This window comes from Protomyctophum bolini (assembly GCF_963924005.1).
Source record: "Protomyctophum bolini genome assembly, chromosome: 15".
Classification (NCBI taxonomy): Eukaryota; Metazoa; Chordata; class Actinopteri; order Myctophiformes; family Myctophidae; genus Protomyctophum; species Protomyctophum bolini.
In genome coordinates, this window is record NC_137876.1 from 20,017,364 (window position 1) to 20,161,542 (window position 144,179).

The 144,179-nt window shown below is 43.1% G+C and overlaps 6 protein-coding genes across 6 annotated transcripts in view; 4 read left to right on the forward strand and 2 right to left on the reverse strand.

Annotated features, from left to right (window-relative positions):
* Window positions 1–33,508: 33,508 nt before the first annotated feature.
* Window positions 33,509–36,838, reverse strand: LOC308329763 (trypsin beta-like; the record flags this gene model as incomplete). Its single annotated transcript, XM_080784260.1, has 8 exons — window positions 33,509–33,517; window positions 34,027–34,076; window positions 34,298–34,454; window positions 34,777–34,916; window positions 35,650–35,783; window positions 35,902–36,003; window positions 36,280–36,430; window positions 36,742–36,838. 8 exons carry the CDS (start codon window positions 36,836–36,838, stop codon window positions 33,509–33,511), a joined length of 840 nt encoding a protein of 279 aa, XP_080640386.1.
* Window positions 36,839–43,427: 6,589 nt separating this feature from the next.
* eapp (e2f-associated phosphoprotein) lies at window positions 43,428–49,353 on the forward strand. The gene is made up of 6 exons (XM_080783118.1): window positions 43,428–43,595; window positions 45,882–46,069; window positions 46,848–46,964; window positions 47,144–47,258; window positions 47,802–47,915; window positions 48,632–49,353. Exons 1-6 carry the CDS (start codon window positions 43,516–43,518, stop codon window positions 48,945–48,947), a joined length of 930 nt encoding a protein of 309 aa, XP_080639244.1. The 5' UTR covers window positions 43,428–43,515; the 3' UTR covers window positions 48,948–49,353.
* A 1,998-nt stretch (window positions 49,354–51,351) lies between these two features.
* On the forward strand, window positions 51,352–52,986 carry sptssa (serine palmitoyltransferase, small subunit A). The gene is made up of 2 exons (XM_080783608.1): window positions 51,352–51,571; window positions 52,756–52,986. Exons 1-2 carry the CDS (start codon window positions 51,466–51,468, stop codon window positions 52,857–52,859), a joined length of 210 nt encoding a protein of 69 aa, XP_080639734.1. The 5' UTR covers window positions 51,352–51,465; the 3' UTR covers window positions 52,860–52,986.
* Window positions 52,987–55,953: 2,967 nt separating this feature from the next.
* Window positions 55,954–78,067, forward strand: strn3 (striatin, calmodulin binding protein 3). Its single transcript, XM_080784414.1, has 16 exons — window positions 55,954–56,511; window positions 60,635–60,738; window positions 61,595–61,665; window positions 63,448–63,529; window positions 65,374–65,523; window positions 67,926–68,055; window positions 68,894–69,032; window positions 70,293–70,435; window positions 70,523–70,701; window positions 71,787–71,834; window positions 71,971–72,092; window positions 72,287–72,454; window positions 73,043–73,183; window positions 73,865–73,963; window positions 75,050–75,136; window positions 76,237–78,067. Exons 1-16 carry the CDS (start codon window positions 56,200–56,202, stop codon window positions 76,404–76,406), a joined length of 2,145 nt encoding a protein of 714 aa, XP_080640540.1. The 5' UTR covers window positions 55,954–56,199; the 3' UTR covers window positions 76,407–78,067.
* A 30,018-nt stretch (window positions 78,068–108,085) lies between these two features.
* Window positions 108,086–110,212, reverse strand: LOC308329764 (prominin-1-like; the record flags this gene model as incomplete). Its single annotated transcript, XM_080784261.1, has 1 exon — window positions 108,086–110,212. One exon carries the CDS (start codon window positions 110,210–110,212, stop codon window positions 108,086–108,088), a length of 2,127 nt encoding a protein of 708 aa, XP_080640387.1.
* Window positions 110,213–114,164: 3,952 nt separating this feature from the next.
* Window positions 114,165–144,179, forward strand: part of mipol1 (mirror-image polydactyly 1) — a gene marked incomplete at its 3' end in the record, with an annotated part of 55,995 nt that continues 25,980 nt past the window's right edge. The window contains exons 1-2 of the mRNA XM_080784262.1: window positions 114,165–114,194; window positions 115,827–115,918. Of these exons, the coding sequence (XP_080640388.1) occupies window positions 115,909–115,918 (10 nt within the window). The 5' untranslated portion in view covers window positions 114,165–114,194; window positions 115,827–115,908. The remainder of the gene's footprint in view (window positions 114,195–115,826; window positions 115,919–144,179) is intronic.

Genomic DNA, 144,179 nt, shown 5'->3' on the forward strand with positions numbered 1-144,179 from the left:
CTGGTGAGACGTAGGAGGGGCCCGGTCAGGAGTCAACCCACAGAGCCTATAGTCCTTCCACTCGTCAGATTTTGGGTCTCCCAGTCCCGGCAGAGTGGTTCCCGGAGCAACGGATTGTGTGGCCTTGCTCATTCCCTGATGGACTGATCATGGGTAGCTACTGGGATTTGATCAACCACCGGCTGGGTCGCCTGAGTGAGGGGTATGATGTTGGCAGACCCGAAACCCTGTTGACCTCAGGAAGGAGAATTCCATACTAAAAGGCTTTCTTACCTTTCTTTGTAGTTGTTACGTCCCCACCAAAGAGGTCCAGGTGTTTTTTTGTGCAAAAGCTCCTTATTGGCCGTTTCCCCTACCATAAGCCCTCAATGAATTGCATTGAACTGAATGGGAATTTAATGGGGCTATGGGGTGTTGTGCTAATTCGTTTATTTCCATGGCTCAAAATTATAATCTCTTTGTATATATCCTCTCTTCATAATGTAAATAATATCCCAAGCGGCACAGTTTACTACTTCTTTCGATGGAAATAAGCGAACTAGCATAACACCCCATAGCCCCATTCAATTCCCATTCAATGCAATGCAATTCATTGAGGACTTATGGTAGGGAAAATAGCCAATAAGGAGTTTTTGCACAAAAAAACACCTGGACCTCTTTGGTGGAAGCAAATGGACCCGTTAGGGTCCATTTCTCAGAGTTAAATTAATAAAGCAATAAGCCACGAGAGGTCTCAGGTTACCAGGTATTTTACAATGGCTGAGAGGCGTATACTGAACTGTGTAGAAAAACATGGTGCCATTTTACAATGATCATCAGTAAGGACCAATTATATGAAGATAGGTTGAAAAGTGGTCATTTAAGCATTTAGCAAGAAACTATAGGATCAACAATGTATTATTAGAAACTATAGGATCCATAAACAATGTACTATTGAAATAACCATCTGTAAATTTGAAATTATAGCATACCAGGTAAATAAACAATGAACATCCACTTGTCCACAAACTCAAATCACTCAAATAGTAATGCAGTGTTTACACAGCATTTAGTCTCTCTGCTCTTATCCTGTGGTCCGGTAGGACACCTACTGGTTGATAAGAGGCACTGCCTGGAAGGTCAAATTCAATATCTCCCCTGAGGCTTCCACTCGACAGAGATGATATGCAATCATTAATTTAAATACTTTTTTGGGGCTTTTCTGACTTTATAAGACAGAGAGAGAGGGGGGGAATGATGTGGGGGTGGAATGATGTCAAATACAAGCATTCATTGTGTGTACACTGTGTAGAATACCCTACCTACACGGTTTACAGCAAATTACTTCTGTACATAGAAATACTGGCCTATATAAACAGAGGAACTAACTTTAATTCAATTACATTTTAATAAATTGCTGCTACTTGTCGCACATGTATTTTATACTAAGTGAATGCAAAAACATTGAAATGCTGCCGTCAACTTTCAAAAGTATAAACCTAACGTCTCCTATATGGATCTCTGACAGAAAATGCACAATCTTTTTATAGTTTCACAAGATATTACTCAAGCATTACTCAAAGTTTCAATGTAACACAGCTGTATACACCTTTATTTTATTCCTATCTATATTCAATATTTATTTGTATACATACTTTATCTCGATTGTCTTGTTCCACTTTTGCCACGTATGTTTTCTCATGCCAATAATGCTCCTTTGAATTGAGAGAGAGAGAGAGAGAGAGAGAGAGAGACAGATGAATGACACGCAGCAGAGGTCATCAGGATTCGAACCTGAAAGTGCTGTCAGGTTGCATTAGAGCCTGGACCTGGATTAGATTAAACTCACTTTGCTAGTCGATTTGACATTCACTTGGTATTGAAGTAATAGAGGGTATGCGCAATTGCGCATACCCTCTATTACTTCAATTCATCAACTAGGATTCTTCAGTTCATTCACCGTGAAGGACAGTGAAGGAATGCGACACCGACAAAACGCTCTCTGTATTCAAGTGTTCAGAGGCTGAGTTATTGATAGGGGGATACAGTGGTTCTGAAACGTTTTTAATTTCAACGTCGGTTATACAATTAGGCCACACAGGCTTTGAGAACTCTAGTTTAATGCGGGCCCAATCGATGACTGTCATTGTAATGCAAATGACAGAGAGATGTACTGTAGCTCTACTTAACTACTCTCTGCAATGTTAACCAAAGTTGGTAGATACACTGACAGAGACCTACCTTTGATTTCTTTGTTTAATGGACTTACAAGCCCAACCCATATGGACTTACAGGAATGTTTGAGTCTTGAATATTTAATGGACCACAATAGAAACAAGCCGGGCTTTTTAAAAGACAAGGTGGTGATCCGAGCAATGAGGAGAGGGTGGATGAAAAACAATGTGCTTTATTTATAAAAGTTAAAAAATGATTCCAGTCCCACTTATTGAAGCACCAGCCTACTTTTCACTGTTACTTTTTGCATCTCCATCGAGCACCTGGTTGATTTTCCTTTTGTCGCTTTGCAAGTCTGGCTTTTCGTTTTATCCAGTTGGAATGTTTTAACGTGTACCTTTAAATCGTCAAACTATTCAATCAATGAATCAAAGATAAAACAGTGAAGTAGCCTAAAGCAAATCAAATCGGAGGTCCTTCAAATGAAAATAATTGGAGAATCAACCAAACTACACGGCCAAGCATGTGATCCAAGTGGAACAAAACAATCGAGATAGAGTATGTACAAATAAATATTGAATATAGATAGGAATAAAATAAAGGTGTAAACAGCTGTGTTACATTGACACTTTGAGTAATACTTGAGTAATATCTTGTGAAACTATATAAAGATTGTGCATTTTCTGTCAGAGATAGTTATACAATATACATCCATATAGGAGACGTTAGGTTTATACTTTTGAAAGTTGACAGCAGCATTTCAATGTTTTTGCATTCACTTAGTATAAAATACATTTGCGACAAGTAGCAGCAATTTATTCAAATGTAATTGAATTAAAGTTAGTTCCTCTGTTTATATAGGTATTTATATGTACCGAAGCCATTTGCTGTAAACAGTGTAGGTAGGGTATAAACAGTGTACACACAATGATTTGAATGCATTAAGGTGCTTGTATTCCATTTGGCATGATCCCCCTCCCCCTCTCTCTCTCTCATCAATAAAGTCAGAAAAGCCCCAAAAAGGTCTTTAAAAGAATGATTGCATATCATCTCTGTCAGTGGAAGCCTCAGGGGAGATATTGAATTTGGCCTTCCAGGCAGTACCTCTTATCAACCAGTAGGTGTCCTATCGGAACACAGTATAAGAGCAGAGACACTAAATGCAGTGTAAACACTGCATTACTATTTGAGTGACTGTACGTTTGTGGACAAGTGGATGTTCATTGTTTATTTACCTGGTATGCTATGTATGCAAATGTACAGATGGTTATTTCAATAGTACATTGTTCATGGATCCTATAGTTTCTATTAATACATTGTTGATCCTATAGTTTCTTGCTAAATGCTTAAAGGACCACTTCACAACCTATCTTCATATAATTGGTCCTCACTGATGATCATGATAAAATAGCACCATGTTTTTCTACACAGTTCAGTCTAACTACGCCTATCAGCCATTACCGTCAGACGGGGACAACTTCTAGCTTGCAATTAAAATTAATTTTATTTCCTATATGGTTTAACAATACTAAAAACAGGGGGAAAGGAAGGTGGAACAATGTTGGCGTCAAGTTCAAGTTCAAACAATTCAAATCTGAATTCAGAGTGTCACTTCCTGCCTAGAATCACTCACAGTCACAGCATGGGCCCAAACCCACTGATTAGGGATGACACTGGGTGTGAATGGTCATTGTCCTATTGTCTTCTTTAAAGTGCTATAAACAGTGCAATTCAATTAAGCTATATTACAAAACTATATTCCACAGCCCCATTTACTGAAAAGGCAGACTGTCTGAAAGAATTGTTACACCTGGGAACAATACAGTTACCACTTGTTGAGGCTTGTGTATCTACCGGAGCTCGGAAGACTATCAACCAGTCCAGAGAACAAAGGTAACACATGACCATGTAAACATTTTTAAAAAATGGTAGGAAAAGAAACACAATTTTCAAACGTAAAACTGTGTGTGTGTTTTTTTTTTAATACCACAAAGGTGCCATCTCATCGTTTTTTCATCCATGATTTTTATAGCCTGTTTATATAATGATGTTATTGGTTTTAGGACAGAATGAGAGGATTGTAACCATGTTGTAAGGCTATATGATGTATATGATGTGAGCAAAACCTTATTAATTACTTTCAGTAAGTTTCCATTGTCCTTCACTTAAAGTTTTGAGTAACTGTCGGTGACATTTGTTAATGGTACATATCATGATTCATGACATACATATGGCACATCATTAGTTACAAATGTATCATCGCATAAATCTGTGGCGTTGTCGGCAACAGTTGTTTCCACTTCAAGGTTCTCAACATATCAGCTGACTGCCTGCACCGTTTGGTGGGTTCAAAAAGAAAATTGTATCCATTTCTGTACCTTTCCTGTAAACACCTCTGTCTTTGTGTGAACTAATTATGAAGTTTGTGATTCTGGGGTGTGATGTGTCATATTCTGATAGTTTGGTGATATGGTACTGTAAAGCCACATGGACTTTCCTTACCCAAAAATGATGACCATCATTAACTTATAGCCTAAAATCACCTATGGCAGCATATTAGACAGGAATTTATGTTTTTTTCTTGTAAATGAGAAGAAGAAGGAAGAAGGAGGAAGTAAAGCAGTGGTTCCCAAAGTGGGGTGCTGGGACCCCCAGGGGTCCTTGAGGGAGTTCCATGGGTACCCAGCTAAATGATAGTTTGGAATCAAATGGACCCTTATGGGTCTGTAACTCAGAGAGCGTACAAATGGAACCAAATGGACCCTAACGAGTGTACAAATGGAACCCTGACAGGTCCATTTGGTTCCATTTGTAGAGTTAAATTAACATTGATTTTACTATATAAATTGGGGGTCCCAGTGATAGAAATGCCATTAAATAGGGGTCCGTAGCCTAATGCATGTCAAACTGGGTGTCCTTGAAATTAAAAATCTTCTCTTATGGGGGTCCCTGCAGGCATATCTTTTTAAATGGGGGTCCGTGGACTCATTAGTATCAATTTGGGGGTCCTTGACGTGAAAGAGTTTTGGAACTACTGAAGTAAAGGAGCGCTCTTTCCCTGTCCCCACAAAAGTACAATTTTCACACCAAAATAAAAGTTCACAACAATCAAGAAAACTATATATATGGTGGTTGTGTTTTGTTCTAACTCAGGGAGGGGTAGGCCTACCGGTGTCTCAAAATATGAGGGCCTCTATTGCTAGACTATGTATGTCTAAAGAAATCTGATTTGCAATAAAACTGTACTAGATAACTCCAAACAATCACTGGATATTGTTTAATAGCATCCTAGGCAATGCAGCAAGGGTTGAATTGGGGGTAAGTCCCTGCGACATACTAGCGTCATGTCCAGGGGGTGTACTTGTACATCAAGCTGCCTCACGCTACAGAAACAGGAGATAGGCTCCTGCCCTATATGGGCCTCATGGCTCAGCAAGGCTACTTACTGCTACTTACTAGGCAATGCAGCAACAGCATATCAGACAGGAATATATGTTTTTCTTGAAAATGAGAGAAAGTAAAGGTCCTCACCACAAAGGTACAATTTCTGCCTAAATTAATGTTTTTTCCCCCCAAAATAAAAATCCATTTCATATGGGAGAATCTAAAGATAAGAAAAAACATGGAGGGGTATCTAAAAAACTATGGCCTTTTTGGAGGACTTGCTGGAGGACTAAGGCTTCAGTTACTCAAAACCCTAAGGGACGGACAATGCGGTTTCTCACACCATTCTCATTTTTTCCCTGAAAATATTTATTAAAAAAAAACAGTAAGTACCGGTAACTAAAATGTTGGACAGCCAACTAGTGCTGCACGATTCTTCACAAAATGAGATTGCATAGGTGTTTGAATTTCCAGATTAATTGTGCAGTGCTACAACAGACCATGGATGGTGTAATTGTGGTGGCAGTACATTTGCAGTGCATACTAGCTGAAATACTTCCTCTCCATTTACCCAGCCTAATGACCATTATTATAGAACCTATAATCCTGCACTCCTACCTGAGCAACTCTTCTAAGAGGCTTCATGAAAATACTGTCTGTCCCTCTATACAAAAATATAAAATTAAGGCGAAAGCCACAAAAAGAAACATTAAAAAATGTTCGCTCTGAAAGAATAGATATTCAAAAATTTGCGCCACATTTCCAAGACTTTTCAAAAATAGCAGATCTACAAGCTATCAGATCTATAGCTGTAGCTGTAGATCTGCTATTTTTCAATAGCTAAAGTACTGTATAACATAATGCTTAAAACACCAAAATGGGTTCCCGTCCGGGGCATGTCAGCGGGGGAAGCACCCTATGATCCGACGGACCATTGCTCCGAAGGAGCATTGGTCCGAGGTGCGCTGGGGGTCGGGAGAGGGTGGGTGGTTAGGTTTAGGTGTCTGCCCCGGGGGAGGTTAGGGTTAGGGTGAGGGTTTGACGTAGGTTGTCGATCGGACCAATGGACCGTCGGCATATTGACGCGGAACCGTCAGCGGACCTTTAAATGTTAGAGATGAAAGTCTTACCGTGCCAACATGTATGTCTTTGTTGAAGATGCGTTTGTTGGAACCTTCCTCGTAAAGTGTAGACCGAACCAATGTCTCCACTCCAAACACGAACCGCATCTTTACAGTGAATTGCTATGGCTGTGCTGTGACACACACACACACACACACACACACACACACACACAAAAAAGGGAGCAAAAGGGAGCAAATTAGAACCCGGCAACTACCGCCCTATTTCTATTCTAAGCTCCATCTCGAAAGTGATGGAAAAAATAGTCTATGAACAGGTGGAAAAGTATCTTGCCACTAATAAATTGTTGTACGAGTTCCAATCTGGTTTCAGAACATCCCACTCCACTGACACATGCCTTCTCTATTTGAGCGACCACATCAAACACGAGGTGGATGCTGGAAAATACTGCGGCATGGTCATGCTGGACCTCCAAAAGGCTTTTGACACCGTGAACCACTCCATACTGGTTAACAAGCTTAAAGCTATTGGTTTTGATAGCACATCAGTGAGCTGGATGCAATCCTACCTGGAGGGGAGAGAACAGATGGTGGAAGTGAACGGAACACTGTCCCCCCCCCTCCCAGTGAGCTGTGGCGTCCCACAAGGAAGCATACTAGGGCCTTTACTGTTCCTAATATATGTAAACGACATGACTTCAGCTTGTGACTGCAACTTGTTCCTGTTCGCAGACGACTCAGCACTGCTGGTCTCGGACAGGAACAAACTGCAGGTTGAAAAGACCCTCAGCTCTGAACTCGGTAGAATCTGCACCTGGCTCGCTGATAACAAACTATCCTTACACCTGGGAAAAACTGAATCCATTCTCTTCGGATCAAATAGTAATCTCAAAAAGGCAGATGGCTTCTTGGTTAGAGTTGGTGATGATATTATCACACGGAAGGATCAAATTACCTACCTAGGTTCCATCCTGGAGGCCAATCTTTCCGGTGATAAGATGGCCACCAACGTAATCAAAAAAGTCAATCAAAGAACAAGATTCCTCTACAGGATCTCCTCACTGGTCGACAAAAACACCTTGAAGACCTTAACAGGAGCCCTTGTACAAGGGTTCTTTGACTATGCATCCACCTCCTGGTACCACAGCACCTCAAAGGCCCTTAAAACAAGGCTCCAGACCTCCCAAAACAAACTGGTCAGGCTCCTACTTGGCCTCACCCCCCGAACCCACCTCACCCCTGCCCACTTTGACAGGCTGGGATGGCTTAGGGTCGACGACAGAGTACAGCATCTTGCAATGGGTCTGGTCCACAAGATTAGATACACCACCAAGATACCCATGTACCTGTCTAAATACTTCCTTAATGTAAACGAAGTCCACACCCACAACACCAGAGGGAGTGCAACAAACCATGTACAACCCAGATTCGGCACAAACAAGGGACTAAATTCTTTTCGCTCCTATGCGACCAAAATGTGGAACGCCCTACCAACAGTCATTAAGACATGTGAATCCCTTGGCTCCTTCAAAACTGCTCTCAAAGGGCACCTACGGATGGCTGCAATTCGAAACTGGCCTCTGTAAAAGCTGAATTTGTATCTGGATTGTACTATGTTTTTGTATGGACGTGGTGTTGGGTGCCTGCACATATGCACACATGGCATCAACGCATGGTGTTGTGTGCAGGCGCCCTACACTCTGTCTTTGTACTATGGATTGTACTATGTTTTTGTATGGACGTGGTGTTGGGTGCCTGCACATATGCACACATGGCATCAACGCATGGTGTTGTGTGCAGGCGCCCTACACTCTGTCTTTCGTTTTCTTTTCTTTTATCCCCCTGTTCCCCTCACTGTATATATACTTTTTTTCCCTTTTCGCTTCCTATATGATGAATTCCTGTTCTGTTCTTTAACTACATAGAAGTGTCTATTTGTTTGTCTCTAAATGTTTTGATGAATTGAACAATGTGGACCCTGTTGTAAACAAGTGTAAGGCTTAATTGGGTCGTCCACTCACAGTTAACAGTCTTTGTATTGAGTTTGTGCTTGAAATGTACTGTAATTCTGCAAACTGTTAATAAAGATTTCAATCAATCAAAAACATAGATTAGGATTTCAATTGGTAATTAATTTAAAGAAAATGCATGTGACTTAGAAACTTGGTTGGCGGTTTTTTCCATCCATGTTTCTGCATGTATTTAAATTTGACTATGCCTTATAAATTGTAGTACAGCATTTGGAGTTGCTCCTTCTTTAATTATTAAGAATGATTGGGACGAGGCCCCTAACTATAGCTAACTTTGTAGGCTACTTTTGTCCATTGCCTTGTACAGTGAATGACTACCTTTTGAGAGAGGGGTGGACTGGACTTTAATTGTGTATTTCTAGAGAAGAGAGGCCTTAAGACATGCCTTCTGTTAATCTTTGCAAAACGTGTTTTCTAGTTGTGTTGCATTGCTCAACCTATCTTCTTTTCAAAGAATAAGCTTTGTAGCCACTTTAGCACTTTAATATGGTTTTCTACCATTTGCTATATAGGTCTTCTGACTGAGTACTGACCACCCCCCCCCACCCCCCCCCCTCTCCGCAGTATACAACGCTGACGAAGGCTTCTGCCCGAAAGGCATTCGTTGTGTGCTATTTGTTTGCAGCATACCATACATATAACTATCAAAAATAAATACGTGCCTTAAAGGACAGATCTACGAGTGCTGGTTTTCTTCTCTTGTTTAAACCATTTAGACCTTAGGACAATTCTAAAAAGTGGTGTCAGTGGTGCTCAACCTTTTTCATGTCAAGGACCCCCAGATTTATCTGTATTTGGCCGTGGACCCCCATCTGAAAATATGTTGTTCCAGGGACCAAAAGCAAAGATTTGACTTAAAAACCTCTGAAATAATATATATTCAAAGATTTGCGCCACATTCTTGTGATTAAAAAAAAAAAAGGCAATCTACAAGCTTGTATATCTGCTATTTTTCAATAGCTGAAGTATAACTGCTTAAAGCACCAAAAGGGGTCCCCACCCAAAATGGGTTAAAAATGTTTCCCCCCCCCCCGAGCGTGCGACAGCACACACACACAAACACACACACGCCCGACACTCCTCATTCCTTACATGACAATCTCTTCTTGTTTCATAGTTTCAATACATACTAGTTATACTATGCAGACGTACAGTGTTATTTAAAAAAAATTGGTCGGCATCTCAAAAGGGGGGCCTGTGGAAGGTCACAACCCAGAATATTGTTTTGAAATTATGGCTAAACATGTATTCATTGTCAGTCAACAGTTAGTGCAGGAATAAACCCTAAAAAAGAGGCTTAGTTTTCGAGTTACCTCTCCCCGAGGTAGAACAAAACGGGACATAGTTTTTTCATATCTTTAGGATGTCCCCTTCATGAAATGGATTGTCCCGAGATTTACTTTTACTGCAAAGGTCATGAAATTGGTCCATGAAGTCACAAGGCACAAAAAACACCTCTTAAAAGTGGGAGTTCCAAGTAAATACACTTCTAAATACTTTTCTACCTGTTGGTTGTTTTTACATCATACTTGCACAGATGCTCTACGGGTAGTGTGCCTAGTACATCCCAGAACAATCAGAATGCCAATATTTGGTTTTATTGTGAATCGGTAGCCTTTTATATAAGGCCTTAAATAGGTGGAAATAGCACAAAGTTTACTTTACTGAGCAATATTCACTTGTCCTACTCTTTATCAGGGGTTTCCGAGGCTACACTTCAACTGGCTCGCCCATCATTTTAGACAACATTTTAAAGGTGATAAATCACTAAATGGGCCGATAAATCACTCTCTGCCACCTTTAATCTAACATCCCAGAGCCCTGAGGTCCTCAGAGCCCCCCCCCCCCCCCCCCCCAGGCCCTTGAACAGGAGGTAAATGTGAGATGTTGACCTGCTGGACACTGGGCTGGCAGCCTTCATGGTCACCCCCCCCCACCTCCCCCACCTGGGCTGGAACACTATGCCGTCTCATCTGGAGAGAACATGGAGGCCGACAGGTCGTACTGTAGACAGAACAGACAGACGGGTCATAGACAGAGCCACAGACAGGTCATAGTGCTGTATACTGAGAACCAGTTCTACATTCAGCATGAACCTGTCTGTTCTGTCTAAGTGGGGTCCAGGTAGCCTCAAGCAACGATTAGAGCCTACTACCGAACACAAACCTCGCATCACCATTCACCAGGCCTTCACCCAAACACTTAGAAGAAGAATATAGGAGTCACATCACATGCACGGAATTGATTGGCAGATCATAACAGCTGGATGTTTATGAAACAAAAACTTGGCAGATACAAAGAGGAAGGAGGCATGGTGGCACAGTTGGTAGTGCTGTCGCCTCACAGCTAGACGGTCCTGGGTTCGATTACCGCTGGGGACGCTATGGGTGCTGGCGGCGTGTTCCCTCCGCCTATGCCATCAGTAGGCCTATGCCATCTTATAAATAAGATGTCGAGGGTAAAATGGCCTCAGACATTAGATGTTTTTGGATACCATGTGATACTGCATTGTTGTGTCATATTTTGCTTTGCAGTCGCTACTGTGCATGTGCAACTATCATCAGATTGTAAGGGAAGAGAGGTGGCTCACTCCTCTTTAGTTTAGTAGAACAAATGGAAAAACACATGATTAATTGCTAAATTAATTAAATCCAATTAGTGCCGATTACTAAATTAGTTGACAACTAATAGAATTAACAATTTGATTACGATTCATCGATTTTGTTCTACCAGACAGCAGTGGCAAGTGACCTCTTCTACGCTGCAGTCTGCTGGGGAGGCAGTGTGATGGATAAAGATGCCAAAGCGGCTGAACAAACTGGTGAAGGCGGCTGGCTCAGTACTGGGGGAAAGGCCAGACTCACTCACTGGAGTCTGTTGTGGAGAGAGAGAGAGAGAGAGATGCACACAAAACAAGATGCGGGCCATAATGGACAATGTAAGTCATCCTCTCCACAAAATCTTGGCAGACCAGAAAAGTTGTCACAAGGATCTGTTCCATTCTTTGTCGTGTGAGAACAAACGATTCAAGAACACTTTCGTACCAACAGCAATCAGACTCTACACCTCCACGGCCAGCCGCTAGGCTTATGGACTGGACTATAGGCTTTCTAGCATTTCGTTATGTATGGGTCTATGTGCAATATCTCGTGACACCTTTTTAATTATTTCTACTAGCCCTTACCCGTTGTGAGACGGGCGCAGTACCGCGGGGGGTACTGCGCCCTGGATGCATTTTCGCTTTTTTAATTCACAGATAAATTATCATTATTAATTCATAATTTGTTAAATTGGAAAAAGGGCTTCGTTAAGACCTCCATATTATTATGGTCAATGCCTGTGTGAAAAGTGGGAGCGATTGGTGCAGGCGGTGAGGAGATATGGCGGTGTTTCTGACACACACACACACACACACACACACACACACATAGACAGACACACACAGACAGACATTGACTGAATTATAGTATGATGATGATGATGATGATGATGATGATGATGATTATTCATAATATATTTTTAAATTATTTGTCTTTTTAATACGTGCCCCCCCTTTAACCTTATTGTATGCTTGTATGAGCTATGGGATCATCTGAATTTCCCCTCTGGGATCAATAAATATCTATCTATCGATCTATCTCTCTCTCTCTCTAATCGTTGCAGCCTTACATACATTCCATAACATACTAATTCAGAGCAGTAGGCCTATGCCAAATTAGTATGTTGTGACACTTTTTATGTAAAAATAAAAACCTTGAATATTAGCCTGCATGAAATGCATTCTAAATTATGTAAATATTACATTATGCAGCAGCCAGTGTACACTGAACTCTACACTGAATTCCCCCACAACAAAGTGACAACAGTGGCTGTCTGACAGACAGTCATAACTTTATGTGCATCATGTTTCAAGACCTATTTAATTTGCTTATAGTTTTAGTTATGCTGTATGTTACTGTATTGTATTTTCTTCTTCTATAGAAAATCTACTGTCTGTCTGCTTGCTTTCCACTTCTGAACCACCCAACCACCTCACCTCACCTCACCTAGCCTAGCCTGGACAAAGTTAGTATAAACTTTCCCTCGGACCAGGTTTTTATATATATATTATTATTTTTGTTTAATTCTGACATGTCTGATCGATATATAAATATCTGCCAGTCTTGGTCCAAGGCTAGTATGTACTATTATGCTTAGCCTAGCCTAGCTTAGCCCAAAGGCCCCCATGCATTTCAATGGGACTCTAGCTACCAGGCTACTGAGGCTAGGCTAACCCACTGGTAAACAAACAGTCAATGCCTGCCTGGGTGTATTTTATAGCAAAACCAGTATGTGTCCGCAGTGCAACAAACATCATTTCATCCACTCACCTAAGTGTCCCAATAATGGAACTCATATTTGCAATATTAAAAAGTATTAATATACTCCAGTTCTCCAGCAGCGAGTGGGACTAAAACACCAACGAAGAAGAACAACAACAACATCCGTTCACATGCGTTAGTTCTGTGGTTCTCAATATGGGGTCCGGGGACCCCCTGCGGGTCCTTGACGGGGTTCCAGGGGGTCTGTTTTTATTAGGCATTTTTTGTATGACAACATCAGAATATTATCGACAATGATAATGAGTAGTTCAGTTATATAAAATGGAAAAAAAATGACAGGCAATGTAAATGTTCCACATACAATACATAATAAAAAAGACATGAAAAAACTAAAAACAGTTAAACAATGGACAGACACTCTTGCTCTCAAACTTTTCCAACATGTTGTTGTAAATTAAGTGAATTACAGACATTATTCTTTTTTAAATGAGAAAAAATAAAATGAAGAAAAAACACTCCTTTTTTTCCCTTCTTTTCTTTCCAATAAATTAAACCACTTTTAGAGTCCTTTTGGTCCAAACTGTTCTCGAATACGGTTGCTTGGTCCCCGCTGGCCATGATTCACATTGGCCTTGATTCTTCTGCACCCCGAGTACACTTCATTCAACTGTATCCAATGCTTTCACATTGCAGCGATCCGTATCCGAGTACACTTCATTCAACTGTATCCAATGCTTTCACATTGCAGCGATCCGTATCCGAGTACACTTCATTCAACTGTATCCAATGCTTTCACATTGCAGCGATCGCTGGGAGCGGTTGGGTGGACGGTATACGCAGCATTCACACAACCACCACCACATCTGCCATGTGGTCCCGAGTGCGCACATGCATGGGACCATAGTGTGAATCTGCCCTTAAAGGAGAATTCCATGCTAGAAGGCTTTCTTACCTTTATTTGTAGTTGTTACGTCCCCACCAAAGAGGTCCAGGTGTTATTTTGTGCAAAAGTGCATTATTGGCTATTTCCCCTACCATAAGCCCTCAATGAATTGCATTGAATTGAATGGGGCATTGGGGTGTTGTGCTAATTCGCTTATTTCCATCGCTCAAAAAATATATCCTCTCTTCATAATGTAAATAGTATCCCAAGCGGCACACTTTACTACTTATTTTTTATGGCAATAAGCGAATTAGCACAAAAACCCAACCCCCATTGAGGGCTTATGGTAGAGGAAATGGCCAATAATGCACTTTTGCACAAAAGAAAACCTGGACCTCTTTGGTGGGGACGTAACGACTACAAATAACACCTGGACCTCTTTGGTGGGGACGTAACGACTACAAATAACACCTGGACCTTTTTGGTGGGGACGTAACAACTACAAATAACACCTGGACCTCTTTGGTGGGGACGTACGTAACGACTACAAATAACACCTGGACCTCTTTGGTGGGGACGTAACGACTACAAATAAAGGTAAGAAAGCCTTCTAGCATGGAATTCTCCTTTAAAGTTGGACCCAATCCATAGAAGTTATATTAATGAACCTGTCTAACCACCTGCCATGAGGAACCATGCACCACAGTTACCGCATTCACACTCCTGGAGTTTTCATACACAAGGTCGGACCAGCATCTAAAATGATAAAGTATGATTCTTTCACTCATACTGTACGTATAACAAATTAATATATGTGGACCACGCCAACTGTTCTATACACATTCCATGGAAGGTACTGTGTTATTCTTATTCTTATTTATAATGGATTCAACATGAATGATTGAACATGATTTATAATGCCCGCCTTAATTTGACTGTATCTGACTTTGTAATAAATGTAATGTTGACATCTTGTGTTGACACTGAATGACAACTAAACGACACAATTGGGCTCTGTGTGTGTGTGTGTGTGTGTGTGTGTGTGTGTGAGAGAGAGAGAGAGAGAGAGAGTGAGTGCGTGCTTGCGACACCAGGAGACACTTTGGTTTGTATTTCCCTGGGCTGGCTGTGTGTCTGTATCCTCCTATAAGCTATACAGCTGACAGTCTGCTCAACCTCATTCTACTGTTGTTCACTGCAGTGAAGTGACGGACCATGAGTTACTACAGCGACTCTTCTGAGGAGACCAGCGATGAACTGGAGACTCTGGGGTAAGACAACCATCAACTACCTAGACTAGTAGAACAGTGGTTTTCAACCCTTTCAAGGCCCATTGTTTATGCAGCATTTGAGTCACAAATCCATGCTATATTGATGCCGGTGGTACAGGAGAGAGAGAGCAGGCAAACGTGGATAAAACATAATGCCATTCTTCTACATTCTCTAATTGTATATAGACTTCTAGTAATGCAAATGTTTTAGCCTACATTAATTTAACTCTTGACGGTAAAAAATGAAACCGAATGGTCTATACTCTATTTGGTTTCTTTTTAGAGTTAAATATCTATAAGGGTCCATTTGGTTACCAACTCATTTAAGGTTAACTGGGGATCACCTGGGACCCCCTCAAGGACCACTGGTGGTCCCCGGACCCCTGGTTGAATACAACTGATTTTGAATTATGGATAATTTCATTGCACTTTGTGTGGAGGGTGTTAAAAAAGGCTCATAATTATGTGCGTAGACTAGTGTTTAACTGTGGCTGATGGCAGCTCGCCCTACTGTTTATTGCGACACATTATGCTTTCAAATGACGACATTTACAGCAGTTTGCAAAATCCTGGCATGAGGCTTTATTTCCTCCGTTTTATTTTGTCTATTAAGGTAGGGTAAGATTAAAACAAAATTATTTAAGTTAAAGCTTTATAAATATTTATTGTTTGTTCAGTAACAATGTTGGGGTCCGGCGGGGATTCCCAGGGGTCCTTAAATATTAATAATAATATTAAATATCAATTTTGCGGTCTGTGACGTGAAAGAGGAGAGAGAACCACTCATGTATACGTAGGCTTAACAGGTGCATGAGCTTCACCACATTTTCAGATCCTCTTTACAGCACCTGTGAAAATGAAACCTGTACTCCTCAGTGGACGGTGATTGGTGGCATTTTAACCTGTAATTTCATTAACGGATGTCATATTTGTATAACCTACCATTTCATAGACATATGGTGTCATTTTGTAACCTGTCATTTCATAGATGTATGGTATTTTGAGCTATTTGTTTAGAATGATGTGATTTGAGTCTTCAGGGTAGTATCATTTTTGACCAGTCATTTCATTAATACGATTTTCACGCCCCGAGACGGTATCATTCTAACCTCTCATTAACAGGTGGTGTAATTGTAATCATTATAATGGTATAATTTGAACCATTAACAGGTGGTATCATTGTGAGCTGTCTCGTCATGCGGCTGAGGCTCTCCTCATGTCTAACGGTCGTGATGGCAGCTATCTGCTGAGGAACAGTAATGAAGGACCAGGCTGCTTCGCTCTGTCTGTGAGGTACGAATGCTCTCTCTCTCTCTCTGTCTCTGTGAATACATGGTAGAATATTTTTATACCATTGAGGCAGATGGTTGTATGTGGACCGTCCATCCTGTCCACCTGACCTTGGCCTAGTAACTTAGCACAGTGCAGGGAAAGTTATCTACAGGTTCGCCAGCCTCTGTGCTTTCCCGGTCTGTGGCCATCAATGACTGAACCAAGGAAGATGAACTCTACGTCGCTAAACGCCATTCTCATCATCACTGCGTTGGACTAATGAGAGACCGCCAACCCTGGTCTTGTCATCTGACATTGCGGACGTGAATCATCTCCAGCCAATGAACTTTATATCAACAAATCTGACGTGATCTGCAGTATTTAGCCTGGAACAATACTGTGAAAATGTTCCTTTCCTTTGTGGAGAGACCGTTGCTTCATGGCCAGGTTCATCTTGTTGCCTCTCAGATAACGATTGCTGCAATCAACCCAGCCACAGTTCCTCCAGCGCCGGCTGCTGCTGCTGCAGTGCATGCTGCAGCAGCCACTGCAGCTGCAATCAACCCAGCCACAGTTCCTCCAGCGCCGGCTGCTGCTGCAGTGCATGCTGCAGCAGGCACTGCAGCTGCAATCAACCCAGCCACAGTTTATAAGAAATGGCACGGCGGGTCGGCGGCCATCCTTGCAGGCAGTGACAGTAACAGAATGAGAATCCTGTCGGCTGTAACCTGTTCATTTTGGGGGGGGGGGCATCAACAACAGCCTGTTGTTGATGAGGAATGACACTATGAAACGTAACAATGAATTAACTAGTAGTCACCTAATGACGCCGCCACGGAGGACGCTGGGGCTCCTCACTGGCAGGTGAGCCGGTACAAAACAACAGCAGTGACAGCACAGGACCCCCGCATGGACCCTCCTTTCCATCTACCTGTAAAGAGACTTTGTTTTTAGAGCACGCCACTTCGTTTGCCAGCGAAGTCTATAGACTTTAATGTTTGTTTAGGGCATTAAATGACAACATAAGACGTCTTTTACATACAATAACACACTGCATTCAAGTCTCATGGAGGACGATGAAGATGGACAGTTGGAACCCCTGACTTCACACGAGTGTGATTTTTTTTAAATAAGTGGGCATTTATGTGTCATTGTTTGTAGCACAAACAATGTACAAAAAGTATGCAACAATAATGTGCTACATTATATGTGCTGTATTCTAGTTATATTTGTTGATGGTTTCCGTTTATGTACCCTTATGTTTGTATTTCTGTTACTTCAGATAATAACTAGAAAATAGGTGTGGTCTCGAGCTCGCCAAGTGCATTCTGGAATCATGTGGATGAGATGTAACCCCCCTCCTTCTGTCTTCCTATTGTTTGACGCACATGATGTCACAGCCTGGGGCAGACTATAAAACGGGAATAAAGAGTGTCAATAACAATATTCTCGAGCCTACAATAATAATACAAGTGTTTGGGAGGGCCGGGGGAAAGATTAATTAAGATAGCGAAAGAGATAAAAGCACTAAACCAGTGGTTCTACACTAAAAACAAGAGTTGATACAAAGTCAAGTGGGAAAGGCAATTTCACTGTGAGTGTGTTTTCAGGGCAGTTTTGAAGGTAGGGAGGGAGGGGGCATCTCTGATGCATTTGGGGAGTGGAGAAGACTAGGGCCCTCATTTATCAACCGTGCGTAGACCAAAATATGGGTGCACGCCGAAATTGCCGACATTTTTGACATTTACCATTTCCGCCAACGCTTGAAATTGAACGTGACAACGTGCAAAATCCACGGTTGCTCCTCAGCTGGCGTACGCATTTTTTTTCTGTCTTACACAAGCGGAGCAGCCTTGTCTGAACTGCTGACACTGTCACAGGCATCAAAACATATGTTTTCACTCCTAAAATGTTAATATAAAACGGTATGTGTATGTAAAAAACAAAAGAGAGATTTCCAACTTTACAAGTAATTAAAATCGCGCAATTAAAAACAATATAACATGTTTACAATGTATTAGTTTGTGCTTAATCAAACACTTGTTATGCGAGCGCACTTGTGAGATGATTTTGGAGCGCATGCGGACGCGGTGATGCGGCATATGCGATTATGATATTATTATTTTTTTAAAGGCATGAATGGACTGCACGCCTTTATTTCCAAGTGACAATGACAAGCATACAATACAGCTTGCCTATTTGTAGTAAGTACTAGCAGGCTATAGGCGTAAGGGGCTTAATCATTCACCATTTATAAGTGCTTAGACAGTTTTGACAGTTCAGATAAAAGCGAGATCATTTTCGGGGGTCGGGAGGACGGGACCGCGGCGCGTCGCCAACACATACCAGCGCAAGCGGCAAGCCTTCATCCATATGTTTATGATTCGTTCATCAATGATCAAATCACTACATAAACGTTGATTGTGAGCTGCCTTGACGACATGATAGCCTATCTCTCATGCAGGCATGTCACCCACAGGACTTTAATATCACAGCAGTGCGCAGTATCACGCCTTCGCCGTGCACTGCGCACGAATGGGTAAAATTAATATAGGCCAGCCTACAAACTAATTCCATTCATGGCGATGCGATGTCGATGTGTCATGTATATGCGTGCATGCGTGGACATGACAGCAAAGCAAGCGAGGTGAGAGGAAAACAGACAGGGTAGGCCTACAACTTTATTTAATTCATGCAGGTGTTCGTTCTTTATTTAACAAGACACCAGTGGGCTTGCAAGTTGCGTGTGCTTCTGCGTGTGTGTGTGTGTGTGTGTGTGTGTGTGTGTGTGTGTGTGTGTGTGTGTGTGTGTGTGTGTGTGTGTGTGTGTGTGTGAGAGAGGTGCGTGAGGCGGGCAAGGCACGGGAGAAACCTTTTTTCCATGGTTTCCATGGTTCCCACAGGTCGTAAACATGTGTTCAGTCGCAAAAACGAGGGCGAGGCTTGATTTCATAGGGCGTGCCAGATAGATTTCAGCCGTCACATTTATTAACGTCAGAACGAAATTATGGAAGGATCAGCTGTTTGCGATCACTTTATAAATGCCGTGGCGACGTGGGTGTACTACGAAACCTGCACTCGAATCTGTGGCAGATTTTACACTCGATTGATAAATGAGGGCCTAGAGGTGCAGAGGAGGTGAGGTGAGTCACCTCTGCACCTCACTGCAAGGGCTCAGTCTGAGCCCTTGCAGTGATCCCAACCTCTGGAACAGTTTGTGCCTATATGTCTGCTCGCTCCTAAGCGGCTATCAGGCCTTTCAGCTCTCTCTAGGTCGTCCTCAGACGAGCCCTCCATCGTCGTTTCCGGTCATCCCGATTCCCCATACATCCGGCCAGTTCGTTGGTACTTTGCACTCCTGCATCGTTCTTGAGTACATCCACGTATGTTAGCGCGGGGCGTCCTCGTGATCGATGCCCGTGTGTTGGTTCCCAGAGCACCAGTTTGCTGGCTGGCAGTTCTTGATGCCTTTGGCAGTGTCCTGCTAGTCTCATTCTCCTGGCTGCTATTTTCTGGCTCACCCTTGGTAATCCCTCATACAGAGTCATGTTAGTGACATGTACAGTCTTGCTGATGTTAAGTACTGCACGCAGCATTCTGGTGTAGCACCCGTCAAGGGACTTCTGCTGCAGGGTTGGCTTCAGGGTCCAGCATTCACTGCCGTATAGGAGAACAGACTCCACTGTTGCGTAGAAGAAGCTGAGTTTGATTTGTCGGGGGAGATTGGAGTTCCAAACACTGTTCATGCCATTCAGGGCCCTCCATGCAAGTGCCTTCCTCACTTTCAGATCTTGCTCGGTTGAGTTGACCCATGAGCCCAGGTACTTGAAGTCCTTGACTTCCTTCAGCACCGTGCCTCCTGCTGTTGTGAGAGGTGGATGTTCCGGTGAGATGTTGTAGGTGATAACCTCAGTTTTCTTGGCATTTAGCCTAAGGCCAACTTTGGCACACTCCAGCTCCACACTCTTCAGGAGTTCCTGAGCTTGTTCCACGCTGTCGGAGAGCAGGCCGATGTCATCCGCATAGTCCAGATCTGTCAGGACTACTTTGGGATGTCGTCTTGACCTCCTTGGAGTTAGGGTGAAGCCAAGATCCTGCTCTCGTCCACTGATGGCTTTCCTGAGTGCATAGTCCAGGACTATGATGAAGAGGAAAGGGGCTAGGGTATCCCCCTGCATTACCCCGGCCCGGATATCAAACTCCTCGCTGTTACCATCTGGGGTCACCACCTTGGCCCTTGTTCTTGCATACATGGACTCTATTGCCCGGAGCAAGTTGGGAGGGACACCGTAGGCCTTAAGGATCTTCACCATTGTGCCTCTGTGAATCGAGTCAAACGCCTTTTTGAAGTCGATGAAGCAGAGTACAGCAGTCAAGTTATCCTTCTTCACCTCCTCAATCATTCTCCTCAGTGCCAAGATCTGTGCTACGGTAGTTCTCCTCTCTCTGAAGCCATTTTGGTTCTCTCTCAGGAGAGGGTCGATGGCATGCCGTATCCTGTTTAGTATCATTCTGTTGTAAATCTTTGCAGTGATACAAGTCAGGCTGATGCCTCTGTAGTTGTCTGGCTTTGAGAGGTCCCCAGCTTTAGGCACTGGAATGATGTTGGACAGAGACCATATTTCAGGCTGTTTGTTGTTCATTAGTGACAGGTTGCAAAACTCCAGGGTGAGGTCATCAAGGTCACAGTTCTTTAGGACCTCTGGGGGTATGCCATCTGGCCCAGCACTCTTGCCCTCCCTCACTGTGGATTTCGCCTTGGAGAGCTCACTGGACGTAAAGGGACCATCTTCGATGTCCAGGCCCTGGAGGATTGCCGGCACATCCTCCTCAACTCCATCCTCTGCTGTACCCAGGAGCCCCTGGAAGTGGCCGAACCAGGTAGTCACCCTGTCCTCTGGGCTGTGTCCCTCCACCTGTCCCTCTTTAGCTCTTTTCCGCCCAGTCATCTCATTGATGACTTTCCAGGCCTCCCCATATTGCCGTTCACCATGCGCTGCCTGCACTCTTTGTACACTCTCCATCAGTTCCTCTCCTTTTATGGTTTATGGCCTTTCAGCGCTAGCATTTATTGAAATATTAGGATCTAATTCAAGGCAGCATTTTTTCCAGTCGAGCTCTTATTTCGAAAAGCCACAGTTCTACCGGAAGTAGATTATCCTAGGACGCTCAACGGAGCAGAGACAGGCCTTGTTTACAATATGAATCCAAACCGGGACACTGGAACTCTCCACATCGTCGGCTCTGTGCCGTCAAAGAAAACGCTGTTTTGACAAAAATGCCATCTGGGACAAGGAATAGGAGATACAGGCGATTGAAAGAAACTGATAGAATGGATTATTATGGCGACGACGATCTAAGATGGGCGATCCAGTGCTGTGCTAACAACACAGTTATAGCTAACCGGCTAACGTAAGTAGCATTATGGCTCGATCCATCGAATGCACTATAAAAGCGCAATTGGCACTAATCAACGGCAATGGCGCTTAAAGAGCATTTCGTAAATAAAAATCTTTAAAAATAAAATAATTCCAATGAATAAATAAATAAAAGAAGTATAGTGAAAATAACACTAGCGCCCTCCAGCGGCAGTGATGTCGGACTTAATTCAGTGCTTTAAAGTGGAAATATTTCAAAAGCTGTGAAAACAGCCTGCTATAATTCGTAGTAGTAGTCATGGCTGCCAGTTCCCACCTGATGTTGTGTGGGAGTCCCGACTGCTCCAACCCGTAATCAATAACCGCTAGGCTGCCTAACGTCTTCAGACTGGGACTGAAGTCTAAGATGTACAGGCCATCATGTATTCCACCAAAGAGGAACATGCGATCTCCCACCAGGCAGCAGCTCAGCTCATATCCTGAACACGGAACATTTCCCTTGGTCTCAACCTTCTTCCAGGAGAAGGTTTCCGGACTGAATTTCCACAGATCATTGCAAGAGGTCCCGTTACAGTTCTTCCCACCAAATACATAAAGCTCTTCATTGTAGGCAAAGGTTGAATAACCTATACGTCTTACTGGAAGACGTATAGTAGTCTTGAGCCAGAAGTTGGACTCTGTTTCAAACCCTCTTACGTACTTTATCTGAAAGATACTGCTCGAAAGAAATACAAACATCTCTGTCCCAATGATGGTGGCAGGGTAACCTGCTACTGGTGGAGTGTTTGTTGTGTTAATTAAAGACCAGACCATTGTGGTGGTGTCCAACTTGTACATGTTATCAACGAAAATGACTGACATAAAAAGTCCATATCTGTATCCCCCATATATATACATGGACTTCCCCAAGGCACCTGCTGAGTGGCCCTCTCTCGCCTCTGGAACAGTCCCAGATATTTTGGGTTTGAACCATTGGTGGGTGTCGACATTGAATGCATAAAGCACTTTTCCGTAAGTATCTCCTCCCCAGAGGTAGATGACATCTTCTACCAGCACAGCTTTGTGGCCTTGGCGGTAGGGGGGAGCCTTGTGGGTCACTGGAGAAGACTTGACCCAGCGTAAAGATACTGTGTTGAAGATCTGGACGTCAATCTGAAACCTGAACAAGGACCCTCCAGAGCCAAAGGTGTACAACATCCTTCCGAAGCCAAAGCAGTACACTTTAAGTCCCACTGCAACGGCAGCATGATCCACTCCATGAAGAGGTCTTCTCTTTGGTCCTTTCCGATGAAGTGTCCAGAACAACATTCTAGCAGCCCACTGTGGATCAAGCTGTATCTTATCGGGTCAAGTCTTTCTCTGTAAAACGATGGAGTCTTACTGTGTGCTCGTACTGTAGGTGGAGGAACTCCGAAGCAAACTTCACTGACACGGGTAGTGGAAAGTCCTTACTGGACAATCCCAGGACAGACTAGTCTACAGGAACTTGAAACAGGACTAGCAATAATAATGATTATATTACATAATGGACTTAGAGGCGGGAGACGATCACACGGGACTGAAATGAGAGTTATAAAATCTGCCTGTATGTCAGAGAGTGGCCGCTCATGTATCAACCTGATGATGTCAGTGATGTGACATCGTCACTCTGTGACATCACAAACACTGGAACCTGCAGGGTCGCCCAGCAGTGGCCGGAAAAAAACACTTGGGGGCTGAGAAAATACAGTACCCATTCAAGTCAATGTAAAATAAATTGTGCGTGCGACCGTGCGTTCCACACCACCACAAGGAGTGCGGTCCCCGGTGTTGAGGCCGTCGGACCCACGGTTCAGTCAGGACAACTCAAGAATGGATGGAATATATTATTAAATATAATGAGAAATATATTTATTATGGTTTGGCGATGAATTTGATCTGCTTTTTAGGTACTCGGATCAAGCGCATCAGTCCCAACCACATAGGGACTCCGAATCCCCCGTATCTAAACAGCAGATGTAAAACGACAGGTGGTAGGCAGCTGGGGTGGAGGAGGGTGAGCAGCAAAAGTGTAGGCAGACAGCAGTGCAGCAGTATCAGTGTGTGCAGCGGCAAACAAGCAAGCAAGGTCTGCAGTGCAAACTTTTATAGCCGGTATGAAGATGGAATGAGTGTGTGATTGGATGAAGTGTGAACATGATGCTGAAGCGGCCCAACTGCACTGAGGTTTCCTGACTTGAACTTACTCTGCATATGTCTGTGACTTGCGCGATGCTCATTTGTCCAGAACCAGCACAAAAGCCCCTGCCCTGCAGGCTCTGGACAGGGCCCCTGCCCGGGCTCCATATACAGTATATGGAGCTGACCTGTTCTGACAGTATGCAAATACTGTAGGTAATGCATTCCCGCCTGGTAATGCAGTGCCTGTCTGTGTCCCTTTTGTGCGCCATTACCGTCATATGGAGATGGGTGAGATCTATGGGTGCGTTCGGATATAGCGCACTGAGTGCACAGTGCAATACAAACTAAAACGTGATTGCGCTCCCTCTCTCTCTCTCTCTCTCTCTGTCTCTCTCTCTCTCTCCAAATGTTTCAAAAATAGTTCACATCACTTTTCTTCCGAAGACTGTTTTGATAGCTGTTCAAATAGCTGATGTGTGTGTAGTATTATTGTAGGCTTAAAGTGCTCATGTTTGGGCTTGTTTTCATAGACCTGGTTGCTTAAAGACCTCTGTGCCTGCAGTGGCCATGAGTTCTTCTGAGAACACTGACACCAAAGAAAGATAATGTAATGTACCGGCCATCTGATCCACACATAGTATGGCATTCTATCTATGGACTGATACTGCTTATTCAATCATGAATCAACAATTCACTTGTAAATCACATTCAGTTTTCCAGTTTTCTTATTTTCACATGACACGTAGAAGTTTGTGAGGAAGCAAAGGATCTCACTTCCACGCAGCCTGTGGTGAACTTGTGGTTCAATACCGCCCCCGACTGGTGGAGTCACGTTAGGTCAGGGCACCATCCTGTTCAACATAATTCTGGCTTTTAACAGTGGTTCTCAACGTGAGGTCCACCACGGACCACCAGGGCTGTTAAAAGGCCAATTATGCAAAAAAAACATTTAAAAGTTTCAAATTAAAATCACAGGATTTATGATGTGTTTATGATGCATATTCTAATAAACAGCCTACTGTTGTACACGCACTACGCACAGCAGCATTAAAAGCCACACAACAATAATAATTTAGGTGTGTGTGTGTGTGTGTGTGTGTGTGTGTGTGTGTGTGTGTGTGTGTGTGTGTGTGTGTGTGTGTGGGTGGCCATTGAGGCCTGTAGCTCTTCATGGTATCTCTGTTCAGTCCAGTCAGATCACATTTGTAAACAGCCTCTCTGCTATAAATTCACCCCCATTCATTCCTGAGCGTCACCCTTTTCTTTTCTTGTATCACGACTAGTTTTAGAACGGAAACGGATACCATGCAGGCTTTCCTCCGCGGTGGAAAGCGAGGAAGCATTGTGACTCTTTTATTAGAGCTATGTGACTCTGTTGTGTTGTTCAGAAATTCAGAACCATGGACAGCTCCTCTTCTCGTGTCTCTGATAGAAACGATGCGTGCTCTCTATCCGTCGTGAAATTCACTAGCTGCCATACACGCACACAGCACACACACACACCACACGCACGCACACACACACACACACACACACACACCACGCACACACACACACACACACACACACACACACACACACACACACACACACACACACACACACACACACATTTTTCATATATTTATTCAGCATTTGAGCCACGGACCACCATGTGATGAGATTTAGCCTCTCAGACCCCAAACTAAAGAATATTGTTGTTATCGTTTGATAAGATGTCTGCCCACAATTCAATGCTCTATTGATGTGGTATACCATAGGAGATATTACAGGCAAAATAACAATTATTCTATATCTTTCTTTCATTTTACACTCTCAAGAGTGAATGATCTATAAGGGTCCATTTGGTTACCAACTCTTTCAGCTTGGGACCACCTGAAACCTCCACTCACTTGGTGCTCCACGGACCACTGGTTGAGAACCACTGGTTGAGACTTTTTAGATTACATTTGTACCAAACGTGTTTTTCACATGCCTTCATGCTTAAAGAATGTATTGTTTCTCTCTGTGCGGAGAGACCTTGAACCATGAAAGCATTCTTGTTCAGAAGGGAGTGACTGTCAGTCGGTCTCACTGCCAAATGTTCTTGTTAAACTATTTGATTAACTAAATATCCTTATAACATAATTATTATTCCACACTCATTTCCATCAGTATCTTAAACCACTTCATACCATTTATTCACTTTTATAGAAATATGTGTTACTATTGTATGAGGTGGTTTGTCGACTCGTATCATGTTCCAGGTCCTGTAAGACCGAACGTATACTTCAACACCTTCAGAAGACATTTTTAATAACCAGGAACTGATCTAGAACAAAGCTAGGTCACCGGAATTCAACTTTAAGTATCTTTTGATATCTAATTCCTCCAGCCACCCATAACTGCCTCTGCCTGGGGGACATTCCTGGTCTCTGAGTTCATGTGGATGGAGAATGGCTGATTTAACTCAAAGAGGTGTGCATTGTGCTAATCTACAGTATATATGCACACAGGGGCCCAAAATGTACTGAACACTTGTACGGTACCTGGATCAACATCCGTACTACCCGGGTTGGGTCCACTTGGGAAAGGTGGTCTATGCATGGGTATAGTCTACACTTCATGGGTACTTGGGTACGGTACAGTATCTGGTGTGAAACCCAGATACTGTACCGAAGAGACGACCATTCCAGGTCGTAACGTTGGTTTTCAATAGATTATCCATCCTGCAGCATCGTGTCCATGAGTGTGGCCTTTTCTTCACCTTTAGACTTACGCAACCAATAGGTATTATAGGAAGCAATGCTGCTGTGCATCCTTCTCCTGTTTGTGTGAATGCCAACACAGAAGCACTGTAGCACACTACATCATCTATTTGACCTCTCGCTCCCTCCCTCGCCTCACTCTCAGGTATGGGCAGGGGAAAGCAAAATACCAGGTAGTGTATACTACCTGGTAACTTTTCTTAGTTTTACATGTCATGGTAAAATCTTCACCCCACATCAAGTATATTAACAGTGAAAGACACAAAGTACAAAGGACATAAAGAGAGGGACATTTATTGACATTCAGTTAAGATTCTGGACAGATACTGGTACATGGTTAATGTTAAATTGGCAGTTTTTTTTCCCATAAATGTTTAAAATAAAAAATGTGCTTTGGAAAATGGACGTAAATAATGTCAATGGTACATGATTTACATCAAGCTATCTAGGTTTTGTAGCATTTAAAAAATATATTAGGCCTTAAATGTTATTACAAAATATATTATATTTTGCTGCACATCTGTAAAAAATATTGGGTCTTAAATGTTATTACAAAAATATATTATTATTTTATTATCTGTAATCAAATAGTACAAATAAAATTGTGCCAAGTGTTCTCATGGGCCCAATAGTTCCAGTTACCTTTCCTGTCCCATAGTTTAGTTTAGTTAAGTTCAGTATTTGCACACAATTACACATAGTATACAATCAACACATCTTTCTCAGTATATAGACTACAGTCCATGCCTGTACTGTAGTTCCACCACTGCTCTCCACATGATGTACATTACTGTACATGGAATACATTCTGTGTAAATCATCTTTATACCTGTGTAATTACTACAGCTATTGTTAAACACACACGCACAAAGGTCCCTCAAATAATTACAACTGAAATGGTTCTCTAGAACAGTGATAAAGGTACAGTTGAAAAAAATTATGAGTATTATAAAAGCTCTCTGTAAAGGCACAAAGTAACTCCATCTGATCACTACCATCACACTCAGTGGCGGAAAGTTCTTATAACGGCAGGGGGTTCAAGCAGCCACGCCCCTCCCCCCCCCCCAGCGGTGGAAAAAAAACGAGTTTGGTACTCATTTGTACTCTCTACCTGGCAGCAGAACAGAAGCCACCTTATTAGCATTTGAATGCGGCATGGGCGGCGGCCCAACACCTATCTTGTAACCCCTCGTAAAGGTATGTGACTACGTGCATGACAACATGACCACTCGGGAGGGGAAATTTCAGTGGACAGTCAGTGGGTGCATAATTTACTGCAGTTCAGTACAGGGTTCAGTCGCGCCTTTGCCAAAATGCCAGGGGGTTCAATCGCGCCTCTGAACCCACAGAGTTTCCGCCTCTGATCACACTGCTTCAATGAACCACTTTAATCCTGATCCTATGATCAGAGGTCAGAGTTTAAACCCTGTCTGCAGTGAACACCTCGTTTCATCCAGGAGACATGAAGGAAAAATAGATTTATAAAAGGACACAAAGTAACTCCATCTGATCAATACATCACACTGCTGCTCAAATCAATGAACCACTTTAACCCTGGAGAGACATGTAGAAGTGTAGAGTTTTTAATCAAATGAAAACAGCTGGTTTAACCCATTAAGGGGCCGATTCTACAAATTGCCTAAATCAGTAGTTCTCAAACTGTTTCGTGCCCAAGGACCCCCAAAATGATGATTTTTTTGACCCCACCTGAATATGTTTTGTGCCAGAGACCCCCCCCCAGAAGAGAAGATTTGCATTAAATTAAAAGCAGAGGTTAAATCATCTGCGTGTGTGAGATGTGTCTCAGAGGTTAACATCTGTCCTACAAACTGAATTATTAACCTTCAAATTTCTTGAAGCAGACTTTGCTGGAGGCGTCTGCGAGCATCTCGTTGAGCCAGAGGAGGTGCGGAGGGACGTCGTGGAACAGAGAAGGAGCCGAATTGTGAATCCATCCACCATAGTAGAGGACACCATGCAGGTAATTGATCAGGCTGTCCTTCTCCTCACAGCTAAGCGATCCACCCATGTCCCACTGCAACAACAACAACAAACAAGTTGTGTTTTTTAGAGTGTGTTTTATCTGTAATTATCATGTTTATGTTTCCATCTATACATGTCACTCACATAGGAGGGATAGGTCTTATCGGCTGCAGTACAGATCGTAGCGTTGGTGATCCATTTGTCAGCGGAAGGATTATCAGCATCATCAGCCCAGTCCCGTCTGCACTGATCGGTTGTGATCGTCGTGAGTAAGCCTTCACGGAGAACGTTGGAGAGATTTGGATAAGCTGGAGGAACACACACAGTATTCATAGTCAGGACATTGTATACAGAGGGAAAATATATTCCATTAAAAATATATAAATTATTTACCACTTGTTTACCTACTGTATAATGACATGCCAGAAATATGTATGCATGTATTTGGTTAAAATGGGTAGGGTTTAAAAAAAGGCAAGAGTTTGCTCTGGTGCACTGGCCAAAAAGTGGGTCCTTAAAAACTGCTAAAACTTCTGAAATGTATGCATGTAGATATGTATGTATGTATGTGTGTAGTATTTAAAAGGGGGGCTTTTTTGTAAAAAGCCCAGCCCACCATACCTTAATTTATTTAAAACTACTCCAAAATAGGGTTACCAGTGAAGGGCAATGCCTATTCACTGGGGACTATGCAAGGCAGAGGCGTCCACCCCCCTGAGTCCAAGTTAGGCTAGACCACATACCTAAAGATATTAGTATGTATAGTATGTATGTATGTATTTTAATGTTGTATGTATATATAATATAATAATGTAAATATTATAATGTTCACACATTTTCTAAAAGTGACCAATGATGTGAGTGACCAATCAAATTCCTTGTCAGCCTGTCTGAATGTGTGTTTATGTTCCTCACGTTTCTTGTCATCTCCCCACCCAGCGAACAAACATTCAGAACCAGCAGGTAGTACGTAGCCAGGCTTGGGGAGACAGATGGGTTGAATATGCTCGGTGAAATTGGCAGGGCGGGCCAGTTTGAGCAGCCTCATGCCAAGGTAAGGATAGTTGGGCCGGGTGAAGTTGGGGTGCCTGTAGACCTACCAGAGAAATTACAGACACACGTTCCACGTTTCCAAACATTTTCAAGAAAGCTCAGATTGTAAATCTATCTTCAAAGGATTTTAACAAATTGTGGAATGTTTGACTGAACAGAAGGACACTTTCATTTCAGTAACACTGTAAAGGGATAACTTCGACCCCCCCTTTTTATGTTATTATATTTTCAAGTGTAGAGAGACAGGAAATGACATCAGAGAGGGTGTGAGTCTTAATGTTTTATCTCTAGCAGCTAAAACACTTGTGCATAATAATTGATGAATAAATAATAATACATTCATAATTCTAATAAACATTATAATGCATCAGTAAAAAGCTCTATAATGATCTTTAATGGATCTATAATGTGCATTTAAAGACTTAGTTCAGACTGCAGGCTCAGACTTGATAAAACCATCTGATTACATTTAGACCTGGTTATGTAATATGTTCTGACATATTGATCATACCGCTTCTATCATGATCTTCTGAGTGGGTTCAGAGGTCGAGGAAGGATCATGGACCCCCAGGAACACAAAGTCACCAACACTGGGGACAGAAACAACATTATTACATTTTAATTCCATTATCAATTAGTAGCCTAATAAAAAAGTAGTAAAACTATTTAACATTTGTCTATATACTGTATGTAGCATAGCCATGGGTTGGTTGTAAAACGTATATTTAATCACTTTAGCCCTAAATACTTTGTTTGTGTATTATGAATAGAAAGGATAGCCGATCTACACCTTGCTGTGGCACATTGTGAATTTGTAGATCAGCTATTTTCAGCAAATTAATACCAAAATAGGAGCAGGCTTTAAGAATTGGTTAAATGAAAACAGTGTTTAACACATTAAGACCTAAGGCTGATTCTATAAATGTACTATTAATTAATAAAAAATAAATTACCATGACCTATAATGACTAATGACCAGCATAGTGAGTCCAGATTGAAAGAGTGACAGAGTGATAATAAACTGTGTTTACTTATATCTTCTCATGGTTATGTATGTACGTACAATCCATAGTTAGACAAAACATAGGACGGATGAATCAGGACAGCACCTGAAAAAAAATTGTATCCTTTTTGAGCCTGAAAGATAAAAAGGTAAAGTGTGAATCAAAGACAGACAGAATAAAGGGTTGGGTGAGCTTGTAGATCGTCTCTTTTTGCCGTGTGACGTCGTCGTACAATGGAGCATAAATGAAGCACTTCTCCAACATAATTAGCATGTTCTATTAGCTCAGTGGTTCTCAAAGAGGGTCTGGGGACCCGCAGGGGTCCCTGCGGGATTAATTTGGGTGTCCTTGACACGACATGCGCTGAGAACCACTGTATTATCTGAAGCAAATATAAATATTAATTTAATTTAGCATCAATGTAGGGATTGATGTAGGGGTGTGTGTGTGTGTGTGTGTGTGTGTGTGTGTGTGTGTGTGTGTGTGTGTCACGGTGTGTATCAAAATGGAACCCAAGTGCAGGCAACACAGGCGGAGTAAGTTCAATAGTTTAATAGCGACCAAAACCAAGGGAAAAGGCTTACATCGAAGTAGAACAGGCAGAGGTCAAAACCAAGAAAGCAGTCCAAAACAGGCAAACAAATCCAAGGGGGCAGGCAGAGTCCAAAAAAAGGCAGGAGGTCAAAATCCAAACTAGTAAATAATCTAAGAACACTAGGAAAATACAGAGAACAGGAATGTAACACATGTAACAATGGTTATCTTCTAGCAAGGAATGAGGCAGAATGAGTCCAGTTTTATAGGCGGTGGCTTGATTGCAGAAGTAGGCACAGGTGTGTAATGAGAAGGGAACTGTTGGGCTGATGAGGCAGTGGGAGACAGGTGTATGGGTCTGCAGTGTGGTGGAATAGAAAGTGGGAGTGGCTGAAGTGGAACTACAGACAGGGGAAGACTCAAACCATGACAGTACCCTGGCCTCCCCTCAAGGGGCGGATTCCAGACGACCCATGACCTAAACCAGGAACGAGCAGTGTGGGTGGAGGGGGTCTGGAGGAGGGAGACTGTGTCATGGCACCAGAGCAAAGGGGTCCGGGAACCTGAACCTCAGGTGGACGGCCTGGAGGATGGACCCGGGCTGAGGCGATGGAGGCGCCGTCCGGAGGTCGGCTGGGAGGATGAGACGAGGCAGTCAAAACGTCGTCCGGCGGACGACCCGGAGGCCGAGACAAGGCAGAGGACACATGGGCCGACGGCAGGCATGCCGCAAGCTTTGGAAGAGACACCGGAGGTGCCGCAGGCTGTAGAAGTGACACCGGAGGTGCCGCAGGCTGTAGAAGTGACACCGGAGGTGCCGCAGGCTGTAGAAGTGACACCGGAGGTGCCGCAGGCTGTAGAAGTGACACCGGAGGTGCCGCAGGCTGTAGAAGTGACACCGGAGGTGCCGCAGGCTGTAGAAGTGACACCGGAGGTGCCGCAGGCTGTAGAAGTGACACCGGCGGTGCCGCAGGCTGTAGAAGTGACACCGGAGGTGCCGCAGGCTGTAGAAGTGACACCGGAGGTGCCGCAGGCTCTGGAAGTGACACCGGAGACGACGAGGTGGGTGCTGCACACCGTGGAGACATAGTGGGTGCTGCACACCGTGGAGACATAGTGGGTGCTGCACACCCTGGAGACATAGTGGGTGCTGCACACCCTGGAGACATAGTGGGTGCTGCACACCCTGGAGACATAGTGGGTGCTGCACACCCTGGAGACATAGTGGGTGCTGCACACCCTGGAGACATAGTGGGTGCTGCACACCCTGGAGACATAGTGGGTGCTGCACACCCTGGAGACATAGTGGGTGCTGCACACCCTGGAGACATAGTGGGTGCTGCACACCCTGGAGACATAGTGGGTGCTGCAGCACACCCTGGAGACATAGTGGGTGCTGCACACCCTGGAGACATAGTGGGTGCTGCACACCCTGGAGACATGGTTACAGGAGGTTGGCTGGAAATCGCTGTGGCTCTGGACCGGTTGGGCATGGTGGCTTGGCGACCCAAGGAGAGTTTTGCTCGTTTGGTGGTACTACGAGGGCCTCCCCGGGCCAGCCTGGTGCCCAGATAAGAGTCTACAGCTGGCTCAGTATATACTGGGATTTTTACCCTACTACTGAAATAAGCAAGTAGGCTCATAGGCTGGGTGTTAACCGGGCCAGGTTCAGTGCAGGCAGGCTCATGGTACACAGAAATAGGAATATAGCTGCTTAGGGGGCTCAAGGCAGGCGGGTTGAAGGGCCACAAATCCAAGCCTAATAGACTGCTGAGCTGGCTGGGCAGCAGCCGTAACCGTGCAATTATGTAGAAAGTTCTTGAGCTTAGCACGGACAATATCCAGGTGTGGAACAAAATGACTCACCCCTGCATGGCCTGTCACTGAACCACTGCTGCTGTGATGAAATCTCTTCTTTAAGTTTTCCATAGTGGTCGGGGGTAGAGGACATGAAGCGAGCCACCTCTGACACTTTACTCTGAAAAAGCTGTTGCTCTGCTGGGTTCATACTGGCTAGAAGATACTGTCACGGTGTGTATCAAAATGGAACCCAAGTGCAGGCAACACAGGCAGAGTAAGTTCAATAGTTTAATAGCTACCAAAACCAAGGGAAAAGGCTTACATCGAAGTAGAACAGGCAGAGGTCAAAACCAAGAAAGCAGTCCAAAACAGGCAAACAAATCCAAGGGGGCAGGCAGAATATCAGAGTCCAAAAACAGGCAGGAGGTCAAAATCCAAACTAGTAAATAATCTAAGAACACTAGGAAAATACAGAGAACAGGAATGTAACACATGTAACAATGGTTATCTTCTAGCAAGGAATGAGGCAAAATGAGTCCAGTTTTATAGGCGGTGGCTTGATTGCAGAAGTAGGCACAGTTGTGTAATGAGAAGGGAACTGTTGGGCTGATGAGGCAGTGGGAGACAGGTGTATGGGTCTGCAGTGTGGTGGAATAGAAAGTGGGAGTGGCTGAAGTGGAACTACAGACAGGGGAAGACTCAAACCATGACAGTGTGTGTGTGTGTGTGTGTGTGTGTGTGTGTGTGTGTGTGTGTGTGTGTGTGTGTGTGTGTGTGTGTGTGTGTGTGTGTGTGTGTGTGTGTGTGTGTGTGTGTGTGTGCACTCGAACCGGGAACCTTCTGACTCCAAGATGACCACTTTTCCTCCTGGGCCTCTGGCTGTCCTGTTGTATAAAGTATAATTACCACAATGTATCCCCTCCACGGTGAAGAATGGGGCGCAGAAACCTGTCCATTTTCGACACGTACATCTGGAACAGTGTTCCTGTTCGTGATCCCACACTGTGTCTCGCTCATCTCTACACAGGATGAAAGTAACACACCATCTCTGTCAATAACAGCTAGTAAATACATGCAATTTTTGACTCCGCTCAACTCAGTATAAAGGACTTTAAAGTGTCTAAGATGCACACGCACACACACGTCACACACACACACACGTCACATGCACACACACACACACACACACACACACACACACGTGCCAGCATGCAGGACGTTAAAACATGGACACGCGTACCTTTAATGGCGCCTTTGGTGAACGTGTCTTCGTGGGTCAAGTAAACACCTGGCCTGTTCTGAGCAGCACAATCATACGGCGGTGGCCCTCTGATGTTGGATCCCAACAGGATGAAGTCATCGCCGTCTTTCACCAACAGGGGAGCTCCCGAGTCAACCTGATGAGACACAAGCATTACAGCAATGTTCAGTAGGATGTGTGTGTGTGGGGGGGGGGGGGGGGGGGATCAATTGGCATGACGACTAAATTATGGAGAAAAAGGGGTACACAACATAATAATTGGCTATACTCTACCGTTTATAGGAAATAAAAGGTGGCATAGTGGTATAGCCTATACTGTTAAAGACGCCACCGGTCTACCAGTGACATCATTAGGCATAGGTTTGGGTCATTTAAAACTTGAAGTTTTTTTACTTATTTTCTCTCCCTATATATGTGTCTGAGGTGCTCCATGAAGGTGTGTGAATGGGAGTTCTCACCTGGCACATGGCAGGGCCGCCGGTGTCGTCCACAGCACAGATCATGTCGTCCGTCAACTCTCTGTATATCTGCTTACATTGGCCGTGGTCCATTGTCGTCACGTTGACCGCCTGGAGCGTTCTGGGTGCTGGTAGGTCTTCTATAAATGAACAGAACAGAACAGAACCATTATCTCTCTCTCTCTCTCTGTGTGTGTGTGTGTGTGTGTGTGTGTGTGTGTGTGTGTGTGTGTGTGTGTGTGTGTGTGTGTGTGTGTGTGTGTGTGTGTGTGTGTGTGTGTGTGTGTGCACGTGTGTGTGTGCGTGCGTGCGTGTTCTGACTGCAAGATTAACAACTTTTCAACCCTGTGTCTCTATTGTGGGTGTATAAGGCATGGAAAATAGCAGATTTACAAGCTCACATTGTGCAGGGTCAATATGGCGTAAGTGTTTACATAATACAGTGAACAGGGAAATGGAAACCTAAATGTCATTATGTATGCGATTATTGTAGATCTGCTGTTTTCACAAAATGTTGGCCTATTATGACTAAAGGCCAGAATAGGGAGGGATAGGTGGATGTGCTTAAATACTGTTATTAATACTGCTGTTATTATTAATTAGCATTCTTTCAAAACTTTATTCAGTGAAATTCTATACTGCACTCGAAGTGCGGTCCGGGGACCTACAGGGGTACTTGAGGCCGCACCTGATTGATCCTCTAAACTCCAGGGTCCATTTGGTTATAACCTCATGCGGATAAACAGCTCTCAGTTGGTTAACAAACAAATGGAACCCCATTGGACCCTAATCTATACAAGTCCATTAGTCCAAATGTGATTATCTTTGTTCCCCAGGCAGGGTGCCATCTTGGGGTCCCGTGCAAGTGCCTACCTGATGTATCCCAGGCGTACACCGCGGCTGTGGTGCCATTGGGGATGACGCTGCCCTTGGCTGCTAAACACACAGGCTTGATGTTCTCCACGGGTCGGTCCAGTTTGACCACCGCCTCGTCGTGCTCCCAACTCCTGTCAGGGACGAGTCAGAATGATCCAATATTAGTTATTAAACAGCACTAGAACAATAATCTGCAGGTATACTGTGATTTTGGCCAGCCGTGCACAAGATCCCTACATCTGATCCCACTTTGGGTGGATCCTGTAATCACTGATGTTCCTCGTCACGCCCCCTTCGCCATCGAGGTTGGACCGCCCCATGGTTACCTTCAAGGAGGCTGCTGTGTTATTCCTGCATGGAAGAGAAACATATAGCCTATAAATGTCCCATTTAGTGATTAATGATTATGCTATACAATATTCAACAGTTGTCTTGCACACCAACCCTATGTGAGCTCTGCACAGCGACCCACTCTCTCTGTCTCTCTCTCTGTCTGTCTCTCTCTCTCTCTCTCTCTCTCTCTCTCTCTCTCTCTCAGCCTCTCTCTCTCAGCCTCTCTCTCTCTCACTTTGCACATGCATGAGCCCTTAGAGAATGTAAAAGGATGAATAACGTTTTGTTACTTACCTAATGCAATGTGCAGTAGTTACCACATACTGGGGCTCCACCAGAATGCCGTGGCATTCGTGAACGTCACTTTTACTGAAGCTGGCAATGGACGACAGTTCGGCTGGCTTCCCTGCAGTCCCAGCCGAACGACAGCAGCTCAGCTCTGGACCTGTGGAGACACAGATCACAGATATACAATTAACCACTAAAGACCTACTATATAGATAGGCTATAAGTATCTAAAAAAGACTCAATCCAAATTATTACCCTATAAGGGATTAAAGTGTTAAATATCTCTATATTCTGATAGTATCCTATATTATATCATTGCTATATGGCCTCCAGTGAAAAGGAGTCTCTGTTAACCAATAAGTAGATACATGTGAAAATAGGAAGTGATCATGCAGACAAATTGGAACTGGAATAATGATAATGATGCATTGCCAAAACACATCATCATGTGGAAGTCGTCTTACGTACCGATGAGCATGAGGGCCGCCAACACCGCCAACACCACCATGACCACGCCCACGATAAAAATGACCAAAGCGAGGCCAGCATTCATGCAACGAGCCATGGTACACAGAACCGCAGATCTGAAACACACACACACACACACACACACACACACACACACACACACACACACACACACACACAAGGACACACGCTTTAATCACAGCAGCGCCAGGACGAAACCTATATAATACATATATATATATATATATATATATATATATTATATTATATTATATAATATATGACCTTCATAAATTAAACATATTAAGCCCCGCTAAGGTGTTCCCCCGAGATTTTTAGGCTATGAAAAGTGTTCCCTGGGACAAAAAAGGTTGGGAAACACTGCACTATAGGGAACACTGGGATAAGAACCCAAGGCAGGAGCCGGGATCTCCACTGTACCTCTCTGGGTGCTGAACGTTTGGTTCCATGGGAGTGATAACGGGGGGCTGGGGACCCCCGTCGGCAGCCTGGCCAACGGCTGCCTGGACCCCCTCTGGAGCGACGGGGGGAGGAGGGGCTGCCTGGGCCCCCTCTGGAGCGACGGGGGGAGGAGGCGCAACGGTGAGCGTCTGAGCGGCGGTGATCAGCTGAGCGAGCCGGTCAGTCATCTCAATGAGAACAGCTTCTTGTGAAGTGACAGCACCTCGACGCTGCATGGCGGGTTCCGCTGGATCCATCTTTTTGGTTGGTTTATGCTGTCAGGCTTCTATCCCTGCAGGCTGCAGGACACATTTAGGACACAAGGAATAACTTAAAGTCTTCACTTATAGAAATAAGGTACACCATTCAGATTTTACAGACTTGCAGACCATGATGCAGTGACCCCATGTCACCATAACATGGTCTGGGAAAGTAAAGTCTGGAAAAGTAAAGTGTGCACAGAATGATGAAGGGAGGGAAACAGTGCATTCCAATGACGTCGACGTGAGCAATGTTTTTTTTAAATGAATGCTTATAATTAATGCACATAATCACAGGTTCAGGTTTTCGTTCACTATGTTGTATATTAAATGAATAAACATTTTAATCATTACAACTAACACACAGTGACAGTTGCTTGCAAGTTGCATGTGCGTGCGTGCGTCTGTCTGTGTGAGGGGGTCAGCAAGGCAAGGAAGGCTTGACTTGATGTAACTATGGTTTCCAAAGTCGTAGGCCTATTGCAGTTGTTCATGCCACAAAAACGAGGGCGAGGCTTGATTTCATATAGGGCGTGCCAGATAGATTTCAGCCGTCACATTTATTAACGTCGGAACGAAATTAAGGAAGGATCAGCTGTTTGCGATCACTTTATAAATGCCGTGGGCCCGTGGCGACGTGGGTGTACTAAGAAACCTATACATTCGAATCCGTGGCATATTTTACACTCAATTGATAAATGAGGTGAGGGCCCATATCTCTAAACTTCTTTGCCTTTTTTACTATTTTGAAAAACATTTTTTAATAGTTCAACTATAGCCAATCTACATTGACACGTTGTGAGCTTGTAGACTGGCCATTTTAACAGACAGAGACGCACACACGCACGCACACGCAACTTGCAAGCCCTGCAACCAACTGGTGTGTTGTTAAATAAATAAAGAACGAACACCTGCATGAATTAAATAAAGTTGTAGGCCTACCCTGTCTGTACCTACATCTACATGACACATCGACATCACATCACCATGAATGGAATACGTTTGTATAGGCTGGCTGCAGGCCTATATTAATTTGACCCATTCGTGCGCAGTGCACGGCGAAGGCGTGAGACTGCGCACTGCTGTGATAAGTCCTGTGGGTGAGTGAAGCCTACATGAGAGATAGATAGGCTATCATGTCGTCAAGGCAGTCATAATCAACGTTTATGTGATTTGATCATTGATGAACGAATCATAAACATATATGGATGAATTAAGGCTTGCCGCTTGCATGCATGTGTGCTCGTGTTGGCGACGCACGCCGCGGTCCCGTCCTCCCGACCCCCGAAAATGATCTCGCTTTTATCTGAACTGTCAAAGCACTTATTTAAATGGTGAATGATTAAGACCCTTGCCTTACGCCTATAGCCTGCTACAATTGCAAATAGGCAAATAGACTTGTCATTGTCACTTGGAAATAAAGGCGTGCAGTCCATTTCTGCCTTTTATTTATAATATCACTGCATGCGCTCCCAAATCGTGCGCTCGCATAACAAGGCCAGTAAAGCACTGCTTGATTAAGCACAAACTAATACATTGTAAACATGTTATATTGTTTTTAATTGCTATTTTAATTACTTGTAAAGTTGGAAATCTCTCCGTTTCATTTTTTGTGTAGCCTATACCGTTTTATATTAACATTTTAGGGAGTGAAAACAAATGTTTAGATGCAGCAGTTCAGACAATGCTGCTCCGCTTGTGTACGACAGAAAAACCCCTGTCCACAATTCCACGCTGCATTTGATGTGGTATAGCTGGCTATACCATAGGAGAGATAACAGGCTTAATAGGCCAGTGCGCTCCGGTGCGCTCCGAACGCGCCCTGCAGTATTAGCACCGCAGCGCGCTCAATGCTCATGGCAATGCAGGCTATAGTCCGATCCGTTTGACCAACTCACAGCCGAGCCAACAACACAGAAAACCAGCCATGTTATTATATTTACACGCCAGCCTATTACCATTTTAATTACTAAACACAATATTAGACGTATAGCTGCAACTCCCCCCCCCCCCCCCCCCCCATCCTATGAAAACGGGAATTTTTAATTTAAAACTAATAATAGGTTACAACAATTAACAAGCCCTAATCTAAACTCAAATTAACACAGCAACGTAAAGCATAATCATTGATTATTATAACATTATTTTATTTACGCTATATGTAATTTGAGTTCAGATAAGAAAGACAGCTATTTAATTCACAGTGAACAACAATTATTAAAGCTAAACATCTGAGTTTTAAATAGCCGCTCTTCTTTCTAACCAAGGTCACGGCGACTGCTAAAAATAAATCAACATAATAGATGATAATAATACCAATAACAGCCAACAGCATAAGTAGCCTAAACTTAAATAAACATAACGATCAGATCGTCTGTTTCCACGCAGCTCGCACTTCTCCGGGCAAAGAAGCGCACATATTGGCACCAATGCACTCACTTTAATGCGTCTCAGACATGCGAAAAAACCAACATTCTGTCTTAGTCGCTGCTTGATAATTCCATGATGATACAACATTTACATTTATTACACATAGCTAAACTTTTCCACGAGATTAATTCACTCGGACAATTTTCTACGTGCCAGCTAATAAAATACAGTAAAGAAATGGCCTATTCCTGAAAAACGGAATATATTGTATTCATTTTACAGTGTGTGTAGCCTACTGTATCTATATACACAAGACACTGGTTGAATGAATGCGTTTAGCCAACACCATGCAGTCACACAACAACACAGTATAATATAAACCAGCCGTGTTATTATAGCCTATATATAAAATATCAATGTCGTTACTTATAATATATTTCAGATTAAAACTCACATTTGTAGAGTCAAGACTCTCCTCCGCTCTTGCATGCGGTTCAATTAAGCTATCTCTGCACTTAATTCCCAGTTTCCTCCAGCGAGCTATAGGCCACAGGAGATCAGACTCTGATGGACCTGTTACTGAATGACTCGTATAGCTATACGGATCTGACGCATTCAGACCAAATGATTACACGGGCTGCAGAGGTGTGTTGAACACACCTCTCTCTCTCTCTCTCTCTCTCTCTCTCTCTCTCTCTCTCTCTCTCTCTCTCTCTCTCTCTCTCTCTCTCTCTCTCTCCGTGCGCGTGCGTGCGTGCGTGCATGTGTCTATAACTTCCTCAAAACATCCATGTGACTCCACTGTGACTCAACAGTAATGAAAGAACAGAACGCTACAAAGTAACCGTTATGAATTCTCTTATGTATCGTTTTAGGTAAACAGGGCTTTGATTTGCCTTGCATCTGCAGCAAACCATGTACAACCCAGATTCGGCACAGACATGGGACTTAATTCTTTTCGCTCCTATATGCCACCAAAATGTGGAACGCCCTACCAACAGTCATTAAGACATGTGAATCCCTTGACTCTTTCAAAACCGCTCTCAAAGGGCACCTATACGGACGGCTGCAATTCGAAACTGGCCCCCATAAAATCTGAATCCCCCCCCCCCACCGCCACCGCGCCCCCCCCCCCCCCCCCCCCAAATAAAATACATGATTTATGCATAAATAAATATCATTGAATTAAAAAACAACAAAACAAAACACACACACACACACACACACACACACACACACACACACACACACACACACACACACACACACACACACACACACACACACACACACACACACACACACACACACACACACTATAGACAGAGTTCAGCACCATGGACAGCGCCGCCTCATACCTCATATGGGCTCTGCCTCTTTTTAACTTGTAGATTGACTGGCCTAGAAGGGTTAAAAAGTGGTTTCAATTGCTTCCTGGTGCGATATTTATAGCAAATCTATCTGACTGGGGACCCCCTTGGAAGTGTCAAGGACCCGCAGGGCAGGGGGTCCCCGCCTCACCGGACCCCAGAACACAGAACTGGCGCACAGGTCCCTCGAGCAATTTCACACCGGAAAAGTCTTCTGCTAATGGAGCAAGATGTTCCACAATACCTTGGCTCATGTCACTGGACAGAGAAAATAAGCAAATACATTTTCATTAGCATGCAAACATTAAAATATATAATATTGATAAGGGCCAAAGGTGTTTTGCAGGCCATACTTTCTCTTTTTTCACCACTGGACGGACGATCCACAATCCACAATCTAGCCATCTTACTGTAAAGCTATACTTTCTACAGGTATAGTTCACCGCAAAATGCAGTTAAACATTGTACAGTACATTGACTGAACAGTACGTTACTGTACAACATTGTATTGCAGAAATTACAGCAATAGGTTACAGAGCATGGGTGTAGGGTGGTGTGGATCATTATGCTTTACTGACAACTTCAGTGACCTGAGACCAGTGACCATGCAGTGACCATGCAGTGACCGCATGTGCCTTGAAGGTGCTATATATATTTCACATCACCCCTATCCTGGCCAACCTACATTGGCTGCCTGTCTCATACAGAATACATTTTAAAATACTTTTATTCACTTTCAAAGCTAGATCCGGACTTGCTCCATCTTACATTTCTGACCTGCTCGACCCCTATTAGCCAGCTTGTGAGCTACGATCATCCGGCACGGCCCTTCTCTCAATAAAATCAGGCTGCAAAAAAACTGTAGGCGACCGGACAGACAGACAGACAGACAGACAGACAGACAGACAGACAGACAGACAGACAGACAGACAGCCAGCCAGCCACCAGCCAGCCAGCCAGCCAGCCAGCCAGCAAGCCAGCCAGCCACACTTGCATGCGGGCCCTTTGTCTAAGACAAATTTCTTCCTCGGGAGACTAATAAAGTATATCATATCATATAAGAAAGTGGTGTAATAACATGATAGCAGTCCATGGCCGTACTCTGTGAGGAGGCCGAGTCCATTCCACGGTCACACTTTTGAAGGATGCCCTGTCAGCTGAAAGGTTCGCGGCTTTCATTCCACTAGCTGTCTGTCTCCCTCAAGTAGAATTCTCAACAAAACAGCATGTTTTTTTTAATATAAAAATGACCAATAAAAAGCCCTTATTCATTTTAATATCAGTTTCTTTGATCGTATTTGAAGTATGTTTGGAATTTGCTCATGGAACTATGTATCTATCATGGAGCTGTAAAGTAAAATAAATTAAATATAAACCCTGCTAAGGTTTGGAATCCCTCGGGCTCGGACTCGGCCTCAGTACTTATGAACATGGGGGAAGGAAAGCTGGGAGGATCGGTCAGACCTGATGGTAGAGCTGTTGGTCCACCTCTACAGGATAGAGAAAGTAGGAGGGGAAGTAGGCTTCCTCTGGGTAGGCTGCCCATGTGGGGGTGGAAGGGAACGAGATGGCAGATAGGGCAGCGAAAAAGTCACTAGGCAGGTCAATAGACATACACATAGCAATAGGTGCATATGAGTGCAGATCCATCATTAAAAGGAAAATAACGTCACCAGGGTGGCAGGAACAGTGGGAAAGGGGAAAGAAAAGGAAGGCAGTATTTCAAGATACAGAACAGTGTAAAAAAAGGGGCATGCTATCTTGGGGCAGAAAGAAGGCAGTCAGTGACAATGACAAGACTGAGACTGGGACACTGTGGACTGGCATGGGACTTGGCAAAAATGGGGAAGCACCCAGATGGACTGTGCAGCACGTGCAAAAAGGACCAAACAGTGGAGCATGTTCTGGAGTGCACCCGGTACACCGAGGAAAGAGAGGGGATGTATGCGGCAGTGGCAAGTGACCACACAAGCAGTGTGACGCTCAAAAAACTCCTGAACCCAACGGAAAACCAGGCAAAGACTGCCAAAGCGGTGCTCAATTTCATGGCAGCAACAAGACTGCTAGTATAGTAGTTACAATGGACAGTAAGGAGGTATACTCCCGACCAGTGGGAGGCAGCAATGTGCCGGAAGGCATCTGCCGGAAACTACAAGAAGAAGAAGAAGAAGGAATCCCTCGGACTCAACGTCACTTCAAGGCGACATGGACATGGTCTCACAATTTGAGCGCAGTGCGTCAACAGGCAGCAGTTATATAGTCGTGAAGTGAAACATTTACATTTTAGACTTGTTTGTTCCATTATAGTGAACATGAACGTTGACATGCCGTCAGACGTGGACTCTTACGGGATAGAAGAATGTCCCAGTGATGAGGAGAGAGCAGCCAGCAGGTCAGAAACAACACATTTATTATTATAAACACATCTGTTATTAGCATGATGCTAAGCTTTGAGAGAGCAGCCAGCAGGTCAGAAACAACACCTATGTCCTATTATAAACACATCTGTTATTAGCATGATGTTATGTCACGTGGCTGCTGATGTCCCAGTGATGGAGAGAGAGCAGATAGCCAGAAACAACACCTTTTTAGCATGATATGCTAATGCTAACCCACCGCTAACATGTAAACAAGGTGGTCACTAGCCCTGGTCCAATGCTTACAGAGAGAGACACTCGCTGTAAGCATTGGACCAGGGCTAGGTGGTCACTAGCCTAGGGAGTGGGGAAAGGCAGATCTACAAGCCCAAAACAATGGAGGACCCTGATGTAAACACGTTTTCATGCTTTTTCTGGTTTTATCCTTTTTGGCAGTTTTTGTATTGACCTGTACCTTCCTTGGACTGTCACTGTACCCTACCCATTCTGCAATCTGTTAATACATTTTTCAATCAATCAATCATCAATGTTAATGCATTTTTCAATCAATCAACAACCATAGTTCACAACACGCTTGTGCACATATTGGCATTTGTTAGTCTTGTATCAAGGCTATTTGTATATTGTAAGTTAACTGTTATATTGTGTGTAGTGTAGTTGTGTACTGTTATAGTTAGTGTGTAGTGTAGTCTATACTTGACAAATTAGACTGAAATAGAGGGTTATTTTCTCCTGGACAAATAGTCTATTATGGCGGTACCGCATTACATATTGAGTTTTGCTCTAAGACATACATGCACTGTAAGTGTGTAATGCATGTAGTGTAACAGTGCATGTATGTCTTAGAACCAAACTTTGTGCAACATGAAACATGACCACGGGACAGCCACACTATTAATTTTCTAAGCTCCCGAGTCACAACAAGGAGCCTAATGCATTAAATCTGCATGCAAGAAGCACCTTTGTTCAACACACATGACATTGATTCCCTATGGCCTATTCACATGTGATGTCACTGTAGCTAAAAGGATGTCTCCAAGATGGGGGGTACCTGACCCTCATCTCAAAAATATTTTGCTCCAAGGACCCCCAGAAGTGCATTCAAAGATTTGCACACATTTTCCAAAAATAGCAGATTGTGACGCTTGTATATCTGCTATATCTAGCCAAATAAATCTAAAATTACACTGATGCTTTCCCGGTTTAATAGGTTTTAAGAGGCGTTAGTAGGCATACTCTTTAGCCTCTGTCATGAAGTGATTAGTGTATATTATTATTTTAGATAGAATGGCTCACAACTCACTTCTGTAATGATCCAAACTATATTAGACAATAGACATGATGTCTGCACCCTTCCTCATAGGCTGGAAGATTTATATTGCATAACTTGCATGACATGGTGTCCAATTCAGCTGTTATGCATTTGGTACCTCACATGGCCACCAGGTGGGGTTGATACCTAATTAGTTTGTCTTTATATATTCCTTTTGTTGCTTTTTATCCCATGAACCACCCTTGTAGTATGTACTTAGTTGACCGGGGTCCCCCAAGTGCTCAATACCAGTAGTTCTCAAACAGTTCAAATATGTTGTGCCAGGGACCCCCCCCCATGCTGTGCACAAGGAAGAATATACTGGAGTGGGAATGTTGAAAAAACAAGAAAGTGGCCACACACGCTGATATTCTATTTAGGACGCAGAGTAGACAGAAAAACAACTTTCGGACGTTAAGCCTTCTTCAGGGACCCCCATACAACATTTGTGTTAAAATGTTTCAAAAAAAGATTTAAAATCTTTCACTTTCTTTCCCCAAGATCTTAAGAAAATAACTGACCGTGCATCGTGATGTGTAAGCTATATTATTACTAATTTCGCTGGGGTCTCCCCTAGTTCCTGTCATATGCGTCGAATCGTGTGAGAACTACTGATTTATAGAAGGCATTTGTAGAATCAGACTATTAAGCTTTTAACAGGTTTAAAGCCAGAATGTAACAAATGTAACTGTGTAGTAGTAGCAGCGGGCGGCGGTGGCTCAGGGGTAGAGCGGCCGGATGGTAACTGCAAGGTTCCCAGTTCGAACCCGGGCTCCCCCAGAGTTAGTGTCAAAGTGTCCTTGAGCAAGACTCTGAACCCCTAATTGCTCCCGATGTGCAGGTTGGTGCCTCTGGTTCCTCTGCCATCTGTGTATGAATGTGTGTGTGAATGGGTGAATGTCACCTAATCTCTGTAAAGCGCATTGGATAAAGGCGCTATATAAATGCTCCAATTACCATTTACAATGACCTTGTGGTGTGGCTCCAGTTCAGAGGACGAGCTGGAGGTTCTTCTGAACGGAACCCCAGACCAGAAGAGGAAGCTGATCCGAGAATATCTGACCGGAGAGAGCGAGTCGTCCAGCGGAGACGAGTTTGAGAAGGAGATGAACGCTGAGCTCAACTCCACCATCAGGACCATAGAGGGAAGCTGGGGAGGCACCGCCACACGCACAGGTCTGATGACCGCACACACACACACACACACACACACACACACACACACACACAGACAGACAGACAGACAGACAGACACACACACACAGTCACACACACACTCTCACACACACGCACAGGTATGACACCGCACACACACACAGCCACACGCACAGGTCTGAGACCGCACACAGCCACACGCACAGGTCTGACACCACACACACACACAGGTCTGATGACCGCACGCACACATACACACACACACACACACACACACACACACAGGTCTGAGACCGCATGCACACACACAGCCACACGCACAGGTCTGAAGACCGCACACACACACACACACACACACACAGGTCTGGGACCACACACACACACACAGCCACACGTACTGGTCTGATGACCACACACACACAGCCACAGGTCTGATCACCGCACGCACGCGCGCACACACACACACACACACACACACACGCACAGGTCTGATCACCACACACAGCAACTTCACACAGAAACAATTGCCACATGGAAGGGCTGAGATGAATAATGGACAGAACAGAGAGATGTGGAGAAGACTCGTGGAGACATTTATTGATCATATTGTTACAGAACGTGATTCCCTTCACATGTATCACATTTAAGGACAGATAATTATTTCAGATGAGATGAAACATGATTTTAACTTAATTATAAGACAAAAAGCAAAAATAGAATGGATGCAAGCTTGTTGGTCAAACATGAAAATGTTGTCTGTCTGTCTGTCTGTCTGTCTGTTCGTCTGTCTGTCTTCCAGCAGAGACAGTGGGACAGGCCAGTGTCCTCCCAGAGGGACAGACCAGCGTCCCAGTACCCCAAACTTTATATGACGATGTCTATTTTGACTCTGACTCTGATGAGGAAAACCATCCAAGTACGTATTTACTTCCATTTATTTGTGTACATGCATTAATGTTGGTTTTACCATAGTGCTTTAGCACTATGGTGCTTTGTAAATTAATATTAATATTATGCATCTCTTCAGATTTGGTAGTGCTCTGTGAAAGTGATTTTAAACATGACTCTTAGATTCTCTTCTATTTCTAATTCCAGGCAGCTCCACAGGAAAGAGGCGGAGCCAGCGGAGGATTCTGACCAATGACGAGCTGTTATACGATCCTGATGAGGATGACAGAGACCAGGCCTGGGTCGATGCCAAGAGGAGAGAGTACGACATGCCTGTCTTTACCACCGTCGTACCCCAGTGGGGACCCCCCAAAATAATCATATCTGAACTGGGGACCCCCCAAAATAATCATTTCTGAACTAGGGACCTCTCAAAATAATGCCATTTGAACTGGGGACCCCCAAAATAATTATATCTGAACTGGGGACCCAGAAAAATAATTGGAATTGTCAAAGTTGAGGCATGACATTTAGTTTGACTCCATTCCCACAGATACATACTGTATTGTGAAAATAGCAGATTTACTAAAACTAAACACTTTTAATTTTAATATTCATTTCACAATTTTGGCCTCGTATATTATTCTTTTTTTGAGGTATTAAAAAGGTCTTAAAAGTCCTTCCATTGTCGCTTATAACTGTCATCAGGAGGGCCCCGAACCACAGGTTGAGAACCACTGTCTTAGACATATCTAGCACGACTAGATACAAACAAGACTCCTTGTCTTGTCTGTCTCTATTGTCCAGGTAGAGTGGAAAGTAAGGTCAAATAATCTGTCTCCTTGTCTGTCTCTCTATTGTCCAGGTACAGTGGAAAGCGTGCCAAGTTGTGTAAAGGGACTGTCCAGAATCTGTCCAGCAGTGATGCTGTCCTCAATTGCCCCTCCTGTATGATCACACTCTGTCTGGACTGCCAGAGGTCAGAATATTAATACTAAGGATGTCCTTGTGTGAATTTAAGCCATTTAGACCAGTTGCACCTATACATTTATATTAGGAGTGAACTCGTAAGTGAAATGGGAAGTGATGGGAAGTTGAAGCTGATGCATTGGCCTGTCGCTCCTGATTGGATAAAAATTTGGTAACTCACCTGAAAGTTTATTTTCTGTTGGAGCTAGAGAGACAGGGAGACTGAATATAGAACAGAGCTTAATCATTTTGATCAAAGCATACGTATCACTTGTTTTAATAAAAATATAACTGATGATCCTACATGATTCTGCATTGATCAAATGTGATCTTGTTGTCTTTTTGGACTAAATTTGGCTCTTTAGAGATAATTAGGGCACTAATAATCATCCTGATGTTCGTTGTTGCCTTCAGTAACCAACCAATACAGTACTGCATTGTGCAGTACTGTATAGTTCAGCCTCCCTGCTTAGCACTCAGCATCAAGGGCTATTTTGGGAGGCCCTGACACATACTAGCATCAGGGGTGTACTTGCTTGTACATCAAAAGCTACCTCACACTACATAAACAGGAGATAGGCTCCTCCTGACAGGGCTACTCATTTATTATATTTTATTATTTTTGCTATTATATTTTAAGTGTGATATGTTATACTGTTGAGGCATCATGTTGTGTTATCCTATACTTGCATTGTGACATGGTCGTGTGTTTTTCTTCTGTTCCAGACACGACAGGTATCGCTCTCAGTACAGAGCCATGTTTGTTCTGAACTGTAGCGTCAACACCGATGAGGTGCTACGATACAAAACACAAAACCACAAGAGAAACAGGAACAGGAAGAGGAAGAATACGCCGGCAGCAGCATCAACAACAACAACAACAACATTGGAAGCATCAACGTCAGCAGCAACATCAGCAGCCGTGTTGGACTCCGACGAGGTTTACCATCCTGTCCTCTGTTCAGAGTGCTCCACTGAAGTGGCCGTGTTTGATAGAGACGAAGTCTATCATTTCTTCAACATCCTGGCCAGTCACTGCTAAACTAGAAGGAATTAATGCGATTGCGAGCAACGACTTCGGACTACGGTCGAACAATAACGACATGACACACTTACTGGCTGGGTTCACTCACGGCTCCAATGACCAGGATAACGCCAGCACTCACAATCTGTCCTTAAAGTACTTTTATTTTAAAGTGAGAAGTTTGAGAACAGACATTTTGCCATGTTGCCTGATAAACAGACACCTGAACACACATTGACTCTGCTAAAATCAGACCGTTTGAGTTAGTCTATACATGATGTTGAGTCCAACATCAAACAGAAACCTGGTGTTAGAGCTCCCATATCCTGGAGGCTGGAGGAACAGTCAGCAATACATCATGCACTTCAATGAGAAATTTAATCTACCCTGGAAAATGGAATAAAAATAATTGAATAGTGACAGACTTATCTTGTCTTGTTAATTTGTTTTGAAGGTCTTTAGCCTCCCTTGCAACCAATCACTGTGATCCGTGGTTCGCAAAGTTAACGTAATGAGTTCTAGTAAGCCGAGGGCAGGGTTGTAGGTTAAGGCAATAGAGCGCCGCAGGCCCGCCCCCTTTCAGAAAAGCGAGTGGCCCAGGAAGTGGAAGCCCCATGCATTCTCCCATCGGCACTTTTAATATAATTTATTTAAAGACGGTTACGCCGCGGACAAAGCCAATTCGGATTGTGACGAATCATGACAATGAACACAATATTTTGGTCCGATCAAATCATTAGAAAGAAGAAAAGAAAGTCAGGAGACAACACTATTTGTTTTGTTTTTCGTCTTATAAATTATTTGATCGGCCCAAAAGATTGTGTTCATTGTCATGATTCGTCACGATCCGAATTGGCTTTGTCCGCGGCGTAACCGTCTTTAAATAAATTATATTAAAAGTGCCGATGGGAGAATGCATGGGGCTTCCACTTCCTGGGCCACTCGCTTTTCTGAAAGGGGGCGGGCCTGCGGCGCTCTATAGAGTGACAGGAGGATATTGAGCAGCGCTTTAAAGTTACAACCACACTAACTAGGATAGAAGCCCCTTCCCACTGATGTAACATTACGTGACGTTGCGTCTTTGCTCTTTGGCCCCTAGATTAAGTCACATAAGGGAAGGTTACATACCTGGTTTGAAGTTTATCGACACCCATATTTGGAACCAATAAACAATTTAATCTTTAAACCTTCACATAAGGGAAGGTTACCAATTACCATACCTGGTTTGAAGTTTATCGACACCCATATTTAGAAACAATAAATGATGTAATCTTGCTTGTAGGATAATCGAAATAATGAGAAGCAGTGTTTTTTGGTATTTTATGTTCTTTTGCCATTTCATAATCATACATACAACATAGGCCTACCAAGTCTGTGTTGTACAATGGTGCAGTGGCGGAGACTCCGGGGGTGCCTGGTAGCTGAAACACCCACGGTTAAAATAATAAGCCAATATGCACCCACCGTCCCACGTATTATGAAGACTGAATTTCGCCTCCCTTTCCCCTCCCCCTGCTCAAAATGTCACATAGTCACACACCTTTACGGGGGCGCTTGGGCAAGAGGTGTTGGGCCGCCCAACGTGGGCATTCAAATGCTAATAAGGTGGCTTTTGTTCTGCTGCCCTCACTTTGAGCACTCACGATCATTATTGAAACATGACACCCCTGCAATGTTGCCATGAAAAATGGTGAAAACAGCCAATCTACAAGCTCACGTATCGTCTTTAGGCATGTATAGACATCCCTATTTATTTTGAGCATGTCATGTGGGCATGTAATGTTAGAATATGGTGCCCGGATTTGGAGAGGTGAAAATGAGTGAGCGCTGCTCTGCAGAAGATTCATGCTGACAACTGTTGGTGTAACTGATGAATTCAGGAACGCTACACCTGATGATATCAGGCCTTTATTGAAGTGCACGTCAATGTACTGCAGTCATCCCATGCATCACTGCAGAGTGAAAGGGGAGACAGCTAAATGAATCTAATTATTAAGCCTGACTGGAAAAGAATGTACTGATCCAGCAGACCATCTGTCGCAGCCATGTTATCACCTAGTTTTGTTTTTGAGGGCCTCCTATATTCGGCTATAGTGTAGATGTTTGTAAATAAACATTAATGCCATTGACAATGAGTCTATGTGTCTGAGCAAATCGGTATTTTTGTCCTAATTTCTCCTTTCATTGTCAATAGCAAATATGAGACATGTGGGGACAAAATATGTATAAAGGAGGTTTACAGGACAGATTGGCCTTTTCAGGGAGGGGTCAGAATGAAGCCGTGACATCGCAGACTAATCCTAGTAGCTTCAGGTTAGCTATCTATTCTTTTACAGTCTATGGTAGCTATCAAGGAAGTGAATCAGTGAGTGACGTCACCGTCCATACCTTGGAATGTTCACTGTCGTTTAGACACCAGGAAGTGAATCTCATTCTGATCAAAGATTCCAGAGAGAGAGAGAGAGAGGAAGGAATAAAAGTCTCTTTCTTCGCTGTAGTTTTTAAACAGTTAAAGCAGTGATCACTGATCAGTGTAATGATGTCGCTGGGAGACTGTTGGAAGCAGCTGTCGTGGTTTTATTACCAGTACCTGTTGGTCACAGCTCTGTACATGTTGGAGCCCTGGGAGAGGACCGTGTTTAGTATCCTTTTACAGCACTTAGCCTAGCATCATGCTAATACAAATGAAACGAGCAGAGTTGCTTTGATGTTTACTCATCTTCTTAAACTGTGTTATAACCTTGTAGTAGCCTAGGGTGCTAACGTGTAACTTAAGCTTTAGCAGGCTAACATTGTGCTACTTAATTGTGTCTGGACTTGGAAGACAGAATGATTGAAGGTGTTGGCTGTATGTGATGTTTTTCTGGTTAAAACAAAGTGTTTAGTTTAATAGCTTAAAGCTCTATCTACTGTATATTCTCATAGTAGTAATCAATTATTGCTATGAAGTGTTTGTTAAGTAACTGTGGTCAATGCAGCTCTTTGTTACATACATTTTCAGATGGGTGACAAATTTGTCTCTTGCCATATCTCTACTCAAGTAATTTCATCGAATGAGGAGTGATTATAGTACATGTTGTTCCACTTCTTTCTCCTCAGTCCTCACTGTATTTTATTTTTATTTCCTGTCTGTGTATGCTCTCTAGCCTCTTTGGATAAACGTTCTATATCCTCCCCTGAAAATACTACGGACAGATACTCTAGCAATGATTACCAGAAGCTATTTAACACTTATTTTAAATGTTAAATCACACCTTTTAATGTGTGCACTTTTACACATTTAGGCAGACATTTAAGGCATTCCATTTAGCTTGACTCGGTTTCCACAAATAATTATGAAAATAGCAGATCTACAAGCTCACAACGCCACACGTTGCAAGGTGTTGTGAGCTTGTAAATCAGCTATTTTCAGAATGTCTTTAGATGTTGTTGGGCAAAAACCTGTGCTGAAACCTTGCCCAATTTGGAGTCTTATGTCTAATTGATGTCATAAATGACTGGTGTCATAGTTAGTTGTCCTCGTGACGTCATGTTGTAGTTCGGTGGTCACCCCACCACCGAAAATCCAGACTATGAATGAGCCTTAAGTCGATTAGTCTCTGAATATGTTAATTACATTATTTTCTATTATTTTATTAATTGGGTCCCCTGACAGACCTCATTTTGTATTATCACAGGCTCACAGCCTTTGTTATTAACTACAAATCATTCGTTACTGAACACATTTGCTCTTTAGGGTGAGTGTTGCTCTTCCTATGTCTCTCTCTCTCTCTCTCTCTCTCTCTGTAAACAGATGTATATATTGTTCTTTAACCGTGTTCCTCAGACTCTCTGCTGGTGTCGGTAGCAGGCATGGCCGTTTACACTGGCTATGTGTTTATGCCTCAGCACATCATGGCCATCCTGCGGTACTTCCAACTGGCCCAATGACCCCGCGCCCACCACACTACTGTACCTGACTCACCTCCTCCTGGACCAATGAAACTGGCCTGACCCCTCCAGGCCCGACCAACCTGTCTGCCTGGCTTGACCAGCGGTTCTCCTCCTAGTGGTGGGTGGGTGGGTGGTCCGGGGACCACCAGGGGGTCTTTTGAGTGGGTTCCAGGACGTCATTCCCACTCCTAAAATTAGTTAATATAACATTTAAAAACACAAACATTTGAATATATTTTTAACGAAAATCTTGCACTCTCTGGCACAAAATATTTTCAGATGGGGGTCCGCGGCCATATACATATTAATTTGGGGGTCGAGAAGAACCATGAGGCTTCACCGCTGTGTGTCTTTTATGAAGGAGGGGTGGAGGTTTCCCCTCAATGTTACTCATTCCCAACTACTGTAGTTTTCTGAACCTCTACCACGTGGATAAGCTGCTGCTGTGAAGGATATGGAGGTGTGTGGAGTGGACCAGGTCACATCACTGACCTTGAAGGGTTGTTATTTGCTGGATTCGGGGTGACACGCAGCATCCATTTGTTTTCAGTTTTTTTGTTTGTTTTTCTTCTCCTGCTGTGTCACACACTGCATGCACACACACAAATGTCTCCAAATGACATGAAACATTCAAGCCTTGTTGATGTTGGCGTCTGTAAGGAGCGAATGGAATGGATCCGATATCGCTGAAGTTCTTTTGCTGATTGATGGCTCGTTTGAACTTCTCCACACATGATTTATATTTGATATGTATTCCACCGCTTCTGAAATGTCTTTTTATACATGATTCCACTGCTTAAACACCAGGAAATTTCCCCTTCAAAATGGCATATCTTTCTCACGAGGTGTGTTTATAATCTTGCCTACACATTTGTAAAGATTTGTAGTTGGACTCATGACCTAATATACTGTAAATATATTATATTATTACCGGCAATAGCAACTGTAATAATTAAATATTTTCTCATTAGCTTTAAAAGTAGAGTTTACGATCTCAGATCAGTAAGAAGTTATCAATAATAGATGCGGCCTATCACTGATGTACAGAGTTAACATGAATAGCATCAGAATTATTTTGTATTGCCAGGTATGTTTTGCACAAAATGCAGACTTTGTTTCTGTGAGGTTGGTGCATTAACACTGAAAGACGACATTAAACAAAGACTCTTAATGACAACTTGGCCTCACTGTCCCAACTTTAGCTATCAATGTGGTTCGGGATGCTTGGATGCTTTAGGATTTTAACGATTCAGGTTTCTTAAGGTCCGATTCCTTAACAAAGGGTTCCCTTTACAATTCCTATACTATTAGAGGGAGAGTGTACAGGGTCCATTTGGTTCACATTTGTACACTCAGAGTTATGGTGGTCCTTGAAATTTAAATATTTGAGAACCACTGGTAGCCTATTGTAATTGCATAGCAGAAGTCCACATACCTACCAGCTCTGACAGTGTGATAAAAATTGGTTCAGAATTCCAAATGTGACGGAACCGATTCAGGTCCCTTAATGTTGGACCAGGTTCCTTCAGTTCCAGAACCCAAGCCTAGCTATCATTATCAATGTGTCACCTTGCTAAAATAATGGCCTATGTCAGTTGTGTGTCTATCATACAATAAATGACTTACTCCATACAGATTTGGGCCATTATATTTGTTTGGCAGCATGAGTCATACAAAAAAACCACAAACCAATAAGCAGGTTATGAAATAGAATGATGAGCAGCACGGCCAAGGGAGAAAGACAAAACGTTGTCTGGTTGAACTTGTTACTTGATTTCTGTAGTGCAATTTAAGACAACATTGATCTAGTAGTATAGTCCAGTGGTTTTCACCCAGTGGTCCTTGAAGGGATTCCAGATAGTCCCCAGCTAAATGATGGAGAGTTGTTGGTAACCAAATGGACCCTGATTAGATCTTTAACTCTTGAGAGTATAACATGAAACCAAGTTACGATCTCAAGAGTTAAATTAGTGTTAAACATCTGCATTACTTAATTTACAAGAGGTCTACACAATAAGAATGTGGAAGAATGGGGCTTATGAGCATGCATAAAGTGAGTGGCAAAGTGATTTTAACATTTAATGAATTCAGATCAGACTTTTCTGTATGGATATTTGGGCTCAAGGTCAGAAAGTAGTTTTTTGCCACTCTGCAGGTGTTCCAGCATAACTTCTGTTCTCAGGTATAATGATGACTCAAATGAATGCGGCTCAAATGAATAAATTATGGACTGATATGAAAGGGTTGATAACTGAAGTAGTCTATATAATATAGATAACAGTAGATTCATTCAAGACACTATTTAGTCCAGTGGTTCTCAAAGTGGGGTCCGGGGACCCCTAGGGGTCCTTGAGAGAGTTCCAGGGTGTCCCCACCTAAAGGATAATTAGGAACCAATGGTGTACAATGGAGTGTACAAATGGAACCAAATGGACCATTTGTACACTCTCAGAGTTAAATTAACTTTCATTTTACAATATACATTGGGGTCCCAGAGGTTCCAATGCCATTAAATGGGGGACCGTAGGTCCGTAGCCTAATTCAGGTCAAACTGAGGGTCCTTGAAATGAATGGTGCTTGGCATTGTATTTTCTAAGGGGGGTCCATGGGCTAATGAGTGTCAATTTGGGGGTTCTTGTCTACCGGTATATAAAGTTAGGTTTATTAAAGGCGTGCATTGATCTCTAGTCAATAAAGCAGACCTGGGCAGATTACTTGGAAATTAGAACATAAAACGTACTGTAAATATAATAGCAGGGAGACAAAATTAAACTGCCAAAGTACAAAATTGAAATTAAAACCAATTGACTCTGATATGTTACATTATATTTAATTGGGTGATGGATGTCTCTGTGCCTCATGGTTTAGGCCAGTAGTTTTCAAGCCTTTTCATATCAAGGACAAATATGAAATGATAGAAAGGGGACTTAATATTGATCAGCTCTAGCATACTTGCATAGATGGAGGGATAAGTAAACCCTATGACGTCACATTGCGTCACACCGGAGAGAGTTTCCCGTCCCGTCGTGCAACGCGTCGCACGGTGAAGATGTCCCATCGTGCACCGCGGTAGCAGCAGAGGCTTGGAGAGCCAAAATGGCGACAGGCTGAATCCACAAAAACTCTTCTTGTGACAGACAGTCAAAAACAAAAAAAACAACAAGCAAGCACAGCCTTCCCTCTAACACCTCCCCAGCTAACTAAGACACTAAAACAGAAGACAGCGCTCCGGGAGGGGGACGGAAAACAACAACAACACAAGAAGGGGAAGAAAGTCAGGAGAGCAAAACAGGAGGAATAAATAGATTTTCCAACTACTACTTCTACTGAAAGAAAAATGGAAGAACACCCCGGCGACGGAGGAGGAGGGCTTGTCGGGATGGCCGGGAATCAGCAGCAGGCAGGCCGGGAGCAGCACGCCGCCACCCCGGCGCCCAGCCCCGTGCCTCCCGCCGGTCCTCCTCCGGGGAGCTCCGGCGGATCGGGCTCCGGCAGCAGCGGGCTGCTGCAGCACGGCCAGCCGGAGGAGATGCTGCCTCCCCGGCCGCAGCAGTACACCATCCCCGGCATCCTGCACTACATCCAGCACGAGTGGGCCCGCTTCGAGATGGAGAGAGCCCACTGGGAGGTGGAGAGGGCCGAGCTGCAGGTCAGACTGACAACCACCGTACTACTAATGGAATAATAAAACGTATTACAGTTCAACTTTATAATTTCAAGGCCCCCCATGTTTGGTATGCTAGCCCTTACGACCATATGGGCACCCATAAGAGTGTACAAATGGAACCAAATGGACCCTTTTGGGTCCATTTGGTTCCATGTGTACAGTACTCTGAGTTACAGATCTGTAAAAACCGAAACAGAATAAAAACTATAAGAAACACAGTACTTACGTTATTCTGACTGTCAGTGTGCTTTGCTAACCTTTTTTTTCTTTCTGAGAGTGTACAAATGGAACCAAATGAACTCTTTCAGGGTCAATTTGGTACCATTTGTACACTCCGAGTTACATAAAAACAGTTATTACAAATACCCAAATAAAGGGTCCATTTGTCTCAGACAGAATAGAATATGAATGCCCAAATAACCAAAGGGAGTTACAGATCTGTAAAAAAAACAAAACAATAGTCAAACTGACAACAATAACAAACCCTTAGGTTCTGAGACTGCCAGCTGCTAACTAAAAATCCTCAGTGTTATTTTAACTCGGTGTAACTGTAACCAAATGGACCCTTGTGCCACCAATGTTGTTTTTTGTTTGATATTGAAGTGTCATAACTATACTAACTAATAATAGATGTCTCAACTAAATTCCCATTATACAATCCATTAATGAATCAAATGAACACGGACTATGTTATGGTGTAGTGCTAGGTTTGATGATTATATACCTAACAGCATATTGTGTGGTTATTTTTGATCAGAGAAGTGATTTGTTACTTTTAGTAGTAGTTAGTACCAGCATAGCCATATTGTCCACAGCCACTCGTTACTAGTAGCTAGTAGTACTACTACTGTCATGTTAGCTAATGTGTTGATTTGTTGTCATCGTGGACAGACTTCTAATAACAGTAAAGAGAAGAGACGCTATAGAACCACGAATGGTTGTCATGCTAGCCTAGCAGCTAACTGAAGCCATGCTGTTGTAGTGAGAATGATCCTCTGATCAACAGCATTGATGACACCCCTCTGTATCTGTCAACCCACCGTTCAGACTGGGTGCAAATCAATTTATAGTATCATGATGCCTATATGAGAGAGAGAGACAGATGGTCAGAGAGAAAGAGAAAGGGAGAGAGCGAGAGGAAAAGATAGAAGACAGAATGAGTGACAGAGTGAGAGAGAGAGAGACAGTGGGTCAGAAAAAGAGCGAGAGGAAAAAAAGACAGAATGAGAGAGAGGTGAAGTGACAGTCCATATTTGTCCTAAACACACCCTCAAGTAGGTTAACTGAACTGGAGGCGTGCGCGTGTGTGTGTGTGTGTGTGTGTGTGTGTGTGTGTGTGTGTGTGTGTGTGTGTGTGTGTGTGTGAGTGTGCATGTGCTCGTGCTTGTGCATTCCTGTAGAGACGTGTGTGTGAGTGCTGCATGCCTTTACCGTGACTGCATCTGACGTCAGAAATAAGAGCTGCTCACTGTCCCCACCGCTGTGGCTCACAAACATGATTCAACCTAATATGGAATTCCATATAGTTTACAGAATGAATACACAGAGTATATAATATACACATACAGCACAGTATGAAGATCTAATACTGTACAACAATACATGCAGTATAAACATAAAGAATGTGACCTCATGTACATTGTACAATAAGGTTCTCTGCCTGTGATTCATGGGATCTGGTAACCAGGGTATTGCACAATAATATGACTATTACTCAACAACTATTGCTTTATTAATATTACAAAACGATTACTCTATTCTTTATGTTACTAATAATACAGTAATGTGAGAGTGAGTATTGGAATGATGTGGTTGTGTGTGTGTGTGTGTGTATATTGGAATGATGTGGTTGTGTGTATATGTCAGTGTGTGTAGAAAGCAGAGCTGTGTCCTCTGATGACCTCCGAGATGGCCTTCGTGATGATATCAGACACAAGAAGAGATCAGACATTTTATTTTGTCCCTAAACCATTCACTGCATTATAAATCAACAGCAGTAAATTGAAAGTAAATCCTTTGACAGACAGGGAGCCAGCCAGTGTAAAGCTCTTGAGAACCGGAGTGAGATGATACACTCTCTTGGTATTTACTAGGACGCAAGCAGCATATCAGAGTTCTGAATCAACTGCAGTCGTGTTGTGTGATTGTTTCTTTTTAGTAGACATTTATAGTGGTCAAGTCTACTTGAACTTGAAGGTGAATGCATGGACAAGTCTTTCTGCTGACACATAAGTCCTTCAATATATGTTTAAGGCTGATAGAAGCTGATTTTATGTTTTATTCTTCATTTAAAAGTGCAAGTGCAATTTCTAGGATGCTAGCACAATATCATTTCACCCAGGTCACAATCAAACTTTTATACCCGGTTTAAACGTGTAATGTAACAAGACGACTTGAATAACTGTTATTGGTTTGGCCAAGTCTATTAGGCTGTGTTTTACTTGTACAGTTACAGTAACTGACATATTCAGCCCTATTGATTATAGAGTGCCATCGATATATTATTGGCCACATATCAGTGTGTATGTCTAATGACTTTTAAACTGCTTAAGCTTTATCAACTGTAAAAGCACAGGGTTCTAGGAATGGACAATTAATCGGTTATCATATCGGTATCGAACAATGTTGTTGTTAAAATGTAATATCTGTATCGAAATAATATATCGTTTTTAGCCGATATTTGATTTTATAATAATTATGTTTGAATGTGAAGTTGAAAAAGCCAAGCCTTTTGTGACGATGATGAAGGCTGCAGATCGATTCAGTGCTTTCTGGGTAAGCTTTCAAAAGAGTCAGCAAGTTGGAATACTATACTACATTTACATTCAAGCTGTTTAACCTTAACAACATTTCAATAACAGTGTATCCGTAGTTTGGGAATAAAGAAAAGGCATTGCTTTTTCAAATTGACTGTTTATAGGCTATGCCTTTTTCAGAAAGGACAAAATTTGAACTTGTTTTTTTTATAAAGGTTATGGTTATAAATATTAAGGTTATCGACCATAATGGCAAATAATGTTGACGTATGGGTTACAGGATCGGCCGGAAATGTCACATCGATCATCCCTACAGAGGTCCCAATCGTTACCATGCCAACGACCCCTAAACAGCCATACATGGTCTCTGGCTGTGTCGCCCCCATATTGCAAAATAGCTTTAAAGAAGAAGATAAGAAAAAGAAAAATCAACAAGGTCCCACCCAGCTCATTTCTTTTAAAGAGAGCAAATGTTCCGTTATAATAATAGAGTCCAAGGTGAAGAACGCACATCCAAAAATAAAGTTGCACGGGGCGCTGGACGACAAAACATTACACTGGAGAGAAGAAGGGAAGTCAGCACACTGTACACCAGCTCCAAGGAGATCCTTTTATTGAGGACAACATTTCCACCTTGCACAGGTCTTAATCATCAGGTCTACTGTACATCTCACAAGTAATAGGCATACTATATAATAATGATTGGCAAAATAAGAAAGTCGTTGGTGGGGCGCCCGCTGGCCTAGTTAGTGGTACAGGCGCATGCTACATATATAGGCTCTGGCCTGACAGCGTGTCGCGCATTCGAGTCCTGTTCATGCCGACCTTTGCTGCGTGTCTCTCCCCCTCTTTCCTGTACATCTACACTGACACTATCAAAAAAGGCACAAAAGCCAAAAACTAACCTTAAAAAATAAGAAAAAGTCGTTGGCTGGCACAATGACTCCCCCTGGACGACAGTGGCTCAGGAGGTAGAGTGGCCGCTTGGGAACCAAAAGGTTATCAGTTCGACCCCGGGCTCCCCCAGAGTTAGTGCCGAAGTGTCCTTGAGCAAGACTCTGTCTGAACCCCTAATTGCTCCTGGTGTGCAGGTTCAGGTTGGTGCCTTGCATGCCATCGGTGTTTGAAATATGAATGTGAATGGGTGTTTTGGGTGAATGTAATGCACAATGCACCATTTGCCATTCACATATATTATGTTTTTATTTTATCATTTTTCCTTCCTTTCCAAATAGCTCTAGGACGGTGCCCCATGCGGGCCATGGCCCAATCTTTGAGTTAACTGTCTCACTGTCCTATGTCTCTCTCACTGTGTTGTCTGTCTGTCTGTCTCTGTCTGTGTGGTCCAGGCCAGGATAGCGTTTCTCCAGGGAGAGAGGAAAGGACAAGAGAACCTGAAGAATGATTTGGTCCGACGAATAAAAATGTTGGAATACGCTTTGAAACAAGAGAGGCAAGTTACAATAACAGGCATTCATCTTCATAACGATATATTGTTATGACTAGGGGATGGAGCTCGAAACATGATACCCGGAAATACCCGATGACAAGCTTATTGAGGACCCGGTATCAATTAGCTTTGGGCTTATCAAGACTGTTATTGAGCCTAGCGGCCCATGACATCATGTTTAAACAATCAAAACAAATACAATTACCCATGCTGGCACAAACAAGTTGGTTTAAAAGTGTATTGATAAAATTACGCTTTTAAAGTGATTGTAGTGTAGCGTAGCCGACACACATTAACCAGTTAACAGTTTCTTCAATATTATTTTCCAAAATTAAAAAGGTCAATTGCCTTCTGTCTGTAGTGCAAGTGATATCTTTTGGTTAAATATATAAGCATTTTCTGCTTATAAAGAGCTGAAGATACATGTAGATTATTATATTACATTGCTGAAATGGTTGTTTTAATGTTAGGCAAAAATATTTTTAACTTAATTTAATTTGAAATGGTGGTCAACTCACAGTCACTCACCATAATAAAAGCCAAAAAGACCAATAATGAAAGATACTGGTTCTGTTGATCAGAATTTATTGTCATCTCCTGTCTTTCCTCAAAATAATGATTGATACTGGGCTTGATAAGCCTGATCAAGAAGGTGCTCATTATTAATAAAAATCTACAAGCTCCATCCCAGATATATTTCTTAATGTGTTATGATTAGAATGGAATATGTGTCCCTGTGTCAGTGCTGCCTGCAATCAATGTATATACAAATTGTATGAGTGTTCAGATGCTTTATATTAAATATGAATATGATGATTATTGATATGATTTATATGAATGTTTTATGTTTTCCCTGCAGAGCAAAATATCACAAATTAAAATATGGAACAGAGTTGAACCAGGGAGTCAAAACGTCCAGCTACCAGACAGGTAGGACATCAGATATACTTACTGTACAGAACTCCTGTGATGCTGATCTGCAGGACATTTAGTATTTACTGTACAGAACTCCTGTGATGCTGATCTACAAGACTTTTAGCTCTGACCAGTCCAGTGGTTTGTGAGATTAGCCCCGGGACAGGACAGACTCACAGACCCTCTTCTAGAGGTAACCAGAATGCTCACCTTAAAACACGCTCGCCATTTTGTTAGGTTTAGGAATAGGTTTCGGCACCGTTATTTTTAGTTTAAGGTTAGGAATAAAATTAGGTTTAGGTATAGTTTACTGGGGGTAATTTTCTAAATAGGGTTTGGTTTTGGCACCAAGTTTAGGGATAAGGTTAGGTTTAGCCGTTTAGGCACGGTTCACTGAGGTTATGTTTAGGAATACCAGACGGAGACCGCTCTACCATTCTGCTGGATTTACGCCTGAGGTGACTGTTTTGAGGAGAGCGTTCTGGTGTATCTTAATCTAGTTGGCTCGTGGCTTTTTGTTTGTTTGTCTGTTCCATGTAACTGTTGTATACTTTTTGAAATATTTACTTTGGAAGTCAAAGTTGCTCTGGTCAGCCTCAAACCTTGCCCAAATTTGGAGTCATATGTCTCACGATATGACTGATGTCACATGAAGTCAGAGATCCACATTGGAGCCAAACCGTTCGAAATATAGAATATTGTTGTTGTCGGGCAGAAACCTCTTATCTCCATATTTAAACTTGTTTTGTTTGTTTTTTAATCAAAAGTAGCAGATCAGCAAGCTTGAAACGTGGCGCGAAGCAACACGCCATGAGCTTGTAGATCTGCTACTTTTGAATTTGAATCCAGAAAAAATTAGATGTGCTACTTTTGCTATTTTAATTTAATTTGAAACGGAAAAGGTTTCCACCACCCGTCGGACGATATCCTGATAACCGTAAAACAATGGAATCATGTAGAATTGTAGATCTCTAGATCCACATGGGTCAGCGTCATAGCATTTCTTCCCATGTCTATGATGCATTATAAACATAATTACAATGTATTATAATCTGCTTAACACTGTATAGTTATAATTATTAAGGACTCATTAATTCTTTATCATAACCCAAAGCATTCTATAATGACATATAATTATTGCACTTTTCTTTATAATGGCTTGTAAATGGTGTAGCACCTTTATCAACACACGTCATATTCATACACCGATGGCAGAGGAACCATGCACTGGTAGCAACCGGGCACCAACCTGCTCATCAGGAGCAATCAGGGTCCTTGCTCAAGGACACTTCGACACTAACTCTGGGATTAGCCTGCCATTGAACTTGAAACCTTTCGGTTCCCAAGCAGCTACTCTACTCTACCTCCATAGCCGGTGCTGTGCTCCTACCCCCTAAAATGTTTTTTTTAACCCCCCCAAAAAAACATTCTGCCCGCTACGCACATGCCCAATCTCAGTCACCTGTCCACCCCTGCTCTGTTTGCATGCCTGCTTCTGACATCATACTTACTGACATCATCTTAGTGATGTCATTGATGGCTGACGTCATCATACTGATATCATTCATGACTGATGTCATAGACCAGCCACATGAAGTCTAAGATCCACATGGAAGTATGCCATTCATTTTGGGGTAAACATAAATTTTAATATGAGATAATGAAAAGGGGAGCTCGTTTTATAGACATTACAAACAGTACAGCACCATACATCCATATGACATTTCTCCTCTCCTCTCCTCTCCTCTCCTCTCCTCTCCTCTCCTCTCCTCTCCTCTCCTCTCCTCTCCTCTCCAGAGGAATATAAAGACACAGAGGTGTCAGCAGTTCCTGCCAACAGTCAGCTGACTTGGAAACAGGGAAGACAGCTTCTACGACAGTAAGACGCGGGCACACACACGCACACACACTCACTCACACTTTATCTCTCTCTCTCTCTCTCTCTCTCTGACGAGTGGATAGGGTGTGTAAATATTATGAATAATATTTTACCAATGGTTTTATAGAGGTGTTGTTTAACATGGAACAAGACACTATTAGCACGAGAGCCTAACCAATATATCAATATAAATATATATTTTTGGTGGATTGATATCGACATCAGCAACTATGTAGCCGATAGGCGGACAGCAACCACTATAATAATGTTCAAACATTAACAAGAAGCTTCCCAATCTGTTGTGCTGTGAGCTTGCAGAAGAGCTATTGTCTGTGTTTTTGATGTTTTAATCCATTTTACAATGAGAGTCTATGGATCTTTGGGGATCCTTGCCTTAGAAAAGTGTGGATAGATGATAGAAGATACAGTACCTTTATTATCCCGCGGGGGAAATCAGTACCCCTGCTGTCAGCTGTGGCTTGTTGTCAGTTTTTTTTTCTTTTTTCGTTTTACACTAAACCTAAGTGGTATAATAATAATACAACTTTATTTGTATAGCACCTTTCATGACATGAAATGCAGCTCAAAGTGCTTTACAGAGCAATGGAGAAAAAAAGAAAAGAAAAGCAAGGCATAAACATTAAACATACATTTAGAGTAATGATATATTCAGGTCTAATTCTTCATGGGTGCTTGAGCCCCGCCGCCCCCCGGAGTCTAGTTCATGTGCAGTGACACATGGAAGGGAGGACACCTACTGGTGGACACGGGGTATTGCATGATATACAGAGAGTGGTTTACAGCTCAACATAGACCGACATGTTGACGCTGCAGCAGGGGATGTGGGTTTGAATCCCTAGCAGAACACACATATTACAGACTGCGGCTTTAAGCTCTGTTTTATGGCATGATAAATATGTTTTACATTGCCAAAGCGTACATACAACAAAACAAAAGTCAACAAACATCCCAACAATAATGAACAACAAGCAATACAGTAACAATGAAAATAAATTAATAAACATAACGGCAACTTAATGACCCTGTTCAGACAGATATACCTGTCTCTTCTGTCCCTCAGTTGATGACAACTCCACACGTATTTTGCTGCCAAAACTGTGCATTTGGACTGTTCTCCCAGAACATATTGGAGTGATGAGTTATTAATGGTGGATTCAAATTCTTTATATTCTTCTTTAAATTTAGGGAAGAATGATTCTCTGATGTCTTTATACTTGTCGCATTGTAACACAAAATGTAGCTCTGTCTCCACCTCCCCTTGAGAGCAGAGTGAACACAGTCTTTCTTCTCTAGGCAGCCAGTTATGTCTGTGTCTGCCTGTTTCTACTGCCAGGCGGTGGTCGCTGAGTCTGTACATAGTCAACATCTTCCTCAGTTTTTGATCAGTAACAGTGGTCAGGTAATTTGCCACTGTGTATTCTCGGTTGAGGGCCAAATAGCATTCTAATTTACTTTGGGTTTTTGTTGTGTTTTTCCAATATGTGATATAATGTTCTTGTTGCATTTTGATAATTTGGTTAGTGGAGGTTGTTTTAGTCAGGGGAGGGGTGGTGGGGGTAAGACTCAGGACCAGCTGACTGAGGGGACTCCTACTCATGTTCTCCTCCTGGCATTTTAAGGCCTGGTGATGGTAGGAGGTGGGGGTCACTATTTTGAAGGTGCTTATGGAATTTCAATGCTCTTTTCTGGATGTTAATTAGGAGAGGGAATTGGCCAAGTTCCGCTCTGCATGCATTATTTCGAGTTTTTCCATTGAGTTTTTAATTTACAAAATTCTGTGTGAATAGTCTCAATTGGATGTTTCTCTCTTGTCTCTCTCCCAGGTATCTCCAGGAGGTAGGCTACACAGACACCATCCTAGACGTTCGCTGTCAGAGAGTTCGTTCTCTGTTGGGTTTGTCGTCCTCTCAGCACAACGGCTCCCTGCTCATCAACGGGAACGACGCCAAGAGGAAAGAGCAGGAGCTCAAGAGGTACGTACACACACGACACGCTACTAGGTAGTTGACGACTGTCTACAAGACAACCGGGGAACTAGTTTGTAAATGTGTGGTTCCATGCTAGTAAGTGATAACTAAATGTTATCACTTACTTACAAAGTTCGGAAACGTAACTTCGGCAGATTATTTCTCCCCTTCAATAATACCAGTTGGTACCAAACGTTGATTACTCACCTTTACAACGAGGTATAACTTGTATGCATCGTGCACTCGTGCAATGAGCAACACAGCTAAATGTGTTGGTAGCGATCTCGAAACCCCCCAATACGCTTCTGTTGGTAATCACTCGTTTTGAGCGACAGCCTTATTTGGTGCCAGCCCTGGTAAAATTGCCTAACCTAGTATAGGACCAAGTTCCGTGAGACTGGTGAAGTCAGAGGATGGCCCCAAGAAGATCTGGGATCAGAGTAAACGGAAACATATTTGGTGTCAACGCAGTTGTGAGCTTGTAGATCGGGTATTTTTGTCGGACCAGTTGTAGCTTAGTCATGGTTTAAGTGGTGAAGTTAAAATATCAACTCAATATCAGCTCAACTCACACGTGAAGATACATGTATCTAACAGTTTGATAACGCTTCATGCACCAAATTAAACCCTAATTATACATTATATCCCATGATTAGTGTAAATGGTGCATTTATATCGTGTCTTTATCCAAAGCGCTTTGCATGGGCTTTAACATTCAACCATTCACACACACATCCATACACCGATACTGGAGGAAACCATTCAAGGCACAACCTGCACATCAAAGGGGTTCAGAGACTCATAGGCTGCGTTCAAATTCATTCCCTATGCCCCATATAGTGCACTACTTTGGGGTTCTGCCATTTTGTTATAGTGTCCGAATGTGTAGTGAGCATTTTTGCACCCTAATGTAGTGGACTGAAGTATCCCACAATGCACCGGGAATTGTAGGGACCATCCGATGGTCACTACAAAAACACAGCGAAGCAAATCTGCCCCATAATGCATTGCGCAAGCTCGCTCTTGAGCGCACATGCACGCGTTTGCGTTTGTGCGTTGCTTCTGCTCCAACTAAGAGGCAGAAGTTGAACCAGCGAAAGAAATCAACACAAATGTACTTTTTAAACATTAGTTTTCCCCTCTCATTTCTTCCCTGGCAGATCTCGAAGCTACTGATCTCGAGACAAATGATCTGTGCATTTATTTGCAGTTTTATTTTATTTATAATAAAACAGTTCATTTGCAATAGTATTAGTAATCTGATTCATGTATCACCCTGGCCCAGCACATGACATGAGAGGAATCAGTTGCTTGCTGTAGAATATATTGAGATTCTTTATCACAAACGTAGGCTAAATACATGCATGTGAGACACATTGTGTCCGAACATATGTTTTATTAATATTCATTAATTCCTGCCATGAAGAAATATGCATTATTGAATTGCGATAAATACATTAAAACTTCATTATGAAGGCAGTAATGTATTGGACAGCTGCTGTTTCTGTTAACACCAAACGTCCGTATTGTGAGCAGATCGAGCTTTATAGATCGGCTACTTTTGGTAATTCTTTACCAAAAGTACCCGATCTACAAGCTCACAACATGGACGTCACGTTTCTTATAGATCGGCTATTTAATCAACCATGCTGCTGATATTTTCATATTGTCAAGGTGGTGCACTGTTTTCATATTGCTGGATAATGGATGTAATATTAATTTATTGATAATAATCATAGGCCTATGTTGTTTTAAAAGAATAACCTTTTTATCATACATATAGGCCTAAATGCCTGCAAACATATTTTCATTGACCTATTTTTTCTTTATTCATTCATGAATTTAAAAATAATTTTACAAACCGTCCTTGCATTGAGGTGACAGCCTGCAGTCACTTATTTGATACAGTCTGTTCCTAGCGAAAATTCAGCAGCAGCGTTTTGACTGGTTTCTTGTAGTCAGTTGATTCTTCATATCCAAATGAGTGAAATGGCCGGGATGATTTGTTTACTTTTCAAACAGTTCTTTATGAGGCGATCTGAAATGGGGATTACAATGCAAATAAAAAGTACATGAACCTGCGGACCTATAGCGCCCTCTACCGATATTGACGTCAGAGTCTGTGCTCCCCATACAGGGAGTATTGTCCGAATTCTATTTGAGTCCACTGAGTCTGGATCCCCGTATGGGGAGTAGGGAACAACCCTAGCAATTTGAACGCAGCCATAGTCTTGCTCAAGGAAGGACACTTCGACACAAACTCAGGGGGAGCCTGGGATGGTTCCCAACCGGCAACTCTGAGCCACTGCCACCACTGTAATACCTGTGAATATGCATTTATACTCTGTGTGTGTGTGTGTGTGTGTGTGTGTGTGTGTGTGTGTGTGTGCGCGCGCACACACGTGTAGGAGTCCTGACGTGTTGGAGACGTTTAACTTCCTGGAGAACGCAGACGACAGCGATGAAGACGAGGATGATGAGGGAGACATTATTGATGACATCACAGATAAACACAGACCGAAGAAACACAAAACAAAGGTGCACGCACGCACCCACACAAAGTTACATAAGTTTGTACTTTTATTATGATAGTCAAAGAGTCTCTGGTTGCGCTCAAACGTTGCCCAAATGTGGAGTCATACATGGATATGTCATAACTGACTGATGTCACAGCTGGTCACAGGAAGTCAGAGATCTACCATCTGAGCCAAACCATTCCAAATATACTATATCTGATTGATTGATTGATTGATTGATAATTTTATTAGACATTTTTTGATGCAAACAGTACAGGGTACAGTCAAGCACAGCATTGGTCCAAAAGGATGGTACCGAAGAAAGACCTTGCGGTCTTGTTTCCATTCGGGTACCATGCATTCATTCACAATGACAACAGTGACAACAAACAATACGTTTCTCAAACACACTAGATCTATATGTACAGGTTGGAATATAAATACATTAATAAAACATAAAAAGGGGGGGGAGAGCCAATCACCTTCTCTCCCTTTGACCTGAAGACAGTGACAGGTGAGTTTTCAGACCCTTTTTAAAGGAGACCAGCGATCTGCTTGTTTTGAGTGAAGGGGGCAGGGCATTCCACACTTGAGTGGCAGTGCTGTGAAATGTGAATTTACCCATATTTGTTCTGAAAATGGGTGGTACCAGATCATTATTTACAGATCATTATTTGATAAACCTCTCATCTCCATATTTAACCTTTTCAGTTTTTTTGGTACATTAACGCCCTACTTGATCATACTACAGCGTCACACAAAAGATGAAAAGTAACGTGAAAAGTAACGTGCGTGTGCGTGTGCGTGTGCGTGTGTGTGTGTGTGTGTGTGTGTGTGTGTGTGTGTGTGTGTGTGTGTAGATGTGTAACGAGGGTCTGGCTACAGAGCAGGGTGACGATGAGGAGGAGGAGGAGGAAGTGATGAAGGAGTTTGATTTCCTGGAGGGGGAAGGGGAGGGGGCCGGGGAGGCCCGCAGCTCTGGAGACGGAACGGAATGGGGTGAGACACACACACCCACACACACACACAACTGTATTCTATGACAGAATATAGTACACAGGGGTGTAGGGAATCAAAGTTCCCGGTTGAATCCTTGTGCTTCAAAGGGGTGTCTAATATCAAAGTGTCCTTGAGCAAGACATATGGCTCAAAATGTACATTATCTTGGTAAAACTGGTCCTCCCAACTCGACTGGTTTGTTGAATCAGAAAATATAAATGTAAGAAACACCTTAACCCATTTAGGACTGGCCGATTCTTTAAAAAAAAACAGACATTATGCAGGCTGGCTGGGCCAGGCTAGTTGTCCAGAGTCCAGACGGTATGACGGAAGCATCTGTGTGGCTCCAGAGAGATTAAACCAGTGTTGTAGTGTAGCTAGTGTTGTAGCTACTGTTAGATAGTGACTCAACTATCGCAGTGACATCTCTGCTCTGTCATGTCACTGAGAAAACTCTCTCTCTCTGTGGATGTGCAATAACCTTCCATACTATGCACTTCTGAGTATTCTGCACTATGCACTTTTGACTTACATTATTTAGGTTTTTATCATGTTTTATTACACGGCTTGGTTGAATGCTTTATTCTGATTGGTCAAGTTGCCAAATTCACTGGTGTGTTATTCCTTGATAATGACCACTCCGCTCTATAACAGACCACTGCCTAATCAAAGGCTCGGAGTACCTGGGCTGCTTGGTTTTTATGCTGTATCCAACATGACGTCCATGTAAAACAACACACCTTTAACTAAACATGACAGCCATGTAAACTAACACAATGTAATTTAACTAAACAACATGACAGCCATGTAAACTAACACACAATGTAATTTAACTAAACAACATGACAGCCATGTAAACTAACACACAATGTCATTTAACTAAACAACATGACAGCCATGTAAACTAACACACAATGTAATTTAACTAAACAACATGCTTTCAAGAATGTTTTTGAAAACATTTGAAGCGAGAAATAGACGATGCTCTAACCGAAAATGTATTCCATTTGTTCAACACTCACTCCCTTGTTTTGTTTTATTGTCACTTTTGGGTAATAGTAGTAGTTGTGATTAACCACCGCTTCACATCGGTGGTTAATCACCCTGTCGGTGAATTATCTCCCAACAATGACCACCTAGCTATGATCATGTTTTATTGGAGCTTCTGAGTGTACGTTTTTCACTTCATGTATGTACCTAAACCGTCCATCTAAGTGACCATAAAGTGAATCTGAATTTCTCTCTCTCTCTCTCTCTCAGTGGAGCCGCTGTCCTTCCCGACAGGAAGTGGAAAGTCTTTCATGCTGGGGGCAGGGCCAGACGACGTCCTAGAGAGCGTCCTGGGATTGGGCGAGCTCGCTGACCTCACGGTTACCAACGACGAGACGGACTACAGCTACGACGTAAGGCACACACACACGCACACGCGCACACACACGCGCGCACACGCACACACACGCGGTTCACTGACGCATCCTACTCCTCCACAGCTGTTGTCCAATAAGGAGTCTTCGTTCCGTAAGACGTGGAGTCCTCAGTTCGTCCTGCGGAGCCACTTTGACGGAGTCCGCTGTCTGGCCTTCCATCCTGTGGAGCCCTGCTTGATCACCGTCTCTGAAGACCACACAGTTAAGCTGTGGAACCTCACCAAAACGCTACCTACTAAAAAGTACGTATAGGTACTAATGCTGTTACTACCACTGGTTGTACTGCTGCTACTACTACTACGACATCTATTCAGACAGTGGACAATACAGTAGACACTACATTAATTCACATAGGGCCGTCTGGGTGGCACAGGGATAGAGTTTCTGCCCTCCTCTGTGGAAACTGTGATTTGATTTGATTTGCAGTTGCTTCCGCTTAGCGATGGGACGATATCCATTATGTGGCCAAGCTAATTGCAAGTAACGCTATTATCGTGATGATCAACATATTAAAACTCTTAAAATGGCATTTTATATTAACCACTTGAACCCCACCATCATCCATATTCTGGGGTGAACATTTGCTAAGAAATAGCCACTCTACAAGCTTGTCAGCTTGCCTTGTAGATCGTAATTTCTTTGGCAAATAGATTTGGTGTAGAGTGGAAAAGAACGTACCTAGTGTGCTCTTTGCAGGTCCGTTTGCCTGAGAATTGAGGGTTTAAGACGATTGGTACCGCATATGCAGCTCAGCAAACGTGAAATGGTTGTGAAAAGTGTAATGTATGACATTACGGAGGACAATTTCAATGTAATCCGTGCGATATGATTATTGTGAGGTTTTTTCCTGATGATTAACGATTATTCTCCCATGCCTACTTTCGCTTCCAACGAACACAATTGTCCAATGTGTCTTCTAACATGTCTTCTATGAAAGCATGGCACGCACCGAAAACGCTACTTTCGGTTATTAGTTATTTTAAAATGAAAGAGTATTTGAAGTGGTCAAACTTGTTTTTCAAACAAAATCTTGAAAAAACATTTTTTAAATGGTTCAACTAGCCGACACATTGTGTGCTTGTAGACTATTTGAACTATTCAAACATGTTTTTTCAAAATAGGGAGTTTCATGTGGTTGTCTGCGCCTTCCCCAACACCAACACTAGGGGTCAGCAGTGACAGCGACTTCACTAATCACTACACATGAGGAGGGATTGGCATAATTGGGGAGGAAATGAAAACAGTGACTTGTGGTCTGTCTGTGATGATGACCATATTTCTGCTGATTATAATAATGATGTTCATGAAGCTGTCTGTGTTTTTATAGAAGTGCCTCATTCGATGTGGAGCCCATCTACACGTTCAGAGCTCACAGGTACGCATCAACACACACACACACACACACACACACACACACACACACACACACACACACTGCAACAATACACATGCAAACTCCTCCTAAGGTGATATATTGTGTTTGTGATTATCTTGTCCTTGTGTTTGTTCAGCGGAGCGGTGTTGTCGTTAGCGGTTAGCTCCAGTGGAGCTCAGTGTTTTACTGGAGGAGTGGACTCTACCATCTGCTGCTGGAACGTACCAAGTTCTACTGTTGACCCATACCAGAACTACGGTATAGTGCACGCACACACACACACACACACACACACATGCACACATGCGCAAACGCAGGCACCTTAATGGATCCAAGCACTCCATTTCTGTATAGATTTGAAGTTGAACCCATTGGCCAAAATCTCTGACAAAACATAATGACAAACGTAACCATTAACCCCTCCCCTTTTCCTTTCGCCGTGGTCCAATCAGATCCCACGGTGCTGGCGGGCTCCTGGGCGGGCCACACAGACGCTGTGTGGGGATTGGCTTACAGCGGCATTAAGAACCGCCTCCTGTCGTGTTCTGCGGATGGAACAGTCAAGCTGTGGAACCCGGAGGAGAAGGAGCCATGTATCAACACCTTCTCTGCTAACACAGGTTGGAACTTTGATGGATCCTGTGTTAAATAAAAAAACCAAATGTACATTTGTCGACGTTATTCCGATCTACAAGCTCTGAAGCTCACCAAGGCGCTTCACCAAGCTACAAGCTTGTAAATAGACTTGTACATGTGAGATTGTATAGAAAATAAAATGTTGAAACTCTTTTGACCTGACATTTTGACAAAGAAATTTGATTTGTGTGTGTGTCCCACATCTACGTTTACATAAGTAGGCATGCCTAGGGCATGTGCATAAGTTGGTTGTGAGTGGCTTACAAATGGCCGGCCTTTCCAAAAGGAGAGCCAAGCAGTTAGCGAGGTATTGCTCAGTTTCAGCCATTATAGGAAACCGCTCAATTTGGAGGAGGCGTTGTTTCCTTTATCCATGATTTATGTCTGCTGCCCTGTGTCCGACATGTCAGCTGTACTGTATGTAACGAAGCTTTGCCGTATGTAACTGGCTGCTCTCCCACTGTCAAACTGCACTGGCAGTGTTTATGTCCTTTGTACAAGGTATTCCTGTACTTCTCATTATGTGGACATAAACATAACATTTCGTGTGTGTTGTGTGTGTGTGTGTGTAGAACACGGCATCCCGACGTCAGTAGATTTCATCGGCTGTGACCCCGCCCACATGGTGACATCATTCAGCAGTGGAGATATCGTGACCTTTGACCTGGAGACCTCACAGCCAACCCTGGTCCTCCACGGACAAGGAGACACAAGTACGAATACACACACACACACACGTCTAACTTTAAAAAAACATTTTGTATCAAACTGCAGGGCTTAATGTTCTCCGTCCTAGGGACGGATTTCCGTCCTGAGGATTTCATAGGGTCATTTATGAGATCAGCGCAGATTCGCAAAAAATATACTGTCATTAAAGGGGGAGTATTGCATATAGTGTAGCGATATGATGGCCGAAGCCTTGAAAACACAGCCTGTCTCTTTAAGAGGTGTGTGTGTGTGTGTGTGTGTGTGTGTGTGTGTGCACTCGCCCCTCCCTCCTTTCCCTCCTCACTGCCTCACACCTTAGAGTATATATTAATAGAGACGTCACCAGATTTCTCCTCCCATCCACTTGCATTAAGTTGCTCAAAAAGGCGCATGAGGCGATTTCACTGCTTCTTCCGGGTAGGAACAGAGTGCGTTCTGGGATTGATTGAGCCAAACACATAAACGCCGTGCTGGCTGTTGAATATCATTGCACGCGTTCAGCGTTCACGTGTCATGGTGACACTGTCTGGCCTACTCACAATGTCCGTTTCTACTGCATGGGAATATTTGGCCCTCACAAATATCACAATGCAAGTACACACACGGTAGTAACACAGTGCAGTGATAATAATAAACTGTCGGTTATCAACTATCAACCATGTTTGTGTCATGTTGTGTCGTGTCAGGTATCAACCACATCAACAGGGTGGTGAGTCACCCTACGCTGCCCATCACCATCACAGCTCACGAGGACAGACACATCAAGTTCTTTGATAACAAGTCAGGTGAGGCTTTGACTGCATTAAAGGAGAATTCCATGCTAGAAGGCTTTCTTACCTTTAGTTGTAGTTGTTACGTCCCCACCAAAGAGGTCCAGGTGTTATTTTATGCAAAAGTGCATTATTGTAATATAAGCCCTCAATGGAGGTTGGGTTTTTGTGCTAATTCACGTGTTTCCATCGAAATAAGTAGTAAAGTGTGCTGCTTGGGATACTATTTACATTATGAAGAGAGGATTATTATTTTTTTTTCTTTTGAGCGATGGAAATAAGCCAATTAGCACAATGCCCCATTCAATTCAATGCAATTAAATTAAATTAATTGAGGGCTTATATTAAGGGAAATAGCTACATACTACACTTTTGCACAAAATAACACCTGGACCTCTTTGGTGGGGACGTAACTACTACAAATAAAGGTAAGAAAGCCTTCTAGCATGGAATTCTCCTTTAATCACATACTGTACGCCTTGTTTCCACACATCTGTGTAGTCAGCCTTCTGATTGGTCCCAGACCGACCACAAAGCAGGCTCTTTCCTCCTTGTTCTGCCCTCGTTCGGCCTCCTTCAGGTTGTTGATGATGAATTTGTTAAACATTAAACGTTAAAAACTTTTCTTTTAATTAAACAAACAAAACAAAAAAGAACATGCTCAATAACAACTACACTACAGTACCGGTAGTTGTCTACACTACAGTTCCTTTTTTACTGAGGCCACGTTTAAATTAAGAATCAAAGACATTTAAAATGAAAAACTTTTGTCCAACAAAGCAAAAGCAAATATTTGCTGCCGTCGAGGGGCGAGACCACGGGTTAAGGCCTTCATAATACTCCAGTTTTAGGCGATAAGGAGACCACTGAAGCGGTGGTTAGTAAAAACAGAGAGATGTGTTTGGGTGAGCAGTGAGTGGCTTATGACCGCAGCATGACGTCATATTGTAGTTTTCAGTGGTCACCTTATCACCTAAAACTGTAGTATGAATAGGTCTTTATGGTCTTGCCAAAAGGTCAGTTGGCAGATAAAAATGTCTAATGAAAGTGGTTAAAATGTCGATAATGAATGTGGTTAAAAAGTGTGTGTGTTTTGTGCAGGGAAAGTGATCCATGCCATGGTGGCTCACCTGGACGCAGTGACCAGTCTGGCGGTGGACCCAAACGGCATCTATCTGATGTCAGGCAGTAAGTGACCAATCAGCTCTAAGATCTATTAAAGCAGAGGCTCTCAACGTAGCCACGTTCCTAGCCTTTTCTCATCTCAGAGGAGAAAAGCCTGAGTTTATAAGATGGAATGGTTGTATACATTTATAAGATGGAATGGTTGTATGCAAGGTAAACAAAAAATGCCTGTAGATCTGCTATTTTTGGTTATTTGTTACTTATTTTAAGTTCAAAGTGAAGTGATCAAACTAGCAATAGAATACATGTTTTGAAGCATCTTCCATAAATGTGAATGGTCTCAGAAATGTCATAAAAGCAAAAGGTTAATGCCTCAAATCTGTGATTTCTGTATGTGGAACAGCAGCAACATTTAGAACGATTAAACTTGAGATTTCTTTTTGTTGCTATTATTCCATGTGTCTGCTAAATATCTAAATAGTAATTATAGTGTGTTTTGGTGTCGTGTGCTATGAAGCTGTGATTGTGTAACGCCCGAGATTCAAACCCGGGTCTCCCGTGTGGAAAGCCAACATCTGACATTAACAGCCAACATCTTAACCACTAAGCCAGAGGGAATTCCCTATGGCTCGGGGCAGATATTACACTTTTAGGTAATCAGGCCGAGGTTGTGAGCCACTCTGCTGCAAGTGGATTCAGCCGGTGGTCAGTAGAGGTTGTAACCATAGACATAGAAAGGTAGACGACCCTCTGGGGCGTATGTGCAAAAGTGAGGGCAAGCTTCCGTGTTGCTGCTTCACTGGTCTTTCATAGCCAGACCGAGAGGCAACAGTCCGGCACCCCAAGACTATACCGGCTACATTGAAAATAAGGGCTTGCCTACCCTTGCCCTCAACCTGTACTTGCGACTCTTGTGAGTATAAATAAAGGTGATGAATAGTGTTCCGCGTGCGTCACAGAGCGGACATTGCGATATTCGGATATGAAAGTCCCGGAAAAGACGCGCTGTGATTGGTCAGTAGTCACTTGAGTAGCAGCGTGACTTCCGGAGCACGCCCGCCCTCACGTGGATACGCATGGCTCAAACCAACTGCAGCGGCCAATCTATTTTATTTTTCATATCTATGGTTGTAACGTCTTGGTCTGTGTCGCCCCCCCCTCAGGCCACGACTGCTCGGTGCGCCTGTGGAACCTGGACAGTAAGACGTGCGTTCAGGAAATCACGGCGCACAGGAAGAAGAGCGAGGAGGCCATCTACGACGTGACCTTTCACCCCTCCAAAGCCTACATCGCCTCGGCGGGGGCCGACGCCCTCGCCAGGGTCTACGTGTGAGGAGAGTCTGGTCCGGGGACCACCTGATGGAACGGCCTCTGTAACTCTGAGAGGAATCAGTTTCTACGCTCTCAGAGTCACATTAGCACCGAGGGTTTCTACACTGTATGGTCCCACAGATTTTAAAAATTCTGGCGTGGTGGTCTAATCCAGTGCTTCTCAACCTGTGGGTCGCCAAACATTGGCCGAATTGAAATATAAGAAAGACATTTTTGAAAATAGGCGATCTATTTTGAGGCGTCGTGAGCTTGTGAGATCTGCTATTGTCACAATATTTAATCCGTGGAGCCGAGTCAATCTAAATGTAATGAATGCCTCCTCCTCAAAGTGCTTGTCAGGTTGGGGGCTTCCTAGTTCAAATATGATGGTTATTTTGGAGAGGCCCCCAGTTCAAATATGATGGTTATTTTGGAGGGGATCACGGCCTGAAAAGGTTGAGAACCACTGCTCTAATGCATATAGAGCTGGGTGTCCTTGAAGTAAAAAGAAAAGAGTTGAGAATCACTGAATTAAACAATACGGGAACCCTAATCTAATTTATGTAACTCTGAGAGTGTACAAATGGACCTGTAAGACAGGTCCATTTGGTTGCGTTTGTACCCTCAGAGTTCCAGACCCGCAAGGGTCCATTTGGACTGTCGGTGGAGCCCCGGGCCGGACGTTGAGAACCATTTGTGTGTAGAGGACCACACAGAAACACTGCTGCTCCTGAATGCTACAGCCTATGGGATGGATGGATGGGGGGGGGGGGGAGGAAGTGGTTGCCATGGCCACGTTCCCATCCTCTGGGTGGGTGACCCGGCGTTTTAAAGTCCCGCCCCCCTGCTCGTTGTCATTGTGGAGGGAAAATGAACTGTTTTTGGCCAATCATTGTCATCCTTTTCAAGCATTATTTGCATATTTAACATAATTAGTGTAAAATAAAGTGTTTTTTAATTAAGAATCCTCTCTGCTATAGCCCCGCCCCCGCACATCTGTCTACACCTGTCTCACACACTGCAGGACTAAAATCTGTCTCACTGCAGGACTACAAACTGTCTCACTGCAGGACTACAAACTGTCTCACTGCAGAACTAAATCTTGTCTTACTGCAGGACTACAAACTGTCTCACTGCAGAAATAAATCGTGTCTCATCAGGCACAACCAACTAGTTACAGTGGCAACAGTTGCTAGGTAACAGGTGAGTGTGTTGCTTGGTGCGGTGGGGGTGGGGGCATATTTTAACGGTCATACGGATTCATTAAAACCTTTGTTTTATTCTGTAAAACTATTTTATTTTCAAACATGCTAAAAATGTGTGGTGTACCAAACGACATTTTTGTTTTGTCTAATTGCATGATTCATACCCACGATCAAGTACCATGATTAGTACCATCAAAGTATTTTTTCTAGTCTTCCGAAACGAGGAGGAAAAAACAAACATTCTGATCAGTTTGATGTTTTGTACTTTTTATTTGTTTTACAAACGACAGGTTTGAAAGATTGTGTCTCAGAGAAGCAAAACAAAGAACGGCTGAAAAGTAATGTATATATAAAATGTCTATAATATTAAATGTTGTAAAGTGTACTCGCAGCCTGTTCAGACTCTGTGTTTGTTCTGGCTGATGAAGACCATGACATTTCCCTTTTAAAGGTTAATTATTAAACGGTTCTATTTTAACAGTTATTCCCGAGTATATTTTCAATACCTCAAGATCTCTCAGTTCTTTAGTGTTTTCTGTTTTACTGCTTTTAAGTTGTTCTACTGTGATGTGATTCTACTTTCAGTTGAGTGTACTGGTAACGGATATTATCCATACTATAGATAATAGCTGTCAGGGTTAGGGGTCATGCGCACTGCCCACACGTGAACACGAGAACTATTTTTAAAATGACCAGCTCAACTATATCTACCGACCCTGCACCCAAAAACGTATTATCCCATTGCTGAAAATACTTTGAAAATGTACCTGAGGGGGCTTTGGAATAGCATTGATGACGTTACATATACGACAAACACACTAGGGATGGGAAATGGAGGGGAAAACGTTTAATTGTTAGTTATTTTCATGTACTGTACTGTATAACTTTTTTTGTATTAACTTTTTTGTTTCTTTTTTCCCCCTTTTTTTTGCTTCTTGGCAAAAAGGTGGTTTCGGTCGGGCTCTACTACGTTAATAATAATTGTCTTTATTGTCTCCTCCGGGATTTTCATCTTTACAGTTCCAACAGAAAAACAACACAACACCAAGACAATATATGAAGTCTACAGTATACACAACAACCATCCTATCAGGAGGCAGTTTGTTTAATGCTGCAACGTCTGCCTGGACTGCTAGGTCAGCCCATGTAGGCCCTGGCTATAAAGCTTTTTAATGCTTTTATTGATAGGACAGTGGACTAAGTAGGAAATGGGGATAAAGATGTGGAGTGGCACGCAGAAATGGTCGTCGGGATCGGGATTCGAACTCGCGACCCGCTGTCATATATTTTATCTTAAAATAAGAAACGTCTCTCTCACACGTACGCCAGCAGTGTGCCCGTGAGCACTCTCCCCCGTGCCAATGTTGGCACCTGTGCCTAAGGTTGCCTAAACCCATTAAGACCTGATAAGTACTTTTAGTTTCTTCGCCACTGCAGGTTGGTCAGTTCAACGCTAACCTGACTCCGCCACATGAAAGATCATTTGCTTCACAGGTGGCCACTGCACTGGCTGTTGTGACTCAATACCGGCCCCAACTGGCGGAGTCAGGTTAGGTCAGGGCACCATTCTGTGTTCAACTTGCTTTAATAGTAGGCCTAACAGTGGTTCTGAATGAATGAATGAATAGTTTATTTCGGTGCTGTACAGTTGCATGATAAGTTTCATCATTTGCATTTAAGTTTTACAAAGAGGTGGCACCGAAAGGGTCTCGGCTGAAGCCGAAGCCTATTTTGCCTATAGCCTTTTTTAAGAAAATAAATAACAAAGGAAACTCAACGTGAGGTCCGCGGACCACCAGGGGTGTTAAAAGGCCGATTATGCAAAAACATTTAAACAAAATTTATATCACACGTTTATGATGCATATTCTAATGTAGCCTAGCTAATAAACAGCCTACCGTTGAACATGAACAGCAGCATTAAAAGCCACACAACGTGATACGTCTGACATTTGTGTGACACCTTTGTTGTACAATAAAGTTTTATTAGAGCCTGTGTCTCTGGTTGTAAACAGCCTCTATGCTAATTCACCCCCATTCCTGGTAGTCAGTTCAGCCAATGCAGCGCGTCAGCGAGTTATATATTTTCCTCCACGGTAAGGCATTGTGAGGCTGTTATGTTGTGTTCAGAACCATGGACAGCTCCTCTCCATGTGTCTCTCATAGCAGCGATGCATGCTGTCTTCTTCCCTGACAGTTTTAAAGTGACTTTGAGCCTCTATCTAAAGAGACACAGTGAAGATTCTGTTTAAGTCCCCGCCCTACACACACACACACACACACACACACACACACACACACACACACACACACACACACACACACACACACACACACACACACCATCATTTAGCTCCCCGGACCACTGGTTGAGAACCCACTGCTGCTTTAGACTTTTTAATTAAATGTGTACCAAAAGTACTGTAAACGTATTGTTTATCTCTGTGCTAAGAGACCTTGAATCATGAATGGCCTCTTGTTCTGAAGGGAGTGACTGATAAAATGTTCCTGTTAAACTATTTGATGAACTCCTCTAAGTGACACATTCAAGGTTGTACAAACCTTTTATTCCACTAACAATCAGTATAGTTATGCCACATACAGAACATCTTTATTTATTCACTTAGTAATATTGTATAAGGTGGTTAGTCGTATCACATGTTCCAGGCCCCTGATGCTGTCAACATCTTCTGAAGATATTTTTAATAACAGGAACCGACCGAGAACAAAGCTAGGTCACGGGAATTCAACTTTAATAGCCGTTTTATCTCGCCAACCATGACTCCTATCTGGAACATGAATTCCTGCATGCTCGCTTTTGTGTCTACATGAAATGCAGAGGAGGAGAAGAGGGTGGGGGGGGGGGGGGGTGTGTGTGGGGGGGGGGGGGGTCTAGCCTCGGGGACTGCAGGGCAGGCCTTTTGTTATAGTGTCCATGTGACACAACAGATTGAACTAAAGCTGACACATAGATGTTTGATTCATGTTAAACTGTGTTAAATTAATTCAGAGCACTTTTACAGTAACACCTACTATCACCTCCTTTAATCCATGTACTGTATATGCTGGATTTCATTTCATAAATAACATTCTGGTATAAAGGACTCTCTGACAGGAATCATTTCCATATAGCGTACCAAACCAACCCATAATTAGTTTTACAAACATTATGGTAAACAGTAAAAGACACAAGTGAATGACATAAAGAGACATTTATTGACAGTTCAAATTCTGGACAGATACTGGTCGGCATTAAATTGGCATTTCTTTCCCCTTAAATGTATGAAAAAACAAATTAAATGAATGTATGCTTTGGAAAATGGACATAAATAATGTCAAGTATACCTGATTTTAACATGCACGGTACATCATTATCAGACCATTCAACATCTTGTAATGACTGGCTGGTTTTGTAGCATTACTTTAGTAAAAATAATAATAATATTGGTCCTTGAATGCTATTACAAAAATATATTATTATTTTGCCACACATTTGTAAAAAGTATTGGTCCTTAAATGTTATTACAAAAATATATTATTTTTGCTGCACATTTGTAATCAAATATTAAAAATATAGTGTGTTCTCATCGGGGACCAATGTTCCAGTTATTAATTTCCTGTCCCATAGTTTAGTTTAATTTAGTTTAGTTAGTATTTGCACACAATCACACAGATATACAATCAACACACCTGTCTAACTATACAGTACATGCCTGTAGTTCCATCAATACTCTCCATATGATATACATTACTGTACATGGAGTACATTCTGTGTAGATCATCTTTACACCTGTGTAATTACTACAGCTATTGTTAAACACACTTGTTAGTTTAGTTTAGTTTACACACAGAAAAATAAAAGTGTCAACTAGAACCTAAACTGGTTCCAGGAAGGACCTTTCAAACAAGGTTATATTTAAAGAACCATTTAAATGAAAGGCTCTATAAAGAAACATATACAAAGGTCCCTCTAATAATTACCATTCACTAAATAAAGAAAGAACCATTTGAACACCATCATTTTTCTGTGTGTGTGCATAAAGGTACAGTTGAAAAAAATACTATTCTAAAAGCTATCTCTCCATCTGATCACTACCATCACACTCCAATGAACCACTTTAATCAGAGGTCAGAGGTTAAACCCTGTCTGCAGTGAACACCTTGTTTCATCCAGGAGACATGAAGGAAAAATAGTTTTACAAAAGCTTTCTCTGCACAAAGTAACTCCATCTGATTAATACATCACACTGCTGCTCAAATCAATGAACCATTTTAACCACATTGCAATGAAGCACTTGAACCCTGGAGAGACACTGAGAATTATTTATTTGTCAAATTAAAACATGTTTTAACCCATTAAGACCTGAGGGGACGATTCCACAATTAAGTTGCCTTCTAAATCAGTAGTTCTCAAACTGTTTCGTGCCCAAGGAACCCCAAAATGATGTATTTGGCTCATTTGGAAATGTTTTGTGCCAGGGACCCCCCAGAAGAAAACATTTGCATAAAAAAATATTCAAAATGCTGTTTCAAATACACTTTCAATTTTTTTCCCAAAAATTAGCAGATCTACAAGCTTGCAGCGCGGCACAAAGTAACGTGCTGTGAGCTTATAGATCTGCTGCTTTCCCAGTTTGGATGGCTTTAAGAGGCTAATTAAATGAGAACATTTCCTCCAGGGCAAGAGGTTAATTAATCAGCGTGTGTGAGGTGTTTCTCAGAGGTTAACAGCTGTCCTGCATTATGAATTATTAACCTTCATATTTCTTGAAGCAGACTTTTCTGGAGGAGTCTGGAGCAGGGAGCTGAGAGATCACTGTGTTGTCTCCTCATCCTACCCTGCATGTAGACCCAGCAGGAAGTACGTCACCAGCCTTAGGGAGACAGATGGGTACAACATGCTTGCTGAATTTGACTGGGTGGGCCAGTCTGGCCATCTTCACGCCACCATTAGGCAAGTTGGAGGAGTTGGGATGCTCGAAGACCTAAAGAGAAATGACAGACACATGTTTCATCTTTGTTCTCTGGACTGGTTGATAAGACTTCCGAGCTCTGGTAGATTAACCACACGAGCCTCAACAAGTGGTAACTGTATTGTTGTAACAACTCATTCGGACAGTCTGCCTTCTCAGTAAAGGGAGCAAACCTATGGAACTCTTTGCCTATGGTTCTAAAAGTAGAGACGGATGGTAACGCTGGTTGGTTCCTATATGATGAATTCCTGTTCTGAAATGTACTGTAATTCTACAAACTGTTAATAAATATTTCAATCAATCAATCAATCAACGTGTTCTACAGAGGACTCAAACTATGGTTGAAATCAAATCAACTGTGTTCACATGTATAGCTTGACTGGTTACTAGAGTGATTATGTTTACTTGTGTATTGGAGATTATGTAATGGGTATTGTAATTTTGCTGTAAATATTATTAGAATGTACCATTTTTTGTATTTGATTGGGTGTTTTTTAAACTAGTGTCACTGTATTTTTTACAAAAGTCTCCTGTGGACAAGTGGTGAAAACTAGCACATGTGCTAACACACTGTAAACGATGCATCTATATAATTTGTACAACTGTGCAATGAGCAATGCAATTGTTATGTCCATATCAAAAAAATAAAAACTCATAAGACCACTGAAGTAAGGACCTTTGACATGTGCATAACAATTAATTAATAATAAAATAAATAATCATTATAATATAATCATTATAATGTATCGTTCGTTCATACCTCTACTACCATGATCTTCTCAGTGTCCGTGTTCTCCCAGGATTCTCCCAGGATCACATAGTCACCAGCCCTGGAGGAACAACAGAAACAAATGATAATTTAATTTTAATTCCATTATCAATAAGTAACTATTTAACATTTGTCTATAAGTAGCACAGCTATGGGTTGGTTTTAAAACATTACATATTTATCACTTTAGCCCTATAAATACATTGTTAAAATAGCTGATCTAAGGTGAAAACACGTTGCTGCACGTTGTGAACTTGTAGATCAGCTATTTTCAGCTAATTAATTAAATGAAAACACATTAAGATCTGAGGCTGATTCTACAAATTCACTGTTATCTTGAATGTTGTGAGAGAGATAATAAACAGTGTATACCTGACGTAGTTAGTCAGAACATGGGACTCGTCAATCAGGAGAGCATGTCCAATGACGCGTCCATCGGCACTCTGAAAGACAAAAAGGTGAAGTGTGAATCAAAGACAGACAGAATAAAGGGTTGTGTGAGCTTGTATTGTCTCTTTTTGCCGTTTTTGATTGATTGAAATCTTTATTAACAGTTTGCAGAATTACAGTACATTTCAAGCACAAACTCAATACAAAGACTGTTAACTGTGAGTGGACGACCCAATTAAGCCTTACACTTGTTTACAACAGGGTCCACATTGTTCAATGTGTGACGTCGTCGTACAATGGAGCATAAATGAGACACTCCTCCAACATAATATGACCCCCACAGGGGTCCCTGAAGGGGTTCCAGGGGTCCCTTAGGAGGCCAGGGGTCCCTGAGGGGGTTCTAGGGGGTCCCCAGCCAAATGTGTTACATGACAATAACTTCAAGCATCGTGATGAGCTGGTAGATCTGCTGTTTTCCAAACATGTTGAAATAAATGACTATATTAGGGGGTCTGTCGCCAAATACATATTAATTTGGGGGTCCTTGACACGACAGCGTTGAGATCTACTGTATTAACTGAAGCAAATGTAAATGTGAAATTAATTTAGCATCAATTATTGTAGAGTTTCTTTTGATCTTCTCTATTTGATGGAAGAAAAAAAAAGCATGGTTTAGAGGTTCAGTGTCTTGCTCAAGAACACTCGGACACGCAGCCAGGAGGAGCCGGGGGATCGAACCGGGAACCTTCTGACTCCAAGACGACCGCTGTTCCTCCTGAACCTCTGGATGTCCTGTTGTATAAAGTATAAATTACCTGGACATAAGCTTTCCACGGATAGGCGTTTGGAGGAGTACCCTTCTCCATGCGTCCACACTGTACTGGTTTTGGATCATCATCTCTCATCCCTACAGGATAAAACACAAGGACAGCTCTATGAATAACATGCAGCTAAATACAGGCGACATATAGCAGATCTAGACAAATTCATTATGACAGTTGTCTTACCGTGGAGGCCAACAGACAGGCCCACCAGCAGCACGATGCGCAACCATTTTTCAGCCATCTTGGCACACAGATCTGAAACACACAAGAACATACATTTTGATCAGCAGCGCCATGGACAAAACCTATATATGACCTTCAGCATGGAAGAAATTAACATTGATTTTACAACATAAATTCAGGGATAGAGATGCCATTAAAACTGGGGGTCCTTGAAATTAAAATGGTTGAGAATCACTGCTATAGAACCGTCAACATCTTCTCTGATGGGGGGTGGGGTCTGCGGGGGCTACATGTACATTTGGGGGCCCTTGACATGAAACAGATTGAGTCACAATCACTGGCTTAAGCGCGTTCACGTGAAGTCTGCGCTCTGCGAGTCTTCACTTTATGCAGGCGCGTGCATGCACCGTGACAGAGTTTACTAAAGTTTACCTGCATGGTGGCTGCTGCTAGGCCATTCAGCCTATCAGGTGTTCATTGTGCTAGGGCCTCGCCCCCCGACAGCTCAGCATGAGTCATTCAGTGACAGTCTATCAGACTCTGATAGACTGTCATAGACTGTATAGTCGCTGTAGTAGTGTATACTCTGATAATCAGAGTATACACTACTACAGCGACTATACAGGGCAGGCTGATAAATGCTCGCACGTGGAAAATGGATGAAATGAGAGACGGTATATTAATTAATATGTGTTATTATTAACACAATAGACATGCAACTTTTTCCCCAAAAGACAATTTTACAGAGAAGGTTAGGTGGGGTCCTGAGAGGCTCCTCCTCACCCTGCAGAATATTACACTTTCAACAACACAAAACAGCCTTCATTTGTTTCGATGAGCAGCAAAGAATAGAATGGTAAATGGTGCATTTATATTGCGCCTTTAAATTGTCACCGATGGCGTTGTCCAGTCCATGCCTATGCCCGGCATAGAAGCATTAGATTAGGCTATGGACCAAACAAACAAACAGAACAGATGTTCTGTTCGGCAGCACTTAATGCAATTTATTTGTGCTGCGCGTGTATAAGTATTTTTGTTGACAAAGTTGTAAATGTCAACAGTAGGCCTATTAGCCATGGTCCAATGCCTTCCACAGCCCACTGGTTATATTTCCACTCCCGTGCGCTGTTTTTTTAATACCAGCAAATAAACAAAACGACGTAACCACTTACCGAAATAAATCCTGCTAGACCTTGGTAAAAGTCTATTCTCGAACCTGGGAAGCGTCTCAGGTCCCCAGTTTCTCTCTAAAATGCACTATTTTAATCATTAAATAAAATGAATCCAGCCAGATCGGCGCGGGTAAAACCCGGAAATGCCATAGTAGAAGAAATGACTCTGCCCGGTAAATTCAGGGTACATTGCGTTATTAAAATGACACAAAGTGCATTTTAGAGAGAAACTGGGGACCTGAGACGCTTCCCATGTTCGAAAATAGACTTTTACCAAGGTATAGCAGGCTTTATTTCGGTGAGTGGTTACGTCGTTTTGTTTATTTGCTGGTATTAGAAAAACAGCGCGGAGAGTGGAAAATATGACCAGAGGGCTGTGGAAGGTAATTCCACAAGGCGTCAGTGAGAGACACTCGCTGTAAGCATTGTACGCTACAAGTAGACAGTAGTTCTGTCTTTCAATCATTTTAATAATATTATTTTCACTGTGTATCATAATAATAATAATAATAATAATAATAATAATAATAATAATAATAATAATGATAAATAAAATGATTGAAAGACAGAACTAGTGTATTTTTTACAAATTTGTCATGAGTAGCCTAATTCAACAATGAAAACGTAGGCTATAACACAGTAAACACGCATGCACAAATACATTGCATTAAACAGTGCTGCCGGGCGGGTCTCTGCGCAACCTCCAGGATTCAACGTCCTCACAAGAGAGACGGAACTGAAATGACGATATATATATTTAGAAATAAGAACTATTTAATTCACAGTGAACAACAATTAAGCCGCATGGCTAAAACATCTGAGTTTTAAGTGAGTTTTTAAATGAATGAGATTCATTTAAATAACCGCTCAGAGGACACCAACCAACTAATTAATTCAATATAAATCAACATACCAAACGGCAAACAGCCAACAGCAAGTAAACTAAATAAACATAAATATCCTAGCCAACACAAACGCGGGGACCGCAGGTCCTGCAGTACGCCCACAACAACACAGAGTAGGCTATATAATAAACCAGCCTATATGTCACAGTCTTACTGTATATATTTCAGATTACAACTCACTTTTTCAAGACGCTCCGCTCCGTGCAGGTTTCAATATCTCCGCAATTTAAATCCCAGTTTACTCCGACAGGAGATCAGACTGAACTCTGACTGAATCTGATGACTGACTGCAAACTGCATGTAGAAAGACACGGGTTTATATACAGATATTACAGACCCTTGATGACGCATTCAGACCCAATGATTCTCCATGTGGGCTGGTCAGTGGTCAACCTGTTGAACACACCTCTCTCTCTCTCTCTCTCTCTCTCTCTCTCTCTCTCTCTCTCTCTCTCTCTCTGCATGTGGCAATGAAAGCGGTCTCAACTTTTTCAAAACATGCATGAAGTCATTAAGACATGACATGTGAATCCCTTGACTCCTTCAAAACCGCTCTCAAAGGATGCCTGCAATTCGTGTAATGCTTAATTGGGTCGTCCATTCACAGTTAACAGTCTTTGTATTGAGTGTGTGCTTGAAATGTACTGTAATTCTACAAACTGTTAATAAATATTTCAATCAATCAATCAATCATTCTGCATCACGTGACTCCACTGTGACTCAACATCACTGCTTCAAAGTATTAACTGTGTTCTCTCATGCCGAAACAAGCCATTTAAATTGAACTGGCTCCATGACGTCACATCCACATGTAGGCTATAGTTTTATCACGAAGTATAACTAGTAGCCTATGTATTTAAACTATGAAACAAGAAGTGATTGTCATGTAAGGAATGAGGAGTGTCGGGCGTGTGCGTGCGTGCGTGTGCGTGTGCGTGCGCGTGTGTGTGTGTGTGTGTGTGTGTGTGTGTGTGTGTGTGTGTGTGTGTGTGTGTGTGTGTGTGTGTGTGTGTGTGTGTGTGTGTATGTGTGCTGTTTCAAATTGGGAGAGCATTAAAGATTAGAGATGGAATTTGGAAATGTCTCTCTGGAGATCCGTTGCCCCCAAGGCCCCAACAGGCCATTTTAATGTACTGTACCATTTGGCACAGTTTACTTTGGGGGACACAAACTCTTTTGAGATTTAGCAGTGGGCCCTGATCCAGAACAGATTGAGATAGTCCTAAAAGAAGGTAGCATGCACGACTCCATCTCGTCTCCATCACTTTGACCGTTTTACCGGTCGCACGCTCAGGGAAAAAACATTTTTAACCCATTTTGGGCGGGAACCCCTTTTGGTGTTTTAAGCAGTTATACTTTAGCTATTGAAAAATAGCAGATATACAAGCTTGTAGATGGGAGAAGCCTTCGTCAGCGTTGTATAGGCTACTGCGAAGAGGGGGGGGGGGGGTCAGTAGACTACTCAGTCAGAAGACCTATAGCAAATGGTAGAAAACCATATTAAAGTGCTAAAGTGGCTACAAAGCTTATTCTTTGAAGAGAAGATCGGTTGAGCAATGCAACGCAACTAGAAAACACGTTTTGCAAAGATTAACAGAAGGCATGTCTTAAGGCCTCTCTTCTCTAGAAATACACAATTAAAGTCCAGTCCACCCCTCTCTCAAAAGGTAGTCATTCACTGTATAACGCAAGGGACAAAAGTAGCCTACAAAGTTAGCTATATAGTTAGGGGCCTCGTCCCAATCATTCTTAATAATTAAAGAAGGAGCAACTCCAAATGCTGTACTACAATTTATAAGGCATAGTCACACATACATCACACTATTTCAAATTTAAATACATGCAGAAACATGGATGTAAAAAAACACCAACTGTAACGGACCCCGGGATGGTCAAACCTTTATTGTGAAGGGGTTCCTGCCATGTTGGGTCTTACAGACCTTTAGTTTCCTGTTCAAACTTCAGGAGCACATCAATGGGCACTGATGGGTTGATGAAGTTCACCTGTTGTGCTGCCGACGCCCAGCATGGTGCTGCAGATAGCAGGAGTAGACAATAAAAGGGCCTCAGTGGTAGAGGAGCGAGAACTGTGTCACTATGGGACCAGTAGGCCTACACAAAGTTTGGTCAAGGCTTATGGAAAGGAAGGCCAATGGAAAGGACTGACGGTCAAAAGCTGAACAAATTATGGGCACAAAGCAGTGAAGCACATGCCACTTTAGCACCCAGCTGGAAAGGGGACAAGGTGAATCTCTTTTAATGTTTATTTGGTCTGACTGGGTCTTATTCTTGTGGTTTATTGTCTGAGGTTTATTGTGGTGGTTTTCATATGGCATTTTGATATGGTAGTTTTAAGCTATAGTAGGCTATATTGTATGGGATATACATATGGTTTATTGGAACTTGTTTGTTATACTGATAATGAGATGTTGGATAATGGATGTTTATTGATGCATTTGTATGCCTTTTCTCTTGTCAGTTCTACGTTGATTTAATAAAGAAACTTCAAAATCGTGTGTGTGTGTGTGTGTGTGTGTGTGTGTGTGTGTGTGTGTGTGTGTGTGTGTGTGTGTGTGTGTGTGTGTGTGTGTGTGTGTGTGTGTGTGTGTGTGTGTGTGTGGTGTGTGTGTGTTTACAGCCATTCACTGTAAAGATGCGGTTCGTGTTTGGAGTGGAAACATTGGTTCGGTCTAACTTTACGAGGAAGGTTCCAACAAACCCATCTTTAACAAGGACATACACGTTGGCGGTAAGACTTTCATCTCTAACATTTAAAGGTCCGCTGACATGCCCCGAAATTAATATTGTTTTTAACCCATTCTGGACGGGAACCCATTTTGGTGTTTTAAGCATTATGTTATACTTTAGCTATTGAAAAATAGCAGATCTACAAGCTCATAGTGCAGCACAGAGTGCCGCACTATGAGCTTGTAGATCTGCCATTTTTGAAAAGTCTTGAAAATGTGTCGCAAATCTTGAAAATGCGGCACACTGCTAAGCTGGATTACCAGCCAAGGTGCCTGGACCACTGAGAGCGAACATTTTTAACTAAATTCTTTGCTTCTGGGGGGAGGGTTCCTGGAACAACAATTTTCAGATGCACTGCACAATTAATCTGGAAATTCAGACACCTATGCAATCTCATTTTGTGAAGAATCGTGCAGCACTAGTTGGCTGTCCAACATTTTAGTTACCGGTACTATGTTTTTTTTAAATAAATATTTTCAGGGAAAAAATGAGAATAGTGTGAGAATCCGCATTGTCCGTCCCTTAGGGTTTTGAGTAACTGAAGCCTTTTGGCTTGGACAGAGTGTCTTTTAGTCCTGCAGCAAGTCCTCCAAATTTTTTTAGATACCCCTCCATGTTTTTTCTTATCTTTAGGTTCTCCCATATATGAAATGGATTTTTATTTTGGGGGTGAAAAAAACATTAATTTAGGCAGAAATTGTACCTTTGTGGTGAGGACCTTTACTTTCTCTCATTTTCAAGAAAAACATATATTCCTGTCTGATATGCTGTTGCTGCATTGCTGAGCCATGAGGCCCATAGGGCAGGAGCCTATCTCCTGTTTCTGTAGCGTGAGGCAGCTTGAAGTACACCCCCTGGACATGACGCTAGTATGTCGCAGGGACCCAATTCAACCCTTGCTGCATTGCCTAGGATGCTATTAAACAATATCCAGTGATTGTTTGGAGTTATCTAGTACAGTTTTATTGCAAATCAGATTTCTTTAGACATACCTAGTCTATCAATAGAGGCCCTCATATTTTGAGACACCGGTAGGCCTACCCCTCCCTGAGTTAGAACAAAACACAACCACCATATATATAGTTTTCTTGATTGTTGTGAACTTTTATTTTGGTGTGAAAATTGTACTTTTGTGGTGACGGGGAAAGAGCGCTCCTTTACTTCAGTGGTTCCAAAACTCTTTCACGTCAAGGACCCTCAAATTGATACTAATGAGTCCACGGACCCCCATTTAAAAAGATATGCCTGCAGGGACCCCCATAAGAGAAGATTTTTAATTTCAAGGACACCCAGTTTGACATGCATTAGGCTACGGACCCCTATTTAATGGCATTTCTATCACTGGGACCCCCAATTTATATAGTAAAATCAATGTTAATTTAACCCCACAAATGGAACCAAATGGACCCGTCAGGGTTCCATTTGTACACTCGTTAGGGTCCATTTGGTTCCATTTGTACGCTCTCTGAGTTACAGACCCATAAGGGTCCATTTGATTCCAAACTATCATTTAGCTGGGTACCCATGTATCTCCCTCAAGGACCCCTGGGGGTCCCTGCACCACACTTTGGGAACCACTGCTTTACTTCCTTCTTCCTTCTTCTCATTTACAAGAAAAAAAATCACACACGTGTGAACTGAGTGGTGCAATTCCCCCCCCCCCCCCCCCCCCCTCTCTCTCTCTCTCTCTCTCTCTCTCATTACACAGCACTACCCCTCCCTCTGTTTCTGCCGCCCCCTACTGGTATAAATCAGTAACATACTCAGGCTCATGTGCACAGGTACACACACAGGTAGGTACATGGACATTGCTGATTGTAGGAGTGGTTGCACCACTCAAAAAAAACAGAAATTCCTGTCTAATATGCTGCCATAGGTGATTATAGGCTATAAGTTAATGATGGTCATAATTTTTGGGTAAGGGAAGTCCATGTGGCTTTACAGTACCTCACCAAACTATCAGAATATGACAAATCACACCCGAGAATCACACACTTCATAATTAGTTCACACAAAAACAGAGGTGTTTACAGGAAAGGTACAGAAATGGATACAATTTGCTTTTTGAACCCACCAAACGGTGCAGGCAGTCAGCTGATATGTTGAGAACCTTGAAGTGGAAACAAATGTTGCCGACAACGCCACAGATTTATGCGATGATACATTTGTAACTAATGATGTGCCATATGTATGTCATGAATCATGATATGTACCATTAACAAATGTCACCGACAGTTACTCAAAACTTTAAGTGAAGGACAATGGAAACTTACTGAAAGTAATTACAACATGGTTACAATCCTCATTCTGTCCTAAAACCAATAACATATAAACAGGCTATAAAAATCATGGATGAAAAAACATCGAGATGGCACCTTTGTGGTATTAAAAAAAACACACGCACACAGTTTTACGTTTGAAAATTGTGTTTCTTTTCCTACCATCATTTTCTTTTAATCTTTACAAGGGGGCTGTTGAATATAGTTTTGTAATATAGCTTAATTGAATTGCACTGTTTATAGCACTTTAAAGAAGACAATAGGACAATGACCATTCACACCTACTGTTATCCCTAATCAGTGGGTTTGGGCCCATGCTGTGAGTGCTTATAGGCTCATATGACACTCTGAATTCGGATTTTAATTGTTTGAACTTGAACTTGACGCCAACATTGTTCCACCTTCCTTTCCCCCTGTTTTTAGTATTGTTAAACCATATAGGAAATAAAATTAATTTTAATTGCAAGTTAGAAGTTGTCCCCGTCTGACGGTAATGGCTGATAGGGTAGTTAGACTGAACTGTGTAGAAAAACATGGTGCTATTTTATCATGATCATCAGTAAGGACCAATTATATGAAGATGGGTTGAAAAGTGGTGAAGTGTTCCTTTAAGCATTTAGCAAGAAACTATAGGATCAACAATGTATTAATAGAAACTATATAGATCCATGAACAATGTACTATTGAAATAACCATCTGTACATTTGAAACTATAGCATACCAGGTAAATAAACAATGAACATCCACTTGTCCACAAACGTACAGTCACTCAAATAGTAATACAGTGTTTACACTGCATTTAGTCTCTCTGCTCTTATCCTGTGGTCCGATAGGACACCTACTGGTTGATAAGAGGTACTGCCTGGAAGGCCAAATTCAATATCTCCCCTGAGGCTTCCACTGACAGAGATGATATGCAATCATTCTTTTAAAGACCTTTTTGGGGCTTTTCTGACTTTATTGATGAGAGGGGGAGGGGGATCATGCCAAATGGAATACAAGCACCTTAATGAATTAAAATCATTGTGTGTACACTGTTTATACCCTACCTACAGTACACTGTTTACAGCAAATGGCTTCGGTACATAAATACTGTTAGGCCTATATAAACAGAGGAACTAACTTTAATTCAATTACATTTGAATAAATTGCTGCTACTTGTCGCAAATGTATTTTATACTAAGTGAATGCAAAAACATTGAAATGCTGCTGTCAACTTTCAAAAGTATAAACCTAACGTCTCCTATATGGATGTATATTGTATAACTATCTCTGACAGAAAATGCACAATCTTTATATAGTTTCACAAGATATTACTCAAGCATTACTCAAAGTGTCAATGTAACACAGCTGTATACACCTTTATTTTATTCCTATCTATATTCAATATTTATTTGTACATACTCTATCTCGATTGTCTTGTTCCACTTGGATCACATGCTTGGCCGTGTAGTTTGGTTGATTCTCCAACTTTAGGCTACTTCACTGTTTTATCTTTGATTCATTGATTGAATAGTTTGACGATTTAAAGGTACACGTTAAAACATTCCAACTGGATAAAAGGAAAATCAACCAGGTGCTTGATGGAGATGCAAAAAGTAACAGTGAAAAGTAGGCTGGTGCTTCAAAGATCAGTGGGACTGGAATCATTTTTTTAACTTTTATAAATAAAGCACATTGTTTTTATCCACCCTCTCCTCATTTTTTACTTTTTGAGTGCTCGGACCTTGTCTTTTAAAAAGCCAGGCTTGTTTCTATTGTGGTCCATTAAACAGTCAAGACTCAAACATTCCTGTAAGTCCATATGGGCTGGGCTTGTAAGTCCATATGGGCTGGGCTTCTTCGGAGGCACTTAAACAAAGAAAAATCATCAAATCAAAGGTAGGTCTCTCTGTCAGTGTATCTACCAACTTTGGTTAACATTGCAGAGAGTAGTTATAGAGCTACAGTACATCTCTGTCATTTGCATTACAATGACAGTCATCGATTGGGCTCGCATTAAACTAGAGTTCTCAAAGCCTGTGTGGCCTAATTGTATAACCAACGTTGAAATTAAAAATGTTTCAGAAACACTGTATCCCCCCTATCAATAACTCAGCCTGTGAACACTTGAATACAGAGAGAGTTTTGTCTGTGTCGCATTCCTTCACGGTGAATGAAGAATCCTAGTTGATGAATTGAAGTAATTGCGCATACCCTCTATTACTTCAATACCAAGTGAATGTCAAATCGACTAGCAAAGTGAGTTTAATCTAATCCAGGTCCAGGCTCTAATGCAACCTGACAGCACTTTCAGGTTCGAATCCTGATGACCTCTGCTGCGTGTCATTCATCTCTCTCTCTCTCTCTCTCTCTCTCTCTCTCTCTCTCTCTCAATTCAAAGGAGCATTATTGGCATGAGAAAACGTACGTGGCAAAAGTGGAACAAGACAATCGAGATGAAGTATGTACAAATAAATATTGAATATAGATAGGAATAAAATAAAGGTGTATACAGCTGTGTTACATTGACACTTTGAGTAATACTTGAGTAATATCTTGTGAAACTATAAAAAGATTGTGCATTTTCTGTCGGAGATAGTTATACAATATACATCCATATAGGAGACGTTAGGTTTATACTTTTGAAAGCTGACAGCAGCATTTCAATGTTTTCGCATTCACTTAGTATAAAATACATTTGCGACAAGTAGCAGCAATTTATTAAAATGTAATTGAATTAAAGTTAGTTCCTCCGTTTATATAGGCCAGTATTTCTATGTACAGAAGTAATTTGCTGTAAACAGTGTAGGTAGGGTATTCTACACAGTGTACACACAATGAATGCTTGTATTTGACATCATTCCCCCCCCACATCACTCCCCCCCTCTCTCTCTCTGTCTTATAAAGTCAGAAAACCCCCCAAAAAGTCTTTAAAATAATGATTGCATATCATCTGTCGAGTGGAAGCCTCAGGGGAGATATTGAATTTGACCTTCCAGGCAGTACCTCTTATCAACCACAACCAGTAGGTGTCCTACCGGACCACAGGATAAGAGCAGAGAGACTAAATGCAGTGTAAACACTATTACTATTTGAGTGATTTGAGTTTGTGGACAAGTGGATGTTCATTGTTTATTTAGCTGGTATGCTATAGTTTCAAATGTACAGATGGTTATTTCAATAGTACATTGTTCATGGATCCTATCCTTGGCGAGTGGTCTTGGCGAGTGGTCTTGGCGACTCGCCAAAAAGTGAAGACCACTCGCCAAAAAGTGAAGACCACTCGGCCCGGGGCGAGATTTCTTACCCTTTTGGCGAGTGTTCTTCACTTTCCGGGGCGAGATGTCTTCCTCTTTTGGCTAGTAGGCGAGTAGTCCGGTATTCACTACAGGTGCCCATGGCAGTTATATTTATGAACATTCATCGTTTTTCACCTGTGCGTAATACAGCTCTGAGCCTCTATGGTGTTCATAATCATATTGACATTGTGACCCACATCGGACCCTATAGCGTTGACATGCAGTCATTTATAATCCTCAGACAAAATTAAAACCTCTTTTAGTTGTCGTCCACCGCCCCCATCTTTTTGTACTGGTATGTAGCCTAGGGTTTCCTGCAGACCTTTTTTGCCCCGGTGCCACACCTTGCCTAAAATATTTGGCACTGTGCAAAGACAAGTCAAGGAAAATAAATGAGTGAAATATTTAATATTATATACTGGCAATTGGTTGAAATATGCTCTCAAGCTGTGCTGAAATGAGCATGACAGCACACCTCGACGTTAATAGAAGATTTGAGAACGTGTTAATCGAAAATAGAATAATGTGTGTTACTTCTCTTCTCTATTAACTTCTCTTCTATTTTGAGGGTAAAATAGCATCTGGGCTTCTGTGCACCGGGGCAAAGCTTTTTCCTGCAGAAAACACTGTATAACTGTGATGCCGCCCATTATTATTATTTGTATTATGTTTTTGTTTTTTTACAGGAGGCACATAATTATGTCATTGCTTCCACTTTGCAATGGATAATCAATAGGCTACAAATCTGATTTAGCAATGACTAAACATATACTGTTAAGTTGTTATAATCAATGTAAGAACATATATTTACTTTCCAATTTCAATGCGTGTTGGCTTTCAAGGGGTGATTCCCTGCGGTAACAAGAATACTCGGCACATTTACCCTTTTAAAAAACGTGTAGAAAACTCGGCAGACTCTTAAGAAGAATCGCCGCGCGACGACTCTTCTTCAGATTCTGGCAAGTTTTCTACACGTTTCGGGGCACTTTCAGCAGCTGCAGCTGCAAGTTTCTGAATGTTCTCAATCTGATCTACAAGCTCACAACGTGCGCTCACGAACACATTAAGAATAAATCAGGCAAATGTCTTTTGTTGGCCGTTCGTGGCACATTATGTGCACTTTCAGCAGCTGCAACGATGCTAAAGCAACAAAACCAAAACAAACCAGGGTTACCACATATTGTAAGAGTGTGAAGTGTGCATCTCGTTAGTTAGCCTATTCTGTAGCCTACTGTTGTAGTAGGCTAGCTATTCATTGAGAAATGCGAGGCCCTGTGCTTTATAATTTGTTAATATCCAAAACTATACAAAAATCATCACATTTCTATCTATAAGGACAAAGAGCAAAGAGCAAAAATTGCTCTTTTGCAATGCGAAAGAAATGCCACCGAATTCTTAATTATTTTCCTTCTCTATATGGGCACACTTGTGAAAGCTGAATGCTTTTGCATGCTTTTATTGATCTGCTGTCTGTCAGCGTGCATGATCATCATGCAGTAGCTAGATGCGCGCTCCAGTGGCGAGATTTCTTCCCCTTTCGGCGACTCTTCGTCACTTTCGGATCGAGTTCTCAGACAGAACTCGGATCCGAAAGTGACGAAGAGTCGCCGAAAGGGGAAGAAATCTCGCCAAAGATGAAGAAGAGTCGGCGGGCCGAGTTCTCCAGTATTCATTCCTGCGCTCCAGACAGTGTTTATGAGGAACGCACAATATGCCTATATGACCTATACGTGCAATCAATCTAACGGAGGCCTTGTGGATTGATTAGAGTACACATGAATAATATAGCTGTCAACTATAGGCCTAAATCCAGCTAAATCATCATCATTGTGCAATATGGGGTTCCCAGCTGCGCACATTGCCGCGTTGCATGTTATAAGTATGCAAAACAATATATAGAAAACGGCATGGGGCGTGCGTGACTCCCGTGACTCCCGTGACGCACTGAAGAGTGCGTCTGAAGTGAGACGCAGGGGCTGCAACCAATGTGCAATTGGTTAGCAATTAATAATAATAATACAAAATACATACATACATGGATGCACCTGGGACGTATCCTCAGTGATGTATCCCAAGGTCATCAGGGTTTCGGGTCTCCCAACATCATACCCCTCACTCAGGTGACCCAGCCGGGGTGATCAAGTCCCGACTTACGTCCCAGTAGCTACCCTCGATCAGTCCCATTAGGGAAAAACCAGGGCCACACAATCTGTTCCTCCTGAACTAATCTGCCGGGACTGGGAGGTACCATTCTGGTGCATGGAAGGACTAGGCTCTGTGGGTTGACTCCTGTCCGGGTCCCTCCTACGTCTCACCAGGTCCACTCTTGCTCTCACCAGGTCAGGCCCTGTGCGTTGCACCAGACTCCCAGCACCAGGCACTTTATTCAGGAATGGTGGATTCTCGAGCCGCAACGGTTCCTGTTCGGCTGAGTATGAATCTCAGCGTTGGCCGTTGGGTTCCTATTAATAAAATGTGCACTGCATAATCTGCCAATAATTCTCAGTACAAAACTGTCACTGGGTCTGTGACCCCAGAGCAGGCCCTGACTTTACTGAGTTGACAAGACAAAGAGGTGTGAAATATGACACCAGCCATAAATAGGGGGAAGCCCCCAGCTTTCTCTCAAAACAGGCCAACTGACACAGCGGGGGTCCTGATAAGGGCCCATCTCCACTGTCCACATAGCCACACAGTCAACACATGGGCCAGAGGCGGAAACTCCGTGGGTTCAGAGGCGCGATTGAACCCCCTGGCATTTTGGCAAAGGCGCGACTGAACCCACAGTAAATTATGCACCCACTGACTGTCCACTGAAATTTCCCCTCCCCAGTGGTCATGTTGTCATGTTGTCATGCACGTTGTCACATACCTTTACGAGGTGTTACAAGATAGGTGTTGGGCCGCCGCATTCAAATGCTAATAAGTACCAACCGAAAAAACATCGGTTTTTTTCCACCGCTGGGGGGGGGGGGGGGGGGGGCGTCGTGGCTGCTTGAACCCCCTGCCGTTATAAGAACTTTCCGCCACTGACATGGGCAAAGCTTTAATCTGACCAATGGCTGACGGGCTGGCACAAACAGCCAATCACAGGAAAGGCTGATGCTCCAAGGCAGAACAGAGGTTAAATCACCTAGCATGGGTCCTCTTGAATCAGATTCTAAGCAACCAAGATGAATCCACAACCTCGTGTGATAAGCACGATGAACCAGCCCTGTATTACACTGCACGGCGACCAAACGCAGCCTCACATTGACTAATGTTAAATATTAATTCATGCTATCAATTCAAGGGATTATTCAAAGGATGAATAATGCTATCTATGTGTGTGTTGTAAACCTGTAAACTGACAAATGTATTATGTATATTCTGTCTCATCAGGTTCTTTACCTAATCAAAGGCTAATCAAAAGTCTAACTAAAGACTAACTAACCCAATCTAAAAGAGCACCAGCTCATTGTGTTAAATGTATGTTTATGAAATCATAATAAAAGTACGATAAAGACACATGAGTAATGTTATTTTAGATTGCGAAAGACCGGAGATTCGAGTAAATACGTTTGACCCTGTGTGAAGTTGCTTCCCTTTCGGAGGGGTAGGAAGCACGATATGTTATCAATTAGCAAAGAAATCGTAGCAAGCTATAAATCTGAACGGTTCCGCAGGCTCCACCTTGCCCTTGGTGGTGCCGCAGGCTCCGCTTGAGGCTTGAATGGCCCTCCTAAAGGCCTCACCATGGGTTTGTTGGGCTTCTTCCGAAGCCCATATATAATAATAATAATAATATGTTGATGAATAGAATATAACTGTGCCTGTGCGTCGGATTGGCAGTGTTTAAATATCGGAGGGGGAGGGGGGGGGCATTGTTTGTGCAACAATGTGTATACGTTTCGGAGGGTGTGTATGGGCCACTGTGGGGTGCTTGTGTTGCGTCGGAATGGGGGTACGTCAGATTGGGGGGTGTCGGAATGCCACTCTGTTCCCACATGTCTGCATGTTTTATAGTGTCTGCGCGCGTTGCACACGTGCACGCATGCACTACGGAGACAGCAGCGATACATCCGTTGTAGTGTATCTGTTCAGTTCAGCTCAAGCTTGTTTAACCAATACTAATAGACACCAGTGGCGAGATTGGGAATTGATTATAATAAACGGGCCCCTACACGTGCAGTCTAAAATGTTATAAACATGGAAAATTCATGCAGACGTGATGAGGCAATGAAAGAAGTTTGTTCCACTTCCACTCACAATATGGGTGGCATTTCAAATATACTGTACTTAATACTTATTCCTTCTTTAATCAAATTAAATTAAATACAAATGCCAGTAAAGGCCGCAACAAACAAACAAACAAACAAATGAACTCATTCACAATTTTTCATTCAAAGGAGCTGCTGAGCAAGCAAAAAAAGGTTCCTTTCAGCTGCTGAGCTGAATCTGTCTTGAGAGGTTAGTGACCAAGCAAGGCAGTAGATCGCTGCTGCCCCTAGTGGCGCATAGTGGAAACAACACAAGTGGTGCGTGACTTGCGTGACAGGCCAAAGAAAATGTACAGGATACAGATATCCCAGATATTCATGAGAAACACAATGGTATGACACGGTTATAAAAACCCATTCCCACCTGCATTGCGCTGAAATGTTGACCCTAAAGCACTTAAAAGTCCTCCACCTTCTTCACGTCTACTCCCTGTAACCTCCCTGTTCCACTTGGGTTCCTCTCATTCACACACATGTATGCTGTCTTTCTGCGACTAACCTTCATTCCTCTCCTTTCCAGGGCATATCTCCACCTTTCTAGATTTTCCTCTACCTGCTCACTGCTCTCACTACTGATCACAATAACATCTGCAAACATCATGGTCCATGGGGATTCCTGTCTAACCTCATCTGTCAGCCTGTCCATCACAATTTAGGCAGTTAGCAGACACTCTTAATCCAGAGCGATTTACATTAAGCAAGAACAAAAACATGGCGATACATCATAATACATAAAGACTAGTTATCATGAATCATATGTAAGCTAAGAACATATATAATTAAACTATGCATATACAATATAGTGCTATGTCTACATAAAATGCTATCTAAGTTACATAAGTTGAGCCTTTGCATTCGCCTGTAAGGTCTTTGGGCTAGGGCGAGTGCTACAGCAAGTGCTATGGGCCAAGATGAGTCTGAAGAGATGGGTTTTCAGATTACGGTGGAAGATTGGGAGTGAGTCTGCAGTTCTGATTGTAATGGGAAGGTCATTCCATAGTTTTGGAGCCAGAAGGGAGAAGAATTTGGGGTGTGTGGAGCGTTGTCCCGGCATCACCATGGCGAACAAGGGGCTCAGTGCTGATCCTTGATGCAGACCCACTTCCACCTTGAACTCCTCTGTCACACGCATAGCACACCTCACCACTGCCTTACAACTTCCATACATGTCCTGCACTACTTTAACATACTTATCTGTCACTCCAGACTTCATACAATACCACAGTTCCTCCCTCGGCACCCCTTTGTAGATCTGGAGAAATCATATGATAGGGCCTATCATATGATTTCTCCAGATCTACAAAGACAATGCAGCTCCCACTGAACTTCTCCGTCAACATCCTCAAAGCAAATACTGCATCTGTAGTACTCTTCCTTGGCATGAAACCATACTGCTGCTCCGAAATGTTCACCTCTACCCTTAGTATAGCTACCAGTACTCTTTCTCATAACATCATTGTATGGCTCATTAGCAAGGGCACTGGCTAATTTCAGCACTGCCTTGCCTTGCCTTGCCTGCCTTTATTTTCTTCTTTCTAATGATTTGATCGGCCCAAAATATTGTGTTCATTGTCATGATTTGTCACAATCCGAGTTGGCTTTGTCCGCGGCGTAACCGTCTTTAAATAAATACTTTAGGAAATGGCTATGAGGAAAATGAACGGCGATTTATTTTCCGGGTCTCTCGAGGGGGCGGGACTGCGACGCTCTATAGGTATGCGCGTCTGACAGATGATTCGACAGCCTTATCTGATTCATGATTCGACAGCCTTATCTGATTCATGATTCGACAGCCTTATCTGTTTCAGATGAATCCACAGCCTTATCCAATTCCTTCATTCTGTTGTAGTACATATACGGTTCCTGTACATACATTCTCCTGTAGTACTTGGCCAGTTTGATACAAAATATGATGCTGGGTATGAATAAAATCAGACAAAAGGCCAAACTACACCAGAAAGTGTTCAGAGACACCATATCTTCACAGATGGTGTCCTTCACCATGTCAACAGCTCTGGCCACCGGTCCACAGCGAACCACTTGCTGTGTCAGGTTGGCCCACTCAGCATATGTGACTGTGACGTTGCTCAACTGACTGTTAACAAAGTCTCTGTATTCAGTCTTAATGCTCTGCGTTGTGGTGTATTCTTGTAGGAAGACGTGCACTTTTCCTACTTTGCTAAAAACCTCCCTGACTGTACCATTGAATTCATGCAGTTTGGATCGAAGCTCTTTTGTGGTTGAATCGAGTACATTTATGTTGGCTTTAATCGAAGGATTACCGTCAACACCATACAGAAATCTGCTAATGGCACTATCCAGATGTAATTTAGTTTCTGTCAGGCAAGGAAATTTACCAGCTAAATCCTCACCAACGAAAAACTCAATTTGTTTTGACATTGCGCGAATGGTTTTGGTGAGGTTGACGCTCTTGTTGATCTGCTGTGTAAACCTGGTGAAGTTGATATTTTGGGTCTCATTAAGGAGGGTGATGATCTGCTGTTCAACATCGCTCAGGACACTCAGCAAGTCAATGGGAGAAATGGTAACATTACCCAGGATCTGATCAGTGTATTGGGACACGTTGAGCTGCTCCTCCAGGTTTATAAGTTCATTCATGTGCAGTGTGGACAACAGAGATATGTTCTTCTGGCAGTCACTGTAAACATCAGTGAGTGTGAGGTTTCTGTTCAGACCCAGCATTGGACCTAACTCAATCAGACGTGTTGTGTCAATAAGCTCTAACAGCTGTCTGTCATTCGAGGGCTTACACACCAGAGCATACATGTTCCCTCCTGGTACAAACAGCAGTAGTACCACCCCCATGAGCAGCCAGGAGAACAGAAAGATGAAACCTGAACTGATCACCAGGAAGTTGCCTCCATAGTGTGCAGTGGAAGACCGCACTGTGGGGTCTGCTTTAGGCTCCAGCCCTAGAGGACCCAGAAGTAGACCGAGGGCATTACACACAACGACAAGGAGAACCATACAGCACAGGACCACACCTACTGCCCTGGTGATGTGCTCTGCTCTCTCAACCACTGGAGTTATCATGCTGACATTTCTCTGCAGCTGTTGCAAAGTGTCAGTCACGTTGGTTGAGACAGAGGTGAGAAGGTTACTGGTAGTCTGGGAGATCTGGGCTTTTGTGACCTCCAGCTTGTTCTCCATGGTACAAACTATGTCCCTGGTGTCATTAGTGACATTCACTGGAATGCTCGTCAAATAGTAATTTCCTTTACTGAGTAGAGAGTCCCAATTAACTGCATGCACTGCAGTCATGAAGTTTGAAAGTATATGGTCAAAATACGTAAAATTAAATATGACCAGAATGTCCTCCTTTAGCTTATGATCATATTGGTTTATCGTGTTAATACAATCGTTGTTTTCTTTGCACTCTGCTATGCCTCTCTCGATTGCCTCTATTGCGTTACGTATACAATCAGTAAACGGACACCTGTCTGGTGATGTCTTTTCCAGATGCTTCAGAGTCCAATTTATATTACTCAGGTATGAGTCGAAGACATTAGTGAAATTCTTCAGGATTCCAACCGGGTACAGCACCTCGTTAACTCTACTTGACAAGCTGTTGTGGATCTCCCCACCCAGCTTGGGGCCAATGGTCTTAATCTCATCAACAACCTTGATTTCATTCAGCATGTGGTCAAATTGCTCCGGTACAGCAGAGAAGTAGGCATGGAGTTCGTTTAAAGTTCCATTGATTTGGTCCACACTCATTTTGAAGGCTTCATTACTCATGAACATGAAGGAGTTCCCCAACAGTACTATGAGTGTGGTCATTAAGACACTCCAGTAGAGAGCTCTCCTGTTAGTGTTGGTTCTCAAGGTCTGTCTCTGGTACATTCTCCCACCACAGTTTCCACGGCAGCGACACCATGCCAGGATGACACCGATCACTGGCATCAACACCATGTAAAGGAGCCCTATGGCTGAACACACTAAGAACCCAGCCTCATACCATAGCAATGCTCTGATGGTGTCTTCATCTAACAGCGCATCTTCATAATCATGCAGAATCTTTACAGTCAGATTAAATGGAAAATCGTTAGGTTGGATCATGTCGAGGAAGTCCCTAGTCAGCCCTTCCATGAAATCCATACCAGGAACCACCTCTGTGTTGTCCTGATAACGGGTGGAGTTCAGATAATTCAGGGTTAGCCCGTGTCTGCAAATTCATTTCACAATAAGCTCTTCACAGAAGTAGATTCTTCGCTAAATGTTTTCTTAATTTCATAGTTTACTTTAAAGGACAATGACATAGTTTGCGATGATGTCATTGATGATGTTATTATGTAGACTTGCAGAGGACCCCTCAGGCCCTCACCCTGACAAGCACTTGGAATTGTATAGCCAATATTATTAGCAGGCCTACATTTAGTTTGACTCTGTTCCACAGATAAACATTGTGAAAATAGCCGATCTACAAGCTCTCAACGCCTTGCACTGCGAGGCGTTGAGCTTGTAAATCAGCTATTTACATAATGTTTTCCTCTTTCTTACATCAAATTTGGTCAATTTTGTATTACAAAAAGTTATTAAATGGTGGCTTTAGAAATGCACAGCCCTGTAATATACTCATACTATATAGCCTCTGTTGCTTTGATTACTTTTAAAAGAAAAAACAATGTTGCACATTAAGATATAATCATCAATCATATGGTTGCTTATATCTAACCTTTATATTTTACCATCACTCATGAAACTTATATAATATATTGTGATATTTGATAGCTTGTAACTAATAGCCATTGTTGTGTACAGTTTAGTCCCGCCCCGTCAGTCAGTCACGCCTTGTGACATGCTCCATATATGGCCAATACAGAATTATTTCCATATGTTGATCTGACCTCATTTATGTTACAGCCTATCTTGTTATGGTTCAGTTTGTGCTTGAAGCAGCCACAGTATATCTATGCTCCTGGCAGAACTACCGTACCACTGACCTGAGTGTTATTGCACTGCTACCCATGATAGTACATAAAGCATAAACATCGATCACCACTCCAATTTGCCTAATCGATTATTGATTGATCCAGAATTCCACGACACATCTCAGTATCCCTATGGATAATGTGGGTACCCCCCTGGGGATCCCGACCCCCAGTTTGGGGACCACTGATGTAGAACCCTAGCGTAGTGTTTGTCATGTCAGGTGTGGAAACCACCATGGGGACCAAATGGAATGGAACCCCATACGGGTCTGACTGTAACACTGCAATCTGGGAACCCTTCTCTTAAAAAGAGATTATGAACACTGACTGAGAGTGAAAAAATGACACCCGTGTGAAGTGAGGGGCGCTAATATATTAAAGTCTAACTCATGCTATGATTAGGTGATGCAATGGTGATGTAAAACAAACGGTGCCAACACAAACATTAAATTCTCTGATTCAACTGAGTCCTACAGATATGTGTGAGTTACTGTAGGACAAACTGAGTCCTACAGATATGTGTGAGTTACTGTAGGACCAACCGCTTAGAACTCTCGATGTTCAGTCGTTCACTCACTGCCTTTATTAAATACATAATTTTCAGTATTTACACTGCTGTGGAGTAAGGAAACAGCGAGACAGGAGACCTTAGTTGCGTCGAAGCAGTTATAACGGTAATAACAACACAAAATAACCCGGAAGTTGGAACCGGAAATCACTCTCTTCTCTCCATGAATCTGTGCTCTTAAAGACACAATACATCTCCTAGTGAATGTCTCACAATGTCATTAGATCTGGCTCACCACACTACAGTATAATTGATTGCACTATACATTTAAGGTTGTGCACACAAACAGTTTAAAGATAGGCTGACTGCAGGCCTATATATGGGTATTTCCAGATGTTATAGCTTTTTTTAACACATTTAGAATAAATGTTCACTGCATAAGATGTAGTGAAAATGTTGATTTTATTTAAATGTATTTTTATACATAGTGCAAACATTCTGACATCTCATATATTGTTAAACATTAAATTCCCAGTGCACAAAAAAAATTAATTATGAAATTTATGATCTTAATCATTTATATGAACCTATTTAAAAAGAATCACACTCGTGTGAAGTGAGGGGTGCTCTTGTCATCAAATACATCACATTCCGTGCTCAGCCAATCAAAGCATCATCATCATCATTATTAATTTCATTCGGCCAATCACTTTTGGCGTCTTCACTTTTCTGCCCCCACTTTTATCTTCACTTGTATATGTACTGTAATTGTAAAAAAATATTCTGAAAAATGTTCTGCCTTTATTGGATATTACAGTTAAGTTGGACAGAAAGAGAGAGATGGGGATCGTAACTCGCAGCACCCTGACCCTGACCCGTATGCACCTTAGAACGATGCAAGTTAGAACTAGAACTGCACTCTGCCGAGTGCATACTTGCTTGTTGCACACTAGTAGGCCATAAATGGCCTACTAGTGCGCAAGCAGAGCGCGCAAGTACTTTCGACCGCTGGAAACTATCACATCTCAGTATCTCTGTGAAGGAACATTTGAAATGTATAATCATTACGTGTAACTATTTGCTACCTAACTACTTTTTTACAGAAAAATGAATCATTGATATGTGATGAAAAAAAAAGGTATATAAACTGAATTAAGATATATTATACAGTATAATTATTTTATTACTTATTGTAAATTGTCAATTGTTTTAAAATACAAATTACAAATCACATTACAACTACATACAGAGTATATGTAGTTGTAATTTGATTAGCAGTATACTGTGGTTACTTGGTTCCAAAAAGTGAAGGCAAGTTTTTTTCAACCGTAAGTCTGTGCCTGGTTTGCTGGGACCAGTTACAACATTACGTCATCGTTGAGAACTGGGACCAGAGTACATGGTGTGTATACGTATGTAACTGGTCCCAGCAAACCAGGCACAGACTTACGGTGATATAAACACTTACGTCAGTGATGACGTAAGAGATACATACAGAGTATGTAGTTGTAATTTGATTAGCAGTATACTGTGGTTACTTGGTTCCAAAACTTTGAAGAGACCAAGCGAAATGATTACTTGCGCGCTCTGCTTGCGCAAGTAAATACATGCCCCACCCAGATATTATGTCTGTGTCCCTTTTTATGCCGATATATGGAGTTCTTTGTCAGGCATGCCCAAATATGGAGTCTGTGCAGAGCAGACGTGATGTCAGAATGATGTCAGAACAGGCCAGCTCCATATATGGACACTGGGCAGGGGCCCTGTCCAGAGCCGGGGCAGAGAGGCCTTTTGGGGCGGTTCTGGACAACCGGTAGTCCGAACGACTCGAGTTGCGTGCATCTCAGCCGTACACACACACACAGACAGAGACGTAGATGTGATTTCAGGTGCAGTGATAAGAGGACACGACCACCCCCACCACCTACACACACAACTAATCTGAGTGTTCTCTGCGTTCTCACTATTTGGTCTCTCGTTTCTGCACTCTATAGAAGCTATCTGCGTCCGTTCACTATTTTTGAATAGTTTATTATTAGACATGCATGTATACAAATCACACTCGTGTGAAGTGAGCGGCGCTCTTTTCATCATACATCATCACGTTCCGTGCTCAGCCAATCAAATCATCACATTCTGTTGTTCACAGACACACAAAGATGGGTATAGGAGGGGCTAGCGGCCCTCAAAAACAGCAACAGAGTTATAGCCAAACACTTATTCCAAAAGGGATAGCACCACCATTTCCATTTAGGCCCTGTGCAATCAATCAATAACAACAAAGAAATCAATAATTTCAGGAAAAAGTTAAAACTTTATGTGTGGGGAAAAAAGAAGGGGGGGTGATCATCCTTTTAAGGGAGAAGTGATCATTTCCTCTCCCTTGGGCCTGCTGAAAGGTGGATTTCCCGGGCCTGTTTTAAAAGATGTAAGTGATCTGGCATTTGTTGAGGGAGGGGTCAGGGCATTCCACGCCTGGGTGGCCGTGCTGTAGGAGAATTTGCCCATATTGGTTTTGAAAGTGGGTGGTACCAGATTGTTGTTCACGGCACGCTCCCTCTAGTATTACGGCTGTGGGTGTCACTCACTATTTTGAGTTAGTTAGTGTTGGGATAAAGTAGACCTTGGCTTTTAAGCAGTTACCATTATTACAGTCATAAGAGTGTGCACCCTAGCTGTGCTCAAGCAAGGTCACAGAGGGACAGAACGATTCCTATATAGTGTCTGAAAAAGTAGGGACACGTCAGAATTCTCCAGGACAGACGACCCCTCTGGCCTGCGCTTCAAGGGGCGCCCCGACCAACGGACTGATATGATCGAATCTGATTCGTCATGTAACAGGTCGTATTTGCTTTCATATGTCTTTCCCGTTCATATCACATGACCACTCATTTTGGGATAAGTATCCCAAGCAATAAAATATGCCAGATCTTATGATTCCATAACTTACGTGTAGGCCTACAGCCTGCTTATTGGAACATCAGATAACTCTCACGGTATTAACGCATCATTAGTCAGGTATGCAGTATTGAGGGCATTGAGACGTGCGTGTGTGCATTTTGGGGAGATCTGTGTTGATTCATACTAAACATCTTCGTCGTTGCAATTTCTCACACGCATGCGTACACACACGCACGAACGCATACACGCACACACACACACACGTGCACGTGCATACAAATATAAACATACTTTGTTTTTGCGTGCATGCGTGCGTGAAACAAACAAAAGAATCTCCATGAATTCAAGGAGATTTAAAAGTATTCAATGTCAGTATCGACAGCTGATTTCTCGAGGTCCGTTTCCTCCATTGTCCTGTGGTACTTATCGTCCGTTTCCTCCATTATCCTGTAGTACTTGGCCAGTTTGATAGAACATATAATACTGGGTATGAAGAAGATCAGACACAAGGCCAGACTAAACCAGAAAGTGTTCAGAGACTCCACCATGTCTTCACAGACGATGTTCTCCACTGAGTCGACAGCTGTGGCCACCGGTCCACAACGACCCACTTGCTGTGTCACGTTGGCCCACTCGGTATGTCTGACGGTGACGTTGCCAAAATGACGGTCAACAAACTCTCTGTTTTCCGTCTTGATGATCTGCTCTGTGTATTTATTGAGGAAATCTTGTGCAGTTCTCACTTCACTCAGCACCTCACTGACTGTTCTGAGGATTTCGTCCACATTGGATTGAAGTCCCTCTGTGATTGAATCGAGTTTTGTTATTTGTCCCCAGAATACATCATTCAGTTTGCCTTGGATATTTTCCAGGTCGCCTTCTACATCAACTAGATTGGTAATTACACCTGGATATTGACCATTTAAGGTTTTCAGCCTATTAACCTCGGCTAGGATGTGAGTGAGGTTGAGGAGACGGATCCTTTTGATCTGCTGCATGAATAACACGTTGAAGTTGATATATTTTGCCACAGCGGTGATGTTACTGATCTGATCTTGAACTTCACTGCTCAGCAAAGTGATTGGAGTAATTGTAACGTTCCTCAGGATCTCATCCGACACGTTGTGCTCCTCCTCCTCCATGTTTACAAGCTCATTCATGTGCAGTGTGGACCACAGAGACATGTTCTTGTGGCAGTCACTGTAAACATCAGTGAGTGTGAGGTTGCTTTTCAGTCCCAGCATCGAACCTAACTCAAATCCAATCAGACGTGGAGTGTCAATAATCTTTAACAGCTCTCCATCATGCCAGGGCTTACACACTAATGCATACATGTTCCCTCCTAGAACAAACAGCATTAATACCACCCCCATGAGCAGCCAGGAGAACAGGAGGATGAAACCTGCACTCGTCATCAGAAGGTTGCCTCCATAGTGTGCAGTGGAAGACCGCACTATGAGGACCGATTTAGGCTCCACTCCCAAAGGACCCAGAAGTAGACCCAGGATGTTACACACAACCACAATGAGAACAATACAACACAGGACTATAGCTACTGCCTTTGTGATATGCACGGCTCTCTCAACCAATGGAGTGATCATGTTGATGTTTCTCTGCAGCTTTCGCAAAGGGTCTGTCACGTTAGTTGAGACATGCATGAGAAAGTCATTGGTGACATTGGGGATGTGGGCTTTTGTGTCCTCCATTTTGTTCCTCATATCCCGAACTACATCCTTGGTGTCATTGATGACCTTCTGTGGAACAGTCCCCAAATAACTGGTTACCTTCTGGAGGTGAGAGTCCCACTCCACTGCACCCACTTTCAACATGAATGTAGAAATATTCTGCGTAATGTACCCAAACTTGAATGTGTCCTTGAACTCATCTAGCTGTGTATGAAACTCAGGCAGTTTCTCACATTCTGTGCACTTCATGCTTAATGTGTCTGTGATACCCGTTGCTGTGATCTCTATTCGACGCAATAATGCATTCGCATGATTATTTTCGAAATTACTCAGTTCTGACTGAAATTCTTTCAATAGGTCAGAGGCGCTGACCTTACTGAAGTTGACCATACTTCTAAATGACTCCAGGGCATGGCTTACTTGTCCTTCTAACCTTTTCTTGATCTCCGTACCCAGCTTGGGGCCAATAGTGTCAAGATTCCCGGTCATATCGTAAACCATTGTGTAGCTTTCATTCACCACCTGGCCAATGTGCTCCGGTACAGCAGTGAAGTAGCTCTGTAGGCCGTTTAAAGTGCCTTGGATTTTGTCCACACCCACTTTGAAGGCTGCATTACTCATAAACATGCTGATGTTTCCCAGTAGTATTATGAGCGTGGTGATGACAACACTGCAGTAGAGAGCTCTTCTGTACGTGTTGGTTCTGGAGGTCTTCTTCTTCTTTTTCTGGCACATTCTCCCACCACATTTCCCACGGCAGCGACAGCATGCCAGGATGCCACCGATCACTGGCATCGACACCATGTACAGGATCCCTATGACTGCACACACCAAGAACCCTGCATCATACCGTTGCAATGCGAGCATTGCTAGGATGGTGTTTCCATCTGACAGCGAGTCTTTAAAATCGTCCAGAAATGTTACAGTCGGATTGAATGGAAAATCGTTCGGTTGGATTGCGTTGAGAAAGTGCTTCGTTAGCACTGCCATGACACCCATACCAGGGAGCTGTGTTGTCCTGATACAGGGGGAAGTTCAGGTAATTCGGGTCATTCAGGATTTGCCTGTGTTGGCAAATGCATTTCACAATAAGCTCTGAACGCCAATTAGATTCTCCGCTAAATTTTGTTATTTTTTTATTTCATAGTTTACTTTGAAGGACACTGGCAGTTTGTGATGATGTCATTGATGATGTAATTAATTATGTAGACTAGAACAAGGGAATCCTGATATTCGAACTGACAAGCACTTTTGTAGGCAAAATACTTGCTCAAGCAGAGCATGCAAGTATTGTGGTCGTGATGGCTTTTTTATGCATATGCATAATTAAGATATGTTTCAATGTCGGGTTATAACTGGCTATCGATGGTAACGTAATTAGTGGCATCCAGACTCTTGTAATTGTAACACTTTATTATTTTTATTCCATAGGATTAGTCTTTTTTTATTCGCTATACTCCTCCCACAGTTTTGACTGTACGCACTTGAGGTCAAATTGACCCGCTTCTTTGCGAAGGATGTGCTTGTATTTTGTTAAGATAAATGTTGTATAGTTTAATTGATATGAATTTATTAGTGAATAAAAAATGTCCCATTGACTTGAATGGGAAAATGCGAAAGATCACATTCAAGTATTTTTTCCTCTAAGACTGTTTACAAGGACTATAGTTACAAAACTTGGAGGGTAGGTTCATAATAATTACAAAAATGTATCAACTTATAATGTTATCGATCGGCCACATGGTGGCGCTATAACAGCCCACTTTACGTTTTGGTTTATAACTCTTGAACCGTAGGTCATAAATCAAAATTATTTTTTCCCTGGATTCCTTGGGTCATGATAGATTTGATCCAAAACACACTTTTTGCTGCTCCTTCTACAGGTTTTGTCCAAATCTCACAAAAGTCGACACAAATGATCTCTGGACCTATCCGATTAAAACACAACTGTGTGTGTGTGTGTGTGTGTGTGTGTGTGTGTGTGTGTGTGTGTGTGTGTGTGTGTGTGTGTGTGTGTGTGTGTGTGTGTGTGTGTGTGTGTGTGTGTGTGTGTGTGTGTGCGCGCGCACAACAATGAATTGAATTGAATTGAGTGGTCCTACACTGCCCTCTAGCGGTCATAGTGGTGCATAGCATCAGACTAGTTTTGAGGAGGACTTCCTTCCTGAAGAGATGAAATGAATCAAAACTTCCTCCAGTCCACACCGCAGACCCACGCGTACACACACACATTTACTGTAAACACACACGCTAATGAATACACGCGCACGCAGGCACCAACGTGCTGCTTCTACGTTGTGCTCGACACTATGGTGAGTATCCATGGTAAATGTAACTAACTTCTAGACGTGGAAACATCCGAAAATAGCTGATCTACAAGCTATCGTAGCTTGTAGATAAGCTATTGTTGTGAGCTTGTAGATTAGCTGTGGTTATACAGACACAGTTGAACGTTTGTTTTCATATTCATAATAATACTCATTAAACAGACACTATTGTTTTGGCTTCATAGCCTACGGTCTGGAAGCGTTTACAGTGTAATGTAGGCTATACTGGTTATACTGGTCTCTGTCGAGCTTTCATTAAGTTACTGGTTTACTGGTCTGGCTGGGAGGTGTAATGGTACTGCATGGTTTCATACTGGTTAGTGGCTTCATATAGCCTTAGCTTTATATAGCCTTAGAATGGCTGTGAATATGATAATTTTCTATTTGCATATAGGGCTAGGTTTCATACTGGTCAGTCTAACTGCATGGGAAGCTTTAAGTGTGTAAAGTTAGTGGTTTTCATGCTGTAAAGTTTCATAGTGTAACGTTACTGGTCTGTCTGGGAGCATCCGTGCTGTGCTAATGTTTTGTCAAGTCGTCATTGTTTTTAAACTACCGGTAAACTTCTTAATTGTTCTGAATGCTGTGTATTTGACTCTGTAGCAGAGACTCAGAAACTATCTGCTGCAGATTCACATGATGACGATGTCACATTATATTAATGTGAAAATACTTCTGCCAAAATGAAGACCAATCAACAATATCCTCTTAGTTCAATGGTGGTGGTAGTTGTTGTTGTTGTTGTTGTTGTTGTTGTATATATTTGGCATTGAACATGTTGATGATGATCTGTATGGTAGAGTATGTTAATTATAGGGTCCAAATGGAAGCATGCACATCCCAACAACAATTTACATGTGCTGAACTTAATATGTATTACGTATCCGACCTGCACAATATAACTGATACAATTGGGGTGGTTGTATTCTGTCTCCCTGCTCGTCTATTGAGACATTTAGGTTGTGTCAAAGCCAAAGGTCATCATGTCTCACCTAGACAGTGACACAGGACCTGACACGAAGTTTTGACCTTATGGTCAAGAAGATTATACATTCATTACTCTGAGCAGCAGGCAGGTCAATGGTAAAAGAATCAGCACTTTCACAGGAAACCGGGTTCAAATCTGAAGTTACATAGTGCTGCTTTAAGATTCGAAATGTTGAATACAGTCGGGAACGGATTATTGGTAATGTTATTTTTACTTTTCTGATCTGGACGCATCAGCTGCAATTTTTACAGGTACAACAGGTAGCTTCGCGCCGCGTTGTGAGCTTGTAGAACTGCTATTTTCAATTTATACTAGTGGGTCCCGGAAAACGTCTAATTTATTTGTTGAGTTAAAAAGTTCAGGAACCACATCTAGCTGCTATATTACATAAAAAGTGTTATCAAATAGTATTAGCTGTCATAATCGACGTGACTAAATCATATTCGTAAACAATATTCAAAGATTTCAGATTTTATTTGACAGATTTATGTCACTCATATTTATTGCCCTTGACAATGAAAGGAGAAATCAGGTCAAATGTCCGCCAAATATGACAATATGACAAGTTGTGGCAACCCAAACATTACATGCCATTGACAATGAAGGGAAAATGTATTGTCATTTGTAGACAAGCAAATCACGGCTAACCAATCACATAAATTCAGTTGAGATGAAGTAAGATGTTTTTATCAAAGCACTGAGAAGTGCATAAAAAAACGATTTTGAGAAAAGTGATAAAAAAGGAACGGTTTCGCTGTCTTTTTCCACCTGACAGCGACAATTTCCGACAAACTATACAGATGATGACACATGAATAGTATCTGTCATCACCAGCTAATGTACAGTATGCGTGAATACATTAAGTTATCCTTCCTGTGTGACCCCGGACAGACATGATGCATCTCTCTGACTCTGTGATGCTGTGAGCTGGTTGTCATGGTAACGTGTCATCAGGTTACACACACACAGTGTCCCGTGTCACACTGACACCCTGCTCCACATACACAACATCATGTTGGAGTGTGTGTCTGTGTGTGTGTGTCACTGTGTGTTTAGTTTGAGCTGTGGATCGCTGTGTTTGTGTAGCGTGTGTGTAGTTGTGTTGAGTGTCAGTGTGTGTGTGTGCAGTTGTGTTTTATATCAGGGTTAGAGAGTTTGCATACTGTAACAGTATAGCAGTGTATCAATGTTTACGTGGATGTGTGTCGTCGTATTGCATTTCAGACTGTGAATAGTTGTGTTGTTGTAGTGTATGCATGGGGTTGTAGTGTGTGTTTGTGTTGTAGTGCGTGTGTGCGAGCGCGTGTGTGTGTATGGTAATTGTGTCTTTGTGTGTAGCAGTAGTGTAATAGTGTGCCAGTATAGTGTCGATGGCCGGTAGAATCAGATCTCAGGACGTTCAGACAGCTCTGCAGAGAGCCAAGACCAAGATCTCTAGTCTGGAACAACAGCTCTCTGTGAAGTAAGTTTAACATTCTGTTTATAGTCTGGAACAACAGCTCTCTGTGAAGTAAGTTTAACATTCTGTTTATAGTCTGGAACAACAGCTCTCTGTGAAGTAAGTTTCCCCTCGGAAATATATCGGGCAGAAACCTCTTATCTCCGTATTTAACTTTATTGTGTTTTTTTTCCTGTAAATTAATGCCCTACTTGATCACACTACAGCATCACATAAAAGCATAAAAAGTAGCAGATCTACAAGCTCGAAACGCAGTGTGAAGCGATGTGCTCTGAGCTTGTAGTTCTGCTAATTTAGCTATTTTTTTTATTTGAATCCTGAAACTAACAGTTTTGGCAGAGACCATAATCTAGTCTGGAACAGCAGCTCTCTGTGAAGTAAGTTTACGCTCTAGTTCATAAATTCATGTGTAACATGTATTATATAAATACATGTTTAACATGTATTTATGATAAGTTGTTTATTGGCCATAGACGTGAGTTCAACGCCTGCCTTGCTCAGAAACCTTGACTTCTGTTGCTGTGGTGTTGATATCAATCAATCAATCAATCATTCATTCATTCATTCATTCATACCTAATAGTAATAATTCATATCCTGCACCCCAGGAAGACTAGTGACCACTTTGTGGAAGCTAACAGGGATCCAAATAAATAACAAATTGCTAATTATATTTGCAATAATCTGTAATGGTATTTCGTGCATCTCTCCACAAGTCCACATGCACGTGAAGTAGCTAGGGTATTGGTGCGTCCGTGCGTGTGTGCGTGAACAAGATGACTTGAGAACAGATGGGCAGGTTTTTCATGAACCTTGGAAGGGAAGTAAGATCACTAGGCTCGGGAATGTCATGGACATGAACAATATCAATGTCAAAATGATAGAATCGGAAGAATAGGAAGGGACAGAAAGAACAACGTTGGAGCATCCCTAGTATCCCTAGTAGGACAGAAACACAAAAGTCCTGGTAGAATACAAAGCTAGTAGTACTCTGGTATTACTAGGGGTTTGGGGGGCGCTGTGTGTGTGTGTGTGTGTGGTCTTGTTTTGTTAAATATTTGTACAGATTAACTACAGCTAGTCTCGCTAATCTCCTGCTCACATACATTGTCCACATGTCCAGCTATATGAACTCATTCACTACAGTCCTAGCAGTCCTGACAGCTCTGCCACTGCAGGGAAACACACGTGTGAACCTTGAGTTACAAGGTTTGAGTTCTTGTGATGCAATAATAGGTGTTTATGAACACACCTAAACCTGTGTTTTTCTAGGATCTCATTTGTTGGAGTAGAAACACAGTACACATTTACTTTTGACTCTTCCAAGAATGGTGAAGATACAGTAGTACTGGCACAACGTTTCTGTTCAAAGCATATTTGAATAAATCCTACTTAGATATAAATGGCTTGCAAGTGTCCATGGTGTAAATGGAATAGTATAAACTGTGGAGGAAAATCCCTGATGCAAATTCCTTTCTTTTTTCTTTTTCAATAATCATTACTCGTCATGGTTTATGGCTTACCGGTACTGTGATATATACAGTGAGTAAAATGTTGTGAGAGTGTGCGCCGTAATAGTTGTGCTGTAGTCTGTGCATATTGTAAATGATTAATTCTGGTGGTTGTGTGTTTGCAGAGACGTCGGCTCAGAGAGTGAGGACGAACTGGTTCTGTCGACATGGACACACAGCAAAGAGCTCAGAGACTCTCTGGTGGACATGTATAAAGGTAGGACATACTGTACATACAGCTTGTGTACATGTTTGCTGGACATAACATACAGTGTGTGGACGACTGGACGTACACACATTAGGGCTGGGTTATATGACTTCAAAACTCACCTTTACCTTGACTATGATTAATGAATGATTTAATACTCAGTTTGTGCTCAATATTTCTTACACTCACTGCCCATAGTTTTCTGAAGAAGGCACAAGAAGGCCTGTGCTGTTAATATGCTAAACATAGGAGCGGTGAGCCCCAGTGCAGGCTATTAATTTTCTTCACAAAACACACAACCTACCAGTTGTAGTTGTCGGCTACCAGTACAAAATAACCAAATAAACATTAAATGCAGGAAGGTCAACTTCCACACACAACGTCAGGCTGACAAAGAAGCATTTGACAGTCTCATCATCATGTGTTGTAGGCTCATGCTGCACTGTGGCATATCACCAAGCCTCCTAAACATTGTTTGAGAATCAAATAATACGTTTATTGTTGCAGTTTAGCTAACCTGAGTGTCCTCCTCATCAATGGTACCGTAGCACAGAACTGTGCAGTAGGTCTTGTTATTCTGAAATGTGCAAATGGAGAGGGACTTCCGTAATGGTGGGAGAAGTGTTTGACTTTGAACGCAAAGTGAATGTGACACTGGCACTGGCCACCCGCACCATGATAATGAACAGAAAGATATTAGGACTAACACTATATAATGTTGCAGTTAGTATCTACTCCTAAGGTTACCTGCTTGCATGGTGGTTGTTGACACCACTGAAGAGCACAGTGATGTGGATGCTGGTGTTGCCGCCATTGTTGATGAACTGAGTTAAGGGTTGGTTAAGTGTCTTGGAAATCCTCGACACAGGGCTAGGATCAATACGAAAATGATTTGTATTGAAACGTTTATATATTTTGTCCATGTTATAGCAGTAGAGTAGAGAAAGCTCCTATCAAGGCGTTTTGGTGTTTGACTTGTGGGTTTCCAGGGCGTGGCTTGATGGTACCCTATGCGGGTGATATGACCTGGGGTGTGAGCTTATTATGGGGTAGCAGTGCTTTGAGAGAGACCCACTGGACAGCTAGGAGTCAGTGTGCATCTTATGAAGAACAGTGGTTGCAGCAACTGTTCGACTAAAGGCCTATTCATAGTCTGGATGTTTGGTGGTGAGGTGACCACCGCTCCGGTGGTGAGCTGAAATAACGTTGAGCGGTGGTGAGTAAAAACAGAGAGAAGGGCTGGAATGGTGGCGGTGGTTTTCTCTTCACTGCGGCTCGTGACGTCATGTTGTAGTTCTGTGGTTTGGTTGGTCACCTCACCAACGAAAATCCAGACTATGTATGAGCCTTTAGTGATGGCATACTGCTGTAGGGTAAGGTCCTCATCCACCTCAATGTTTTTGAAAGGCTTCTTTGTATGATGTCTAGCTTCCTGAGAGCGGTCTGGACCTGGGCTTTGTATTGTCTCTGCCTGGGCGGCGGTGGCTCAGGGGTAGAGAGTGGCTGGATGGGAACCGCCAATTTGAACCCGGGCTCCCCCAGAGTTAGTGTCAAAGTGTCCTTGAGCTATAGACTCTGAACCCTTAATTGCTCCCGATGTGCAGGTTGGTGCCTTGCATGGTTTCCTCCGGCATCGGTGTGTGAATGTGTGTGCGTGAATGAGTCCATGTAATGCACAGTAAATGTAAAGCGCCTTGGATGAAGGCGCTATATAAATGCACCATTTACCATTTGCCTTTAGCATCAAGCTTGCTGGTCAGCTTACGCAGTGCTCCAAGATGTAAATATAATATTAATTGTGTATTATGTAGCGTAACTGTTGACATGAGTTTACTGCACGCAGTGAAGCATGAACTGCATGTTGTGTCAATCCACACATTCCGTCTTCATCCAACCAGTTGTTGCCTGTATGTCCTATAGTTATTATAATATATCACTGTATTGTCCATAAAAGCATTTTTTTTTTCTTGGCTAACATTCTACCGATATTTTTTTTTGTAAAAATAAATCTTGTTTAAACACAGCCCTCCTATGAGACACAGACTGAGTAGAAAAAAATAGTGCCAGTTTATCATGATTATTAGTGAGGACCTATTATATGAAGATAGGTTGAAAAGTGGTGAAGTGGTCCTTTAATTGTATTTAACCCATTCAGGATGGGAACCCCTTTTGGTGTTTTAAGCATTATGTTATACTTTAGCTGTTGACATAATGTCTACAAGACAATCTACAAGACAGATCTACAAGCTATAGGGTGGAAAAACAGTTTTTCAGATGGGGGTCCACAGCCAAAGACAGATAAGTATGGGGGTCCTTGACATGAAATAGTTTGAGCACCACTCAGAAAACGTTTTATTTTTTAGAATCAGCCTAAGTAGACATTCCACCACTGTGCATGAGTACCATTAAAGTGTTGTGGTAAGGTGGTTGTGGCTTCAGTCATGTGTAATTTGGTCCACTAGAGGGCACTCCTGTCCTTTCAAACACGATTTGGTCTTTGGTGAAGGAGTGGAACTTTTGTTCAAGTAAAGATCTTGTTCTGTAGAGACCGGGGATGTTTACACATGAGGATCATCTTAGTAATAATTACAATTGATTGTCTTTATTTATGACATTTTATAAGGTGATAAACTAATACATAATTATATGTGAATACATTGAATAAAAGACCAGACAATACATATTACATCCTATAAAAGCGACGTCCAATAGAGTGTTAGCAGAAGGAAAATGTGTCCTTCAAAAGAAGTGAGGTTAAGGTACACTGGTTTTCAGCGTATGGTCCCTGAGGGAGAGGGTTCCAGGGGGTCCCCATTGTAAATGATTGATAGTTAGGAACCAAATGGACCCTTACGGGCCTGCACGTTCATATGATCTTACCCTGTAGGACAGGCATTAGCCTCAAAGCATAATTGCCTAAGTCATGTTTTCAGAAAATAAGAAGAATCACTCTCTAGCCTAATTCATCTCTTTGACATAGGCGTTTGTTTTATTATTATTATCTTTTCAATAATTGCTAAAGTCATATGTATCTGCTTTTATTTACATTTACCTCTCCTATCACTGCTGATTCATTTATTGGCTACTGTATACATTATGTTATAATTAGGTCTTCAGCCTCAGAAAGCTTGTTCAATTCCAGTCATCTCTTTACCTTTAGGCAGAGGATGATTTTACAATACAGGCATTCTGATGCTGAAGAGTGAAGCATGGTGAATGAGCAGGGCTGAAAGAATAGAGTTAGGCAAATATCACAATTTGGCCAAGATATGACTTAGGCAATTACTGTATGCTACAAGGGTATAACTTGTAGGGCTGTAAGTAACCAATAACGATGAACACATTTTTACTTGATGATTAATTGACACACAAATAATTGCGATTAACAAGTTAATTGCGTTTGTCCTTGAACATTATTGCGTTTCTGTCGTTTAAAAAAGAAAAATTATTTCTGTTTGGATTTTAAGGGCTTCTTAAACAAAAGTAGCACAGATCAGATATGAAGATGATGATGATATGATACTTAAAAACATGAATAGTGTAATTAGCTGATGTTTTTGAGCTTGTAGATCTGCTATTTACACTATTTTTGAAAATGATTGATTTGGAATATAAAAAATGAATCATTTTGATGATTATGCAAAAACATGATTGTGATTATCTCGGATAATTGCGATTAGGCGACAGACCTGTGACAGACCTACTAACTGGATTGACTTAACAGCTTCATGTTGGACTGTTAGTAGGGCTGTCACAGTTATTACATACGTCTAATCGCAATCGTCTGAGATAATCACAATTCGTTTTGCATAATTGTCAATCGTTTCAATGCCAAACTTTTCAAAAATAGCAGAAATAGCAGATCTACAAGCTTACAGATCAGAGATCAGCTTGTAGATCAACTGCATTTGCTATTTCGTACGTTTTCTTTTGGAAGGAAAAGATCATTCAAAATGATTACTGTGTCAGTGATCAAGTAAGTTTTATAGATTTGAGTTATTTGAGTTAAAGGCAAACAGAAATACAAATTGTAACGTTTCAATCATTAATCACAATGATTTGTGTGTCAATTAATCGTCAGCTTAAACTTGCAATCGTGACAATCGAGACAGTGTGTCCAGTCCATGACGTCAGTCATCAATGACGTATCGATGATTCTGACCTCCTCCAACGCCACGCCCCCTCAGCTCACCCACCCTCGCCTCGCCACACGCTTTTCTGTAAAGCGACATTGAGTACGTAGAGAAACGCTGTATAAATTGTATGTATGGATTAATTTAGTATTATGCCAGTTCATATCTGTGCAAGGTTTAAGCTTGGTTTGACTGCCATTCACTTCCTAAGAGAGGCAAGTCACTTCCTAAGGTAGTCACTATAGTCAGCCAAACGGGTAGTGAAGATGTCATGTATATACTACAGTCTTCTACGCCCAAATGTGTACAGTATTAGTAGATGTCCCGATACTGTATCCGTATTGGAAAAGTATCGGATCGGCCCTTATTTGTCATATCAGGTCATATCGGTATCTGCAAATATGCCAGTCTAACCACCGATCCGACACAGGGGTAAGGGGCTGACAATAAACACTATTCCTGGTCGGTGGACTTCCAAATAAGATCTTTTTTCTTATTGTATTTTAATGGTATCGGTATTTGGTATCGGCTAACACAGAAATTGTGCTATCGGATCAGAAAGTGTATCAGGACATCCCTAAGTATAATTGTGCAAAATCTTTGTGTGTGTGTGTGTGTGCGTGTGTGCGTGTGCGCGTTTGTATAGTTCACATATCTTGAGTACCGATCGTCTTTGAAGTCAGCGCGCACATCTTGCGCATACAAGTGTACGTGGTGTCCATGCAGCAGCCAGTCTGTTGGATAGGCGGTTGGCCAGAATCACCCATCCGACTATGTCCATATTATATAGACACGCATACAGTACAGAGATCAGGAGAGCTGATTATAGATCACATAATGCATCTTATCTATACATATGTACGGATAATGTGTAATCTATTGCCAGTGAATAAATGCATGAATATATCTAAGAATGTAACTGACTCAGACTGTACAGACTGATATGAGACTGATGTACAGTGTCGGCCTGCCTTCAACAGTATACGGGTAACATGTATAGTCTATCAGTGCTGTAGCCTAGGTTTTTTCATACTGTATACAGTACCATAATGATTCACTGCACAACGTACAGTATAGGCTACACTTTTGCGCGTGCCTGTCAATGGATGAAATGATTAGCATTTAGCAGACGGTATACGCCTTCCACAAATAACTTCGGCACGGCATACTACTGTATATACTGTAGATATCATGTAACGGTGGAACACACACCACGACTGCAGTCTATCAACAGTGAAAACTGTTACGGCAGATATCCTTAACACACAATAATGTCCATACACACTGTGTAGTGCACTGTATATGCAGTGGGTGTGTGTGTGTGTGTGTGTGTGTGTGTGTGTGTGTGTGTGTGTGTGTGTGTGTGTGTTTCCTCTCAGCATTTAAGTCAAGCCTCAGTTTCTTGTCTGTTTAACTGTGTGTGTGTGTGTGTGTGTGTGTGTGTGTGTGTGTCTAAGGCTAAGCTAACATTTTGCCGCGGGTATAATCTAATGTGTAAACTGTCTCGCGGGGGACATGAAGGATCACATATAGACCGTTACCCTCAGCTCTCTGACTCCGCAAACAAAATGGGCACCGCGCTAAAGGAGCGGCACTAGTGTATACGTGATTTCATTCGGTTGGAATAAGCGTTGGGTGGTTCTGTATTCCGATAGTAAAATTAGACAGAAAAATGCTGAAAATGTTATTTTTCGGTTTTTATCCAATCTGAAGAGAGAATGCATTCAATACAGGATAATTAACCCATTTAGACCTGAGAACTGATTCTACAAAATGTCTCAACCTTTTTCATGTCGAGGATCCCAAAATTATATGTATTTGGCCGCAAACTCGCATCCGAAAATATGTTGTTCCAGGGATCTCCCCAGAAGAGTTTTGAGTTAAAAACGTTCGCTCTGAAAGAACATTATCAAAGATTTGCGACACATTTTCAAGTTTCTTTTCAAAAATAGCTAAAGTATAACATAATGAAGGCTTAAAACACCATGGGTTAATAAGGGAAACTGGAATTGACAAAATTGTAACTGTAAATTACTATACAATTGAAGCTGATAAATGGCTACTAGTGACGCGCGGGCAAGGTGAGCACAGACTCCATGGCAGGGTGAGGTGAGCACAGTCTCCATGGCAGGGCAGGGTGAGCACAGACTCCATGGCAGGGTGGGGTGCAGCCATTATGAAAGACAAACCTAACCGGCACATCCCCAATGGATACTCTCTCCTGATCGGCAAAATTGGCAAGCCACCTAAATAAATATGTTCCGTTGACTAAAGAGCCAGAGGGACAGGGAGAGCCCTGTTACTGAATAAACATTATACTAGCAGTGATTGAGACAAAAACTGAATAAGTAAACACTTACCAACACTCCTCTGAAACAGGTTGATGACTACAAGTATTTGGGTTCATATACAGTATATCTTCTTCACAAAAGGACTAGGAAGGACTAGGAAGGGTGTGGCCTGTTCAGCCTGCAATGACATGCATGAGATTTGGTCATCCCAGCTTAGTAAGAGTTTCAAAGTAAAAATATTTAGGACGACCGTTGAGCCGATTCTACTCTATGGCTCCGAGACATGGACACTCTCTTGGAAGAGCCACCCATCGACTTCTCTAATGTACGGCAACCTTCGTTCAACTGTGAGGGTCCATGTCTCGGCCCCATACAGCAGTACTGACTCCACTGTGAGGGTCCATGTCTCGGCCCCATACAGCAGTACTGACTCCACTGTGAGGGTCCATGTCTCGGCCCCATACAGCAGTACTGACTCCACTGTGAGGGTCCATGTCTCAGCCCCATACAATACTGACTCCACTGTGAGGGTCAATACAGCAGTACTCCACTGTGAGAGTCCATGTCTCAGCCCCATACAGCAGTACTGACTCCACTGTGAGGGTCAATACAGCAGTACTGACTCCACTGTGAGAGTCCATGTCTCAGCCCCATACAGCAGTACTGACTCCACTGTGAGGGTCCATGTAGCAGTACTGACTCCACTGTGAGGGTCCGTGTCTCGGCCCCATACAGCAGTACTGACTCCACTGTGAGGGTCCATGTAGCAGTACTGACTCCACTGTGAGGGTCCGTGTCTCGGCCCCATACAGCAGTACTGACTCCACTGTGAGGGTCCATGTAGCAGTACTGACTCCACTGTGAGGGTCCGTGTCTCGGCCCCATACAGCAGTACTGACTCCACTGTGAGGGTCCATGTCTCGGCACCATATATACAGCAGTACTGACTCCACTGTGAGGGTCCATGTACCTGCGAACAGCCGCCATGTTGGAGGTCTTCTCCCATGTCAGACATTTCCACACTACAGTGATGATGAGGTCATGGTCAAAGTGGCTGATGGGAGACGAAGTTCCCTCTGAGAGAGAGTTATGGACTACATGTGATCCCTATCAGTTCTAAGACATATAGACACACACACACACGCTGGTAGGTAAACAACACAGCAGCCACTGTGTTGAACTCCAGCCTGGGATCAAATAAAATACACATCAAATGTTTAGATTTGAGGGGGGGAACAAAATACAAGGAGTTTCTCCCGTTAGCATGATTTTAGTTATCTTTCTCCCTCTCTCTCTTTCTCCTCTATCTCTTTCTCTATCCCTCTCTCTTGCTCTCCTTCTCTATCTCTTTATCTCTGTCTCTGTTTCTCCGTCATGGCTTTATCTCAGTCACAGACGTCTCTAGGCGATGTATTCGTATTGTTTTCTTTGCACTGTGTGTGTGTGTAAGTGTGTGTGCGTGTGTGCATGCGTGCGCGCACGTGCGCACGTGTGCACACGTGCCATTCTTCTTTGCCGACTAAAACTGGAACAGCACACGACTCAAATCCGTCGTCTGGTCTCGCCGCTCTCCCAAAACAAACACATTGTGTGTTCCATATGGAGCCAAGCGGTACAGTCCTGACTAAACACTGTATTCACTATAACCATAATACTAACGTTAATCACAGTACAGTCTGGTCCACTCCCTTCAATCACCTCTTTCTCTTTTTTTCCCCCTGTCTGTTTTTTTGCTGTTGCTTTTTACCCCTTTTTTTTCCTCGTTTCTCGTTTATGCCAGTTGATTCCTCCCCACACACACTTCTGTGTGTCTTGTCGGTTGTCACTGCTGTCGTAACCACCTGCCAGTGAGGAGGAGGAGCCCCCAGCGGGAGGACGACGTAGACGTAGAGCCTCCCGTCCCACTCCTCCTCCCGTCCACCCAACCCTCCCCTCCCTGCAGACAGGTGCCGTCTCAAGCCCGTATAGGAGGAGTATACGTGCAGTGAGAAATATCCCCGGCCTCCCTCCTCAGATCACGGGCCAACTGTGCTCGACAAAGCCTGATCGTCATGATAGTCATGACTCACTGGCCCCTCTTAACTGGACTTAACACACTGACTCACTTGTCCACTAAATGGATTGTATTTCACTTTATTTCCTCCTAACTAGACATCACAGCAACTGATCATGTGCACTCCTCCTCTCTTGTGTGCCGCATATCGTCATTATTTTGTAGTGTTGTTTAGACACAAATTAAAAGTTCAAGGATTGTTTCAAATATGCTATTAGTGTTGCAGAAGTATAGGTCGGTAGTGGCTTATTTATTGCCGGTAACATGTGGGTGTCTGTCCCCGTTACATTGCGCTAGACCCCTGGGAGATGGAGCTATCCCCGTTACATTGCGCTAGACCCCTGGGAGATGGAGCTATCCCCGTTACAATGCGCTAGACCCCTGGGAGATGGAGCTATCCCCGTTACATTGCGCTAGACCCCTGGGAGATGGAGCTATCCCCGTTACATTGCGCTAGACCCCTGGGAGATGGAGCTATCCCCGTTACATTGCGCTAGACCCCTGGGAGATGGAGCTATCCCCGTTACAATGCGCTAGACCCCTGGGAGATGGAGCTATCCCCGTTACAATGCGCTAGACCCCTGGGAGATGGAGCTATCCCTGTTACAATGCGCTAGACCCCTGGGAGATGGAGCTATCCCCGTTACAATGCGCTAGACCCCTGGGAGATGGAGTCTATCCCCGTTACATTGCGCTAGACCCCTGGGAGATGGAGCTATCCCCGTTACAATGCGCTAGACCCCTGGGAGATGGAGCTATCCCCGTTACATTGCGCTAGACCCCTGGGAGATGGAGTCTATCCCTGTTACATTGCGCTAGACCCCTGGGAGATGGAGCTATCCCCGTTACATTGTGCTAGACCCTATGGGAGATGTAGCTATCCCTGTAACAATGCGCTAGACCCCTGGGAGATGGAGCTATCCCCGTTACAATGCGCTAGACCCTATGGGAGATGGAGCTATCCCTGTTACATTGCGCTAGACCCCTGGGAGATGGAGTCTATCCCCGTTACAATGCGCTAGACCCCTGGGAGATGGAGCTATCCCCGTTACATTGCGCTAGACCCCTGGGAGATGGAGCTATCCCCGTTACAATGCGCTAGACCCCTGGGAGATGGAGCTATTCCCGTTACAATGCGCTAGACCCCTGGGAGATGGAGCTATCCCCGTTACATTGTGCTAGACCCTATGGGAGATGTAGCTATCCCTGTAACAATGCGCTAGACCCCTGGGAGATGGAGCTATCCCCGTTACAATGCGCTAGACCCTATGGGAGATGGAGCTATCCCTGTTACATTGCGCTAGACCCCTGGGAGATGGAGTCTATCCCCGTTACAATGCGCTAGACCCCTGGGAGATGGAGCTATCCCCGTTACATTGCGCTAGACCCCTGGGAGATGGAGCTATCCCCGTTACAATGCGCTAGACCCCTGGGAGATGGAGCTATCCCCGTTACAATGCGCTAGACCCCTGGGAGATGGAGCTATCCCCGTTACATTGTGCTAGACCCTATGGGAGATGTAGCTATCCCTGTAACAATGCGCTAGACCCCTGGGAGATGGAGCTATCCCCGTTACAATGCGCTAGACCCTATGGGAGATGGAGCTATCCCTGTTACATTGCGCTAGACCCCTGGGAGATGGAGTCTATCCCCGTTACAATGCGCTAGACCCCTGGGAGATGGAGCTATCCCCGTTACATTGCGCTAGACCCTATGGGAGATGGAGCTATCCCTGTTCTCTATCGTGTTCGAGACTGGCTCTCCACTACATATTATTCAATATGTACGGGAACTGACCCCACAGGGCAGTGTTCATGGATATCTCTTTAAGACACATCATCTATGGTGGCCCTGCCCAGATGCCAATCAGCGGGCTATTTAAGCCCCATCTGTGCAGTGCCACTTCGATTTTTTGATTTCCACGAGAGCAGACGTTTCGTGTATCTCAGCAGTTTTGACACTATTAAAACAATATATATATAAATATATATATTTAGAACATGAAGCTGCGTGGCACACAGTCCACTTACCTAGGTAAGAAGAGAGCCGGTCGTCCTGACGACTCCTCTCTGGGCGCTGCGTAGCTCCACAACAACAACAACAACAGCAACAAGCTGAGTGCCGAATCTGTCTTGCGGAGGAAGCCTCAGACTTGTCCGTGCGACCGCTCCTTGGTGAAACCTGCATCGTCGGGGGAAACCTTGGAGACGGCGTTCGGTCCGTGCGTCCAACCCTTGGTGAAACCTGCTCGTTGGGGGAAACCTTGGGTCGGCGTTCGGTGTGGCCAGAGGGTCCAGGTGTGAAGCCAACCACGTTGGTAGATCCTTGGTTCCCTGGCTGCAGAAGCGCTGTGAGACCCCGAGCGAAACCGACCTCGCCGGTGAACCTCCTGGTTGATCATCGCGGCTGTACACCGTTGCGGCGGATAGCGGGGTAGAACCCAGAGGAGCTGACCTAGTCGGCGCCTACTCTGAGGCCATCTACGTTCGCTGACCGTTGCCGCTGCGGCCCGGCCAGACCACACGGCAGAGTGTAAACAAACAATTCCAGCGTGTTCCAACTTCCTCATTGACAGGTTGACATGAGCGTCATAGTGTAGGAGGTATGCCCATCAGGGACGGCTGCCCAGACTGCACTGTGCCTTATGGTTCACAAGAGGGCGGTGTGGCTCAAAGATCAGGAGACAAAAACTCCTGATGACCCACCGTGTTAGGCGCTGCAATTAAATTGCTTACTCTGTCACAATTGGTTCTGGTTAATATATACTTTATGCTTATAAGTATGATAAAGGCTACAACAACACACTATGCATGTGGACTTGTAGGCCGACTGGAATGATATACAAAAGTTTGGAAGCCTCCAGTGTGCTTAATGTCAGATTGTTTTGGGCTAGAGCGCCTCAGAGCGGCTGAGCAGTTTTATGTACAACCTCTTCCAGAGGTCCATAACTCTGCTGGTGACACAAAACAAACTGTGGACATTGATTTGGTATGGACTCTGTCCTAACAAAGAGAGAGCACACAGAGAATCCGTGTCATGGGGATGTCTTAGGGTAACATGTTGCCTTGATTCATTTATGCAGCATTGTGAGATTCTGCAAAGGGTAGATTATGACCCCTCACGTTCAAGCAATTACTATGTGCCCACTCCCTGTTGAGCACAGTCCGAACAGTTAAAATATGGGGTACAATACAAGATGTATACATATATGTATATATAGGTACACATATAGTAAATAATATATAGGTATACATATGAATATATCTATATAGAGACAAGAGGAGATAGAAATAGCAGGGGTTTCTCAGGCTGCATGTGGAGCTCACATGCCCACAGAGGAGGGCCATGACCAGGGGGTTCCTGCGGGGGCCCTGGTATGAGGACCCCGCCCCCGGTACGAATGGTCTCATCCTTCCAGCTGAAGCTGGAGGGGCCATGGCGGCCTGTTTTTAGAGGCAAAAGACCAGTCGTTTCCACTGACAGACTAAAATGTCCCATAAAAATTACATTTTTATGTGAACGTGGATGCTATTTGTATACAGCTGTGACTCTGTCTCCAAGACATTTAATTCTCAAGGGAGACAAATAAAGCACCCGATGTAGTATGAATCCACCCATCGAATGCACAGGAATTACTATAAATGTCTCCCATCGTAAGGGCCCAGACTGCGTAATTCGCGCAGTCTGGGAGCTCAGAATTACCTGAATTACTGAACTTTCAAAGACTACCTTGAACCTTGTCCCAGGTTGGCAGAGCTGGGTGAGCTAAGCTCAGGCTATGGCCCCACCTCTTTCCTGCCCTGCCTGGTATGGACAGGTCTGTAAAGAAGGATTTAGTGAAAGTTTTCTGTGAGACTACTTACGAGTGTCAGCAGCCTATTAATGCACTACAGTGTGCAGTTTAGGGAGCGAGCGTTGACTCGCCCTCTCGGGTTAGCTGTTGTCTCGTTTGTAGGTGAGACTAACAACATTCCTTGGGGTCAGACGGCCATTAGCGCACACTATACAGGGTATGGTTTATTGTTTATTGAATGGATCCCCATTAGCTGATGCCGAAGCGACAGCTAATCTTTCTGGGGTCCATATGAAATAGACATACAAAAAGTACATGAATACATGTATTGTGGTTGTTGCGCCAGCTTACACGCCGGTGATGTAGTTCGGTATTGTGGATCTGGGTTCAGTGACACAAACAGAACGGGCTGGGTCAGTCGAATGTTTCCCTTTATGTTGGGCAGTCATCATAGTGCACTATACTGTCGTATTTCTGGCGAGGCGTCAGCTCACGCGACAGTGGTGTAGTTCTGTCACAGACAGGACATGCTGTGTCTGTCCGATGTTTGGTAACACAGACATGACATGCTGGGTCTGCCAGGAAGTATGCCTGAATCTCAGCCATTGTCACACTATAGGGCGTATTGCTGACGGGGTCAGCTCATGCGTCCGTGTAGTGGGGTAGTTCTGTCACAGACAGGACGTGCTGTGTCTGTCCGACGTTTGGTTGAAGGCAAATTACGCAGGCATTATAGCGCACTATACTGTCGTATTGCTGGCGGGGCGCCTGCTTACGCGACCGTGGTGTAGTTCGGTCTGTGGATCTGGTTCCCCAGTGACACAGACATGACATGCTGGGTCTGCCAGGAAGTATGCCTGAATCTCAGCCATTGGCACACTATACGGCGTATTGTTGACGCGGTCAGCTCATGCGTCCGTGGTGTAGTTTCGCGGTGGAGCCGGGCTCAGTGACACAGCAGAGCGTGCTGTGGCTGTCGGGCAGAGCACACGATACAGTATACAGTGTGTCACGGCGAGCCGTTTACACACCTAGGTGTGACTCTGCGGAGTAGAATCCAGTTACCGGTCTGAAACCACAGAGAAAGCTCTTCTCATCCAGAGAAGTCACGAAGTCGTGGCTATCTAGGCGCAGCTAGCCAACAACAACAGCAACAAGACTGAGTGCCGAATCTGCCTCGCAGAGGAAGCCCCAGTCTTGTCCGTGCGTCCGCTCCTTGGTGAAACCTGCTCGTCGGGGGAAACCTTGAGACGGCGTTCGGTCCGTGCATCCGCTCCCTGGTGAAACCTGCTCGTCGGGGGAAACCTTGAGACGGCGTTCGGTGTGGCCAAAGGGTCCCAAGTGCGAAGCCGACCTCGTTGGTGGAGCCTTGGTTCCCTGGCTGCAGAAGCGCTGTGAGACCCCGAGCGAAACCGACCTCGTCGGTGAACCTCCGGGTTGATCATCGCGGCTGTAAACCGTTGCGGCGGGTAGCAGGGTAGAACCCAGAGGAGCTGACCTAGTCGGCGTACTCTGAGGCCATCTACGGTCGCTGATCGTTGCCGCCGCGGTCCGGCCGGACCACACGGCAGAGAGCGTAAACAAACAATTCCAGGGCCAACCGGCGGGGTGTTGCTAGAGGTGCTCAGCACACCGAGCCCACTCCTCAGTCCTGACAGTTCAGGGAACCCAGCCCCCACATGCTGTCTCTCGAGACAGTGGCGGTCAATTCAGGTGGACCCCTGAGTAGGTTCCACCATGTCATGGGTTGTATCTCTCTCGAGGTCGTCCTCAGACGAGCCCTCCATTGTCGTTTCCGGTGATCCTGGTTCTCCATCTGGCCAGTTTGTTGATACTTTGCGCTCCTGCGTCGTTCTTGAGTACATCCACGGATGTTGGCGTGGGAGGTCCTCGTGACCGGTGCCCGTTTGTTGGATCCCACAGCACTAGTTTGCTGGCTGGCATCTCTTGGCAGTTGAGCCAGCTGGTGCCTCCGCCCCTTAGGGCTGAGGGAGACCACGGTGCACTGCGTCCCCCCGGAATATGCGGCCAGGCATTATCGGTCCTTTACGGTCAGGCACTATGCAGGCGTGTTGCTGACAGTGTCAGTTTACATGTATGTAAACGTGTGACAAGACTGTCAGGGGGGAGCAGAACCACCAGAAGGGTGTATTACGGCATGGCTGTTAAGCGCCTGGGTGTAACTGTGTGGGGGAAACTGGTTGTCGGAGCCACGGAGTGAGCTCCCTCCTCGTCCAGGGGTAATGGGCTATGCCGGTGACCTTGTGACACGGCGGACCACTGTCCCACACAAGGGCAACACGAGGATCACCCAGCTACTGAAGGGTGCTCGCACATTAGGTCGGCAGCCCCCCCACGGGAGGTAGTACTGTCTGCCTTGCGGCATGAGCCAATTAAGCGTGGACACTTGGGTGGCTTCTCGCAGGACAGCATTCTTGTTGTTAGCAGTGTCAGCCACAAGAATGTCCCTATCAGCGCATGAAGGAGGCTGCCACTTCCTACATGGCAATGGTTAGGTGGTGCTGGCACCAATCCCTGCATTCTATGTCATACGGCCTGATCGGAGTACGAGCCAGTCAGCCTGTTGAGTTGCACCCTTCCCACCCTCCCAAGCAGGGTGGTGAAGCAGGATTGCAGTCACGGTTGGGCCCTGTCAGGGCCTCTAATGGGCCAAACTGGTTTAAGCAGATGGCCTCCAAGACTGGGCTCCCTCATTGGGTTGTGAAACAATCTAGCAGGCATATAGGTGGGCAGGGATGTGGGCACAATCCGTGCAGGGCCTTGTGGCCCGTGCACTGGTGACGAGATGTCCCTCTATCTGAGATCTGTGTGACGGACTCTGTGTCGATGCCGTCCGCATTTAGCAGGTTATGCCAGTGCGGTATCCATGTGACAGCCAGCACCCTCCTCACTGAGTGTGCTGGGCTCCGCATCAGGACACGGCTTCAACAGTCTGTTGGCCTACTGTCCGACGGGCTGACTTGAGCGGGAGTGCAGGACTGCAGACTGCAGTAACCTGGTACATTTCCCTGATTTGCACCCTGGTGCTCAGAGAAGCTCAGGTTAGGGCCCCACCAGTCCTGTGTGGGGGCCAGGCCGTTAGCCCGGGAGGCTCTATGATGAGCCCCCTTATAATCGTTTAGTCAGTGAGCCTGACATGCTGTCACTCAAGACAGCAGTATCATATAGTCACGTCTGCAAGGAGAAATGTGGGAGTTGCGAGCGCTGTCAACCCATAACACGCTCGGCCGGGTGATGGAGTAGTTTTACACCTCGACCCAACCTTCTCCCCAAGGTTCTCTCAGGGGCACATCTCAATCAGGCGATTGAGCTCTGTCCTCTCTTTACATGCAGACGGATGAAGTGTGCAGACAGAGCTGGTCACCCACTCTGCCCCGCTAGAGCGTTGGAGTTGTATGTCAGGGCCACACGTAGGCCCACAACATGACGGACCAGCGCTTCGTGTGTTTTAGCAGGGGTGCTCGGGTAGACCATGGCGAAGGCTGGACTGTCCCACCGGATCACAGGGGTGATCCAACAGTGCCAGTGTCGCCTGGAAGGCGGGGACACTCTGCCCATGGGACGACAGCCCCCTGGTTGCTGTAGAATGGTGTATCTCTGACAGAGATCTACACAGCAGTGACATGGGCGACTCTGTCTACATTCACCCTGTCCTACCGATGGAACGTGGTGGCATCCACTCCCCCTGTGGGAGTCGCTCCTGCGTGCTACCCAGCGGTAGGGTCACCGGCACCTTGACCGGTCAGGTCGGCCGGACATCTGACGGGCTGGCTTGAGCAGCCCTTCACCCCGGTGGTCACTGGCCTAGCATCGTGCTGGGCCAGCTGAGCCTAGGGGGCGTCTTGCGCCTAGGCCACGAGTATTACTTACTCGGTATGAATACTGAAGTTTTGGAGCATTTTGGGCAAGCGCCTGTGACTCATGGCGCTCACCACTTATAGGCTCGGATGGAATTCAGGTTAAACTGCCTCGGGCTGCCGCGGGGGCAGCTGGTCTGCTTATTTCCTCGCGGTGTGTCTTATAGAGTTCCCGTACATATTGAATAATATGTAGTGGAGAGCCAGTCTCGAACACGATAGAGAACGGAGGGTTACACTCTCTGTAACCCAGGTTCTCTGAGTGGAGAGACTGGCTCTCCACAAAAGAGCCGCTCCGAAATTCGTGTCAATCAAGAATTAATCGAAGTGGCACTGCACAGATGGGGCTTAAATAGCCCGCTGATTGGCATCTGGGCAGGGCCACCATAGATGATGTGTCTTAAAGAGATATCCATGAACACTGCCCTGTGGGGTCAGTTCCCGTACATATTGAATAATATGTAGTGGAGAGCCAGTCTCTCCACTCAGAGAACCTGGGTTACAGAGAGTGTAACCCTCCGTTACATTGTGCTAGACCCTATGGGAGATGGAGCTATCCCTGTTACATTGCGCTAGACCCCTGGGAGATGGAGCTAGCCCCGTTACATTGCGCTAGACCCGGATTGCCCGGAGTGCCACACCTACCATCAGCTCAACAGAGCAGAGCTCAACTTTATCAGTATTGTGATCATGGATATACAGCACTCGGTACACTATAACAAACAGTGAGTGGCAGTGCGTCGATCATGTGGGCCATGCCATGCTGCATTCCCAACGTGCATTGTGTGGGGCAAGCCATTTAGGAATGCATGCCTCGTGTTTTGTCTCTTTTTTATTGTAAGTCTCTTGTTTTGTTTGTTTGTATGTTTCTGCAATTTTTTCCCATCTGTAACGTACTGGTTAATCATTCAGATAATAATAAACCGATGTTTAAAAAAAGGAACGCATGCCTCACACGATTGATGCAACAATAACACCCGTTGTATCGGTTGTCGGAGTACCAGTATAGCCTGTACTGAAATCACACAAAATATGGACACGGCTGATGATGTCAGCGCCTCAGATGGCTGATGTATAACGTCAGCCAAGAGCAGGATCAGTGAGAGAGAGAGATGGAGGGATAGAGATATAGGGAGAGTGAGACGATTTAATTTTCAACCTTGCAAATTGTCTGTCTGTCCGTCTGTCTTAACCCATTTAGGCCTGACGTCAAATTTAAAAAAAGTCTTCTGAATGATGACAATTTTCTGAAAGTGGTGCTCAATGTTTCATGTCAATACATGTTCGCTCTGCAAGAACATGTATTAAAATATTTGAGCCACATTTTCAAAAGAAATCACAAATAGCAGACCTACAAGCTCATAGCGCGGCACCGAGTGCCGCGCTGTGAGCTTGTAGATCTGCTATTTTTCAACAGCTAAAGTATTTATGCTCCTAGTGAAGAAATACTGTCCAGTACTAGCTCTGGAAGTGGATGGCCAGATTCACATCACACAAGCACAATACACAGACGCATGCACACACACACGCCAGTCGCCACGGACGCACGCGCACACACACACACACACACACTGATCGTTCAGTCTTTGTCATGGTTCATGTAGCAGAGCAAGGGTTATGTACACACACACACACACTCACAGAAACAATGATTACTGACATGTTATAACGCGAGACCCTTACATTGTTGGGCATGTGCAAACACAACTCTGTGCGTGCGTGTATATGTGCGTGTGTGTGTGTGTGCGCACGTGTTCCTATGGAAAGCAAATAACATGTCCTTAACCCCCTCAACAGGAACACACACACACACACCAACTGTTCAAACAGAGAGATTGTGAGTTCTGTGCATTTTTCTCCTGTTGGAGAACCTTGCTTTCCTGATGTTTCCCCTCTCGGCTGTCCTACTGTCTGTCTCTCCTACACTGTCTCCCTCTCAGCATGTCCTACTGTCTGTCTCTCCCACACTGTCTCCCTCTCAGCTGTCCTACTGTCTGTCTCTCCCACACTGTCTCCCTCTCAGCATGTCCTACTGTCTGTCTCTCCTACACTGTCTCCCTCTCAGCATGTCCTACTGTCTGTCTCTCCTACACTGTCTCCCTCTCAGCATGTCCTACTTTCTGTCTCTCTTACACTGTCTCCCTCTCAGCTGTCCTACTGTCTGTCTCTCCTACACTGTCTCCCTCTCAGCATGTCCTACTGTCTGTCTCTCCTACACTGTCTCCCTCTCAGCATGTCCTACTGTCTGTCTCTCTTACACTGTCTCCCTCTCAGCTGTCCTACTGTCTGTCTCTCCTACACTGTCTCCCTCTCAGCTGTCCTACTGTCTGTCTCTCCTACACTGTCTCCCTCTCAGCTGTCCTACTGTCTGTCTGTCTCTCCCACACTGTCTGTCTCTCAGCTGTCCTACTGTCTGTCTCTCCTACACTGTCTTCCACTCAACTTTCATCTGTCACTGGACAATAAGTTAACCCCTTAAACTTAAGTCTTAGTGAAACCAAGTTGTAAATAATACTTGCCCGTCCCCCCCTACACCAAATCTGTTTGCCAGAACTAGCCAATCTACATGCTTGTAGGTGAGCTACAGAATAATGAGCTTGTGGATTTTGACGAATGTTCCCCAGAATAGGGATCCTGTGGTAAATGTAACATTTGATGCAGTATGTCACTGGAAAAGAACGAAATAAACAAAAGTGTTTTGTGGTTAAATTTAAATAGCTATGTAAACATAGCCTAAAATTAATATTTATATGAATGCAGCCAATTAACTAACAAGCTTCCACCTTAATTGACAGTCTCTCCATCCATCCATCCATCGATCACTCACTCACTCACTCGCTCACTCACTCACTCACTCACTCACTCACAGGCGTGTGTTGAAGTTCTTCTCTCTGTGATCTTGTAGATTTAATGACCAGCTGAGAGGCTCTGCATAGTAATCAGCACGGAACTGTGTGTGTGTGTGTGTGTGTGTGTGTGTGCGTGTGCGCGCATGCGTCTATGATTCTGATAGAGAGATAAGATATTCTGAGGTTGATCTCTGTTCTCGGCATGTGAACATTTACATATGAGCTTGTCCGCTCTGCAAACACTAGTGCTAGCGTGTTAGCTAGTTAGCATCCGTCCGCTGTCAATGAGCGTGTCACTGATTAATTTACACTGCTCTCTATAGCTCTCTCTCTCTCTCTCTCTCTCTCTCTCTCTCTCTTAATAATACTCCAGCTGGGTGATTATTATATCCTCATAGGAATCCAAGACCATTGATATTGTTGCTGTCAGGCCTCATATCTCCATATTCTAACTTTTTGTGGGGGGGGTTTGTGTGTGTTTTTGTAAATTAACACCCTACTTGTCTTGATCATACTACATCGTCACACAAAAGCATCAAAAGTCGCAGTTCCACAAATTGTAGATCTGCAACTTTTGAATTTGAATCCTGAAAGGTAACAGACATGAGGTTTCCACCCGACAGAGATGATATGAGATTAGGGCCTGTATTTTGCGTGTCTTAAGTACCAGGTCTTATTCCCTAACTTGAGTAAACTAAAGACCCTGAGGCGTGATCAATGCCATTTGGCTATTCTGAGTGGCCAAAGAGCATTGATCACGCCTCCAGGTCTTTAGTTTACTGAAGTTAGGGAATATGACCTGGTACTTAAGACACGGAAAATACAGCCCTAGATGCAGTAGGTTACTGTCGACAGAGATTTGGGTTATTTGTGACCCATTGAATGATGTAGCTTAAAGGTAATGTTCTGCTCTTAAAGCCTGCATTACGGTAAGGTGAAAGTGTCTTCTTGTGACGTTATTAGACAGGGGCGCAGTACGTTAGTTAGACTAGTAGTCATTGGTCCGACAAACGACAACCTACCTCAAACCCTAACCTAACCATAACCGCAAGCACGGGAGCAGGCGCTAGTCCGACATGCGTCTGCATGTCGAACTAGTGCTCCGTCCGATTGAAATGCGGCCCCCATTAGACAGAGTGAAATGTGCCACTCGAAAGTACCAAAATTGCAGTGCGGTGCAATGCATTGTGATCTTGTAGATCTGCTATTTTTGGCTAAAACAATGCTAATAATAATTTGCCACTTTAATAGTGACATGCCTAAAATAGGAAGGTTGAAATGTTATAGGCACAATGAAAATGATTGACCCAATTAAAAGTATTAACGACGTTGGAGCCAAAGGATTTTCCAATTTTCCTGAGAAGTAACAGTTTTGGACATGGAAGGTTTCCACCCGACAGCCACGACATGCAATCAGATTAATCTATTCAGTTGATGATCATAAAATAATCTAGTGCCCTTATATTCTAAACTCTAAATCATTCCCCGGTCTCTCAACAAATAGGTCTCAATAATCTCTCCCATTCCAAAATGCATAAATCTCCCATTCCTAAACGCATAGATCTCTCATTTATCGTCCCATTCCTAAATGCATATATTTCGCATTCCTAAATGCATATATTTCTCATTCCTAAATGCATGTATTTCTCTTTCCTAAATGCATATATTTCTCATTCCTAAATGCATATATTTCTCATTCCTAAATGCATATATTTCTCATTCCTAAATGCATGTATTTCTCATTCCTAAATGCATATATTTCTCATTCCTAAATGCATGTATTTCGCATTCCTAAATGCATATATTTCTCATTCCTAAATGCATGTATTTCTCATTCCTAAATGCATATATTTCTCATTCCTAAATGCATATATTTCTCATTCCTAAATGCATATATTTCTCATTCCTAAATGCATGTATTTCTCATTCCTAAATGCATATATTTCGCATTCCTAAATGCATATATTTCGCATTCCTAAATGCATATATTTCTCATTCCTAAATGCATATATTTCTCATTCCTAAATGCATATATTTCTCATTCCTAAATGCATATATTTCTCATTCCTAAATGCATATATTTCTCATTCCTAAATGCATATATTTCTCATTCCTAAATGCATATATTTCTCATTCCTAAACGCATAGATCTCTCATTTATCGTCCCATTCCTAAACGCATGCGGCAGGTCTCTCTTTCATCCCCGTACCTAAACGAGTAGATCCCTCATTCATCCCCGTAGCTAACCGAATAGATGGGGTGTGAAATGAGCCTCTCATCCCATCTGATCCTCCAGGAGAGGACTGGAGAGGAACGGAGAGATGGAGAGATGGAAGGATGGAGGGAGGGATGGATGGAGGGAGGGATGGAGGGATGAGGGAGATGGAGGGATCAGTGTGACGGAGAATGGGGATGTGAGTATAGGGTTGCCAAGTGTCCAAAAATCCCTGGAACATGTTTTAGGAATTTTGGAAATGTTTTGTACAATTTTCAATGTAAAACATCCTACCTTCTAATATTTTGCTTGTTTGAGACCGTGGCGTTTTTGTTTTGTTGTTAAAAGTATGACCATTTAACCACTTTCAACCTGACTTTGGGCTTGTAATTATAGGAAAATAGCAGATCTACAAGCTTTGTAGATCAGTCTTTTTTTTTCCTGCAATCCATTCGAGATGGAAGGCCTCTTGAGTGACCGCTTTTGATCGGGCCTCGCCTCACATCCCTGCTCAATGTGCAACAAAATCTAGATCAAAGCAAATCTTAATAGTCCTTAATTTCAAATGATAAAAGAAAAGGTTTCTTCACCTGGTTGGCAGAAACAGCAGGGAAATATTACTAAGACGTTATTATTTTATAATCATAATTTTACATATTGTGTTAAGGATTTAGGAAACATCTCGTGTGTGTGTGTGTGTGTGTGTGTGTGTGTGTGTATACACTCGCGGGTGAGTCAGTGCGTATGTGCATGTCAATGACCATGCAGTTTAGTTCTTAACACACACACACACACACACACACACACACACACACACACACAGTAACAGCTCTTTCCCCAGGTGTTGTGTCCATATCCCATAATATTTGTTTACACTATGTACACATGCACTATTGTACTATAGCACGTGTGTGTGTGTGTGTGTGTGTGTGTGTGTGTGTGTGTGTGTGTGTGTGTGTGTGTGAATGTGTGTTCTTTCAAGAGTCGATGTCTTCACACATCAGTGACTCTAGCTTTAACGTTCAAATGAAAATTGATAATGAAACGTGTGTGTGTGTGTGTGTGTGTGTGTGTGTGTGTGTGTGTGTGTGTGTGTGTGTGTGTGTGTGTGTGTGTGTGTGTGTGTGTGTGTGTGTGTGTGTGTGTGTGTGTGTGTGTGTGTGTGTGTGTGTGTGTGTGTGTGTGTGTGCATGTGCGCGTGCGTGCATGTGCACGGTGAGGATTTAGCCGAAGCTCATTTAATCATCCTAACACTGTTATTAATATTCATGCAGTCAGCTGGAACTCCACAGCAACACACACACATGTATTAATTCAGCTTAAAAAATTAATGGAATTTAGTTTCTATTTCACCAAGACACACACACACACACACTAACTACTATACTTACTATACTTGTGAGGACAGAAAGATTTTGGAAGACGGCATTGAGAGAAGCCGAAAATCGCGATTGACGTGCTTTGAGTTTCGTATACTTTCAGCGATAGATCGGATCGGATAGATCGGCGATGATTTGGTGCATGACATCGACAGTCAGACAACCAAGACAAAAACTCGAAACCCAACCCCATAAACCGATCACTTCTTCAATGCGTAATCCGAATCCATAACACCAACCGGGAAATTCTTTCCTCACCAACCGGGAAATTCTTTCCTCATTGTGAGCCTATACTTCTAAATATCTAATAATCAACCATTTCTCTTGTGATGACCAGGAAAGCTATAGTCCTCCTCCCAATGTCTATTCCTCCATAATTCTACTATACTTGGGGAGATATTTGGGCCTCACAAATGTAGTGATACAAGTACACGCACACACAGACACACACACACACACACACACACACACACACACACACACACACACACACAGTCACACACACACACTCACACACACAGATTGAGCGCACGCGCGTGCACCCACCTCTTCATGAGGGGCTTCTCTCTTCCTCTCCCATGCCACCGCTCCATCTCTGGAGATGAAAGGCTGATTGGATGAGAATGAAGCATGAATGTTCATTTAGAAGGATTTAAAAAACTGTACATGAATAATCAGATGGAAGACAAAGTCTACAAAAAGATCAGAGAGAAAGAGAGAGGAGGAGTGGGGGGGGGGGGGGGCAGCGAAGGACAAAGAACGAGAAAAGTTTAAAAGTGACTATGGATATCTGATTATCTGTAGATTAACCATGCTCTTGCAAAGCCTGTCTGTCTGTCTGTCTGTCTGTCTGTCTTACATTTTTCAGACAGACCTGTTAAAGGGTTCCTAAACTAACAATCATTTTGCTGGGGACCCCCTAGATCACCCACAAGGACCCCCCCCCCCCCCATCCCCGTAGCGGTGATTCTCAAACTGGGGGTCTGGGGACCCGCCCCCAGAGTTATGGGACTGTAACTCTGAGAGATACTAGTGGAACCAAATGGATCCATTACAGATCTAAAATCGTATCAAATGGGGGTCCGTGGCCTAATAATGCTTGTCAAACTGGTCCTGCAGGGGTTCCTTGAAATGTAAAAAGCCTGAGAATCATTGCTCTCTGAGGATGCGATGCGAGAGTGCAGTCTAGCCAACACCAACTTGGGACTCCTCAATCGCTGCCCTCCACACTCTCCTATCTAGCATCAGTGTCAAAGCTGTCACGCAGTGCATCTACTGTGCTGCTTGCCTTTTCTGGCTGTTTCCTGGGTTGGCTCATATACAGTCTTAAGTTTTTTTGCCTCTAGTTCCGGGTGCCTGACACGGTGTCCTGCCAGCCTCATCCTTCTCTTCTCTGAGTCTGTCTGTTTCCCCAGAGTAGGTCCACATTTCTGATCTCTCACTGTTGTGAAGGACTCATCCCTATGTGGTTAAACGCAATGTGGAAACGACTACAGTAATCTGTGCATTAACTATCTGCGTGCGTGTTTGCGGGTCCCACCCATCCACGTCTCCCCGACCGACAAACGTCAGTCTCTGTGTTGTGTATGACCGAGGGGAGTGATGATGTGCCCAGTGGGAAGTTGAGAAGTTAGTTAGTTAGTTAGTCAGCTTTTTTTTGTCAGTTTCGAAAGAATCCAGTGTGATATACACATCCATTTGGTGTCGAGGCATTCCACATGTTGGTTGCATAGAGCAGTAGAGAACAGCAATGGCAATTGTCCCATGTTTGTTCTAAATTTGGGTGGTAAACCACATCTGTTGGTGTCTCATTTTATACCCAATCCCATACTGTATTATGGAGATCCAACTACTATGATAATGGATACTGCTAAGTGCTCTGACAACAGGCAGGAGGTTATTGTCAGCATATGTACCAGTGGTACCTTGGGTACATACCAGGGGGGCAGTCAGACAGATATTTTGTGAAGCCACTGAGGAAATCGGGATTTCCTGAAAGTTCATACAATGGCCTGTTGTGGCGCTGTCATTGGACCCCAGAAAAACCCATAGCCCCATAGAAGTCCATGTATTTGGGCCCAACTTCACCTAGACTGTATTACCTTAATAAACATGGTCATGAATACTTTCTGCTTCCAGTCACTAGTTTAAAGTCTCATTTCTAATGTCATAATATTCTTTTTGGAAAATGATGGTCCCATTTATTTAAAAAATGACCATAAAGTCGCGTATGTTCTGAGGGGCGTGGCTACCGTTACAGTCTATGATCGGGATTCCCCTCCCACTCGAGTCAAAATAAAAACGGAAGAAGGGGGGAAGTCCCGCCTCGTTGTCTGGGCCAGCCAATGGCCAGCTGGGCCAAAACGGATCTAGAAAGATGGCGACTTACAATATACAAGGACTGACAGGCTTCATTTTACGTTCATGTTAGACCCGCAGAACGCTTTGTCCATATTTTTTACAGTCTATGGTACATCGGTACGCTGACCACCGTACCACGGGTACATATATGCTGACAATAGGTATATGGGAACAGATAGATAATATGGCATAACCGGAGGGAGGGTTATTATAGTTCCCAACAGGGCATCATGCGTTGGCGTAGTGAGATACAACAGAGGTCTATGAACTCCCTTTTGTGTCCCTCTGTCGACTGTTGACCACCTGTCACATCGTTATGTCGTCAGGACACGAATATTCCAATTCTGAAATGTCATGACATTATGTCCTCCGAATGGCAAAATAAGAAAGGTGCAAAATTGTGTGTAAGTTCTCCCAAGGGCTATACTATAGCATTCTTTTTGCCTTTCTTTCTTATATTGTTCTTATTTATTTAAGTTTTTAGTTCATAGTTATTTCTGTGTTAGTAAGTAAGTGTTATTGACTGTGTACTGTGCTCCTATATTGTGCTTACCGGTATATATTTTTTAACTCATATCAACACTAGAGGGCACTGCCGTCCTAATCACACTTCATCGCCTGTGTCTCTCTACTGTACATACACACACACAGTCGCACAACAGGTACACACACACACACACACACACACACACACACGCACACAGACACACACACACACACGCACACACACGACGCGCCCTCTCCCCTCTGCCTAACTGTCAGTGTATCCTGCTAATTGCTCGTCGTCTATTTGTTGCTTGCTCATGAATTAACGAGCATTTACAAGGGGACCGCCATCGCTTTTAATTACACCTGAGGAGCTCACTTCTTATTGGGTGGCTCCTTTAACGAGCTGTGTTAACGATCTGCTAACGAGGCTGTGATATTAAAGGCGTGTTTGCTTTGCTGAAGGACTACAGGCGCTGGAAGCCTCCGCGTTGCTAAGGATTACACGCACACACACGCACACGCACGCACACGCACGCACATATACCGTCATATCTGATTAGCTGTCATAACTGGGCTGAACCTGGGTTGGCAGAGTGTACAGTAAGGGCTGCAACGGTTAATCGGTCTGATCGATAGAAGGATTATTAAAAAAAATCGTTTTAAATAAAAAAATCGGTTTTATATATATATATATATATATATTTATATATATATATATATATATTGTTTATTAAATAGCACAAATTCTTACCGGTAATTCCTTTTTTTAAGAAGTAAAAAAATTGTGAAAATAGAAAAATAGCGAAAATAGTGAAAATATCAAATCTACAAGCTCTCAATGTGTGGCCTCGCGATTCATGAGCTTGTGGTTCGGCTATTTTTAATCTTTTTACTCCACACTGTTTTATGAAAAACTCTCACTTTGATTGCTTTTTATATAAATATAACACATCTTGATTATTCAAATAATTGAAAAATGTACCAGTACTAAGTACAATAATCGTTAAGAAAACGATGGACACATTGCAGCCCCGGTAGAGAGAGAGAGAGACAGAGATGTACTCGTACAGGTACAAGCAGTAAAACAACGCACCGCAGTGTGTTGTGAGCTTGCAGATCAGCTATTCCAGTGAATGTTTGCCTCTTTTCACAGAATGTTTGCCTATTGTGACCTGCCCAGAGCAGTGGTTTAACTCAGTCTTTAGCCCCTTTTGACAGAAATATATACAGTAGAGTGTTGACATTCACCTGAACGCATGCAGCAAAACTAATAGAACACGATACAGCACTAGCCCATGAAATAATCTAAGCCTATATTACAGGATCACTGCTTATCAGACATAAATATTTATTTTAAATGATGAAAGGAGGATTGGAGGATTGGAGGACAGCTTCCTGTCTCGACTTTCTAGAGACGTATGGTTCCAGATTTATTCTTGGGTCTTATAGGTGACATCCCTACTGAATTTAACCATTTTAAAATGTCACGCACATTCATTGGTTCGTTGAACACGGACAGCTCGGAGTCCAAGATAAAAATGGGAGACCTTGCACTCCCTTACACTTAATTAAAAGGGTAAATCAAGCAATAATGAAAGCAACAATGAATAGAATGTGACGTCTTAGTCAGTGGTATCAGTGGTGTAATGAGTGCATGCATGTGGGAAAGTGTCATTTATTGATTTGTATTGACAAAAATTATTATACATTATTATTTATATAGGATTAAATAAATTCATTTCCATTGTGGTCCATTGCATGTTTTGTAGGATGTGGTGGTGGGTGCATGGGTCTCTACCAGAGACGTACAGAGAAATAAAAGTGACGATAAAATCATTCATACATAATACTGTTTTCAACGTGCTATACGTGAGTACATTGGCTCTGTAAATAATGGAACCTGTTGTTGATGGATGATTATAATTAGATCACCTGGTATAATATAACATGCATGGGTGTGAAAACAACCCAAACGGAACCAAACAAAGCTAATCTGTTTATTCTCTCTCTCTCTCTCTCTCTCTCTCTCTCAAGCGCGCGTGCACACACACACACACACACACACACACAGGTCTGAGCTCTCTTTCCAGGCGCGCACCGCAACAAACATCTGTTATATCCGTGTCAAATAGGACAAATTGTAGCACATATTTGACAAACATAAATGCCAATATTTTACTTGCTGTATTGATTTAAGACCAGCCAACGTGCATGTCTCTTTCTCTCTCTCTTTCTCTCTCTCTCTCTCTCTCTCTCTCTCTCTCTCTCTCTCTCTCTCTGTCTGTATGTCAGTAGGCGCGGTGTGAAAACCTGACACATTGATTGACTTCTGATATAATCATAATTGACACAAGGAATTAACAATCACACTTTGCGGATTACAGAGAAATTTGAATGTCAGAAATGATGGAGAGAGGTAGACAATGAATGTGTATGTGAGAGAGAGAGGGAAAGAGCAGAGACTATATAATCACATGGTGCTGCGCTATTTTCATTTCTGTAGGTAGAACTTTACCTGCATACATTTTATTATTATTATAATTATTGTTATTATCATTATAAATTCATAAAACGACTATTAGAATCACGAGCAGCTTCTCAAACTGTTACTTGCACAGTGTACCATCGTCAAGGGAATTTGATGCGTGTGCACTGTGCATGTGCGTGCGCGACTGCGCGTGCACGCGTCTTTTGTTTTACAGTGCACATTTGACAATTGACACTGCAGCCAGCTATACTGTATATCATATCAAAACTGAGGTTTGTCATACTTGTCATTGTACCTGTACTTTCAAGTGTTTTTTTCCTCTTATCTATATATTTCTTCCT

Coding starts and splice junctions, on each gene's coding strand:
- eapp (XM_080783118.1), top strand. CDS start 43,516: ATGAACGTTGACATGCCGTCAGACGTGGACTCTTACGGGATAGAAGAA. Junction 46,965..47,143: donor TGATGAGGAAAACCATCCAA/GTACGTATTTAC, acceptor TTCTAATTCCAG/GCAGCTCCACAGGAAAGAGG. Junction 47,916..48,631: donor CTCTGTCTGGACTGCCAGAG/GTCAGAATATTA, acceptor CTTCTGTTCCAG/ACACGACAGGTATCGCTCTC.
- sptssa (XM_080783608.1), top strand. CDS start 51,466: ATGATGTCGCTGGGAGACTGTTGGAAGCAGCTGTCGTGGTTTTATTAC. Junction 51,572..52,755: donor CTGGGAGAGGACCGTGTTTA/GTATCCTTTTAC, acceptor CGTGTTCCTCAG/ACTCTCTGCTGGTGTCGGTA.
- strn3 (XM_080784414.1), top strand. CDS start 56,200: ATGGAAGAACACCCCGGCGACGGAGGAGGAGGGCTTGTCGGGATGGCC. Junction 71,835..71,970: donor TACACGTTCAGAGCTCACAG/GTACGCATCAAC, acceptor GTGTTTGTTCAG/CGGAGCGGTGTTGTCGTTAG. Junction 73,184..73,864: donor CCACGGACAAGGAGACACAA/GTACGAATACAC, acceptor GTGTCGTGTCAG/GTATCAACCACATCAACAGG.